A 126,072-nucleotide genomic window follows, 5' to 3' on the forward strand; every position below is an offset into this window, starting at 1 on the left:
ATAGCCATAACTAAGATTTCCTTCTTCTGAAGTTATATACCAAAGGGTTTCTAAAAAAACAAACAAACAAAAAAAAACAAACAAACAGAGTTTTAAACACCCCCCCCCTTTTGCCTAAAAACAAAACAAAACCTGACATCATAGGGTGATTTGTGAGGTGTGCCCAATAAAATTACAATGTGATAAGGTAAAACTTTAGGTCATAAGTGTTCCAGAAGAGGGTTAAACCACGATTTTTACTGTAAGTAGTTAAGACATGACTTCACTTTTTTTGGAGATTCCTAGGGAATTCGGGCTGCTGGCTTGGAATCACAAAGGTGACAAACCTTCCTCCGAAGACTTGAAGAAAGGAAAGTCTAAGTTGTTAGATGTTCCTTATCTTTTCTCATCTTACTTTCATCTTTTCTTCTGAAATTGTGTATGAATTTTCACTTCTGTGTGTCAGCCCTTCCCTTCCTGATAGTGCATCTCCTCCTCTTAGCTAGTCCACTGAACTCTCAGTTTTATTTGGCCACTGGAGATCATCTGTGGGGTTGCTTATGTTGCCTATTTTCTCATCTCCCTTTCAAGTAGTGAATATTTTAATTTTATAGGAATTTTACGTTTTTATCTTTTGGGGGTCAGAGATTACATAAACACATTGAAGACAATAAGAGGTTAAGGATGATGCCAGCTTCTCCAAGAGATTTATACTTACTGATCTTCCAATCTGTTCAGGAGGTAAGTCTTTTTACTCTCCCTTAGCTTGAGGTTGGAAACCTGTTCTCAGTTTGGAGGAGTAATAACCAACTTTCTGACTATCTTTATTCCTTGTGACACAAGGTCCCTCATCTTTTGGAATTTTATTATTATTATTATTTTAATTTTTATTTTTAATATTAATCACAGGTTATTTACTTTGTATCCCAGCCATAGCTCCCTCCCTCATTCCCTCCCAATCCCACCCTCCTTCCCTCATGTCCTTTCTGTCCCTCTCCAAGTCCACTGGTAGGGGAGGTCCTTCTCCCCTTCCATCTGACCTAGCTTATCCGGTATCTTCAGGAATGGCTGCAGTGTCCTCCTCTGTGGCCTAGCAAGGCAGTTCCTCCCACGGGGGGGTGGAGGGAAGTAAAGGAGCCAACCATTGAGTTCATCTTTTGTAAATTTTTAATCAAGCTTTCTCTCTCTTACTCCATAAGGTTGAAGGACGTTCCACGAGACTCCTCAGACTCTAAACTGGAGCTTCCTGTGTGAGTTCTTAAACAAAACTGTGCAAGAAGATTTGTGAGGCCACATGAGTAGCTGCTGCCAGTGCTTTCCATGACTCTCGGGGGTTGTGGGAACTCATGTTCTGAAAGCCTTTCTATTCTCTAATGTTCATAGACAATTTTAATGTTTTCTACTTTAAATCCTTTTCAGTTACTAATTTTAGCAATATAGTTCTAAAGTATTTGGTTCCTTATAGGCCAATTGGAAATCTCAAATAATTAACTCTCAAAATAGATATTTCTCTTTTTTCACAAGTTTATACACACACATATAGTATATATATATATATATATATATATATATATATATATATATATATAATCTTGAGTCAGAGTATCATGTAACCCAGACTGAGACTGGCCTCAAACTCACAATATAGCCAAGGATAACCTCTTACTTCTTATGAGCATGTACCAACACCCCTAGTTTCTGTAGTACTAGAGACAGAATCTAGCACCTCTTTCACAGGAGAGGAGCACTCTACAACTGAGCCATGTCCTCAGTCTCCAAAATATATGATTCATAGGTACATGATTTTACAACTACCCTCACATGATAGTAATTGATTCAATTTCTCACTTACATATACTATAAAATCCATCTAAAAGTTCTCAGAGGAATAATAAGTATTACATACAAAAATTAAAGCCAAGAGACTACAGAGCAATGAAAATCAGGAGATAATTGTTGTTCAAGAATATAGATTGGAAAACATATCTATGAGATTTATTTGTTGACAGATTCTGAGAAACTAGGTAAGGGGAAGAAGGAAGCATTCACAATGTCAGTGATGATGGTAGTTACTGAAATACTAATTATCGTACTATTTGTGCTGCAAATGTGCTGGCAGTGTGAAATGTATAATATAAATAAAACAGAAAGCCCATAATTAGACATGCAATCTATACAACTACAAGTTTCTTCAGTGGCGTAAGTCACTGACGAAATTAATTAAATAATTTAGCTAAGTCATAATTAATTAATTAGCTAATTCATTATCACTATGACTCTTTTCTCCATGACATTTCAAGAACAGGGTTCTCCCACTGTTAGATCTTGCCTGTACCTCCAAAGAGAACTGTTGATTAAACCATTACTGAAAGGTTGACAAGTACCACACCCTATGCTGTGAAAGGATGTCCTCCATAGAACACGGAAGTGCCAAATTTAGCACTGATAAGACAATATTGATGACATAAGTTTGCATAATGTTATAAACATTCGCATCTTCCCAAATAAAGAGTGATTTGTTTGAAGCTTTCCATTTTATTTTTTTTGTGTGTGCACTAATACACAATCCATTTGGAAGAGATGAAGAGAATCTATTTTCCAAATACAGGTCAGTCTTTAATAAACCATGAGTTTACAGGTATTCAAACTTCAAATAGGTATAAGTATTAGCTAAAAACTGAAAATAAGGGTGGGGTGACTCAGGGAAGAGAATAAGCAGAGCGGATGACGAAGGATTCACCTCAGATATGTATTACATGAGGGCTAAATCTTAACATGAAAATGCTATGGAGCACTCAAGAGATTTTCCAGCTCTAGCATCAAAGAGCATCCAAATTGCACTTCCATTTAGGAGATGAAATGGTTTTGTTTTTATCTCTGATGAAAAACCTGCAACCATCTTTGTAAGTGGACAATCCAAAGCAAATTGCTCTTCTATGGGATGTAATTATGCTTCCTTTGTTTTGTCTGCTTCCACTCTAGTAAAAATACTTCTAGGTAAAAATCAGACTTTCAAAATCTAAGAACTGAAGTGCTCAGCCATATCTCTTCGAGAATTCTTTATGGTGATTCTTATTCTATTAAGAAGGGAATTTGAAAGCCTTTGTTAATTTTTATGCTAATATGATTTCATCAGAAAAACTTTTTAGATTTACTTTCTAATTAATTTTAGATTTTCAGACTAAATATTTTAATATCAGTTTTTCTACAGCCAATAAAATAAACATCAGAAATATTGATAATTGGCATTTCTGCTTTTATAATTGAAGTAGATACACAGAATATATATATATATTCTGAATATGTATATATATAAATGTATATACATATTTTATTTATGTACCGACAAAGGTGTTTTCCTACTGATTCAAGTTTTAAATATGTTACAGTTTTAGCACAACGATGAGCTATCTAAATGCAAATTGATGGACAATGGTTTGAAGATGACCCCCAAATTTCATGTCTTCAAAACTTAGCCTCAAAATCATTTCACTAGCATTTGAAAGTGACTGTCTGGTAACTAGAGGACAGTATCCATAAGAGAATTAAAGGCTTTATTTAACATTCTGGGCAATACTGACCTGAGGTGAATAAAGCCAATGTAAAACTGCCATCATAACTTCAGGGGTTGGGAATTTAATATGCATTGCATATTAAACAGTAAACAATGTAACATATTATTTTATTTCCTACCCTAATTAAGTAAAAGTATGTTTTGTTTTTAGCAGTAGTTGGTGAATTTCTTATTACTGAAGGTATTCTATTTTGAGCTATTTTCTCCCTGCTAGCAACATGGATAAATCCTAATGCTGTATTTGTAGGTCTTGACTTTGCTTTTTACCAAGAGGAAAACAAATATTCTAATTACTCCCAAAATTTCTATTTCCGGAAATTTCAACAATATATCACCACGATTTTACCAATAATGTAATCATTAGAAATTAAAAGAAGAAACTGAATGTCTCTCTTAAATGCTCATGAAACCAGATGAAGTGGAAGCACAAATCTAAAACCTTTTGCTATTCTACCCCCTATTTAGATTTTAAACTAATGACAATCAAACTAATTAGAAATTAAAGTAATGGAAAAACAATATAATAGCAAGGATATTTTGGTTTGTTTATTTGTTTGTGTTTTTCATTTGTTTGTTTGTTTTTTGTTTTTGTTCCTGAATACCATCCACTCTAAGTCTCAGAGGACAATGGATATCATTTCCTTAGTCTCAGAAGACATTTATGAAGAAAGGTCAGAAAGAATGTAAGAGCCGTTATGTAAAATAAGGACAGTTAAAAGACATCTTCTGGGCACTACACTGCCCAAGCAATCATGACCTTTTAACAACTGTGGGTGACTATCCTGGGTTTGCACAAGAATGGACCTTTCTACACTCAAGCACGGATGGAAGAAGGCCCCATTTGGTATTACCTTTTACCACTGGACCGTTGAGTACTGAAATACTATGAGAAATGAGGTTGGAGGTCCTTGCCTTCAGTTGTGTACCCATTGGCAAACTAACAGTCTCCAACAGATAAATCCAAACCCACGGTCACACGGATTGTTCCAAATAAACTTAGTTGCTCACAAAACAGAGAGACAAGAAGATGGGAAAAGACTTGTAGAAAGAAGGTAGCGCTGATAGTGAGGGAGGGTGGGAGACAATCAGAGTGGAAAGTGATAGTAGACAAGGATTTACTGTGTGTATGTTTATGTGTTTACGTGTGTGAGTGTAAATGTCAGAGAAAAAAATATTATTTAAAAATTCCTTAAACAGTTAACTGAACTCATTTACCCCACAGACATCTATTGCCCACGCCAATTAACCTGACCCTGTATCAGATAAAGCAAATGAGAAAGGATCATTTTCCTGTGGACCTCTCTCTAGATTCAGGCATGGGAAATAATAAGTAAGCACATGCTACCGCTAAGCAATTATGCAACTGGGATAGGAGCTAAGCAGAAACAAGCCAAAAAAAAAAAAAAAAAGAAGAAAAAGCAAGAGAGGACAAAGGGTCTCCTTTATCTGATGAACTCAGATAAGAGGTTCAGGGTTACCTTCACTCAAACCAGTACTGTGCTTAGTCACCAGGAACTCACGACCAGTGTGGGCAAGCAGACCAGCAAGGCATGAGGTCAACTGAGGAAATATGGAATGTTTGCCAGGTTCTAATCTCTCAAGAATTCACTGCATAGGGGCAGGGAAAGTTTTGACTCTATTAAACACTCTCCCTAGACAATATCTTCAGTCCCCGCCCTGGTCCTCCTTAATTCAACTGCTCCTTCACTGTTTTGTCCTGTAAACTACTCTGCCTATAGCCATCAAAGCAGATTTAAATTTCTATATTGGACTGTATTTTTTTCATTGTTGAAAGATTCCAGGCTGCCTTCAAACTCATGATCCTTCTGCCTCTGCCTCTTTTCAACAAATTTTACTGGAATGTGCCACCACGAACAAAAAGACAAATATGATCAGTGTCTTGCTAAGTCATCATCAGAGAAGCTTCTTCCTGCAGTAGAAGGGAACAAATACAGACCCACAAACTGGTCAACATGTAGACAGGGAGTAACCTTAGAACACCCAGTTCTAACTGGGATAGCTCCACCAAACTTCTACCCCTCAGGGCTCAGGGAATTCTGCTCAGGCTTTCCAACTAACATACCAACTCACTGAAACTGAAGTATCATGCACAGGGTCTGCAAGGGTCGGGATTCCAGCACTGAAAGTGGGAAGTGGACACAAGCCCCCATCCCTAACCATAAAGGTACCTCTAACTGACAATTGCTCGCAAAGGAAAACTTAGCTTTTCCAATGGAATCTCACTGGGTGTATAAACAAACCATTCTCCAGGGCAGGCTTCATGCCCTGCAGCAGACAAGAAACTCAAAATGAATTCAATGCTATTTGGGGAGAAATTTATGTTTTCTCTCGTATTGCTTTGTCTGGCCTTTTGTTGTTGTTGCTGTTGTTTTTCCCTTGCATATGATGTTTTTCAATTTTCTGTATCTTTGTGTCTCTTCATGTGTATGTGTTTCTGTTTTTCTCTGTTTTGTTTTATAATTGTTTGTTGGATCTGGGAAGAGAAGATGAAGAAACGGTGTTCCAAATATATTGCATGGGGAAATCTATTTTTAATAAACAAAAATAAATAAAAATTTAAAAATTCAAACTGCATGAAACTGTTGAAACAAACAATTAGGTGAGAGGCTTTAAAGTTGATATGGCTATTTGTTTTTTTTTTATATCCTATCTAAAATGCACCCTAAGATTATAAACAGGCAGTATTCCTGCAATACATCATCCCTCCTACGCTCCAACCTTCTGATTACCCTCCCCAGGGTTTCCCACAAATAGGAAAAAGAAAATTAGCCCTTTGACTCCAAGTATTTATCTTATAGATATTAATTATCTTGTGTTTGTTTTGTTTGCATATATGTGTGTGTACTGTCTGTTTACCTGGTCTCTGCAGAGATCAGAAAAGGGAGTTGAATTCCCTGAGACTGAAATTGCAAATAGTTCTGTGCTACCATGTGCGTGCTGGACATCAAACCCAGGTCATCTGCAGGAACAAGTGTTCTTAGCTGCTCAGCCATCTCTCAAGCCTCTAGATTTCAAGTATTTTAAATTTTAATGACAAACTAGTACTCTGGTTGAGATAAATGTGTCCTATTAAAATCAATGGTTTCATTTTTTTCTGTAATATTAGAATGACACAGAAAATTATTCCAATAGGATTCAATATTTTTGTTGTTTAGATAAGTTATAACAAGGTGGAAATATTTAGCAAAGAAAAATTCTAGTTTTATGTTGGTACTTGATACTAGATTTTCCTTTAAAACTCTTCTAATGAACATCAAATCTTAGCTTTGACTTTGAGAAGTAAATTCATGCTCTCTAAGGCTTATACAAGCTGTTGTACTCACTTGGTTTTGTTCCATATTCCCTCCTTTTCCTTCTATAACAGTCTACCATTTTACTTTGGACAAAATCAATCTTGTTCTGTAACAGAGAGACAATCTATATACCTTGTATAAATAATTTATTGGGAAGCTAAGATTTGAGGTTAGCAAAAGACTTTGGAAACTTTTTCACACTAACATGATATACACTCAACATAAGGAAATAAAATTCTAGCAGAATAAGTTCACCTTCATCAGTTTCTGATAATACTAGGAATATCCAAGTTTCAATGTAAGGGGAAAAGGAGATAAACGTGATAGGAAAAAGGAGATCTTAGGTGAGCTAGTTTGGAGAGTCCTACTTTCTAAAGAGGAAACTCAAATTCTTAATTGTTTTTGATAAAGCTTTTATATTGAAATATTTTTACATTAATTTATTTTTTTTCTGTGTATGGTGGCAGAGGGAGGTGACATGTCTGTAGCAGTCAGAGAGAATACAACTTGCAGGAGTCAATTTTCTCCCCTTGCTAAACAGGGTTCCAGGGACAGAAGCCAGGATATCAGTCACAGAGTCAAGTCCATTTACCCACTGCCTGCTGAATCAGCCCAAAGTTGCATCTATTTTTTTTAATATGTTAAATTGAAATGGTTGCATGATGGGTCATGTTAAAAAAGGCCAATAGAAAGGAAGAAAAATAAAACCTTATAGAGTAAGGGTTACCTATGGGGTAGAGTCATGACTGAGAGCCAGGGGAATTCCTATGCAAAAACTTTGAGTCTAAGAGAATTTATGAAGTTTCTCTAATGCTTAGATGAGAAGATCCTAGAAAAATATTCACAGAGAAGTAAAAAAAAAAAATTATTGTCATAAGTAATAAAAAAGCATGCTACAACAGAAAAATGTCCCACAACTAGATTATTCATGACTCACCAGAATGGAACTTAATGTATCCAATCCATGAAGGACATGCAGGTGTGAGAAGACAATATGAATTCCATGATGAAGAGAGCATGTTCCAGGACTGGTCGGCCACCACAAGCACAGTATTGTTCAAGTCAAATAAAAACATCAGGATTTAGTAAAATGAAGAGTTTATTTCAAAGGATCATTGAAAACATATGGTAAGAAATGAGGATTATAGCAATACCGATAAGCCACATTTGGATAGGAAAAACATTAAGTCTGAAAGATCCATGATATGTGAATCCAACTTTTCAAATATTAATTGAGTATTCTACATAGGAAGTGGTCTGCAGGCAGATTTATTAATCTGAGGCTTAAAAAGAAATTTCAAAGTACAGATTAGTATTTGTTGACTTGTGGAAGTAATTGAAACTCTCAGTGAATGGAATACTAGGAGGAAGATGTGTCCAATCAGAAGAGGGTTATGGGAAAAGATGAAGTCCTGAGTGCTTGTGTACTGTTGACATGGGCACAGCCATATCAATGCCTCAGACCCATGGGAAAGGAGATGCCTTCCTTGGATGAGGCTAAGAGGAAGGGCAAAGTCTTTCTCTGGTCCAGATACAAATATTTAGGAATGATTGGCCAGAGTGTGCAAGAACAAGCAACCATGGCTCCTCCTAGATGACTGAAACTTGAGACTGTTCCCCTACAGAGACCTCCCACTGAGTTAAAACTCCTCCTTCTTGTCTCACACAAAATAAGCATGCTCAGCACACATAATTAACAGGATGCTCTTCTGGGGTTTTTAACAGGTGTCCTCCATCACAGCAAGCCCAGCCCGAGTAATCTAAGCTTTTCCATATGTGTGCCTGCCATTTCTTCAGGGTCTGTAGTTTTCTACATCATTCAAGTAATGCATTTATGTAGTTTGGATTGGTTGTTTAGTTGTTGCATGGAAATCTATGGATTTCACTTCTCTTATATTTTCCTGGAACTAACATTTGTTTCCCTGAAGAATTTTTTTCTTTTTTCTTTTTCTTTTTTTTTTAATTTTTATTAATTTCAGTTTATTCGCTTTGTATTTCCCTGTACCTCCCTCCTTCCTCCCCCCCCCCAATCCCACCCTCCCTCTCCCTCCCCCATCCCTCTCCCAGTCCACTGAAAAGGGAGGTCCTCTTCTCCTTCCCTCCGATCCTAGTCTATCAGTTCTCATCAGGAGTGGCTGCATTGTTTTCTTCTGTGGCCTGGTAAGGCTTCTCCTCCCTCAGGAGGGAGGTGATCAAAAAGGAGGCCAATCAGTTCATATCAGAGACAGAGACTATGGAGGCCACTTGGATACTGAACTGCCATAGGCTACCTCTGTGCAGGTGTTCCAGGCCATCTCCATGAGAGGCCCTTGGGTAGAGTATAAGTTTCAGAAAAGACCCCTGTGATTGGACTTTTAGGATCTGTTGCTGTGCTTGTGGAGCTCCTATCCTCTCCAGGTCTTACTATCTCCCACTTCTTTCATAAGATTCCCTGTACTCTGCCCAAAGTTTGGCTATGAGTCTCAACATCTGCCTCCATATCCTGCAGGGTAGAGTCTTTCAGAGGCCCTCTGTGGTAGGCTCCTGTCCTGTTCCCTGTTTTCTCCCTCCTCCAATGTCAGAGAGAAACTTAAAGCAATCCCACTGAAATCAGGGACAAGGCAAGGCTGGCCACTCCATATCTCTTCAATATAGTTCTGGAAATCCTTGCTAGAGCAATATGACAATTGAAGGAGATCAAGGAGATACAAATCAGAAAGGAAGAAGTCAAAGTATTTGCAGATGATATGATAGAATACATGAGCGACCCCAAAAATTCTACCAGGGAACCCCTACAGCTGATAAACACCTTCAGCAAAGTGGCTGGATACAAAATTAACTAAAAAAAAATCAGTAGCCCTCCTGTATACAAAAGACAAAAGGGCTGAGAAAGAAATTAGGGAAACAACACCCTTCACAATAGCCACAAAAGACATAAAGTACCTTGGTATAACTCTAACCAAACAAGACAAAGACTTGTATGAAAAAAATTTCCAGTGTCTGAAGAAAGAATTAGAAGATGTCAGAAGATGTCAGAAGATGGAAAGATCTCTCATGCTCATGGCTTGGCAGGATTAACATAGTAAAAATGGCCATCTTACCAAAAGCAATCTACAGATTCAATGCAATTCCCATCAAATTACCAACACAATTCTTTCAGACCTGGAAAGAAAAATTTTCAACTTCATATGGAATAACAAGAAACCCAGAAATGCTGAAACAATCCTCTACAATAAAATATCTTCTGGAGGTATCTCCATCCCTGATCTTAAGCTGTACTATAGAGCAACAGAAATAAAAACTGTATGGTACTGGTATAGAAACAGAATGGTGGATCAATGGAACTGAATAGAAGACCTAGAAATAAACGCATACACTTATGGACACCTGATTTTTGACAAAGAAGCCAAAACCATAGGATGGAAAAAAAGATAGCATCTTCAAAAAATGGTGCTGATCTAACTGGATGTCTACATGTAGGAAAATGCAAATAAATCCATACTTATCACCCTGCACAAAACTAAAGTCCAAGTGGATCAAAGACCTCAACATAAAGCTAGACACATTAAATTGGTTAGAAGAAAAAGTGGGTAAGAGCCTTGAACTCATTGGCACAGGAGACAACTTCCAGAATAGAACACCAACAGCACAGGCTCTGAGAGAAACAATCAATAAATGGGACCTCATGATACTGAAAAGCTTCTGTAAAGCAAAGGACACTGTCATCAAAACAAAATGACTACCTATAGATTGGGAAAGGATCTTCACCAACCCTATATCTGACAGAGGGTTAATATCCAGTATATATAAAGAAATTTTCAATAATTGCTTACCTAATACTTCATGTGTAAGGCAATATGAGTAATACCAGATTTCTATGCAATAACTAAACACATCCCAATTTTACTTCATTAAAAATAACAATAACACGCCATACTTTTGTGATGTTAAGGACAACTGTTTTATCATAGACCTGCTTAATGAAATGTGTATGGATAATTACTCATTAATATTTCCCCAAAGATTATTTGTTTTCCTTTTTTTAAAAAGAAAGAATAGATCAATAAATTTGTATTTTGCCCTTTACATTTCCTAATTCTTCCTAGGATACAGACTCAACACAGGAAAGTAACGGAGCTGTGATGAATCATGGAAAACCAAAGATATGTGCTACAGGTTACCAAATAGGTAGCCAAAAGAGTGATCTAAACTTGATCTGCCCCCTAAGATTTGGAAGGTTTGATTTCCTGCCTAAAAGATTACTGAAAAAAGCACCAATCGTCATTTGTTGCTTCCTAAATATAACTCTAAATACAATATAACAGTGTAAACAATCCACTGCCACGTTCTAACATGCCCATCCGGCCCCTGGTGAGTATACATGGCTCAGCTTCAGTTTAATATGACATCTTTGACATTTTCCTCATTATCTTCTTCCACTAAAGATTTTTAGAAAAATTTATTCTGTATTCCTATGTCTTTACACATGCTATTGCTTCACCTACATGATCCATACTCTCTCTTTAAGTTTCAGTTCAGAGGCTATTTTCTTCAAGATTCTTTCAAAAAATAATTTATTTATTTATTGTTTATTACAATTTATTCACTTTGTATCCCAGGTGTAGCCCCCTCCCTCATCCCCTCTGAATCCCACCTTCCCTTCCTCTTCTCCTCCTATGCCCTTCCTCTAGTCCATTGATACAGGAGATCCTCTTCCCATTCCATCTGACCCTAGCCTATCAGGTCTCATCAGGACTGGTTGCATTGTCTTCCCCTGTGGCCTGGTAAGGCAGCCAACCCCTCAGGAGCCACTGAGCTCATGTCAAAGACAGTCCTTGTTCCCATTACTAGGGAACCCACTTGGAAACTGAGCTGCCATGGGCTACATCTGAGCAGGTGTTCTAAGTTATCTCCATGAATGGTCCTTGGTCTCAGAAAAGACCCCTGAGCCCACATTTTTGCTTCTGTTGGTCTCTTTGTGGAGCTTCTGTCCCTTCCAGGTTTTTCTGTCTTCCCCTTCTTTCATAGGATTCCCTGAACTCTGCCCAAAGTTTGTCTATAAGTTTCAGCATCTGCTTCGATACCCTGCTGGGCTACAATGTGTGATTGGCTACCATGATAGGTTCAAATGAAGGTGGGCTTCTACCTTCAATATTCATCTCTCTCCCTTTCAATCTGTGCAGATGGATTCACGTGCCTCTTTAAAGAAATGATTTAATGGAGTTGATATTCTCTACACAAAATCCTTTCCATTTCTTCACTAAAGTTAACAGAGAAATACAATTCTTAAAACACATAGAAAAGGATAAAAAGAAGTGTTCATCTAGAAATTATCCATAAGTAAAGTTTAAGATATGCAAATATGGTAAATGTATTTAGTTTAAGTTAAAATTAGTGAATTTAAAGGTTTTATCTAATATATTAAAAATGGTTCCAATAAATATTTTGACTGATGAGCATATTATATATTATGATTTGGGGTATGGTTATACAGATGCATATAATTGTCAAAACTAATCAAAATGTACATTTAAAAATTTGGAGAATATATTGAGTATGAGTAATACCTCATTAAGGCTGATTTAAACGTAAAAAGCTATGACAGAATCTATTTTCAGTAGTATGAGATTAGCTATCTCAGAGAAACTTTTCCATTAGAAAAGTAGAGATGAATTAGGTACTCAAAATATATGACGTGGATTTGTCTTGAAGTCATGTGACAACCATAAAAATATAACAATTTCACTCATAAAAACAGGCAAAAAATGCGTATACTATTGGCATCTACTGGTAAAACCTTATCTCATTTACCAGAATAATCTGGGCATGGGCATATCAGAAATGGGATTACCAAGATAGCTAATTCAAAATGTCTATATGTTTACTAGGTTTCAGGAGATAGAGAGCTTTGGACTGTAAAAAACAACAAGAAAAAATAGAAATAACTTATTCAATAGGATACACATTGTTCATTTCTTTTATAAAACTACAGGATTTCTGACATGGATGCTTTCAGACATGCCTAATTATTTTAAAACATTTGAATCTATGGATTAACACTATTGAGCCATGGATTTTTCTCATCTTAATGTCCACTCACTTCATAAAATCAGCTTCATTTTCAGAATCTCTTTCTACAGTCTCAAAGTGGTCTCAGTGATTCAGATGGCTTTTTCAGAATGAGTAACCTTTGATCCTTATTCTTGGAGATGGCAGTCTGACCTGTGGAAAAATACAACTCAACCTGTGTTTAAAAGTTGGAGCCTTACTTTCTTTAGAAAATAGCAGATGAAGTTATTTGATGGCAGAAGGGAGATCAGTCAACCAAAGCTAAGAAGATATGTTATATTTGTCATCATGTCAAGTAATAATTAGAGTTGAACAAAACCCAACCCAAACTGAACCAAACCTAAATCTAAACCCAAAACAAAACAAAAACTCAATGGAATGAGCATCATTGAGGAGGTGAGAGAATTGCATTCCTGATAACCATTATACTGATAACTATTTATTATGCCCAGTAACTATTTTTCCAGGAGCTCAGAATTCCTCAGGTATGAATAATTATTCAGACTGAAGAAAACAGAGGGATATGCAGCAGAAAATGAGAAGAGTGAGCAGATTATTAAAATTCACATAATGAAAAAATCAGACTTGACAATTGCATGGTGATATATTAGAAAGAAGGAAGGAGAGTTACATCTTGAGGCCTCAGAGAGGGACAGAATGATCTCAGAGGGTATATTAGTGAGAATAAAACAAAACAGGACTGGGGATATAGCTCAATGGTAGAATGCTTGCCTCAGTGACAAGCCCCTTAGTTCAATGCCCAATACCAAACAGAAAGAAAAAGCTAGATGACTAGAAAACTGTGCTCAGAAAACATAATGATTGAGTTAAATGATGACATAAACTTTAATATTTTAATTTTTATAAATCAAGAAACATTAACTTGTTCTCCTTTAAATTTAATAGAAAATTCAAAATTCTTTAATGAATTTGAGAAAAAGCCAAAGTTGTCTTTGAATACGTACCTCCTTCCTCTTCCCTCTCTTGCAAATCACAAGCATTTGATATCTTTTATGTGCATGACATTCATAGAAAAATTAATATATTATTGTTCATATACATATTTGTTGTTCATACATATTATAAAACCTGACTTCACATGTTGTACTATTTGCATTAAGAATCTCATCTGATTCTTGTTGATGAATCTACCTGTTGTTTATTCCCTTAAGTAACTGGATAATTTCATCATAGGATTTGCTAGATGATTTTATTGCTGAATTTAGTCATTTCCTCACCAGAGAAAAAATGGTACATTTATGCATCAATGGTGCCTTTTTATATCAATCATGGTTGCTTCAGTTCAATAAACAAATGTTTGTATTGTAATCATGCGGATAAAATACATCTTGGCTTAAAATTATTGGAAAGGTTTGAAATAAAAAATTTCACTAGACTTTTCAGGAATGTCTCTCAAAAACAATAAAAAAAAATCAACTTGACCAAGTAAGGCATATACTGCACAGAAGTTAAAAACAAGATAAAAACAATGACACCTCTCTCTGCTTCCACCAAAAAGTAGTGCTGAACATGTAGGAAGCTGTTGGTGAATGGGTCCTGGGAGACTGCTGCTGTGGGAACCATTCAAACTGCATATTTCCAATAGTTTGCTCGAGAAATGAAAGGAGGGCTGGAGAGATGGTTCTAGATGAGTAGAGGACCAAGGTTCAATTCCCAGACCCTACATGGAAGCTCATAACTTCTGTTCCGGCTCTGCTTTCCCACCCTTCCTGGTGAGAGGCCCCTGACCCTGGTTGATGGAGACATCAGACAGCAGGTGAGTGCGCAAGAACAGACTCTCAGAGGAGGCTTTCATCGCCAGCTTTCCGGGTCACCAGTTTCCTAGTCATGTTCCTGCTAAGCCCTTTGGCCATTCAGATGTAACAAATGGACATGGCCCATGAGAAACTGAATAATTCATACCTCGTGTTTTCCTCTTCCTAGACAAGTGAAGAACTAGATGTACTGTTTCTGCCGTATTTGGTCATTTAATTGATTAAATGAGGTGTATCTAACTAGAAGAGGAGGACAGTGGCAATTTGCTTCATTCAGACTATCAACGACAAATGTGTGAGGACCAGTAAGATTGACATAAATATTAACAATCATTCATGTGCAATGCCTGGCTATGATCTCCAATAATGTTGACTAGACATTAGAGAACTGTGGTCACGATTTCTATCAGACTGAGATTTTTTTGAATGTTTGTTATCATGGATAAACAGGGATTTGTTTTTATTTTTTATTTATTTTTTGTCTCAGATTTTCCTATATCATTAAAATGATAGTGAGGTCTTTGCCCTCAGAGTGTAAAAATAGCCAATGTCTAAGTAGTATGAGAATGATGTAATTTCTGGTACTCTTGGCCAGCTAGATGGCATGTAGAGCCTGGGCAAGGTTCTGAAAAAGGGTCTGAATGCCTAAAACCCTGCCTATTTAAATTAAGGGTGATATCTGATTCCACAAGTAGGATATCCAGAAAAAGGGGGGTGGGGTGGAAAAAAGTGCTATCCCTAGCAATTCACTGGCAAAATGCTGCTTCATGTGCTCTTATCTGCCTTGCAGGAAGAAGACTAAGTTACAGAGAGAGAACTGATTCACTGGGGAACCCAACAATGACTCCATTGAGATGGGGGTTACAATTTCTTTACGCCTCTCTTGAACCAGCAGGAAAAGAAAGACGTTATTGTGTTGACTGATGCGATTGATACCAATGAAAATGCCAATAAACAATTAAAGGTTCTCGAGAGACTTACAGTTGAGAATAGCAGAGTCCTGAAGAACAAATACTCATGCCATAGTGAAGCACGGACATATTCAAAGAGGTTGTGGCCAAAGGGGCCTTCTAAAGAGAAGAAGGAGGAGGATTGCGTCAAATACTTTGAAACAGTAATCTTTGGGCACCCATCGTTCATAACAGTGGTGCCAGCAGTCTGAGGTTGAACTGAGAGTTGCAAAGCATGTTTTTGTCTAGTAATTTTTGTGTGAGGCTGTGCTAGCCTCTGTGCACACTGATCACCTTCACCATAGTTTCTCTCATATAGCCAGAACCTCCTGGGATTGGCTTCTTTCTGTACTTCAGAACTTATTTTGTTAGAGTTGAGACAAATGACTCAGTTTTGATTTCACTTACTTTCACATTAGCGACCAAGAGGGAATTAGTCCTCTCCACAATATAATTAAGGAGAAAGAAAAAAAAATATTTGTCTATAAAACAAGGGAATCCTTGGGGCATATATTACCAATATACACTAAAGATGATTAAGGTCAATTATGATGGAGAGTTAGGGCAAATTACAACAACTCAAAGCTCTTAAGATTGCTAATGGTCTAGCCTACTCTGGAGTGAAGATGTGGGTCACATGCCGACATAAAATGATACGACCAGCTGAGGTGCTTGCTTAAGGCAAAGGGAAGAAAGAATAGAAAGTGACAGAAGTATCAGAGGGTAATTATAAATATGAGTTGCAGCTGCAGATCAGTGACAGGCGTGTGGAATAAAAAATAAAAACAGCAATGTGGGCTATATTTTTCATGAATAATTTATTCTTTGTTACAAACATACTATTGTATGTGTCAAAAATAAATATCTTGGCTTGCTTTCTTCTCTTGCTTTTTTTTGTACTATGTGATGTACTGAAATTTATTGCAGTATTTGAAAATTAGTGGTTCTGTATTATATTATATGCACCCATAGATTTTTGCTATGGAGTATTCGAGTGTGTGTCTCCCAAAGAAACATGTGTTAAAGTCTTAGTCACTGATACACCATGATGTTCTAGCTTTCCACAAGCAGAACCATAAATTAAGGCATCTGAACTTTGAAACAAATGGACTCTGTCATCAATAACCATCACCAATCTAGGATTGGTTGGTCCTCCAGAGAAAGTCATCTGTGCATTCCCACCTCTATTTGGGATAGTTGTAGCACACGAGGGAGAATCATGACTGTATTATTTTCTTTATGGGAGGATTAAGCATGGGTTAAGGAGACATGCAAGGTGCCACGCAGGAGAACCCATGATTTTCTTCCATACTCTCAGTTCTTCATTTTGATCCAACAGAGTAGTTTCTACTGCACGTCAGTTCCGTTCCGTTCTCTAGACGCTACCAAGTGGGTATTCTACAACTATCCAGGATAGAGTCAGATCCCACAGGGTCATCTCACAATACTTCCCCTGTTTGCTCAGACGACCACTGCACAACCTCCTCCTTCAGACAATCAAAAACATTCGCCCAGCTCAACTTCAAATTGGAAAATTTCTTCCATGATTCTATTCTGTTAGAACGGCTCACAGAAGCAAGGAAAACAGCTTACTTATTACTAATTTTTATAACTTAAAAATAGCTTGGTGGAAGAAGCGAAAGGCCAATGTATGCTGGGAATTCTGATCATCAATGCCCCATCCAGGAGTCTCATACTCACTGGTCCTCTACATATTCATTAGATAAGAAAACCTTCCACAATATCATCCTTTTTGGAATTTTGTAAAGCTTCATTATAGCTGTCTGGTCAATTAAATCATTATGCACTGGAAATTAAGTGGCTCTCTGGGCACTCCCTTCACCCTCAGAGGTTGGAAGACATTGTTCAAAGTTCCTACCTTCTAATCTAATTGTTGGTTCCCCTGGCAACCATATTTTATACATGCAAAAATTATCTTATCAGCTCAATTGTGGTTAAAAGGATTTTTTATGTATGACAAAAGATCTTCCTTTCACCCCTACCACTCATTGCTTTCCTAGATGATTACAAACAATTTTAAAATTCTAGACAAAAATTCTGAAGACCAAATATATGTTTTTTTTTATTACAATATCATAGCTGTCAAGTTTACAAAGATAGGCTTTCGGATGGCTAATTATGTTCATCAGCTTGACTGGGTCACGAAGTGCCTAGCTATCTGGTCAAACATTAATCTAGGTACTACAGAGACTGTCTCTTGATGAACTTGACATTGAAATCGGTCACCTGAGTAAAGCAGACTAGCCTCCCAAATGTAGTTGACCTCACCCAAGCTGTTGAAGGTCCAAACAAAGCTACAGTCCACCATGGAAATGGGAAATCTTCCTGCCTGATTGTCCTTATGCTTGAACACTCGTGTTTTTGCTTAATTTTTTGCTTTGGAACCCTAACAGAAACAATTTCATAGTAGAGCTGGACAGCAGAACAGGATATTAACATTAATTTAAAATTTATTCAACATTATTATTCACCTGAGTGTTGGGAGGAGAAAAAGAGAGCTTTTGATGTGTAGGGGGAATACTCATGTTCCACAGCACACATACAGAGGTCAGACAACAGCTTTTTAAATTTACTTCTCTGTTTACACCTTTACCAGGTGAACTATCTCATTGTCCACTTATCATTCAATATTTTGAGTTTCTAGCTTGCCACTTTAAGATATTGTGATATGTGAACCTCTATAATCTTATGAGCCAACGTCTTTATAAAAAAATCTCTTTAGATAGATGATGGAGAGAGAACAGATGAGAGCTAGATAGATACATTCATAATACATTAATTCTATATCTTAAACCCTTAGTAATACATTAAGAAAATGTTAGGCCTTCCTTACTGGAAGATAAGAAGTGCAGGTATATCATTTTATATATTGAAAATCCTAAAGATTTATTTAACTATTAGAATGAATAACTGTGGTACTAAAGATTAGAAAACACACAAAAAATTCTAAAAGTCTTATTTATACACAATATCAGGGAAAAACTGGAAAATGAAATTATGAATGCAATTCCACTTTCATTAATGTCACATGAATAAAATCACTAAGAATAAGTTCAGTAAAAAGACAGAAAACATAATATGTTGCAAGACATCAAATGTTTTTAAAAGAAATTAAAGAAGAACTAAATAAATGGAATTATATTCTATGCTTGTGGAATGGAAACAGTATTAAGATGGCTTTTCCTCTCAAAGTTCAAAAGAGTCAAAGCCATCAACTTCAAAAGCTCACCGGTATTTGTTATCTGTAAGACATTGGCAAGTACTTCCTATTCAGAGGAATTCATTGGCATTCACGCCATAACATTCAAAGTCAGGGACCCTAAACACATGATATGCCTAAATGAAAACTGCCTTCTCTCTAAGGTGTTAGCTCAGTCTGGTATCAAGTCAAAGGTCCAAAGTCGAAAGTCTTGTCTGGCTCAGAGATGAGGGAGAATCAAGATCTGAGTCATTCTGAAATGAAGTCTTCTAAGTCTTACTGAGGGCTGAACCTGTGAAATCCAATGCCTCTGGGGCTTCTAAAACACAGAATATGACAGAACAGTGCAAGCATCGCCATTTCAAAATGAAGAAATAAGAAAGGAGAAAATTTTTCCACACAAGTGAACAGCAGGGCCAGCAGTATAAACCCCAAGGCTTGAGCAAGACCTATGGTGCTCCACCTATCACTCCCCTGGATCAGTGCTCAGCACAGTCTTTCTGTTGCAGCCACATCTACTTTTCTCTCAAGCCATAATCATAGGCCGTTTGGTTGGACTAATCTGAGGTCGTGAAGTTGGTCCTCTTTACAAGGCTGCACTGGGTATTGCCCTGCTGAGGGCTTATTGATTTTTTTGGTAGCCCAATACACAGGTGGTTCACTGCTTGGGTGTTATGGTTCTCTGAGGCATCCTTGGCAATATAGGTACAATAGCCATGCCCTACAGCTTACTTGGGTGCCAGCACAATGAATCTGCATCTATTCTGCTGGAGTTGTACTTAGGGTGAATACAAAGTGAGGCCCCAGAATGTGAAGCTGAACATCTGCACCAACATAGTAGTTGGGGTGACTACTCTTCCTTTGGAATAAGCCATTCCTCAAGATCTTAAATTCAAGAGTGAATGCAAAAGAAACCCTTCTCCCACAGTGGCCTTGGAAAGTCTTCTGGAAAGTCATGCCATTTGTACAGGACAGTGGATCTCGCCTTCTGTCTGGACAGTTCACTGATTTTTCCACTATCTTGATAAAAAGAAATTGACTCCCACTGAGGGGCCTGATCCATAAGAATATCTTCTAGATGCTGAGACTCATAGCCAAACTTTGGGCAGAGTGCAGGGAATCTTGTAAAAGAAGGGGGAGGTGAAAGACCTGGAGATGACAGGAGCTCCACGAGGAGAAAAACAAAACCAAAAAAAAATCTGGTCAGAGGGGTCTTCTCTGAGACTAATACTCCAAACAGGGACCATGCATGAAGATAACCTAGAACCCCTGCACAGATGTAACCCATGGCAGCTCAGTGTCCAAGAGGGCTCCCTAGTAATAGGAACAGGGGCTGTCTCTGACATGAACTCAGGGGCTGACTCTTTGATCACCTCCCCCTGAGAGGGGGAGCAGCCTTACCAGGCCACAGAGGAAGACAATGCAGCCAGTCCTGATGAGACCTGATAGGCTTGGGTCAGATGGAAGGGGAGGAGGACCTCAGCTATCAGTGTACTAGGAGAGGGGCATGGGAGGAGAAGAAGGAGGGAGAGTGGGATTGGGACAAGGAAGGGGGCTACAGCTGGGATACAAAATGAATAAATTGTAATTAATAAAAAATTAATTTAAAAAGGAATATCTTCTAATTTACCTACACCCCATAATTTTCTCTGGAAGTATTTTGTGGTTGTTTTTAGCTTGTTTTTTGTTTGTTTGTTTGTTTTTTAATAGAAAAGCTGAAATTTTCTTAAAATGTTGAGTTTTTTTTTTTTCTGGGTAATGACTGTTCTATGTCCTCTTCCTTCCCACAACCTAGGATAAATCTTAGAGCCCCTTCCACACGTTCCTTAGAAGTTACCCTCGCCAAACATTCAATTTCATTTCTCACAAAGTTCACAAAGCACCGGGATCAGAACATAATTCTTGCTACTTTATATTAGCCTTTCCTCTACTTTCCAATAACATTCTTTCATTTTTAGCTGAGACCCTGAGCCACGATGGTGTTTATTGTATGTACATTCCTCCTTTCCTGAACCCTCACAGCCCCATCACTTGTAACTGTTCATTTACAGCAATCATTTCCTTAATTTGAACTTCAGGCATTTTTCGGTGTCTGCCTCTTACCCAGTTTCTAAGCCATCTCACATTTTTATATATTTCTTATAACAGCAACCCTCCAAATGAGTAATAATTTTCAGGTTATTATAACAAAAATACATGGACTGTGTGGTTGATAAACAACAGAAATTTACTTTTCATAGTTCTAGAGTCCAAATTAAGGTATTGGCAGTATGAGTATCTAACCAAGGCCAACTTGTTAATTAATGAACATTCATTAGAGGGCTATTTTTCAGAAATACAAACAGGCATGTGTGTGTTTCTCTCTACAACATCAGAGTTTATTAAACAGCAATAAATTCACGAGCTGTATCTATTTTGTGTCTTTGACTAATCAATCACTTTTAATTTACTTGGTAAACATGACCATTGTCAGTCACAGGTTTTTTTAGTCTTCATTACTAACTGTTAGACTGCATGTTATCCTTCAGGAGATACATACTTGCATGCACACACACATATATGTGTTAAACAATGGCTGTGAAGGGCCTTAAACTGTTTCTGTGTTCCAAGAGGCTACATTAAGGCACAGAATGGATGTAAAGATATAGGGAGTTACCGGAGTTAAACCTTAAGAATATCATGCTGAATGACAGAAGCCCGTCATGCTGAATGACAAAAGACCACACATTACTTAACTACTTTTTGTGAAATGTACACTATGGGAAAATCTAGGGATTGAAAATTTAGACGAGTAGTTCTAAGGCCTAAGCTTGAGCGTTCAAGGGAATGATTGCTAATGTAGGCAGAGCCTTCCTTTGGGGGTAATGAATAATAAGTTTTACAAATTATTTGTTGATGGCTGCACAGCTGATTATGGCAAACCACTGACTTGAGCACTTTAAATAGGCAAATCATATGTTGTAGAAATGAAACTTCAATAAAGATATTTTTACAAGAAAAAGAAACTATCATTAGCTTCACATTTATGAAACTGTTTCTCTGTGTCCAGGAGCACCCTTCTTCAAGGCTCTCATCAGGATGTAAAGCAATACCTTTTTCATCAAAATGTTTCATACGAATAATTTTTGTTACATTTAAGTAAAGAAAATATCTCCAGGGGAAGTGCAGATATTTGACTCTGAACAAAGTTTCCACTACATTCTGACTAATATCCTTGTCCTTGCAAAGTCAATGCACTGAGACAAGGAGGTTAGAAAACAGCTAAAATTTGTTTTCAGTAAAAAAAAAAAAAAACAAACCTTTAGAAACAAAATTGACAGTACCAAGCTGTTACAAAATCAGTGCATTCACAGAACTGCTTGGGTAACATTCCTTGAACAATGATCAGCTGTGTCTAGAAGCCACCCTTACTCTGAGTTTTCCATGGTATTAAATAATACATATGCGTCCAATTCTGACTGGTGATCACCCCCAATCTCTGTATTTGATGGCAGGGTTAAGACAGAAGTAGGCTGTTTAGATCATGGAATTACAGATAGTCCGTGCTTGTTGAGATTTTCTATGTTAAAGAGGCTTAAGATCATGCTGGTTTACTATTTCACAGTGTTTTTATTTGTTGCAAAAAAAAAAAAAAAAGTGACAGAACATTTGCAATCTCAAGTTTACTATGATACTAAGGAAAACCTTTTGAAAACATGTATTTTGGTGAAAGCTGCATGGCTTGTGACTCTAAATGCAATTACAGGGCAAATGTAGCAGCCCGATACTATTACTTAAGTCAATAACGCTAGCAGTAAAAGCAATAAACCAATTAAGATGTAGATAGCTACTTAGTTCCTGTATATTAGTTGCTTTGATCCTCATAACCTTTGAAGTATCTATTATTAACTATCTTAACTTTGCTGATGAGAAAATTGAAGTTAATAACTTGAAACACATGCCTGAGTTCTCAAAGCCAGTAAGAAATTTCATGTAAAGAACTGTGTACTTTCAGATAATTGGGTAATAATCACCGCCTTGAGGTCATAGCCCCTGTATTAGCTTGTCTTTGCCTCATGTTAAGCACCTAGAATTAACTGCTTAAAGGTTACAACTGTCATTTGTGCTATTAAGAATATTTTTTGACTCAGTGCCTACTGAACACACAGTGAGATTGGACCTCCTGATTCTCTTTGTATTGAGTAGAGCCATGTGATCTGTACTGGCCAATGATTTGTGACCAAACCCAACACTAACATCAACAACAACAACAATTGTAATGATGATGGGTTGCTTCTGAGCCAGAAAGGATAGATGGCAAACAAAACACATGTTAGTGTGTTATGAGCGACACAGTGACAATGTCACTGTCACTTTTGTTTAGTCCATGAGCCATATGTTCCATGCATATGAAGTCAGGTCTACTTAAAGCATCCTTATGCATGGTACATGCTGTACATTCTTAGAACCCTGCAGAGGACAGGAACACTGCTCATTCACTAAGCCAGTCCATATTTTGTTCTTTGTAATGCCCAGGCTATGAAATGTTCAATGAGTTAATCTCTTGCATGTGAACCCATGACAGCTCCCTATGCCATAAAATGTGCTTCTTTGTCCGATGTAATGTTATATACAATGCTTTCATTGAGGGTGCCTAAGACGTTTTATGTATCCATCCATGGCAGTATCAATAACAAGGAAATCTCATTCATATCTGGAATGTGTGCATTTTAATGAAAATGAATCTCTATGCAATCCTTGAGGCAGAAGTCCACTGTAATCAGCCTGCTGCCAGATGCGCATACTGGCTTATGTCTCATATATCAAGCATGTTGCTACAAGGAAGGTGTCATTATTGGTCTGTGTTGTATGCACATTACCCATGTAGCAGTAGAATCAGGCAGATCAACACTGGTGAAAGAATGCCAATATTACTGACATGCACATGAGCTCTGCCTTGGGAGAGTTATCCCAGAGTACATAATTCTTTCTACCTTATCTGTGAGTCAGCTTTGCAACATGCACTACTCCTGTGGGATGTTTCACATGCCAAAACACCTTAGGTTGTGACCATTCTGAAAAGTCCATCTACATACTTCCTGTAGCTCTCTTCACTAGTACACCTTTCCATTCATTGTCAATCCGAAACCAATTATTTGCAACTACACATGGATTGATTTAGATTTATATTTCTAGGCCTTTCTCTCTCCGTGCACAGTAGATACCTACATATCAGACAGGTATAGCAGTTCTCAACCTTTAGGCAGGGACTCCTTTGGGAATTGAATAACCCTTTCACAGGGGTTGCCTAAGACCATCAGAAATACCAGATGTTTACAATGAATAACTATAGCAAAATTACAGTTATAAAGTAGGAACATAGATAGTTTATGTTTGGGGCCACCACAACATGAGGAACTGTATTAAGGGCTCCCAGGATTAAGAAGGTTGAGGTCCACTGTACTAGAATCTTTGCCACCTAGGAGGATTGGTCTTCATCACTGTCCTTAGGTTTACCCCTTAATGGAACTTCCATCCTTCTCTTTCCTATTTCAGTTGGTATCAACCTATTATGAAGAACAGCAATCATGCTAATCTTCCAGGAAATAAAGGGGCAAGACAGAGCCTGCACTATCATTACTGTACCATTACTCAAAGTTTTGGACCTTGCATTAGTAGCAAGTAAGAATTGCTCCATTATAGAATCCTCTGAGAATCCCTTTAAATGGGAAGCAGAGAAGTCATGAGTCAAATGGAGCAGATACGGAGCGAAGCACATAAAGGACAGCTGTCCAGAGGCTTCCCTCCTTTTCAGGGCTGGCAACTCTAGTACTAGGTACCTCTGGTAACTATGTCCTCCCTCACTTGTGTTTTTCATTAAGCTGGGACTGAGTATCAGAACAAAGGTGAGTTGGCTGTTGGATGGCGGAAGGTGTGAATTATAGTAGATTTTTCCTCTTTTCTCTTATTGTCTTTCCTTTTTCTTCCCCTTCATCTCTGATAACCAGGATCAACATGGGATTTCTGGGTTTAGAAAAATCCCTGCCTTGGAAAACTTCCTTATACCTAATGACTTGGGTCAAGCACTGGACTCCAAGAGACAGAACAGTAGGACCAGTTTCATTACAGTTGTAGGGATGATCTAAAAATAGAAAACAAACAAACAAACCCCCAAATCAACAAGCAACTCCCACAAGCAAACAAACAAACAAACAAAAACAAAACTAAAAAGCAAACTACTGGTGTCAGAGGCATCATGTCCAGAGCAACCTATGAAGGTGATTGGACTTCTCAAACCCAAGCAACAGTACCAAAAATAGTTGCACCAATGCACATGGTACAATTTAGGCTGTGATCTGAGCTGTGTATCTGCATTTGTTCTATTGATCTTCTGAGCCTGTTTTCTATGCTCTCTGAGTAATCCTGTGAGTCACAGTGTCATTAAGAGTTCAAAGTTCCCAAACTGGAAACCTCAGACTTCTCTCCATAGCTACAGTGAGATTAGAAGGGAAAACATAAATTGTTTTAATAACTTACATTCTTTGCAGAGCTCAGCAACAAGTCGTTTTGAATGAGTATGTTTGGCAACGCTAATATAGTACGTGGTTCTCAACCTAAAACTTGTCACTGTTTGTTGACTAAAGAATAAAAGACACATGTGAAACACGCAATCTACAGGATAAACCCAGAGGAGAAATTGGGGCCAGACTGTCATTTCACAAGCCTTACTGAAACCGATGGGACTATAGATAACTCCTGGAAGACAAGCAGAACGCAGTATTTTGGGGAAAGAAACCGTAAGGCAATGAAACCAATTTGTATTTTTAACTGGCCAGTTACCAGGCTGGACACTACATGGGTCATATCCTGAAGCAAACAGGAGGTTCTTGGATAGTTAAAAAGGGAATATATTGAGGAACTGTCTCATAATCAGAAGTGCAAATACTTAAATTGGAAAATCTTTTATCTGTGTTTCCCCTCCCATTTTTTTTTTTTCCAAACTGGGTCTCCCTGTGTTAATATCAGCTGGCCTCGAACTGGAAGGCCTCTTGCCTCAGCCTACTCTGTATTGAAAACCACAGGTATGCACCCCTGTACTTGACTCTTACACGAATCTTCCTTTACTTACAAATTTTAAACAGAAAAAAAAAAAAAAGATGAGGCTGAAAGGAATAAGTAATGAAATTTGAATCTAGTTCTAACATATATCAATTTGCATTCAATTTTCATTAATTTTGGATCTATAAAAAATAAGCAATGAGCAAACAACTAAATAGTTTCAACGTTGTACTGGCAGTAAGAAAAAAAAAAAAAAAAACATGCAAGATTGTTTCTTTTTCCGTGCAGTACCCAGGCCTGCTGGCAGTCCTTGGAGCTTGGAAACATTCTTGAGCATTAACTTCAGGAAGACTTCCAGGAGAAAGTTACATTAGAAAGTAGCTGAAAATAATTTTTCAGCCTCAGCTTCCTTGACTTGACAGTAAAACGACCACAAGTCCAATCACTGGGTCAAAAAAAAAAAAAAAAAAAAAAAAAAATCAATCGGAAACCAAGAAGTTCTGGTGTCTTTAATTTTTGCATTAGTCTCTGTAAAGATTGACTCCGGAGGGAAAAATAAAGTCACAACCCAGGAGAAAAGGCACATTTTGGTTCAGGAAACGAGGCTGGGTCAGCTGGTTGTGCATTTAGACCCTGCCACCTCACCCACAGACCTGGTGGCCCATAGCTGTGCCTGTGCCGGCGCAAGAACGCCACCTCCCGTCCTCAGGGTCTCCATTGCCCACCCTTGGCGAGGTTCCTAGAGTAGGGATCTCAAGCCTGGCAGCAGCGGAGCCAGGCTGGGGGTGGAATTTGCAGGCCCCGGGGCTCTCCCGCCCAGGCTCGGCGCCTTGCTCTCCTGCAGTTCCGCGTCTGCGCAGGGCCGAGGGGCAGGAGCTGGGCTGGCCAGGGAGGCGCGGGACGCCCTGGGAGCCAATGGGCGCGCGCGGGGGAGCGGGCTGGCAGCGGCGGCCGGCTGGGCGCGCACTGCCGGGATGGACGGCGAGCGCCTAGCGTCGGGCTCCTCGGAGCTGGCGGTCGGGGAGAGCCCGCGGGGCGGCGCCCCGATCCCGAGCGGCAGCGGTTCCTGCAGCCTGCTGCAGGCCGATGTGCTGGATCTGGACGAGGACGGGGACGACCTGGAGGTGTTCAGTAAGGTGAGGGCAGGGGACTGCTGTAGCCGTGGCCGTGGCGGGGGCTGCCAGTGCAGGGAAAGTTCCAGGGTGACTCAACTCCCAGACAGATCCCGAGCTGGGAACTGGGGACAGTGCACCCAGACCTAAGTAACCGCTCCCTCCTCGGCGGCACTTTGACCTTATCAGTAGCAGGGCCATGGTTTAGGGAGTCTGAAAAGTTCTGATTCTCTACCTACGCCCTTTTCATTTTTCCTTGCTTGACAGGGACATTCCTTACCGTGGGCGGGTGGCCTGAAGCTGCTCCTTCGCCTCAGGCTTCTTGACAATTCTGAAGTCTAGGAGAGCAATTGCTTTAGTGCAGGGAAGTGATTTGTGATTTACTGTTATGAGTGAATGGGAGAGTTGAGTCACATCCTATGGGAGTCTGGAAACCTGTGACCATCAGGTGTAGAAATCCTTTCAGCTGGAGAAAGCCCAGCCTCCACCAGAAGCGGAGTTAAGACTTTAAGTTGGGCAGTGAGTGACTCTGCTCCAACCCCCACCTGCAGTCTGCATAGTTCCTTCCCATTTGCCTTGGAAATCTAGCCTCAAAGGCACTCCCTAGTTCGTCTTAAAATTGGACAGAAATGGACTGATGGGCACTGACTTGGTGCCTAGGGCCTGAAACTTGCACTTTCTGGAAAGTTGGAAACAAAATAATACCTTTTGTGGCACAGTCCAGGGTCACAGAATTTTCTCAAAGGTGCAGATAATGGAAGCCCTGAGCTCAATGGCAAGACTGTATCAATAACTGAGGCCTCTGTACAAAAGTTAAATGTTACCTTGAGATGTTAAAACGACGCACCTACATACCACTGTCAAACAGAAGTTAGCAAGTAACCCACACACTTGGACTCCTGAGCTTAACTCACAAACTTCCATTGGGCATCTTTTAGACGTGGAATGGGGCACCCAGTTGCATCCTAAACAGACAGGTAGGCCGTGTATCACAGTTCTGTGTGCTTAGCTTTTCTACTTATTTAAATTACAAAACTGAATCGTTTCATGTTTAGTTTCAACACTAAAATTCAATATTTATTTATTTGTTTGTGTGTGTATATGTGCGTGCGTGTGCCTATGTGCACAGGTGGAGATCAGAGCATCACCTGCATTCTGCCCTCTTCTTCTACCATGTGGGTTCTAGGGGATTAAACCCAGATCATTAGACCCTGTAGCAATCACCTCTCTCCACTGAGCCATCCAGTGTCCCAATACTACGTTGTTTTTTGTTTTGTTTTGTTTTTTCTGTTCAGATCAGTGTGGGACTTCTAGAACTAAGGGTGGGCTGTTGAGATTGGAGGTTGCATATCGAAATCCTCTGCTATTGCTGTAACCCTCCAGATAGCCCCTTTTCCCTAGACCTGTCTCCATGGAGAATCCCTGTCTCAGTGAGGCCCTGAGATGGTTGAGATGGAAGAGCTGTTTGTTTCCTTGGGTCTATGGAATGTTGGGGATTTCTGGACTTACAGATATTCTAGGTGAGAAGGAAGTGACGGGTTGCAGCCGTAAGCCATTTGAATGAACAATCCTATGAAATGGTCTGAAGTAGTGTCAGAATAAGTGGACTCTCCCCAGAATTCCAGCCATTTGCTGAGGTATCCTTTTGAAGGTTATGCCTGGAAGCCATCCTCTCCTCATGTTGCTGTGCCAGTGGATTTGTATTCTTTTACAAAGATGGGTTTTCAGGCTTTGTACATTTCAGGCTTGTACACCTGCACCTGCCCTCCTTGCTGCTGCATATATCATGTGCTTGCTGCCTAGAGAGAGTTAAGAACTATGCCCTTAGAAGCTGAAATGTCAGGGTGTAGCACTGGTTAAAGTCTAGAGAGAATACCATTCTAGAAGAGCATTCATCTACTCAAGCTTATGCCAAGCAGTTAAAGCTTTCAACCATTAACCACAATTAGTCAAGCAAAATTAGGAAGGACTCCATTGGACCCATTCTTTCCCATATTCTTCTGCAGCCTGCCTCTCTCAGGAGTTCTACCACCATCCAGCCTAGTCCAGAATGGAGTCTGCTCAGTATCTAGGAAGCCAACTCTCACTGCCCCTTAGTACTTTAAAACTGATGACATTCACATTTATAGCCACTTTTTCTCCATGGACTGTTTGTGAGTGTATAACGGATATCCTTTCCAGAATCTACCACAAGAATAAGAACTTCAACTGACTGAAACATTTTTCTACCCAAAGATATCCCATACGCACAGCAAATACATAGTTTTCTATAAGATGCTCTATGCATTCTTAGGAAAAAACCTGCAATATCTGTTTCTTCTTCATAGTCTTGAAGTCAAGATGCCAAGATAAGACAAACACTAAGCTTTCACATACACCAGGAGGAATGGAAAGAAAAACTAGGCGGTGGTTCGAGTTTTCAAATATTCACTGAGGAAATGCAGCAGGTATTGACTTAAACGAATAACTAAAGGAGACAACTAATGACACAACTAATGACGTAACTAATGACATAGGCAAAAAAGTAAAAAGAAAAATATGCAAATGACTGAAAGCATGTGAAAATTGTCTTAGAACACGGCCACAATGAGATCAAAGAAAAATATTAACTAATTCCCTCCTCTTTTTTGCACACATAAATGAATGTTGTGTGTGTGTGTGTGTGTGTGTGTGTGTGTTACATGTACATTTGCAGTTGGAAACCCAAGGTTGACGTCAGGTGTCTTCCATGTTCACTCTTCAGCATGTATATTGAAGTAAGCTCACTCTGTGAGCCCAGAGATGGCATTTTAGCTCATCTGGATGGTCAGCTTGGTTCAGGGGAGTGCCTTTGTCTGTCTCCCATGTTGGAATTAATAGGTAGACCATAGCCAGCCCCACCCAGCCTTTTACTTTGGTTGTGGGGATCAAAACTGCATCACTTACATTGTGAAGCAAGTGCTTTACCTGCTGAGCTACAGTCAGATGCTCTGCTTGTCCGGGGAAAAAATTACCATCTTTTGAAAATAATATATACATATAAAACTGCCCTTATTTTTGTTATATGCCATCACCTCTACTTGTTTTTGAGGATTATACTTCCAAAAAGAATCAGTAAGTATGAGTTTAAAAAATAATAGACCAGAGCTGCAGAGATATCTCAGTGGTTAAGAGCACTTGGTGCTCCTACAGAGGACCCGAGGTCAGTTCCCAGCACCCATGTGGGGCAACTCAAAACCACCTGTAACTCCAGGGGATCCTGGCCTCCATGGCCACCTCCACATCCACACATGCACAGACACACGTATGTTCAGATGAATTAAAAGTAAAATAAGTCCATTAAAATGGACGATACAGAAGTTCTGAAAGATAAGGACCAGGAGTATTCCTAGTTCAATCTTTAGCAAAGTCACAGAATGGGTAATTTTGTGTTTTGTTTATAATCTTTGGCAAGAAAGAGCTGATCCATAGAAGCCAATATGTCTTGTATGAATATGGAAAATTTAAGATTTTGTTATACTTAAATAGAAATTTAGTAGCAGGCTTGTTTATTTTGGGAGGGTTTAAAAGAATACCACATTCTTATAGAAATTGTTATTTTTGAGAGATAATAGGTTATAATTATTGAGATAGTCAGGCTTTTCATTATTAATATGGAATACCTAATGGTCAGCTACTTTATGAATAAAAGATGCTTACTTATCACAGGTGATAGAGGCTCAGGGACATGATATGATTATCAGCTCAAGTGTGGAGAAGGCCTCTGTGAATGGTATCATATGGAAGAAGGATGGGGAAAAGGGAACTATCACATTTCCAAACAGGAACATTTTATATTAAAGACCATCTTGAATGAACCAAGTCCCATAAGCATTCCTTTAAGCCTAAGGCTCCCTCAGCAGATCCAGCCTTGTTTGGCTTTCCACCCCAGTGACCACACACTGACAAAAAGTTCCTAAGACATAAAGCCTGAAGACAAAACTAAGACCATATAAAAACCACAGAGTGACCAATGGGCATACTATACCAGCCAATGAGTATATCAAATATTCAAGTATTAGAAGACAGTTGAGATATATGTCTCTATCATCTATCTATCTATCTATCTATCTATCTATCTATCTATCTATCTATCTGTCTATCTTCTATATCTATATCTGGAAACCTGTACATTTCATGTTTTTTTTCCCAATCTCTATTTTGTGTTAGATGATCTATCAATCAATACCCAGGTGAGATATCAATGCAGGGATTATTTATAGAATTTATGGTCTGCATTAAGGAGCAAGCAAGGTCCAGTGAAGCATGGACAGTCTGATAGTAACAAAAAGCCATTAGCATTGCTCTGCTCTGCTCTTGAAGGCTGGAGCTGTGCAGAAAGGGCTGACTGTAACTGTACTTACCGATCAACACACCTCCAGCCAGCACAGTTGCAGTCATGTAGGGAGACAACATAGAGCATGTTTTCTGAGCTCCCTTTTACCTTCCTTTGATAGCATGTTATATTTCCTCCCAGGGAAGCTGCCAAGGTGATATTATCATACGGACACACCTTGTGGCCTACAGCACATAGACAGATGGAACCTGTGGTTGAAAATGAAGGATAACTTGGTTAGACTATACATAGTATCAAAAGGTAGAGCGTAGCTTCAAGTAAATATTACCCCTTTGTATCTCTCATTTCATGTGTTCATCTATGATGTGACCTACCAGCTTCGATTAAGCAAAGTGATCTATGTCTCTTTCCTGGAATCTCTGGATGTGACCACCTTGACTGATATGGCACAATGGAAATGGTGTTGCTCTGGTGAAAGGAGCCACCAGGTCCTCTTTGTTCAGCGGGGCACTGTCTGAAAATCTAACCATATACTTCCTTCAGATCTGGTATGCTCTCAGAAGCACAGCCAAAGACCTCCAACTTGTAAGATGGCCCTGGAATCTGTGTTGCTGCCCAGCCAGAGTCCAGGGGCCATGCAGCATCAAATGGCGAGGGAAATGTCTGTATAACTGATTGCAAAACCTGACATTCCTGTTGGCTTCAGGCATCAATTCCTATTTAAGGCCAGTGGAAAAGACTCAAGTCATCACTGAAATAGTAAAATATAGAATATATATATCCTATATTTTATATATAGAATGAGTTTGTTTCAGACATATTGGCTATTACGTACTTATTTTGAGGTACTGGATATTGAATTAAGGGTCCTATGCATGCAAGGCAAGTATTCTACCACTAAGCTATATTTGTAGTCCCGAACTGATACATTTTGGGATGGCTTGTTGCACGGCAGTAGCAAGTATAACAATTACCAAGTCTGTGTAATGTCCTCAACATTCCCATCTTGACAAGTTTTAATAGTGGTTTTGGGGGCAGGCTGTGACATTTAATTGGGCTGAGAATTAATGAGGAAGATTCTAGTAGTCATTATAAATGGAAATGCAACCAAGGAATAGTATTAGTGGTCAGGACCAGAGACAACCGCCATTGCCCGTATTTGAAATCCTAACTCCACTGATTAGAAAATTAGAAAGTTGTTTCTCTGGGGAAGGTCATTGAAGAGCTATGACTCAGATGAAGACAAACAGTAAATATGAGGATTAAATGAATGTCTCTGCCCCTTTTTCCCTAAGGCCTGCTTCTGTATTGTGGCTCAGAGAGATGAAAGTAGAGCAGAGGAGGTTGGGGGGAGGGAAGGAGTGGGAGAAGAGCAGGGGGAATAAATGACTATAGAACTCATCTAGAACTGTTTCCGCCCACTAGAAATGCCACTCTGTGCAATCACAGCTCTCTTATATGTGAAGTGCTCTTGTATATTATTTTCTAAGTGAAGGAAGAAAGGAGGGAAGGAAAAGTATGAAATCCCCACATTCTCTGTTTGAGTTAGCATGTGTGATCAGTTATAATATTAAAGGATGAAACTTTACACTTAAGTTAGACAAGAACTGTTTATAGGACTGTTTGATGAGGAAGCATTTCATACGGATTTTGGTACCTGGAAGATCAATACAATCAAATAGCACACTACTGCATCTAAACAAATGTCACTTTTTCAAGGTCATAAGGCATATTGAGTCTGCTATAACCTGAACTGTCTGTGTCTCCTCTGAGGTTGTTCCACCCTCCTGCTTTGACAGGGGTTTGAGGAAGAGTTGTTAGACTTGTGCCAGAAATGGCAAACAACAACCGTCTTGTCTCCAAATGAGGATGCCGTATCCATTCTCTGGGAAGCTGTATTAAGGGAGAGCCTGAGAAGCTGTTAAGGCTTAGCACCAGACTAATACTATCATCTTCTGTTGGCACTAGAGCTGAGAAAACTTACTACAGCATTGCTGTCCCCAAATTCTGCCCCTGCCCTCTGTACACCCTGAAGGAGAATAAGCAGTGATACTCACTAAGGTTGAGTTTTGGTGACCATGGCTGTGAAGAAAGTCTTCAGAAGGGGCAATGTACTTTAGCTCAGGAAATACTTAGGTTTGTTCTTCACTCTTTATGAAGACCTATCCTGGGCTGGGTGAGTTAAGTGTTTACAGTTGGAGGGTCATGAGCAGGCCTGAAGAGCCAAAAATCAGCAAAGTTGAGTTTAATTCAAGGTTGAGTCATTTTTAAGTGTTTCTTCCCAGGGGAGAGGCTTCCCCAGTGGAAGTGTTACAATTCTGCTTGAGCGGAGGGGAGGCAGGGCCAGAAACAGCTGAGAGCCAAGAAAAACCACAAAATCTCTCTCTCTCTCTCTCTCTCTCTCTCTCTCTCTCTCTCTCTCACACACACACACACACACACACACACACACACACACACACATACTCCCAGGAAGAATTATGTGGCCTGATTTGGGGCAAGGTCAGGGATTGGTGAGATTTTTTTTTTCTTGTGGCACATGGCCATTCTCCCTCTAGGAACATTAAGGAAGTCTGGGGGTTAGGGTGCTGAGGCCTGACCATTGGAGGTCCTCCAGGGCAGGAGTTGGCCCTTGAAACCCCTCAAGGGTAGGGCCTGGCCTTTGGAACTGCTCCTGGGCAGGCCCTGGCTGCTTACTCATGTAGTCTATGGGTGGAGCATGATAGCCTGAGTCTCCAGAGGCTGGGTTTTTTCTCTGCAGGAAAAGCTGGCCTCTCCTGATCCAGCTGGTGCAAATAGCCAGTTTAGTTTTCTTGTTGCAGTTTCCAAATTGACAGTGATTTTACAGGGCCAGTCTGAGTCCTGCCACTAAAAATGTTAGCACAAGCTGGGTGACTAATGGTCCCAGAGGAAAGCAGGGTGTGGCTGCTGAACTGTCCTTTTCCACCAGTAAGAGGAGGTGACAATAGATTATACTTAACATATTAAATTAACAGGAGGGGCATTGGAAAAAAATTGTAAGTTGCATGAGGTCCCATTTATTGATTGTTGATCTTAGAGCCCGTGTTGTTGGTGTTCTGTTCAGGAAGTTGTCTCCTGTGCTAATTAATTCAAGGCTCTTGCCCAGTTTTCTTCTAACAGGTTTAGTGTGTCTGGTTTTATGTTGAGGTCTTGGATCCACGTGGACTTTGGTTTTGTGTAGGGTGATAAATATGGGTCTATTTGCATTTTTCTACATGTAGACATCCAGTTAGACTAGCACCATTTGTTGAAGATACTATCTTTTTTTTCATTGTATGGTTTTGGCTTCTTTGTCAAAAATCAAGTAACCTCAGTTGTGGGGGTTTATTTCTGGGTTGTTTATTTGATTCCATTGATCAAAGGACACTGTCATCAGAACAAAAACAACAGCATACAGACTGGGAAAAGATCTTCACCAACCCTATATCTGAGAGAGAGCTAATGTCCAGAATATATAAAGAAGTCAGGAAGTTAAATAACAATGAATCAAGTAATCCAATTAAAAAATGGGGTACAGAGCTAAACAGATAATTCTCAATAGAGGAATATCGAATAGCAGAGAAACACTTAAAGAAATACCCAACATACTTTGTTGTCAGGGAAAGGCAAATCAAAACAACCCTGAGATTTCACCTTACACACATCAGAATGGTGAAGATCAAAAACTCAAGTGATAACACATTCTGGAGAGGATGTATAGAAAGGGGAACCCTCCTCCATTGCTGGGGGGAATATAAACTTATACAGCCACTTTGGAAATCAATCTGGCACTTTTTCAGAAAATTAGGAATAGTGCTACCTCAAGATCCAGCTATACCACTTCTAGGCATATATCCAAAATATGCTCAAGGACATTTGCTCAATCATGTTCATAGCAACTTTATTTGTAGTAGACAGATTCTGGAAACAACCCAGATGTCCCTCAATGGAGGAATGGATACAAAAATTGTGGTACATTTACACAATAGAATACTACTCAGCTATTAAAAACAAAGAAATCATGAAATTTGCAGGCAAATTGTGGGAACTAGAAAAGATCATCTTGAGTGAGATAACCCAAAAGCAGAAAGAAACATATGGCATATACTCATGTATAAGTGGATATTAGACATATAATATAGGATAAACATACTAAAATCTGTACATCCTAAAGAAACTAATCAAGAAGGAGGACTCTGGGTAAGATGCTCAAACCTCATTCAGAAAGGCAAAGGGGATAGACATCAGAAGAGGGAGAAAACAGGGAACAGGACAGGAGCCTACCACAAAGGGCCTCTGAAAGACTCTATGCACCAGGGTATGGAAGCAGATGCTAAGACTCACAGTCAATCTTTGGGCAGAGTGCAGGGAATCTTCTGAAAAAAGGGGGAGATGAAAGACCTAGAGGGGACAGGCGCTCCATAAGGAGAGCAACAGAACCAAAAAATTTGGGCCCAGGATCTTTTCTAAGACTGATAATCAAGGACCACAGATGTAGCCCATAGTAGCTCAGTCTCCAAGTAGGTTTTCTAGCAATGGGAACAGGGACTGTCTCTAACATGAACTCAGTGGCCAGGCTATTTGATCACCTCCCCCTGAGTGGGGAGCAGCCTTACCAGGCCACAGAGTAAGACAATGCAGTCAGTTCTAATGAGACCTGATAGGCTGTGTCAGAGGGAAGGGGAGGAGGTCCTCCCCTATCAGTGGACTTGGGGAGGGGCAGGGAGCAGATGAGGGAGGGGCTGTGGGATTAGGAGGGGATGAAGGAGGGGGCTACAGCTGGGATACAAAGTGAATAAATTGTAATAAAAATAAATAAAATGGAAAAAATCCTAAGTTGATGGATGTCTTGCCTATTCCTTCAACTTAATGCCCATGGTGAATAATATCCCTCTAATCACTAATTCTTAATATTTCTCTTTCCAATCCTGTTATTTAATATTGTTGTTGGTGGTGGTAGTGTTATTACTACTACTACTACTACTAATTATTATTGTTATTATTATTATTATTATTATTATTATTATTATTTAGTTTTTCAGGACTTGGTTTATCTGTGTAGCCTTTACTGTTCTGGACTCACTTAGTAGACCAGGCTCGCCTTGTACTCACATAAATCTGCCTGACTCTGGGCTGAGATTACAGGTTGTTATTAAATTTTTTTAATGGAGGAAAGATTTATTTTGGTTCACGGTTTAGGAGGGGATACAGTCCTTTTTGATAGGAAGACATAGTGGCAGGTTCATGAGGTGACTACTGTCATTGTATCTTCCATCATGAGGTGCAGGCCAAACTGTCCTGCTTTCCATTTAATTTTCTGTTTGTGTCATAGTTTCTTAGGAATCCAGGACAGAATACTCTGTCTTTATCTTGCATTTGTTCACCACTCACTCATCATATCTGCCCATATGTTAGAAATAGTGAGTTCTGTCTTTCCCTTCCCATTTTTCATGTATGTGTACATACGTGTGTGTGTGCGTGTGTCTGTCTGTGTGTGAGTGTGTGTGTGTGTGTGTGTGTGTGTGTGTGTGTGCGCGTAAGCAGCAGGTGTGTGTATTTGGAAGACCTATGTTGATGCTGGAAGTACCCTTTATTGTACTTCAATCTTATTCCTTGAGATAGGCTCTCTCAATCAAATGCAGAGCTCACCACTTTGGCTACCCTTACTAGCCAGTTTGCTTTGGGAATTTTTCATTTCTGTTGGGATTACAGTTGGGCTTCCCTGCCCATGCTGCGTTTGTCTGGGTTTTGAGCATTGGAACTCCAGTCCACTCACTTACTCCCTGAACCCTGTCCCAAGCCAGGCTTTAACTTCCCACCGTTAGAATGGGTGCTGCTTCGGGCTCTCATGCTCCACTCTGAGTAGTTATTTACAGGGTAACCTCTGAGAGTGACTGACAGAGCCTCTGGGTGTTTACTCCCCACACGTTGCCTCTCTTTCGAGTGTGCTCACACACTTGGATGGGGAGTAAGCTTTCTGGTCAAGGTTCTTGATAAGCAGGGACATGCATTAGCTTTGCTCTCTTCTCTGCTCCTTTTAACTCAGTGTCCTGAGAATCAATTGCACATCTTAGGAGCTGTTTAAAAATGCAACAACTTAGAAGCCATTCCAAAAAGGATGACTCAGTATATTCTGGAACAGGAATCTCTGATAGTGATCTACATCTGCTCCTTTGCCACTCTTGAGCTGACTGTATTTTTTTTTTTTTTTTTTTTTTTACTTTCTGTGCAATTTATTTCTGTGTAATTATTGTTGGGAGTAAGAAAGCAAAATTTTTCCTGCTACTTATGGTGCAGCTCAGAACTACTTCCTCTCAGAATTACTCTTCTTTCTATACATACAGTTAATTTCTTTCTCTTCTGTGCTCCCCGTGACATTGTTGGGAATTATCTAATACCAATAAATGCTGCCTCATAAACAGATAACTTTTCTTCTCTGTAAAACTTTTATTGTTCATCTGTTTCCAATAAGCTAAGGTCCTGGAAGGTAGGAGAGTAGGACAATTAGATATGGAATGTTTGGTATTTTTGTATTTGTTTGTATTAGCAAATGGTATGGACCTTGACATTTTTAGATTCATAGACTCAATTATGAACAATAATTTTCTAATGATTCCAGGAAAGTCAGTTTGCATTACATTGTTTTTCCAATCCCAATGCAAAACTAAGAAGGAAAACAAATTAGTCTTAATCAGTGGTGAGTGATGTTGTTTCCAGATGACAGAGCAGGGTTGAGCCTGGATCCTGGATAAAGTTGCCTCTTTGTGTTGTCCGAAAAGGGACAAATGCAAGGTGAGAAATGACAGTAAACTCATCAATTCTTGGAAAAGTAAGTCACTAGCACCTCACCCAGAGTGCTTGGTTATAAGGCTGAAAGATAAGTCTGGAAGGAAAGGAGTAACATGGTAAGAAGAGGGTGGTTTGTAGAGCAAATCTGAAGGTGGTGAATGATATTTGAAGGCAAAGCATGTGCAGAAAACAGCAGAGACCTTTCCAGCCATGGTTCTCAACCTTCCTAATGCTGCAACCTTTTAAAACAGTATCACAGGTTGTGGTAACCCACTACCCAGAAAATTGTTTTCATTACTACTTTATAACTGTAATTTTGCTAGTGTAATAGTAATGTAGTATAAATATCTGATGCAGGGTGGTCTTAGGTGACCACTGTGCAAAGGCCCTTTGACCTTAAAAGAGGCCAGGTACCATTGCTCTAACAAGGAAGGAGACAGCAGCTCCTTTAAGCAGATACAAATGTCTGTTTCTAGCTTTTCATTCTGGGGCAAAGTAGAAGATTGTTACAAATACTTTGGGAAGCTTTATCAACATTGTTTAGACCTTGGTGTCTAAAAAGAATATCTTATTTCCTGCAGTTTTATGTTTTTATCCTTGAGGGAAGGAGTAGTTTCCCCAGGCACATCTTTGAAGTGACAGCTTGTTTCAGTTTTCCAAGTAGCTACAATGTTTATGAGGACACTCAGATGCAGGAGTATTCAGAAACTACCGGCTCCAAGTGTTTATTTGTACTCTTGTCCTTTCTGAAGAAAATGCACAAATAATGTTACATATTGACATAATCTCTTGAGATGTATACCTTAAGGTTTCCCTGTAAGTTGGTGAAAAATTATGTCATGAAAATAAGTTGCCTGTTTTGAATAGAATATTTGATTAACACTGGTAGTGTTTGTATCAATCATGATGAACTTCACAGCATTGCCTGCAGTGCAGATAAAACGGGGAAATAAAACTATTAGCAGATACATAAAAATCACTAGAACACAGTAAGATCCAAATATTTAACAAGGACTATTTAAAATTAAGAAGAATATTTAGTCGATTTATAATTTTAAGTAATATTGTTATTATAACTGAGCGTGTGTGTGTGTGTGTGTGTGTGTGTGCGTGCATAGGTGCCCTTGGTGACAAGAAGAGAGGGCATCAGATCCTATGGAGATGGAGTTAGGGACTACTGTGCGGCATGAGATTCAGTGCTGTGAACCCATTTGAGGTACTCGGGTTGAGCAGTATGTGCTTTGAACTGCTGAGCCATGATTCTCGCTCCTTTATTTTTAAGCTTATTTTGAGTAGTGCTAATATATATGCTCTCTCTTTCCTCTTGTAGACCAACTTTATTGAGGTACGTTTCACAAACATTAAAATTCACCTATTGTTGTAAGGAGAATAACTTCAGAAGTCAGTTAACTGAGTGAGACACTGAATGTAAACCAGTCTCTGATAATAGCTATGATAATATCCAGCCAAATCCATCCAGTAATCTACTATCTTCTGTCTTCAGAGATTTACTTATTACGAGTAGAACCATAACTTGTGTGGAATTTTATCTGGCACATTTTGTTTTATTTTGCTTAAGCCAGGATTCTTTATATGTCTCAGGTTGGCCTCAGACTCTCAGTTCTTTTATGTCTACCTCCTGAATGCTGAGATTACAGGTTTTTGGTACAATGACCAATGTACTATAAAGTTTTTGCAGTGCATTTTTTGTTGTATTTCTAACCATAATTTGACATTTTTTTAATTTTAGTATCAACTTAAATTTCTGTCAGATTTTGCTTTGCTGAAGGCAAGTCTCATATAACCCAACCTGAACGTTGAATGTAGAATTCTTTTCCCTCTTTCTCTTCAGTGCTGGAATCATAAGGCTGGGCCATCATTCCTGGTCACATAGATGTTTTTATTGCTATGGTGTGAATGGTAGATATTTTTTTGTGTGTTTTAAGAAGGAAAACAGGGCTAGGTGCAGTGATGCAGACATGTAATCCCAGCACTTGGGGAGGCAGAGGAAGGCGAATTTCTGTGAGTTCCAGACCAGCCTTGTTTGCAAAGTGCATCCAAGACAGCCATAGCTATACCGAGAAACCCTGTCTCAAAAAGAAAGAAAGAAAGAAAGAAAGAAAGAAAGAAAGAAAGAAAGAAAGAAAGAAAGAAAGAAAGAAAGAGGAAAAAGAAAAAAGAAAGAAAAGAAAAAGCAATAAAAAGAAAAACATTATTTACAATGAAATATGAACAACATAAAATCTGTTTCAAATTAAAATGAAAATCTTACTATATGTGACCAAATGTGTCAGATTCTTGGCAGATGAGTCTTCAAAAGAAGAAAAAGAAAAAAAAGAAAGAAACAAAGAACCCTAATTGTTTTTCTTGTGCAAAGGCTGAAATAGTTGAATGTGTAAGTCTGTTTTAACTTCTTGAGCACACTGTCTTTTCAAAGGATGTGTACATCAATCTCAAGGTCTCAGTGGTTTGTTTACAATTAACATTTATTTCTTGCCTGTTACCCTGTCGGCTGGAACTGAGCTGTGAGTCACTGATAGGCTGAGTCTAAGCCACAAGCCCTCTCCATTTTGAGTCTGTGCTAAGGAAGTGGCTGATAACTGGAAGATGCTGTTCTTGTGTCAGAAGGAAAAGAACATGTACGCTGATGGAAATGGGCAATGGTTCTGGAATCTTCTGTTCAGACGCATCCTGCTTCCAAAGCAAATCTCTGTCAGACCTCTGGAATGCTTTTCCTTCAACAAAAGGCATTACCAATTCCCTGGCAATTAACAGGGGATATAGTCCTCACACAGGATGAATCCTGCTACCTCTGACTTTGGTCCTGAAGAAAAATTTTAGGCAATACAGTGGGTCCTTCTGAAGAAAGAAAACCAAATTTGTAATAAAGTGTTAAATATCTTTAAAGCAAAAATTCCTGTTAGTTTGTAATACATAATAGAAGTGCAATTGAGGTTAACTGTAGCTGCATTGGTTTTATGATAAACTGCTTCTAACTGGCTGAAAACGCCCATACGTAGTCCCAGTTAGACCATGCAGGAAACACAGATGCCCAGCAGGGTCCTGGTATGTGACTAGCACCACGCTGGTGGATTTCAAGGGCACCTTTCATTCTTTAATTCTTCCCTCACTTGCAAAGGCCTACAACACAAAGATGAGGATACATGGAGATCCCCACCTACCCACCCACCCACACAGATTAATCTGTTTGAATGCTTGGCACCTAAGGAATGACACTATTAGGAGAATGGCATTTTGTTGGAGTAGGTGTGGCCTTGTTGGAGGAAGTTTGTCACTGGCGGGGGCGGGTTGGAGGTCTATTCTGCTTAAGCTCTGTCCAGTGTGGAATTCCAGTCTCCTCCTGGCTGCCTTCAGATCAAGTTGTCGAACTCTAGGCTCTTCCACACCATGTCCACCTGCAGGCCGCCATTCTTCCTGCCATGACGATAATGGACTAAACCTCTGAAACTGTAAGGCAGCACTAATTAAATGTTTTCCTTTGTAAGAGTTATCTTGGCCATGGTATCTTTTCACAGCAATAAAACCCTGACTAAGACAATGAGAATACCTGAAAGTCTAACCCAGCACATTTTCAAATGTTTTGATGATTGTTCCTTCATCAAAACTCATTATCCATCCATCTCCTGTCTTTTTCCTTCAGAGTTTACCTCTTTTTGCCTTGGGCTTGTTGATCTTGTAATGTAACCCTTCACAGTGTCTCATTAGAGTGCCCCTCCCCGCTGCTTTCCCCCACCCATCACTTGTCCTGATGAGCCTTACAGCAACCTTCCTTCCCTCTCCTTCACCTCTTTCCCCAGCAAGGCTCAAGTTTTACTACTTTCTTCACTGAAACTTAATCGTTTGTTTTGTTGTGTTTATAGACCGGGTGTCAATTAGTAGTACCTTAAACTCCCATTTTATCTTTCTGCCTCAGCCTTTCAAGTGCTGGGAGTAAAGTTGCACGCAACCATATCTCCTTTGAACAAAATCAACAAAGACTATCGTTGCATCACAGGGTTAGGTTTTGGTTTTACTAGAGTTTATTTATTTACTGTTTATAAAGAAATGTATTACTTCCTTCCCAACCAGCTAATACACAAGCTCTATGACAGCAGACATGTTCCCCATCCTGGCCACTGATATTTCTTCAGCCCAGTGACCAGTGACAGACAAATGATGGGTACCCCTTAAACATTTGTTAAACAAAATAAAACCATGAGAGTGTTTTTTTGGGTGTGTGTGTGGCAATGATCATATGTTAGCTCTGTAAATTTTAGTATTCCAATACTAAAATCTGGATGGCAGTTAAATCACACTTACCTACATCGGTTTGTTGAGCAGATTAACTAAAATTTTGATCCCACTTAGGAGGCTCAGGGTTCGCTATTGTGCTTCGGGTGGGTGCTTTTTACTTTGTAATGAGATCTTCCAAGGATCATACAAGCATATTTTTATCTTTTTGGAGCTTATGTTTTTGGAGGTTTTGTTTTGTTTTGTTTTTGGTTGGTTGGTTTTTGGTTTTTTTAGTGTCCTGGACTTGATTTGCAGAGCAGGCTGGCTTCAAACTCACAGTGCTCCCTCTGTCTCTGCCTCCCTGAGTTCTGGGGTTAAAGGTATGCACCACCACGCCCAGCTTTTTATTTTTTAAGTAGATATTATGGTACTATATTGATAGTCTAGGTGGAGATATAAATGTGACTACTTAGTTCAGTGTGGGATATAAAAAAACTATCCTGTTGTCAGAGGAGGCTCTGTGATGATGCAATTTAGGATGTAGGGTTCTTTTCATTTGGAATAAGTAGAACATATATTTCTCAATTATTATTGACAAAGATATCAGCTATCTGTGAATGTTTCCTAAATGTTCTACCTTGTGCATGAATCCCTTTTTGTGGATATTGTTATATGAAGTATGTACCAGTTTATTTATAATTACTAAGAAATGAGAATATTCAATGTGTCTACTTTGTCTTTCTCTAGTATGTGTGTAAGTATATATTATGTCTTCCCAGAAATGATTTATAAATCAAATGATTTATGTGTGTTATCTACGCCCTTTCCCTGGAAACATCTACCAAGACCACATCTTTGTTTAGGAGACTGTTTTTAGCTTGTTATGTTATAAGAGCCATTTTACCCATGACTTAAGAGCACAGCCCACGGGCTGTGTTAGAAACAGTTCTGTCTATAAGCTCTAGCTGAGTGTGCAGCACAGTATGTCTGTAGGATCCATACTGCCAACCTCTTTAGAAGTTCTGATTAGAGTACTTTTCTTGGCTTACTCTGTTTCCAGTTAGTCATCGCTGAATCCACAATTGGAAAGTTGGCTGATGTCTCCTGTATGCATCCAATAACCCAGACTGGCTTTAAAAAGGCTGTTTCAGTAGGCCTGTTATCATGTGCAGACTTAGCATTCCTGGTGTAAATAGCTTTGAAACCGTAGAGCAGTATTTGTTACTGAGGCACACGTGTGGGTGCCAATCATTAAAAAAAAAAAAAAATCCTATTTTGTATTTGTGAATTCCATGAAAATACCACAAAGAAAGCTAGTAGATATTTTTTTCCTTAATCATGACTATATCTCTATCATACTTAAATGTACCATCTTTTTTAAGCTTTTAAGATGAGTTTTGTGCTGAGGATATAGCTCAGTGACTGAGAACTTGCAGAACATAAATAATGCTGTGAGTTCAATCTCATCATCACGAAAAGTAAAAAATAAATATGAATCTAATAGAATATTCCGTTGTATTTAAAATATAAACAGTTTACATATCATGTAGCTGTCTGTCCAGTACCTATAACATAAACAGGGATAGATGTGGCTGGAATTATTTTGTAATTAAAGTTTTGTCGGAGCACAGGTTCACGCATTCATTTGTACACTGTCTGCAGCCAATTTCCTATTAGAACGCCCAAGCTGAGATAACCTAAGAATCTCCAGGTATTTACTGTTTGGTTTATTATTGACAAAGATAATGCACACCGACCTTGTCCAACCCACATTGCATACATCACATTTATTATTTATTTAGTATCTTCTCCTCACTGCCCCTCCATGATTCAGGGTAAAATACGGATTTTTCTGAGAGTTTGCAACTGATAAATTGGAGGTCAGAGAAGCCAAGTAACTTGACCAAGTTTACAACTTTGGTCTAAACTTGAATTGAATTGAGGTGAGGCCTTCCCAAATTCATGGATTTTTTTCTTTTAATATACAATATCAGAATCCTTTCTGTGTTGCTATGATACCTGAGTTTGACCAATTTATGAAGAAAAAAATAGCATGGATTTGGAAGCTGGTATTTCAAGATGAGGAGGCCCCATTCAGGAAGGGCGTCTTGCTGCTTCAGTTTCTGAAGGGGACGGGAAACTGAGGAGGCATGAGACAGCAGAATACAGGAGGAGGCAAGGTGCTGAGTCCCTTCTGTCATGCTGCTCTCCAGGGAACTAATGTAAGCGCTGTGAGAACTACAGGAGTCTCCTGATAGAGCAATGTGCCGGCTGGTGAGATGGCTCAACTGATAAAAGACGTTGCTGTTGAAGTCTGATGATTGAGTTCCATCCCCAGCGCCCACAGTGGGCAGAGAGAACCACGCCCTAAGAGTCATTCCTTGCCCTCTACCCGTGGGCTGCAGTGTGGGGCCCCACCCCACAATAAGTACAACATTTTAAAAAGAGTAGGTGTGCTCGTGGCCTTTCTACTGTGTGATCCCAGGTTATAGATGACCTTTCTAAAAGACTGCAAATGAGAAATTAAACTTCTGAAAAGTCAGGATCTCTCTGGCTTTCAATATCATTGCACCGGTAATTAAATCTCCGCATGAGCTCTGGTAGAGACAAAGAATAGTGTAATTATATAGCATAGATTTTTTTTCCCTCCTGGAGGGAAAATTGTGTCAAGTAAAATTATGCAAGAAAATGTCTTTGTTCAGAATGTTACTGTAGTGCACAAAGCCCAAGGAGACTTCATTGTGTCCAAGGCAGCACTTTTAAGAAATTAAAAGATAAAAGAAACTGAGGAGTGGCTGATCGAATTGTGGTATATGCATACAAGGATGTATACACTACAGAGAAATGGAAATTATGTCAAACAAGATTAGAATGTTGTGTGCTCCGTTACAGAGTACGGCAGTGGTAGCATTTCCTCCAATCATGTCTTCAGCACTCTTCCTGGGCCTGTCTCATTTATTTTTATTATTATTATTATAAGCAGGCAGATTGGAAGGATTTGTAAATCAAAACACAGCTGGCAAGCCTAAATTTAGGTCTATCAAGATGAGTGTCCCTTTTTACAACAGCTTCTCAACCTCCCTCCACTTCACGTTGCTTTTTTATTTTTTTTTTTAATTTTTTTTTTTTTTAACCAGATGTCTCTTGGTGTTCTTGTTTCCTGTGCCTCAGCAATTTTATTCGCATGGCCTTTTCATGCCAGTATTCTGATTTATCACACTTCTCACACTGATTTCTCTACCCCCTCTACTTGTAAAAAAGAAAATTGTTGTCTGGGCACAGATGGCGGATGCGATTTAGCATTATCAGAGCGATTCATGTTCTATTCATGAGAGATCCCCAAGTAGCTTGTTAGTGGGGTATGTTAAGAAAGTCCACCTCTCGGAGAGGCCATGTCTCACCTTTGAATGTATTTCTTCTGGTGTTTATCTTCTGAACATTCAATTATTGACAAGCTCTCCTGGATCTTAAGTTTTCGACTGCGGATTTCATTTATTTCAGTTGCAGAGTTTGGGAAGCATGAGGGAGCCTGAGGCCTCTCCTGGGAATCATAACTGGATCTGGGTATTAGCCTACCAAAAAAAAAAAAAAAAAAAAGGAAACCAGTAGAGCAAGCAACTTCATGGTCTGTCTGCCTTCCACCCTTCCCTTCACCCTCAGGTGTTTACACCGTGCAAAGGTAAGAGTGGAAACACTGTGTTTAAGTTTGCTAGCGCTGCTGTAACAAATGATCAACAGACTGGGCATGCCAGCAACAAAAAAAATGGTGCATTCCCAAATCTGGAGACCAACACTTCAAGAGTAAGGCTTCTTTCTTGGGCTGTAAGTGAAGGATCTATCCCATGTTCCTCACCTGGGCTCATTCATAGCTTTTTTGTGTGTGTTTGATTCCTTTTTTTTTCCATCTATGTTTCCCCATTTTACAAAATACCTTTTACGTAAAACCAGTTATATATGATTAGCTGTCACTTTAATGAACTTCTTTTACTTTTAATGTTTTATTTTTATTATTTTAATTGTGTGTAGGGTGTTGTGGACATAGGGGGGTAGAGGGGGTGGTGGTGGCATGGTGATGGTGTGGGTTCCCATGGAAACCAGAGGTTTTGATTTCCACTGGAGCTAGAATTACAGGCAGTTGTGAGCTACCTAGTGTGGGTGCTGGTATCTAAACTCAAATCTGTAGGATCAGTGCAGGAGGTGTAGGCCAAATGAATGTATTTAAACAGGCCAATATAAACCCTGTCTCCTGTAGAGAGAGAGCCCAGTTGGTAAAGTGCAAAGATCTTAGTTTGATTCCCCCAATCCCATGTTTACGAAACAAACAAATGAAAAACAAAGCAACAACAACAATAACAACCAAATAAACAAAAATCTAGGCTTGGTTACATGCATAGAGCTAGGGAGCTTGAGACAGGTAGATACCCCAACAGCTCTAGAGGAAGTTACACCTCCTGTCCCTCCAACACATCTGTACACATCTGAACCCCATATAAGTGCATCCACACATACCTGAGGATGCATGAACACATAGAGACATGCAAAGGCCCTCTCATCAAGTGATGTCACATTCAAAGGTACTAGGTGTCAGGTCTTCAAAATAAGAGTTTGGAGAATTTGGGGGTTGGCAGGCATGATTGATGAACTGATAACAGAAACTGTTATTGAACCAAGAGTAACAACAAGCAAACCTGCATTTAATTTGTACATAATTTGGCCATTCTTACACATTTATTTCAGAAACTGTTCCAATGCTTTCTCTCACAGTGGACTGTCACTTTGAAATAAAAATAAAACACAAGGAATCTTGCAGCGTATTTGGCTTTCTTTTTTTATTATATATTCAGATCTTAGTTTTCTTGGTGTTGTATATGTGTTTTCATTGAATTGGCAGTGGAAAGGATATTAAATATAATTCAAGTAGAGATTTGTCATAGAGATCATTTCCCTTCTGCTGTCGTGTCTAGGGAGAAAAATAAAAAATATATTTTCCCAATGCTTAAAAGACTGTAAGATAATATATATGTTTCTAAATTGAGAGAGAAGAAAAGGAGAGGGAAGGGGAAAGAGATGGTGGGGGTGAATTCTTTATTAGAGAAGATCGTATGTTAAGGATATATTTCCCAAACCCACCAACCACAAAAGGTTAAATGCTAGCTGCTTCTGTGTATCTTTAAACACTTATTTCCCTCAGTTATACATGCCAGGTTATACATGTACACGTTTCAAGTAATGTCAGCATATTTTCTTTTCTATGGGGGAGAAACTTACCTAAAATACGTTGGATAGTGGTTTTATTGAGGCTTTAAGAATGTTTTTTGAGGGACTCATAGTAATTGAAATCCTTCTACGGAAATCATCCATGTTGCTAACTGTTCAGCCTGTAATTTTCTTCCTCTGCTGGATATGCAAGCATATTTTTATGACACCACCCTGCATGCATCAGTATTGTGAGCCCTCAGAAGCCAGCCCAGATCCTTCCCACTCTACAAAAGGCTGCACTTTCAGCAGAGAAAATAGAACACAAAATTACTTAGTAGGTAAAAGAAGTGGGCTGTGGTGAGCAGAGTGGGTGGGCACAAAGAAAGCTGGAGCGTCGGGGTTACATGCAGCAGGAGGGACACTTGGAGGACATTTGCCTGCCAAATTAAAACTTGTCCGTGGAGAAAAACACTCTTTATGTGGGACGGTGTTTTAAAGGGGTTTTGGTACATACCGGTGGAATGTTTATTTGGAAGCTCTAAATTCTGTTAATGGCTTCTTAGGGTTGTATTACATAGCATCCCATATGTTATTTTAGACCATTATCTTTTTTTTTGTTGCAGTACTTTAAAATTTCCTACTTCCCCATGTCACCTTGATGAGCTGAAAAAAAAAATATAAAATAACAAAATGTTTAATTCAAAGCCTCCTGCTACATGGTCCTAGACAACCCTCTTAACATCACGGCTTTTGCTGCTTCTGAACATCAGCATATACAACATTGACTCTAGCAACTTTAATATAATTTTCTTATTATAAAACCAAATGCACTGATTTTAGAATATTTTGAAAACATAAAAGAAAATCACATAAAAATAAACTGAGAAGAACATCTTTGTTAGGAAAGAACAAATGTAACAGACCCATTTCACCCCTAACCCACCAGCCACAAAGGTTAGGTGAATCTTGGTTAACTGGGACAACATGACGTGTGCCAACATCTGAAACACCTTGTGTTAGCTTTTTTTCCTTTTTTCTCTGTGGCTGCTAGGTTCATTCCCTATCCCTTTCTTTTTCTCCTTGCTTTCTTCCGTTCTTCTTTTCTTGATCAGGCATATAGTAAACACTGGAATCTAGCTGGGCACAGGTCTTATGAACTTTTTTTGGTGTGTATGACATTGGGTGTAGAGATGGCTCAGTGTTATGAGTGCTTAGTCCTCTTACAGAGGACTCAAGTCACTCATCCCAACACCCTCATTGCGTGGTACACAACCACCTGCCACTACAGCTCTGGGCAGATCTGACATCTTCTAAAGGCTTCTACAGCCCCCTGCATTCACATGTACACACACACACACACACACACACACACACACACACACACAAACACAACATATCATTATATGAGACATATCTATCTCATTCAACTTTTGTTTCAGGGAATTTCTTGTTTCTGCATTTTTTGTGTATCTGATTAACCTAATTAACCATGGAATTAGCCCTTTACTGTTTCATTCAAAACAGGCCTGGCAGGTTTGGCATGTGCTGACAGGTTTGGTGCCTTGGGAGAGCTACTCTGCTTCCATGATGGAGTTTATTTCATTATATTATTTTTGTTGTTGTTGTGGTCACATGTAGAAAGCAGAAGAATGTGGAAAGTGCTTAGTTAGTCCCTGTGAACCGGACTCACTATTGGCTTGCCAAATCTATTTTTTAAGACTTTTTTTTTTTCTTCTTCTTCTTCTTCTTCTTCTTCTTCTTCTTCTTCTTCTTCTTCTTCTTCTTCTTCTTTTTTCTTTTTAATTAATTACAGTTTCTTCACTTTGTATCCCATCTGTAGCTCCCTCCCTCCTCCCCTCCCAAGTTCACCCTCCCCTCTCTCCATCCTGCCCATACCTCTCCCCTAATCCACTCATAGAGGAGGTCTTCCTCCCCTTCCTTCTGATCCCAGTCTATCAGGTCTCATCAGGAATAGCTGCATTGTCTTCCTCTGTGGCCTGGTAAGGCTGCTGTCCCCTGAGGGGAAGAGCAGGCCAATCAGTTCATGTCAGAGACAGTCCTTGTTCCCATTACTATGGAACCCACTTGGACACAGAACTGCCATGAGCTACATGATACTGAGACCTATAGCCAAACTTTAGGCAGAATGCAAGGAATCTTATGAAAGAAGGGTAAGATAGTAAGACCTGGAAAGGACAGGAGCTCCACAAGGAGAGCAACAGAACCAAAACATCTGGGCTCAGGGGTCTTTTCTGAGACTGATATTCCAAACAAGGACCATTCATGGAGATAACCTAAAACCTCTGCACAGATGAAGACTTTACCTTCTTAACTCACTCCTGTCCCATAATATTATTGCATTAAGGAGCAAGTTTCAGCTTTATTTTAGAGATGATGCAAACGTTTTAAGCAAGGGAGTCCAAGAAAATTTATGACTCTTCCTTCATCATTTTTAAGGTAGAATTTTTGAGCAAACATGGATTGAAAATAAAAGTTTAATATCCATATAAAATAATTACCAAACATATCAAACTATGAGTCTAGAAGTACTTTTCGATTTTGCCATTTTTTATCACATCTTTGAAATTGAAGAGCTATTATTTCTTTTGTAGTCAGTTTGTATGAGTATGTGTGTTGTATGTATCTGTTTCTGTGAACATGTCTGTGCGAATGAGTGTGCATCTTGTGTGTGTGTGTGTGTGTGAGTGTGTGCTTACACATGGTGGTCAGAGGTCAGTACTGGGTGTATTCCTTGATAGGTCTCCAGGAAAACCCCTCTGTCTGCCTCACTGGTGGAAAGATTACAGATGTGGACCACCACACCTGGTTTTTATGTGGGTCCTGGGAATCTGAATTCAGCTCCTCATGCTGTGCCATTTCTTGACTGAGCCATGTTCCCAATATCTGATGTTAACTTTGTAAGTGCTTTGTTCCTTAGGATGCCTCACTTATGGACATGAATTCCTTCAGCCCTATGATGCCAACATCTCCTTTGTCGATGATAAACCAAATCAAGTTTGAAGATGGACCAGATGTAAAGGATCTCTTCATTACCGTTGACGCACCGGAGAGCCATGTCACTACAATTGAAACTTTCATCACATACAGGATCTTAACCAAGGTAACTGCTGAGTGGGTATTCTCTTGAATGTCACTGTGCTCTCTGAGCTTCTGGAAATGCCTCTCAGCCATATAGTCCAGTGTTGCAGAATGATGTGCATTGACTTTTCATTAAAGCCATTTTGAGTGAGAGGTTTCATCTTACACACCCTTTACTTGATTCCTATGAATTTGATATTTGAATTGACATTGTTAAGTGGCCTTTTTTAGTTGGACTGTTAAGAAGAAGAAGATTTAGGTTTTTATCCTAAAGATGATACCTAGCCTGGTTGGTGGGGCATGCTTGGAATCCCAGTACTTGGGCAAAGCTTTTGGTTGAGGCCACCCTGGCAATGCCAAGGGTTCAAGGATAGCCTGGGCTTCATGAGATGCTTTCTCAAAAGCATCAAATGAGTAAATAAATAGAGTAATGCCTTTGGAAAGGAGTAGTCCTGGTTTCCTAACACAGAGAGCAAATCACTAAAAGCAGGACATGTAACATTTTATATTGATAATTTTTCTGAGGATTACAAAGTGCAATACTGTTTGTTTCTCTGCCACTCGTGCCTTGCATGTGGAATGTGTGTTCAACAGTGTGCAAGAGAAATTGATTCGAAAACTAAGTGTGTCATCTTTTGCACAAAGAAAGTGAGTATCAGACAAAACACTAAACATATATAGCGTGTTTCATTAAGTTCTTTTCTTTAGAATAATTTATAATACTTCTTTGCAAGTTAAATATCTTCTTTAGGAAGGCTCACCCATCACCACTGTGCTTCCCAAGTGTTGAAGAACATCTCTTTTAGCTGAGAGGATTTTCAACCATGCTTCTATAATCTCATTTTTTAGCACAGTCTCCACACTATGGACCATTGTGATTCCTGAATGTGTATAGATCGAATCAATGTACTTGGCCTCTCATTTTTCTCCATCACCAAGTACAACCTCCCAGAGCCATATCACATGAGCTCAGCCCAGGTCCAGATCTGCACAGTAGACTCTTCCCTTCAATCCCAGCCCCTGCTCTGCTGTTAGAGCTGCTTCTATGCTGTGAATATTTACAGGTGTCTTTTGGTCTCATGAATTTGAATATGCTTTTTCATCTGTCTCATGTCTCCATCTCCTTAGACGGAAAGAGTACTACTTTTTTTTTTTTCAGAGTACAAGATATCAGCTGCCTAAGAAGGCTTCTCTAGCTGCTCAGTACCTTCTAGCTTTCTTGTTGTTTTAAAGGAACCCTTAAGGAATGTTAAGTATCAAGTTGATACAGAAAAGAAACTAAAAAATGTATCCTCAGTCCTTCTAAAGCCTCATAGTTCTTAGAGCTAAAACCCCAATATTTCATAGATATTAGTTAGTTCTGTAATTGAGTCTAGTGTTGCTTTGAGAATCGACTTAGGTGAAGTAATCAGTGTAAAATATTTAGCTATGTGCACCAAGTGGTCAGGAAGCTATTAGTAAGTACAAAAGTGCATGGGGATTTGTATTTATTTCCAGGGAGTCTGAGCTTTTTAACGAAAGTTGTTTTGTTTTAACAAGGTATTCATTTTAATTTTTATGTGCATTGGTGTTTTGTCTGTCTGTATGACTGTGGCAGGGTGTTGTACCCTGGAGTTACAAGCAATTGTTAGCTGCCGTGTAGGTGCTAAGAACTGAATCCAGGTCCTTTGGAAGAGCAGTCAGTGTTCTTAAGGGCGGAGCCATTTCCCTGCCCCTCGAGAAAGGTTTTAGTAATCCCATATACAATCCTCAGGGTCTACCTGATTGATAATTCAATTATTTTGTTAAATGAGCGAGTAAGGTCTTTGTGTTTTTGTGGTATCGAGAGGGGCTTCAATAAGACAGCATGGAGCTGAGTAGAGATTTCTTGCTGTGTATTGGGCATTTTAATCAAGCTCTTTTGATTGGATTCTTAATTTGTAAATGAGATCACAGCACTAACTTCGAAGACTTTTGTAGAAACCTGAATAGATTAATACAGGAATACTGCTCAGAGCAGACCCAAGGCCCTTTGTGTGGCGTCCCAGGATCTGTGGAACAGTTGTTTTCCCCTCATTTGCATTTCTCACATATACCCTTTTGAAACATCCTGGAGATCGGATTCTGTTCACTCACATACAATGAATTCTTCAATATTTATATCATATTTTAGTTTACTTCATTTAAATGAAGTCAGAGTTTCAAGAGGGTGTGGGTGGGATTATGTGTGCCCACATGTGCACACATGTGGCTGTTAGAGACCAGCTTGGTGTAGTTGGTCCTTTGCTTCTTCTGTGTGATTCCCTGGCATGTGAATTCAGCTTGTCTGGCTTGGTTGGCGGTGCCTTTACCTACGGAGCCATCTTACTGTTTTCCTAAACCATGTTTAAATGGACCTCTTTTATGGTAAATGTAACAATGACATTAGGGTGTATGATCCGGATGGCCTCAAAGGGGAGTACTTTGAGTGAACGAAGTTCTAACTGTTGTTCACATTTATTAATAACAATGACATTGGAATGTACAAACCAGCTGACATCCGTGGTGACTACAATGAGAGGGCAATGCTTTAAGCACTTTCTATCTAACTGAAAACAGTTCAGAAATTTAGATATTATTACTTGCCCTTATTTTCTTCCGTTATAAACCAAAACTCAAGAACTTTGCAAGTTGTACAGTATAGTAAGTGGCAAAGCTAGATTTAAGCATAAACTGTTTACTTTTATACTTTTTCCCATTGTATTTTTACCTGTGTTATGAATATAGCAAGTTGTCTTTCACATTATTATAAACTAAGTAGTCTTTTCTACTTTCTGCTCCTTTTATCCTAGAATAAAGACTACACATATATATATGTGTATGTGAATATACATTATATATATATAAGTAAATATATAAACACCTACTAGATGTACATTGTATTGTCAAAGTTATTTCCTTGTCATTTGCTTATATCATTCATGCAGTAGTTTCCTGTTTAATTTTTTTGAATGTTAGTGTCACTAAGAGTACTTATCTTATGTGTTAAGAATCTATCTCTGATCAGGCCACATTCCATAGGCAGAAATTTCTGCTTTCAAATTTTAGATGTTGATGGAGGTACAATGATGTTAATTGATGGAGGACTTGAAGTCTTCTGAAGGAGGACACCAAGTTGATACAAACTCTGGACATGTCTGGGTGGCTTTTCTGAGAAAACTTTCTTGGATTTTAGACAGTCTCTAGCCCATGCTGGCCTTGACATCACTTGATGGCTAGAATGACCTGAATTTAAGACCCACCAACTCCTGGGTGCTGAGATTACATGTGTGCCCCAGCTGACCTGGTCCATGCAGGGCTGAGTATCATATGTCAAGCAAGCTAGGCCAGCTCTTTACAAACTGAAGTACATCCCCAGCTCAGGTTTCAGTTTTATAATATTGAGATTCATGCATTCTAATGTCTATAAGCGTTCACAGATGTAATCACCTGCACATACTGGTAGCCTCCAGCTTAGGATCACTTACGAATTCTCCAACTATGTAGAGTGAGCACTGGACTTTCATGTTCAAAGTGTCTGTCTCATGGAAAAAAAGGACTTTTATCATTGAGACTGACACTTTGAGGTGTTGGCTCATATGAAGTGCTTTGTCCTTTGAACAAGTAGAGATTACTTTCCCTTGGGGCTTATGGAAATAAATCGAAGAGAGTCATCTGTGATCTTTTGTCCTACATTATCATCATGAAGACAAACATACAAATATTTGTATAGTGTGTATATCACTGATATATATGCAGGATGATGTGCAGGCAGTGGTTGATGTCCTTCACTGATGAATTGACTTAGGATTCATTCATCTCAACACAGTTTTTAAAAATCTTCTGAGCTTCCTGTTTATCCTGGACCAAAGGTCAGTGTTCATTGAACAAATGCATTTGGGGTATGTTCCATATGCACCTGTTGGTGCTCAGTGTCAAGTTCCCAAGCTCTGTGGTCACAGATGAAAAGTTAACGACCATCTGTAATAACACTCCCACGGAAACTCGCATGCTGGCCAGGAGCATTCTAGATACTCGAAGCACACTCTGTATGTAGAACGCATGTTATTTCTGTTTGGAGATCTGTCATCAAACCTGGTTATCCCTATAGCCTGGAAATTTCTGTTTGTCTATGGATAACCAAATAGGACCCCTGTAGGTAAGATGGTGGGTTCTGAAGTCTACTGTAAGGAAATTAGTGGTTATCTAAACTCAAATGACTGTAGCTGTTTTCATTTTCATATTCCATTCAGGAGGAGAAGAAGGTCCTGGAGTAGAAAGAAATAGAATGTTCTGCAGAGCCTTGAACTCATTTTCTATTTTCTTCAGTTATTGTTATATGCTATAAAATTCCCTTCAGCCAGTGACTGAATGACAAGGACAGAATTGACTGGATTCGTTGATATGGTTTGGCATCTTCAAGCCAGAACTTTTAACAGATTGTTTTGTATTTACTAAAGAGTCGGAAGTGGTTGAGAACATCTACAGTTGATCTCCTCAGCCATTGCTTGGATGCATTTATTGTTATTAATACTCACCCAAGTTTATTGTTGTGGATGTTGTTGATGAGCTTGTTTGTAGTGTCTGGTGCTCAGCTGGCTAGAGAGTGACTGATTCACTCTCTGAGTACATACATGCAAGCATGATGAGTATACATGCATGCATCCAGTTATCAGTCGCCATGTGTATATTGTTAAATGTATTCTTACTGGATGTAGATTTTCTGTTCTTACTGTTTCTATGTCATGTATCATTTTTGCAAAGGAATTACATGTTTGAAGTATTTTATGAACATATAGATTTTTAGGCTGCTGCATCTGATATATCCCCACATTTTCCAACTACAAAGAAAACATTTACTAAGTTATATTGCATATGATATTATAAATATTGATTTTTAAGGACCATTTAGTTTCATGAGCTTATTAACAATTTTTAATCAATTAAAAATGGCACCCTATGACTTAAACTACTTAATTTTAAAGTTTGAATTGGATAGATGCTACTTTTATTTTCATCTGAGATTTAGGCAGTAGTTGTGAGGTTGGTATTGAACTCATGTCACTGGTAGATTTTTTGTTTACTGGGAAGAGAGAAGTTAATGTATTTGTTAAAATTTTAGGAATTTAAGCATGGGGCTGAAAATAAAACTCCTTGAGAAATTTCAGAAAATTTTATCTTTTCACATTGACTATCCATTAATTATATTCTTTTGGAAAAAGTGGCAAAAATCACTCTGAAAAAAAAATGTTAGAATTTTTACATACCAACAGTAAATTTTAGTGAAAGCAGTTCATTTGAACAAATTCCAAGAAAACAGTCTTCTCAGTTATATTTAGGTTATTTTCCAGATTTTAAAAATAGAACTTTCCTCAAATTCTGAATTCTAATCATGTCAAGAAAAGAATAACGTTTGAAGCCTACATTCAGAGCACACGCTCTCCGCGAGAAAGCCACGCCAGAGCGACAGTACTTAAAAGCCCGTGGGAGCCAGATGGCTGTTGGAAGACAGATTTTTCAGTTTGGACTTCAAACTTAAGCGTGGTGTTTGCTTTCTTTCTGGAAAAACCGGAAAGTTCGCTTAATTTCATCTGCTTCATGAATAGATGACTGAAAAAAAAATATACATAAGGCTGACAAACACTGAATAATTAGGATTCAAGTTTTCTTAGAGACTTACTTTTTTTTCGTAATATCTAAAATAGAATTAAGCAAATGTCTTCTGTCTTATACTGTACGGCCTGTTTTTCTTTCTTTCTTTTTTTTTTTTTTTCATGCTTCTCTCAGACATCTCGTGGGGAATTTGATTCCAGTGAATTTGAAGTCAGGCGTCGTTATCAAGATTTCCTGTGGTTGAAGGGCAAACTGGAGGACGCGCACCCCACTCTCATTATCCCGGCAAGTTTATAAGCATTTGTTGGCATTGTTTGTAAGGTAGCCACTGCGTTTTCCTGAGTATTTTTAGAATGTCTATAACAAAATACCAAACATGATACCTTCAAACCCACGAAAGTTTATCTTAGGAACATTTACTTTCAAACATTTTAATTTCACAATAGTTTTGCGTTTTTACTATTGTAATATGTAATGATGCTTTATTTTTCCATACAATTTTTTTAAAGGGGTAGCACAGGTGTGCTGTAATTCAAGTGGAGATCTCAAAACTACTCGTGGGAGGGGGGAGTCTCCTTCCTCCAAGTGCATTCCCAGAGACTGAGCTCAGGCCTTCCCCTGATCAGCAAGAGGACTTCCTTGCTGAGCCATATTCCCAGCCTATACAGTGTATTGTTTTTTAAAAAAATAACTTACATCTATAATGAATGATGAGGTGTTCAACTGATCTTCAGAATTCTTTGCAGCCCTGTGCGTGACGTGTTATATGCGCAAGGGTTTCTTTTCTCTTCTCTTAATTGTTATTTCTGTGTGTGTGAGCACCCACATGTATGGAGGTCAGAGGTCAGCTTGCAGAAGTCATGTCTCTCCTTCCGCCCTGGAGATCCTGGGGGTCAAACTCAGGTTGTCAGACTTGCCAGCATGTGCCTTTATGTGCCGGACCTTCTCATTGGCCGACAGAGATATTTTTTTTTAATATGTATTTTATTTTCTTCTTAAATTGGCACAGAGAGCAACATGGCTCCTATGAGCACTTGCACAGGGCTTAGCTTTGGCTGTTTCCCACCACTCCATCCCCCAGCTAGTCCATTGTCAGGTACTTATGCTCTCGGATCATTGCTGTCTTTGGTTTTGGTATCAGCCATTGCCGGAGAAGTTTATCGTGAAAGGGATGGTGGAGCGTTTTAACGATGACTTCATTGAGACCCGCAGGAAGGCACTACATAAGTTCCTGAACAGGATCGCTGATCATCCAACCTTAACATTTAACGAAGATTTCAAGGTTTTCCTCACTGCACAAGCCTCGGTAAGTGGTTCTAGTTTACAGTCACAAGACTCTTTAGTATTGTATGCGTAGCAGGCTGTATGTTGCCTCTTTCTCACCTGTACAAATTAGGCATGATGTCCTCTATGTGTTTCAGTGACTAGAAAACATTTCAGGTAAAACCCTGGTACCAAATGAACATGTTAACAGGATGGAAATCTGTTGTGTTCCTCAGATACCTGTATTCCTATTACCTTTAACTTTTCTTCAGTCACAGGGTACTCTTTGCATATGAAAGCAACATTGGACATGCATGAGTACATCCTTCTCTCTGTGTGTATATGTGTATAGTATGCATGTATGTGTGTGCGTGTATGGGTATGTGTTTGTGTGTATATATTTGTGGTGTGTGTGTGTGTGTGTATGTGTGTATGTGCGATTCTTGTGTGGGTACATACACATATGTGCCTCCAGCACACATCTGGAGGCAAGAAGACAACCTTAGATGTTAGTCTTCTCAAGGTTGGACTATCCACGTTCTTTGCCATTATGTATCGCTGGCTAGCTGGCCCTCAAGCTGCTGGGCATTCTCCTGTCTCTGTCTTTTACCTCACAATAGGATACTGTGATTAGACACATGCTCCTCTGCACCTGGCTTTATATGGATTATGGGGATTCCAACTCAAGTCATCGTGATCACACAGAAAGTGCCTTACCCACCAAACCATCTCCCGAGCTCCTGGGTATATTATTGACATTATTTTTAGTATTAATGGGAGTCATGATTTTTTGAAGGATGAAAGTCATTATTAAGTTGTTGAACAGATAGATAATTGAGTGAATAAATGAGTAGATGGATGCCGAGGTAAATGTAGTCCCCTTACTTTTCCTTCCGTTATTTGTGGTGGAGATATTTTAAAATCTTATTTCTTAATGTAGAAAATCTGTATATATTATCTTCTTTTTTTTATGAAACAATAACTTTGTAAGAGGCAGGGGTTCAGAAGCAAGTATAAACCAAAGACCAATTTTATATCTCTGAAATCTTTTGCCAGACTGGTAGAAGACAGACTGAAGAGGGGTTTCTGTCATTCTGGACTCAGAGTCTCGTATCTGGGAATCCTTTGTAGCTTATGTGAAATGAGCTGTGACATGATGCTAACACAGCGGTTCTCAACCTGTGGGTCATGGCACTCTTGAGGGGGAGGGGTTAATGACCCTTTCACTGGGGTCTTACATCAGATATCCCGTACATCAGATGTTTACATTATGATTTATAATGGTTGCAAAATTACAGGTATAAAGTAGCAAGGAAAATAATTTTATATAGCTGGGGTAACCACCACATGAGGAACTGTATTAAAGGGCTGCAGCATTATGACTACAGAATCACTGCTCTGGAAACACAGAAGATCTCACTAACATTCCCCAGAGTATAGTGTATGCAGAGCACCCAGAAAATGTTAAATTAGAAGCCGCAGCAACAGCTTGGCATCTACAGACTTTATTGCCAATGATAATCTATAACGCCTAGGCTGTTTCCCTCATGGATGGGCGGATTGTTTGGTCAGTGATGGTACCTGTTACTCTTTGATCACAAATGTGTTTTCACAAGACTTTGGGGAAGAAAAGTGGGTAGGAAGACAGACAGCGTCTTATTCCATATTTGGATAAAGGATATATTGCTTCTAAATCTACAAATCAGAACAACTTTTTGTTTACAGAATATATATATTATATATACCTTATATATATATTATATATAAAACACATATATAGAACACACACACACATATATATATATATAATGTGTTCTATATATATGTGTGTGTGTATATATATATATATATATATATACACTCCAACTTTTATCCCAAACATATGCGTGTCTCAACACATGCTGCATCCCTCCTCAGAATCTCATGGGCTCTGTTGTATTGTTTGGTTAACCACAAGGGATGATTTTTCATGGCTATATATCCTTGTAGAGTATGACCTCTTTTTTTTTTTTTTTTTTTTTTTGCCCGTCTATAGCTGACTCTCCCATGTGAACTCTGCAATAACCACGTCTTATTAAACAGCTTCCTCTGCAGACAGCCAGTTAGTGGAGGTGGTGCTCCAGTTTACCCACTCCAGTTGGTGGAAGAGCTGAGGTCAGGGAGCATCAGCCTGTGAACTAAAATGAGAACTTGAAGGAAGCAGAGTGTGTCTAGTGTAGCCATGGACCCTCTGAAACAGACTGCTGTGATCCGACCCACGCCCCCCTGTGGCTTAATTTCCCATAGGCCTTGAACAAGTTACTCGCCTTACCTGTGCTCCTACTTTACTTTGTAAAATGGGGAAAACTGTAGAACGTGTCACTGGTTTATTGTCACTTGTGGGTGTATGACCACACACGTAGTTACTGGAACGCATCAAGCGCTCAGTAAATCCCACCTGTTATACATGAAGAACTAATTAAGGTTTCCACTCTTTTCAGCAGTAATGTAGGCCCTACGAAATCTTCTCTGGATCATTTTCATATGGAATATCAGCTCTAAAATGTAGTTTGGGGTCTGGAGAGATGACTCAGTGGTTAAGAGCACTTTAAATTCTTGCAGATAACTTGAGTTCAGTTCATAATTATCTCTATCCTCAGTTTTGGGGGAATATAACACCCTCTTTTGTCCTCTGAGGACATTTCCTCCGCATACATACACGCAGGCAAATATACAAACATGCACATAAAATATAAGTAGACCTAAAAAAGATTGCTTATCACATTTTCTTAATCACTGACCCTATTTTTTTTTCCTAAGGATTTATGCTCTGAGAAAAGACTGTCCACATGTTTTACATGAGTGGTTTGAAATGGACTATTTCCCAGTAGAATGGGGGTAGGAGGATGAGAGCATGTCTGATTGCATGTGGGTTGATGCCCCAGGTCCCGCCTCTGAGAAAAAGGTATCGGACGGGTCTGATGCTCTTTGGGTGGATGACACCTAAATGAACATCTGTACAAAGTCCCAATTTATTTCTAATATCAGAGATCAGACCTCTACTCTTGCCTGATGCGTCTAAAACAAAAAGGGGGAACTGTAGAGAGCTGCAGAATGCTATGCCTTAAAGATGGAGCTGGTTTCTGCCTTCCACCTTCCCGATGGTGAGTGCTCTCTGTCACGAACAACTCCACATTTGGCTAAGGCCGAGGATCTGGCTTGCTTCCATGTATGTGGACCTATCTGCATTGCCCCCGTGGCACGCCTGGGTTGGCTACCCAGAGGCTATTTAAGCTGTGGGCTGGCTTTCCCCGGGGTCCGAGGATTGTTCAATGTTCCTGAATAAACTGCATTGAAAAAAAAAAAAAAAAAAAGGAAATTCAGAAACTTCAAACGTGAATGCTTTAAAAGCTAGCCAATGGAGCGTGTTGTTCTGACTGTCTTCCTCTTGTCTGCAGCTTGAAATTATGCTGGTTGACTTACCGCAGTCATTTCACTTTCTGTTTCTAGGAATTGTCTTCCTATAAGAAGCAAGGACCCGGCTTGCTGAGCAGGATGGGGCAGACCGTCAGGGCGGTAGCATCTTCCATGAGGGGAGTGAAGAACCGGCCAGAGGAGTTCACGGAAATGAATAACTTCATTGAAACCTTTAGCCAGAAAATCAACCTAATAGACAAAATATCTCAGAGAATCTACAAGGAAGAAAGGGGTAGGTGAGGTCATTAAAGACTGATCATGCAGATGCTCAGCCTCTTTCGAATATTCACTTTGGCTGCAGTGCTGTGCTGTGGTGACACTGCTAGGGTTTTCCTTATAAATAACGGCTCATGCCTGGCTATCATTTGAAACATTTTTAGGAACCGGGAGTTCTCTCCATCTTTACCATGCTTGACACACTCTCAGATATGAGGACTTGAGTTTGATTTCCAGCACCCATATCAAAACCTGGGTATGGTGGCGTGTGCATGGAATCAATGCAGGCAGCTCTCCGGGGTTCATTGTCCACAAGTCTGAATCAGTGAGCCTAAGGTCACACTGAGGGACCGTCCTCATCAAACAGCCCCTGAGGAACACCACCCAAGGTTGCCTTCTGAGCCTCCCCCACACCCACACACTAATGAATGAACACTTGCTCACACAAACATGAATATGCACCTGCACACAGACACACCCTGCACACACACACACACACACACATACACACACACATTTCCTTAGAGATGAGTTCTTAGGTAGTCATGGCCAGTCCCCATTTGGTATGGTGCTCTTGCTGTTCTAGTTTCCATATGTAGACCAGGACATGATGTTAATGCCAGCTCCAATTTTGGGTTTCGTTCTATGAAGTTGATATCAAATATTCAGCATGGACCATGTCTCAAAAATCAAAGAATGGCATTTCAGGAATTGCATTTTTTTGTATTAGTGTCTTGTACAGGTAAGAGAACAGTGGGATGGCTCCTTCCATGTATGTCATAAAGTTTTAAATATTAGAAAAATGGAGGTCTTTCCTATTACCAGCTTTTAAAAAACAATGCTGCTCTTTAGTCATTAATGATTATACTGCAATTGCTTAATGATTTTATTTTCTGATTTTAAACTAATAAAGGGACGATGAATCAGCAAACATGTTTTCTAATATATGTTGGTACTGGAGATGAGGAGCCACTTGCAAAAGAAGTCACTGTACTGACTCCTTATTTGTTAATTTCTCCATCATTAGCCTGTGAGGTACTTTAAGACAGTCAGAGGGAAATTTTATTTCTAGTCTATACTATGTAATTAGCAGCCACGAGGAGAAAGGAGACACTTCTTCGAGGTGTCCTCTGCCCTCCGCAGGCACCCTGTGGCCCATGGGCTACACCTTCCCCCAAATAAATACATGAATGAATTTAAAGGGGGAAAAGAAAAAAACAGAGAATGGAGGTAAGAGATGGTTCAGTGGTTAAAGCGCTTGCTGTGGAAGCATGGTAAACTGAGTCTGAGTCTCCAGCAATCATGTGATTCTGGCCACAAAGGCTTTTATAACTCCCCATCTGAGGAGCAGGGACAGGTGGAGCCCAGACGCTCACTGGCCAGTCAGCCTTCCAAGAAATACTGGGGAGCCCATTTCAGATCCTGTCTGAAAATAACTGGTGAAAAGCCATAGAAGAAGGCACCAAACATGAACCACTAGCCTCCATGTGTAGACATATGGATGAGCAACTCATATACGTTCATACATACCTAAACATACGGAGGATTGATCATAAGAAATAATTGAAATATAAAACAGAATTATTTACTTTCCTGAAAGTACAGGAAAGTAATGTCTGTACTTTTATTTTTCTAAATGTAAGAAATTGTTTTCCTAATTGTACAGTCTTCGCTTCATAGCATCTGAATGCGATTTAATCACTGGGTTTGCTCCACTTTGCATTTTGTCATTTTCTTTCTTTCTCTTTTTCTCTTCCCTTTTCCCTTTGTCTTTTGTGTTTCTTACCCTTTTTCTCTCTTTGCATGAGATCTCAATATGTACTCGGCTATGCTAGGACATTAGTTATGCACCACTGTGTGTGGCTTACCATGTTCCCTATCCCCAAGAAGCTAATTAGTTTAACTAGTTTCCATGATTCCAGCTCCGTGAGGCATGTTTGAGATGAACAGTTAGGCTGGGCAGCTAGCTGAAGCATGCTGTGCAAACTGCTGACCTGTAAGAGCCACAAAGATGTCCGTAAGCTTTGAGTCTACAGGCAAGGAGACTGTTGAATGGACTTCACTCCTTGTGAACAAAGCTTGATTCTGACAGACTTGCTAAATTTGAGCTCTTGTTTCCAGAGTGTACGCTTTTGGCCCAGACTTGGAGACTTTCCATTATTTAAGAGCAAGAGGATATAGGAGAAATTGGGGTAGGGAAAAAAAAGGATCAAACTCTACTGCATGAAAAAAAGAAGAAAAATGTGAAGCCTCCTTAAGAGAATTGGAGACAGGATTTCACTCAAAATAATGGAGATTCCCTTAGGAGTTTTGGAATCTGACCTGTACAGGGTATTCATTCAAATCCACATCAGGAAACATTTGAGGGCAATGACTGGCAGTCTGTCTTTTGATGCTTTTCATTCTGCACGTTCTTTTATGCTTGGTTTCCTTTTCTTTATCTGTTCCCCAGTTTATTCTGCAGAATTCTGTTTCCCACATGCTGTGTTGTTTCTCTGTGCTATGGAGTAAAGAAGAAGTTATGGCTGTGCCTGCCCTGGACCTCCGCATACATTACTAGCTGAATTCCAGGGAAAGTCACTAAATGTTGGTGTAGGTGTGGGGGGAATGCTGGGCGGTTTAAAGAAGACTCTGTAGTAAAAAACAGTTAGCTGCCTAACAGGAACCATGAATATACAAACGTATTGAGAACAGAACTGATGAAATGTTTGGTTTCTGTTTTAGTGTCCTCATTCTTTTACAGAGATGAGTTTAGACTCAGAAAAGTGAAAGAGTTGGATTAAAACTTTTATCCTCATAAGATAATCTACATCTTGATCATAAAGAGAAATGTTCCAGTAATAGCTTTGAGTGGCAGAATAGATTTCAGCGAATTACACTGTGTAGAAAGAAGGTTAAATGCAGGGAATATTGTTGTGTATACGGTGATTTCTTGAAAATAAAGGAAGAAAGCCTACAGTTTTGCTCAAGTTAGTGGGTAGTAATTACTGTTCAAGAGTTAATATAGTTAAAAGACTTTTTTTTTTTAGAATCTTGGCTCTGATACACTTAGATAAAATATCTACATATAATTATATGAAAGGTGGAAGCTTTTTTATTGTTTATTATTATTAGTTACATTTTATTAACTCTGTATCCCAGCTGTATCCCGCTCCCTTATTCCTTCCCAATCCCACCCTCCCTCCCTCAGCTTCTCCCTGCCCCTTTCCAAGTCCACGGATCGGGAAGGACCTCCTCCCCATTCATCCAATCCTGTTTTATCAGGTATCTTCAAGACTGGCTGCAAAGTCCTCCTCTGTGGCCTAGCAGGACTGCTCCTCCCTTGGGGGATGGGGAGGTCAAAAAGCCTGCCATTGAGTTCCTGTCAGAGATAGTCCCTGTTCCCCTTACTATGGGAAACCAATTGGTTATTGAGCTACCATGAGCTTCGTCCGAGCAAGGGTTCTAGGTCATATCCATACATGGTCCTTTGTTGGATAAACAGCTTCAGAAAAAAACCCTGTGCCCAGATATATTTGGTCCTTGGAGGGCTCCTATCCTTTCCACATCATACTAACTCCCCTTCTGCTAAAGATTTGGTTGAGTATCTGCTTTGAAACACTGCTAGGTAGAGTCTTTCAGATGCCTTCTGCGGTAGACTCCTGTCATACGTTCAATGCACATCTCATTTATCTTTCTAAGTGAGGATTGATCATCTTTAACTAGCTCTGATGGTTGTATGTTTTTTCAAGCAAGGATAGTGAAAAAGACATCTCATTTTGTTTATACTTAGCAGCACTTCAGAAACAGTCTTGTATACTCTAGAATGGTGGCTAGTTAATGATGGATAATATAATATAATTATATATATATATATATATATATAGGCATTTGTTTATATCCAAATGTAAGAACTGTAGAGAATGAGACAATGCCCTTGCATACTATATAAGAATTTTTCAACCTGGAGAGTTAGCTTAATAGTTAAGAGTGCTTACTGCTATATCACAGAATGTGGGCTCCCAACACCCTGAAAATCTAGCTCCAGGGGTCCCAGCACCCTTTTCTGCTCTCTGTGGTCACCTGAACACAAGTGGCATATACTCACACAACCAACCAAATGAACACAAATAGAGATAAATCTTTAAAAAAAATGTAAATTGACCAAGACATTTTTTTTCAGACTATTTTGATGAAATGAAAGAATACGGCCCTATTCATCTTCTGTGGTCAGCATCAGAGGAAGAGTTCGTTGACATGCTGAAAGGCATCGCCGGCTGCATTGACCAGTGCTGCAAAGCCACTGAGAAGCGGATGTCTGGCCTGTCAGAGGCCTTGCTGCCTGTTGTCCATGAATATGTGCTTTATAGTGAGATGTTAATGGTATGACCCTCTAAGACTCACTGTTATTCCCTATTTGATTCTGTCTTTGGGTTTCCACCACTCTTTCCTGTCCTTGTTGGGTGTTTTACTTGTATGTGCCCAAAAGATATCTGTTCACTGTATCCACGAACCAGTGGCTGGGAGAACACATAGACCAAGACTGTAGGAACACCAACAATTTATAGGATTGTCATTAATCCAAAGAATCCTTAATCAAGATTTACGGAAGGACCAGTCTTCTAACATTTAAATTTCTTACTTTAAAACATAATTTTTGTCTATGCTTTATAGACTCATTGCCTTAAGAGTTACTTTCTTGTATCATTTATGATTTGAAAATATATTTCATATGTATTATGTATATATTATGTAGAAAGTGATTGAGTAAGGTCTTTATATTGCTGTGCCTTCAGGCTGCTTCTGAAATCTTCCACGTTAAAGTGTTCTTTTATACCGTGTGTAAAATATAAAGTGGAAAAACGATAAAGTAAAAGAACAAAATGGCTTTTTTTCTTTATTTATGCATTTTACATTCTTCTTTACCAGTTCAACTTAACACTTCCTGATTCTTGCGTTTGGTAACGCTGTTTGCAGTGCCAGTGTTTTTTTTTGTTTGTTTGTTTGTTTGTTTTTTTGTTTTTTGTTTTGTTGTTGTTGTTTTCTGTTTTGTGTTTGTTTGTTTGTTTTGTTTTTTGTTTTCTGTCATGTGCTGCCCTGTGTTCTCAGTATGTTGTACAGTAAAGCAGGCTACTTCTGGCATTAGATTTAGATTAGTTTTAGGGGGAGGGCGGAGGATAAAAGGTGGGGGAATAAAAGTGAATATTCCAACTTAGCCCCTTCTGTTTAGAATCGGAGCCATCATGACTGATTTCTGATATCATATACCCTTGGTTTCCTAGAATGTTTTTTGTTTTTGGTTTTGTTTTGTTTTGTTTTTTTAACATGAGGTATTTCTCTTTTTTCCCAGGTTTAGGCTTTATTTGAGAGAATCATTAGATTGTGTGTGAACTTTTTAAACTTTTGATTTACCTGGATTCTAGGAAGTCTTCCATAAACAAGTACTCCCTATTACCAGAGACTCCATGCTTCATGGCAGGGGAGTCTTCTTTATCCCTATCTGTTGCCTCTGCCACATCTCTTGGTTTTCTCTCATTAGTCATCTCTCCTTTTGATTTTCCAGGGAAATCTGGCTTGTTTATCTTCTTCCATCAACTAGGTAGTATTTATCCCTATGTTAAGCCAAGCTAGGCATCATGGGAGCAAAATCATATGTAATTAAAGTTATGAGAAATAAAATAGCCACTAGAATGATTTGTTACGTAGCTCCTCAGTGGACTGAATTCTTATAGCAATATATTCAGTAGTTTTATATTACATTTTTGCTTCTCTTTTATATTGAGATCGTTTCATCTGAGCTAAATGAAGAATAGTGATACTTTGATAAAATAATGACTAAAATTGTCTAATTTTTACCAGATATCTTATAAAATATAATTTCTATTCAAAATATATTTGTAAATGTGATGCACAGCACAGAATCAGATCTTAAGTATATGGGATTTAAATATAATATGAATCATTTAAATATCGTATGAATTGATTACAGCAAAGAAAATGTCTTAACATGAAAATTAAATGATATAAAGGAATTTGTGACACAGTTGAATTTTCTATTGTTTTATCTGATGTTAGGGAAAATATTAATCTCTTTTTGAATAATGTTGTACTTATACAGTTTACCCTAGTTATGCAAAATTGGTTTCATATGGCATCTTCATACACGTATATATTTTCATCGTATTTGCACCCTCATTGCCCTTTCTTGTCGCCTTTGTACTACAGATAATACTTTTTCTTCCCAACTTCCACTTTCATGCCTTGTTTGTTGATGAACTGATCGATTATTGATTTGACTCCCTTGATTTCATTGGGTTGCTTACAAGAGCAATAGGTGTGCTTATAGGAACATGAGTGACTTATCCACGGTCCCACCACTGAAGAAACTGTCTCTCCCTCCCCTAGCAACTATTAAGAGCCTACAGATCTTCACAGACACATGGGACCTTGCAGGACCCTTTAGTCTACCTGGTCTCAACTACCTATAAATTACCAGAGAGGGGAAATTCTGCTAGGAGAGAAACTTGACTCGATAATCTCTGACACATTTTTAACCCACTGCCGCGGAGTTCTCACTGAAATGCTTCAGAGCCTGGTTTTTTGACTTCCAAGCACCTTGAGTCTCCATGCTTCCTTCTGAAAAACTTCTCTTCATGTGCTGCTCCTTTTCTGTCAATGGTTGACTTGTTTCTGAACCCGGAGTCAGTTTTGATACTCCCTTACTTAACATTGCTAAACCCAATGAAAAATGACTGTAGGGGGCAAGTACTCATGCCTATGATGTTCAGTCTAAATCTCGCGAGAAAACTGAAAGCAATGTGAAAGACATGGAAAATGTAGTAAAGGTGTAGACGGGGTCTACATTTCCATTGATTCCCAAGGGCGTTCTATGTTTGAAAACATTTAAACATGAAGGTATAATTATTCCAGAAGACAAGATCGGGCTATCAGTGCACCAAAGGAGCCATGATTTCTCATCAGACCTTGGCTAATGGATGAATATTTATACATTTTGAGCACAGTGAAATTCTTAAGATGCGAATTTATGTCCTAGTACCCTGATTTTGTGCTTTAATTGCTGGTTTGATTAACTGTCCCTTTTGGGTCAAAGGAGATACTCTACTGATTACAGACATTTCCAGGTTAGTGACTCAGGTGACCTCTCCGGTGCAGCAGCGGATGATGGAACATATGTTTCTGTTGCTCTCATTGACCCTTTGTTGCTTATTTGTTCTGTTCTCTGCCCTCTTCGAAGACTTTGCCATCAAATATTAAGCATGTATGTAATGCTTAAACTGATAAAATGTGCATTGAGAAACCTAATAAAACATTTATAAAAATAATTTAAATACTTGATTTCAGTTGATGTTTTAAAAATTAAAGCAATCTACCCTATGAAAATATATTCCCAAATGGCTGATTACATCAGAAATATATTCCTGAAGATTGTATTCTAAAATGAAATATAAGTAGTTGTTATGGCAAAGATTGTGAGAGCAAACTCCAACTTGATTTATCCTTTTTTGTTTTGAAATGAAGGGTGTCATGAAGAGAAGAGATCAAATACAAACAGAACTGGATTCAAAAGTTGAAGCTTTGACCTACAAAAAGGCTGATGTTGATCTGGTATGTTTTTAAATTTGTTAATAGAATATTCAGAAGTCACTGTCTAAAATTGTCAACATAGAGCTCATTTCTCAATATTCAGCAAATAATACTCAAAGTTCTTCTAAAAAACTCTAACATATTATTCTTTAAGTCTTCAAGCTTAGTAGTCATGTTTTTCTGTCTTTGTAACTTCCATTGACTTGATCTGTAAGGAAATAGAAATCTGATGTTTTGTTTTGTTTTGTTTTTGATTGCTTTGTTTTGTTTTGCTTTAAAATAATACACACACTATGTTGGAAATGGGTATAAAAGCACTTAACATCTTTTTAAGTCAGTACTCAGAGAAAATATTCATAGTTTGCAAGGGTCTTGACAAATATACTCCTTTTAAAGGGTTAAGTCCTTCCTTAAAAATATGGGAGATTTCAGTTATGAAAACAGTTTTTTTAATGAATTCATAGATTTCACCATTATGGGGAAACATTAATTCTCAGCTTTGATCAATGATTTTTCTATACCACCACCCAATTATATATATATATATATATATATATATATATAATATATATATATATATATATAGCTGGAGTACTCCAAAGTAATTGCATTTCTGACATTACATTGTAGAGTTCACAACATTTTAGTGCTTTTATTTTGTTGCCCTTGCATATTTCAGCACAGTATTCCCAGAGTAGAATTACTCTTTGTGCTTTCACACTTGAGGAAGGCATGGAGGGGAGAGTTTGTGTCAGTCTAGTGGCTGCTGAAACACAGTGGGGCTGGAGGGGATGCTGCTGACTGTTGTGACCCACCCTGCTTCAAAGTGAAGACAAAGAAGAACTGACTCATGCACATTAATTTTACATTGGATGCTCTTTGAAGAATACTTTCTTACTTTAAACACATACGCAGACTGTCATGGAATAGGTATTGAGTACACTTGATCAAGATGGTGGCAAGGGAATCCTGGACGCCCCCTGTGAAACTGTAGTATTGTAGCCTCCTGAGCTTGACCTCGTAGTGGTTTTTGATTCCTTCTTGCATTAATCACTTTACAACATGACATTTTATTTCCTGTTTCCTTCAAAATCTCCTATATCCCCCCCAACTCCCAGACCTGTTTGGCCTCCTCTCCAAATCTCCCTGTCCATAATCTAATCACCTAAAGGGTAGGAATTGCTGCTTAGTCCACTGAGTATTTGCAGCCTGCACTGTGTGGACTATGCTAGTCACTCAATAGATTTTTTTGAGAATTTTTAATTAAATTTTATATTAGTTTATGATTTATTTTACATCCCAAGGGTGCCCTCTCCCTCCTCTCCTTCCAATTCCCCCCAACACATACTTCTCATTCTTCTACCTTTCCCCTCAGAAAATTGGGATTTCCCCTCCACATACCCCAGCACATCAAGTCACATCAAGACTGAACATAATTTCAACCCCTGAGACCAGGAAAAGCAACCCTGCCAGGGGAAAGTGATCCAAAAGCAGACAATAGAGTCCATGTTAGAAACAGCCCACTTCCACTTGCCAGGCACCCCATATGAAGACGAAGCTACCCATCCACTACATATGTGCAAGGGTCCTAGGTCTAGATAATGCATGATCCTTAGTTGATATCTCAGTCTATGAAGGCTCTCATGTGACCAGGTTAGTTGTCTCTGTTGGTCTTCTTGTGAGGTTCTTGCCCCCTCCAGGTCCTTCTATCTTTCTCCCGACACTCCTGCAGGACCCCCAGAGTTCTGACCCCAGGCTTGGCTGCATGTCCCTGCATCTGTCTCAATCTGCTGTTGGCTAGAGCCTCCCAGAGGACAGTCAAGTTAGGCTTCTGTCTGCAAGCATGGCAGAGTATCATTATTAGTGTCAGGGAATGGCTTTCTACCGTGGAGGGCGTCTCAGATTGGGCCAGTTATTGGTTGGACATTCCCTCTATCATTGCTTCCTCATTATCCCTGCACTTCTTGTAGGCAGGGTAATTTTTGGTTCACAGGTTTTGTTAGTGGGTTGTTGATTCCCTCCTTCTACTAGTCCTACCTCTCTAGGAGGTGGTCACTTCAGTCTTAGTCCCCCCTCCCCTTTTCTCCCTCTCCCCCTTTCCCCTTCTCCCCTTAAGATTCTCAGCTAGAATCACACCCATATCCTCTCAGGAGCCTACCCTGTAGCAGGCCTCCAGCTCAGTAGATATTTAATGGAAGAATAAAAATCACGATGACTGCTCTGATCCAGGAGAACTTGCTAAAGGCTAAAATTTAGTTTTGTGAAAAACACTGACACTTCATAAAAATTTGGGAACCTTACTCATGTGTCTTTCTTTTTTCATTTATTTTTTAAGAAGGTTACATATTTTTCTCATTTATTTATTTTATTCACTTTACATCCTTGTAGCCTCTTCCCTCCTCCCCTCCCAGTCTCACCTACTTTCCCTCCCCCTCCCCTTTTCCCACCCACCCCAGCTCATCAAGTTGCACCAGAAATGTCCTCAATCCCTGTGGCTTGTCAAGGCAGTTCCTCCAGGTGAAAGCCATCTAAAAGCTGGCAAGTGAATTTGATGCAGTCCCCTCTTCCCTTACTAAGTACTCACTTGAAGCCTAAGCTGCCCATCTGCTACATCTTTGTAGGGGACCTAGGTCCAGTTCACACATGGTCCTTGGTTGATGCTTCAGTCTCAGCAAGCCCCTCTTGGCCTTGATTATTTGGCTCCGTTGTTTTTCTTGTGGAGCTCCTGTCACTTCTGGTTCCCTTTCTCTTTCATCCCTTCATTCCACAATACCTCCTATGCATCACCCAATGTTTGGCTGTGAGTCTCTACATCTGTTTTGAGGTGCTGCTGGGTAAAGCCCTTCAGAGGAAGACTCTGACAGGCTCCTGTCTGAAAGCTTATCTATGAGGCTCAGACCCAAAGAAGATAAGTAATAAGGAAGACCCAAGTGAAGATGCATAAAGTCTCTCAGAAGGGAATAGAATAGACAGAGGTAATGGCTGAAGAGAGGGAACAAAGTAGGAGAGGGGGTCACAGAGAGTTAAGAGGGTGGAGAACAGCTCTGAGAAGAGCAAGGGGAAAAGGACAGAAGACCTGTAGAGAAAAGAGAAACTGAGGGTGGAAACGTGTCTGACAAGATGGCGATCTAAGTCAGGGTAGGCTCCTGTGTATGAGGGGGACTCAAGCAGAGACTCCTAGGAGCAGATGCCATACAGACTGAAGAGGACGTCTGCTAACTAGACTAGTCTTCTAGTAAAGGGCAGGGAGCACCAACCACCCACAAAACTTCAACCCCAAAATTTGCCCTACCTATGAGATGTTCAGGGATAAAGATGGAGCAGGTAGAGCAGAGATTGAGGGAATGTCCAGCTGATGCCTGGCCCAACCTAAGAAGACACATCCTATCAGAGAGTGCCAGTCCTTGATACCATGTTTCCTAATTCTATGTAAGTTTTCAAGCTGAAATTCTATATTATAGAAAATTCTGTAATTTTAGATAATAGAAACTATGACATTCTATTACAGAAGATAATTCTGTGTCATTTTCCAAACTGAAATTCTGTTGTCTGAGTGGAATGTGAATGGGGAGTAGTGGGCCGTGGTGGACAGAGCTGGAGAAAAGAATCCATAAAGGAGGATAATGGGAAATGTACATTTAGGAGCTTAGTGATCTAAGGAAGAGTCATATTTTTTTGTTTATATAACAAGGAAGATAAAAGAGAGAATTAGTCATTTTTATACAGGCTTATATGTGTTGTTTTCTTTAGAGTCTACTAGGAAGAATAAAGAGTTGACACATGTACAGAAACTTTAATTAAATCACTTAAACACTAGAATTTATTTTCTATTTTAAAAATTATTTTAACAATCTTTAAAAGTAGTGGTTAGATGAAATTTTCTGCTGGAGTAAATACTAGACTTTGAAATTTCCAGAAAGCAGCGACATGCTTTACAATGGCACCATTTGTTCAGAATAGCCCTCCTTCCTATATTATATTTTTATTTTTTTAATTTAAAGTTACTTTCTTTCTTTTTTTTTCTTTCTTTATTTCTGTGCATGTATATGTTTTTGTGCACATATGTGTGTATATGTGTGTTTTCTGTTTGATGCCATTGTATTTAATATTCCCATCATTTTTATAAAACTAGGAAAATTTTAAAATTTGATTATTCCATTATATCATGTAACATTTGAAATGAAGATTTGAAGCAGTCATATTTGACAGAAACATTGCAAGGTTTTTTAATATATTTATAATATATATTCATGACAGGCTTTAAAGTTTTATTTTTTATTTTATTGCTTATCAAAACAGATCTGCCTTGTGATTCACAAAGATTAGTTTAAGAATTTGTAAAACCCTCCATATATGTTTTCAAATAATGTGTATATGAGTCCTTTCTCTCATCACATAGATATGCCCATCACAGTCATGTGTTTTATACAAACGAAAATCCCTATGTACTATGATGCATTATCAGTGACCTTCCAGAATCACCCACAAATGAGTCTTCCATGACTGGTCACTGAACAACCAAAAAGATGTTGCTTGGAAATATGCAGGATGGGTGTCACCATGGAAACCTGCCCTTGTGAGGTCCTTCTAAGGAGCAGGCCTTTGCAGTCACCATGGAGACCCTGGCAGAGAACTGAATATAGCAATCTGCCTGGTTGTTTACCATGGCAACTGAGACAGGGCTACTTTGGAGACAGCCTTGGGGCCATTCCTATGGAGACCTCCTGAGGCTGCCTTTGGATGCTTTATCAAACGCACATCGGGGTGGGATGTGATGTGCAAAGCCAATAAGCAACAATAAGTAACTTCTAATGATAAACTTGGTGAAATGAAGCTGCTACCAGTTATTCAAAACTTAGGAATATAATAATGACTGCATAGAAAGATACCCACAGAGTAACACTGCAGAGGTCATGCTAAATGCACAAGGTGACCTTCAAGTAAGTTGAGTGGTCGGTAATAGCAAGCTCCAGTCTTTATTTTTTACGTTACTTGTAGCTGTATATGGCGACTAACTAATAACGGCTCTAAGGCCACCTTTACTCATCACACAGATATTTCCACCACAGGTATATGTTTTTATATAATCTAAAATTGTGTTTGAGAGTGAATTCTTGCAATTACCTCTTGGCTAATTGAGGCTTCTTTTTAGAGGTTGTGATCCATAGTTCTTATCTCTAAGCAGCAAACGAATGATTTCAAAATGACCTCTGCTTCCTAAAGGCAGAAAACTCATTTAAAAATCAGGTTAGCTGTTTACCGGAAGTTTTGCTATCTATGCTTTGCAATGATGGGCTTACATACAAATCCTAGCTCAGCTACTTATTAACTATGACATAAGACAAATTTTCTAACTTTGTAAGTCTCTCTTTACATTATGTGTATTAGAAATTGTTAGCACCTTTGTAATTTGCTTGTTTAAACAGTGAATGATAAGATCCTAGTAAATTACTTACTTTATAGCACATTCTGCAGTAGTTATTAGCTACTCTGTGAAGAAGAAATACTTGTGTTAGGCCCCGCATAATGACAAACACTTTGTTCATTGACATGTAGGGAGAATACTTTATGCAAAATTGATATTATTAAAATGGTTTAAGTTCACAAAGCATGACAAATTGGGAAGTTAAATGGATGTGTAGTCACGGCTCCAGGGAGCTATGGGAAAGCAGCTCACAGGAGTACAGAGGTCAGGGAGCCTTCCTCCTTAGATACAGGAATGAAACTCCATATTTTGGGCCTTGTAAATCCAGTGAAATCTTGAACTGATCTGTCTTGATGGGCTGCAGGGAAGTGTTAACTGGAGAGAGAGGTAGATGGAGAACAGATTCATTGTTACCTTTTCCATTTCTAGCTCATGAGAGGCAAATAATGGTTACCAACACAGAAATAAAAAAGTAGAGAAGAAACTTAGAAATGTGCCACTTTAAACCACAATAAGGTGACATGTTGGGAAGAGATATTCAACAAAATTTTGAATTAATGCTCTAGATTACCTACTGGGAAAGTATGTGTTCCAGGCAGGAGAGGAACAAGAAGGAAGATCAAGAAGACAGGTCCTTATGAATCTTACATGTTGCAGGGTAGGGAAATAAAAATATACCCAACATAAAGACTCACTTGAAATTATTATTCTTGGTGATCTGAAGAAGTAGAGTTAGTCATATTTGGAGTATCTTGGGGTAGAAAGAGGTCTTTGTTAATTCAAGGGTTGTACACAGTGAAATTAGAAAAGCCAAAAAGGATTCTGCAGTTTGGGGGCTGAGTAAATAGGAGAATAGAGTTAATATTAGTTAGGAAGGGGAAGGCTCTGAGAAGAGGGAATTTAGCAGGGAGTATGAAGAAAACAGATTTGGACATATAAAATTGTAGTGTCTATCAAGCATCAAAGAGAATAGCTTTAGTAGTGAATTATTCAAACCAACAGAGGCTCCACGGAGGGCTGCAGCTAGATATCACATATAAAATTATTAGCAGGTGGATGACAGTCAGTGTCATGGGATCAGCTGAGGTCATTAAGGGAAGATAAAACAGCAAAGAAAGAAATTCTGACCTTGGCTTTGACATATTCCAAAGCGATCAGTAACAATGGGAAAAATTGAAGAACGAATAGCTCTTGAGAAGTTTATACAGCTTGACTTCTGGTAGGTAATTCAATGGATGAATGAAATAAATAAATCTGATTAGGACCATTGAACATATTCACCAGTTTTCCATTTTTTTTTTTTGAGACATTCAAACAATTGAATGGGATAGAGAATAATTTGTGTGGATATAGGCAGAATATTCTGTGATGCTCTGCCCTGTGTTATGTGCTCCAGTAAAGAAGGCCTTTACGGAAATAGAGACTTCGCACTGAAGATGGAAGAATGAGAGGGTAAGACAACTGATATTCCGAGGAGAAACGAGGCTGTGTGGGAGCTAGTGTACTTTGCAGTTTGGTTAAGTTTTCAGTCAGAGCTTCTGTGTGAAAATGCTTATTCACTTCCCCACCTAACTGTAAAATAAATAAAGTTCATCTGTGGTGCTAAATACGGCTGCATATCCTTTTTATTTTTATTTTTATTTTGGAATGAATGATTTATAGTTTTCCACTCCATGCAGCATTCGGATATAAATGAATATGAATACATCTGACATTTAGCAATATGTGCATAGACTGAAATTTGGATCTAGATATAATGCCATAGCTATTTAGCACTATATTTATGTGAGCAAAAAAATACATTTTCATAAGATCATTATAATATGAATTTGCATATAGCCGTTTTCAGTAGCTCCAAGCAGATACCAAATTAATTCAGGCTGGTACTTGCTCTGTATGACTTGCTATTTTTGAAACAATGTTTTACTTTCATCCTCAAATGGTGGTTATTAATTTCCAAATGTTCTTAGTGGTGTGCTAAATCTGCACAGAGGAAGATTGCCTTCTCTGATTCTAGGAAGCCAAAGGGATAAGAATATTTATCTAGTAAGCTGTTACTATGACAGGAGCGAGGCAAGCAGCACCTTCTTGGATATTTGCTGCTCACCTCTCTTTCCTGATTATTTACTTAATTTTTTCCTATATGCCTTATTTCTACATATTATGTGCATTATGTGCAGACACATTTCTCTCTGTCTTTGTGTGTGTAGTATGCTTGCATGTTTCCTTGTGTGTAGGTACATGCATGTGCATGTGTGTGTGTTTGTGTGTGTGTGTGTGTGTGTGTGTGTGTAGGCAGGAGTTTAATGATGGTTATCTTCATTGATTGCTCCTTACCTTATGTATTAAGGTAGGGTCTCTTCCTGAACCTAGAACTTGCCAGTCAGTCTAGCCAGCTTGCTTTGGAGATCACCTATCTCTGTCTCCCTAGGGCTGATATTATAGGTAGGCTGCCACCCCATTCCAGCTCCCAGCATTCACGTGGTTGGTTGGATTTGAACTTTGGTCCTCACACATAGGGGACAAATACTTTATACACTGAGCCATACCAATAGCCTGATTTCCTTTCTTTTTGTCTCTTCTCATATTGGTCTGTGTCTTGAAAGACCCACAGGCAATATGTATATACACTAACATAATCACAAAGCATGTGGGTGTCCCCTGGAAAAGAAGGAGAGTTTCTCTTTATATTTAATTTATCAGTTTATCCTAAATGACATCCCACAAACATTTTTTCATGATTTGGTGTCAGTATTATAAAAATACTTTATAATCAATCACAGAGTAAGGATATGGCTTCCAGAATTGACTTGTCCCAGCTACTATAATTCCCTGAAAAAGCAGTCTCTTCGGAAAGTAATAAGAGAATAGTATGAATTGTGGATCAAAATAAAAATTACTAAGAACACCTTCTTCCCTACGAATAGGTTAGCAGCACCTTGCATTCACATATGCATAGCTGAGTGGGAAGGTGGGATGGGTGAGAGACTGGTGCAGTAACAAGGAAGTCCTCTTCAGCTTTCTTCCTGAATGTTCCGGGGGATGCCATTAATTCTTTTCCCTTTCAGTGTTTTTTTTTTTTTTTTGCTAGACTGCCATTGTCAGATATTCATTGGCTTGATTAAATTATATCACACACAAACACACGTATGTATGTATGTATGTTTGGCCTACTTACAGAAACTCATAAAAGACAGTTTTAGAGAAAACACCAATGAATATTTGATGAAAGAGTGAAAATTTTCCACAAGCAGGAGGCTGTTAGACCTGGAATTGCTGCATGGATGTTTTCTTCTTAGTCATTTGTTTCTGGACCTCTAGCATTTCTAATACAGCAGTGCCTGCAAAGAGTTTTAAGATAAGGTATTAATTTCAGTCCCAGGATTGCCTGTGCTGGTTGAGAAGGCAGAGTTTCCTGGCGAAGGTCTTGGACTGAGTTTTTAGTGTAGGGAAAGTTTCTTACACTCTGTTGTATTTTCCTCAGCTATGAGAGATGCAAAGGAGGGGTACCTTCCCAGAGAGCTTTTAAGCCGGCCTACTAAACCCCTTTGCTAGCACTGAGCCAAAGTTGGCTTGCGAATTTTAAAACATATAAGAAGTACTCTCTTTGGAGTGTACATTGTGCCTTTTCAGTCTTCTATATCAAAAAGTGGAAGCTGCAGGTTTGCTGGTTAGAACTTCATATTGTCCATAAAAAGAGAAGTAGAGGAAGAGGTTTGAGGGTTATCTCTTGGCAAGAGCCAATTTCTTAACATCTATATCTATGTATCTATATATGTGTACGTATAGATATGTATGGAGGGAGGCAGAATTCAGAGTACTAAACTGTATCGCCTCACTTCCTGGCTCTGTGGCCAGTGGAATGGTACTCTAATGACTATTTTAGTGCATCTGGATGCATGCGCACTATTTAAAAGTTGTGTTTGGGGAGTGTGGCAGCTATTTTAGCTAAGCCACACTTGGTTCTGTGTTATCAGTGTACAATGAAGGCCATTTGAAGGTGTGCCATGATTCTACTTCAGCATAGCCTTGGCAGCGCTGAGTGCTTCCTCATTTTCCTCCCTGAGGTTGCATGAGAAAGCTTCCATTTCCTCTTGGCAGCAGCGGTCAAGCTCTGTGTCTAATGAGGAGTGTCTTCAGTTTTCTCACATCTTGACCTGGACACCTGATCCTGTCTCTCTTCTCGGCCCACTTGTTATGCTCGCTGCCAGAGTGCCCATCAGTCTGTTCTCATCTGCCACTGTCGGGCACATGTCCCCTTTGTAGATGAGGTGGTCACACAGCTGGCTTTATCTTGTCTTACATCCATGCCTAATTTCTTTTGCACTATTGACCGTTTGAAAAGGACTTTTATTCATGTATTTGTGGATAGGTGTTTGCAGAGGCCAGAAAAGAACTTTAGATCCCTTGGGGCTGGAGTTACACATGGTTACGAGCCTCCTCGTGTGGGTACTGGGAACTGAACTAGGGACCCCTGTAAGAGCAGTACATGATCGTAACAACTAAGCCATCCCTCCAGCTCTTGTACTTTTGTCTTTCTCCACTTACTGTTTTTTAACCATTAAGATATAACTTGGGGAATCATGATAAATCCAACATGGAGCATGTGAGAAGCCAACTACGTAAATCATCTGCAAGACCAGCTGCTTTTATACAGGGTACTCATGACCAAGTGTTCATTTCTTGAGTTACTTCTTTCTGAATGAACAGACATCAGCATGACCTCTGCAAATACGAACTTAAGCGCTGAATGCCTCCTGTCACTTTGACCCAGACAACTCATCAGCAGATACTTGAGAGGGAAGGAAAAACAAAGTACTTTTAAGATGTTGCCAATGAATTATGTGTGGAAGTAATTATGTTTATTACTCTGAGGGAAGTACCCGGTAGTGTTGACAATGGCCTCTATGTGTTTGTGATGGGAGTCCGCAGGCGGGGGGGGGGGGGGGGAAGGCCAGCACATTCTGGAGGTCTTTGTTACAGCTCATTTTCCAAGGGACAATCTTAAGTTCTGCCTCTCTCCAGAATCCTTTCCTTTCCCGTCTTCACCGCAACAGGAAAACTAACAGATGGATAAGTAAAAAGAGTAGTTTAAAATTCTAGGCCTTTTTCTTGTATTTAAAATACCCTTCTATGTCTGGGATTTGGATTTGTGGTTTTCTTTGTGGGGTCCTCCTGCCATGAGTATAATAGATTAAACAGCTGTCCTATGCAGACACTCAACAGAGATTTTTTTTTTTAATTTAAACATTTTGTTAATAAAAAATGTGCCCTGAAGGTCTGTCTTACATATCTCTTTCACTTCCAGTTCTGCTTGGACACTCAATAAATATTTGATTATGCTTAGAGCAATAGCAGGGAGCCAGAAGCCTACAGAGAGCTTTGATTCACTCACCCTTAACTTGTAACCTTAATTAGACATTAGCCATTCTTTATCTGTGAACACCCAGAAATTATGCTTTCTTTAAAAATGCTTATTTCTGAAGAATTAATTTTTAAATCTAGAACTTTGGGCATTAAAAATTTGCTAAGTTACAGTACAAATGTATGAGAAATTTGATAGTATATAATAATATCCTAAAAACACATCTTTTGAAGTATGAACAACTTTCTTATTCATGAGTATTGAAAACAATTAAAAATAAAGCCAAGTTGGTCATGTTATTATATACCTGTAGACTTAGTACTGGTGAGGCTGGGACAGGAAACACATATGTTCAAGGTCAAACTGGGTTTCATGTGGTGAGATCTTATCTCAAAGGAAGAAAAAATTACTAATGGCTTTTGTTTGTTTCCTTGCATAGTTATCTTCATAGAAAGTGCATTTTGATATATTGTGAATTCGTAGGCTTTGGGTAGTAAGACTTTGTCTCTACCGAATCTTTTGTCATCTGGAATAGCAACTCAGGAGAAATCTGTGAACACATCACCATTCAAGTTTTAAAACACATAGTAGAGGGCTAAAAAGATTGTTCAGTTCTTAAGAGCTCTGTTCCTATGGCAGAGTGTCCTGGTTCAGTTCCCAGCACTCACTTGACATCTCACAACTATCTGTAGCCCCAGTTCTAAGCAGTCTGAAATTTTCTTCTGGCACTTTTGAGAACCAGATATTCATGTTGTATATATATGTAGCCTTAGCCCAATACACATACAATAAAAATAAAATAGGTTTTTATAAGAGAATACAGAATATGTTCTAGGCCCCAAACTGGTAATTTCCTTCTGTGACTATGCTCAATAATTTTTGGTTGCATATTGTATGCCAAGCACTGTGTTAATCTTTTGATTCCATCATCTAGTAGATAAATCCTATGAAGTAGATAGTAGCTATATCAGCACATGCCCATTAAGAATTATTCTCGTTTTTAAAGTTACGTGTGTATGAGAGTTTCCATGTGTGGCTCTGTATGCATGAATGTAGGTCTCCTTAGAGACCAGAAGAGGCAGCTGGACCGCTGGAATGGGAGTTACAGGTGGTTTTGACCTTCCTGAACAGTTGGCAAACCAAACTCTAGTCCTCTTCGTGAGTAGAAAGTGCAATTCACTGCTGGTCCATCTTTCAAGCCTCGGATCACATTTTTTTTTTTAATATATGAGAAAACTGAGGTCTAGAATGTCTCAATAGATGTAACTACGTATACATATCTTTAAAAATACATAGGGTACATCAATAGTTATTAGTTCTTTTAATGTCCAGGCATTAGGTGGAATATAATACACAGGAAACAAATAAGATTGATTCCATAGAGATGGAACTCTAAGGAACTTATAATCTACCAGAAAAGGCTTGAAAACAAGTAGAACAAGATAATAAATGACTGTGGTAATTTTAGATAGATATTTGTGCTTTGAAGAAAATAAAGCAAGGTGGTGTAATAAGGAACTGTATTTGTAGTCATAAGAAAAGGGTGTCTGTTTCTGGATAGGCAACTCTAAGAGGAAATAAGTAATGGTAGGAGACATTTGCTTCAAAATCAGGAGCATAGCATTCAATAATAATAATTTTTAAAAAGGACCCATGACCCTCAGAAGGGACAAGGCTCAACAGGTTTCAGGAGCTTGGCTAAAGCATTTGAAGCTAGAGGATAAGACAGGACTGGTGGCTGTGGCAAGAAGAAGAGAGGAAGTAGTATCTTCTGCAGGCCTCGGAGTTTGCTCTGGATCCAATGGATAACCTCTGCATCGTGTTACAACAGGAAGTTACAGGCCTTCATTTAAATTTTGTATCTCAAAGTGACAAACTTTCCAACATTCCTACCACAACTCTGATGTTTCCCCCTGAGCCGTTGAAGAGTAAATTGCAAACCTTGCAGTGTAGACCCTTAACTATCCTCTAGTTTCCCTCTCCCAGATCCATTCTCTGTTCATTTCCTCTTCAACAAAAGGGAAGGCCTCCACAAGACAACAGCCAAACAGGGCAAAACAAGAAACAATAAGATAAGGCGAAAGCCTTCCTATGGAGGCTGAACAAGGCAACCCCAATAGGAAAGCTTTGCCTTCTTTATGCCATATGTCTTAGAGACCATATCAGCTGGCCTTTTATAACTACATGAGAGTTTATTGTGAGAATTAGCAGAATTTATTTGCCCTTACCCTTACTGCTGAATGTTTGTTGTTTCTCATCTTGTAAACAATGCTTCCGTGAAGAACCTTTTGTTTACACTTTCTGTGAGCGTACCAGTAATCCTGTAAGATAAACCCCTGGATGTAATGTGAAATCTTGGACAAGTTTGCTAACTTCTTGGCTTCCTAGTTTGTGGACTAGAGATAACAGTAGTACTCCATTGGGCCAACTGCATTAATTCGTGCTTGATAAGGACTAGCACAATGGATTTATCTGTTATTAACAATCAGTTATTCTCCAAAGAAGAGCTATTTATCATTAAAATCCAACAAATGTCTGTACCATCTACACCAAGCCTTATCAGTGGGACCAAACTGTAGATATGGTACTATCTGAAAAGAAAAAAAAATATCCTGACTAGATTATGCATTTCCTTTATGAAGAATGCATTATCGCTTTCATGTATAAGGTTATTTTTCTGTTTTGATTCTGGATTTTGCTCATTAGATACTGCCCTAGTTTCATAACCTGTTACTATGATAATAGAAAATCTGAGAAAAGAAACTTAAGGTGAAGCAATTTCATTTTAGTTCACAACTTTTTAAGTTATGGCCCATCATAGCTCAGAGGCCAAAAAGGTAGGAAGGTGAAAAACCAAACATACCCACAGTTAAGAAGAGAAAGAATAAATGCATCCATGGGCACATCCACCTCGCTGTGCTTATACAGTCCAGGATTCAAAGCTGGGGAATGGTTCCTCCCACAAGCAGTCTTGTGGAGTGAGTGGGCCTTAAGTCAAATCAGATATTGATTGGTTACTCATACACGCATTATGCCACTATTGCTCTAGCATATTTTGCAGGCGGGACACTGTTATAGCTCCCAGTGTTTGTTGTTCTGTTGGTGTTTATGATTTCTCCTTTGGTAGTATGCAGAGTGCCTTCTTGTTCAACATGCTAGCATGTAAGGGTGAAGGCTCTATGTAGGCACCAGCTTGACTTTGTGCTCACTGAGGTGTGTAGGTGTTGTCTTCAGCAATGGGGCTTTGCTTTCGGTTTACAGGGAGCAACTTCTAGTCTTGGCAACAGCTAGCTATTTGGGGTTTTTCACAGGACTCCTTTGGACAACAAATTAATTAGATGTAACCCGTTCTCAGTATTGGAAGTTTCATCTGATAACAAGAGATCACCTGTCCGTATGTATATGCATATGTCACAAAGTGTCTACTGTGAGTCGCCTCCATACTACCACTCAAATTGCCCTTTATTTTCGCTCACCCCATATTCCCCCATTCCCTTTTTTCTCTGCCTCTCCACTTACATAAGGGACACACACACAGATGATTCTCTCTAGGAAAGGGTCATAGAATAGATAGTTATAATGGATGAGGTGTGGAACTTTTATTCTAGATCCTAGGAGATCTTCTCATGCCCCCCGAGTCCCATACTCTACACCTAACCTCTGTGGTTCCGTGGATTGTAGCTTGGTTTCATTGACTTAAGGACTAATATCTACACATTAAAAAATATGTATCATATTTGTTTTTCTGTGTCTGGGTTGCCTCACTCAGGATGATTTTCCTTTTTCTAGCACCATCCATTTACCAGCAAATTTTACGATTTAAATCCTTTTAATGTTTGATAACTATTCCATTAGGTAGTTTACCATATTTTCTGAATCCTTTCTTCTGTTGAGGATTGTACAGTTTGTTCCATTTTCTGGCTATTATGAATAGAGCAGGAATGAACACGGTTGAGCAGCTGCTTCTGTGGTTGGAGGCAGGGTCCTCGGGACATGAGCCTGAGGAGATCTCTAGGTAGCTTGATTCCCATCTCTCTGAGCCACTGCCACACTGATTTCCATAATTAATGTTGCTTCTTATGGTTGAATAATTTGAGCTACTCAGAATTACTTTTGGCTAAAATCAGTAGGTTTTGATTGAAATCTCTGTCTTCGTATCTGGTTGTCCCACAATTCTTCTGGAAATCACCTATATCTTTTTTTTAGAGAACCATCCAGATTTTCCAAAGCAGTTCATGGCCTAATAATATTTTCCCTAGTGAATTGTGATGCTTCCTATGAAATATATCTGAGTTTTGCTTTGTAGTCAACTCTTTTGCATGTGTTTGTATGTGTGTGTGTTTGTGTTTCAACTTCAGATTTCATTTCTCAGAAGCCATCCACCTAGATTATTTGAGAGGCTCTCTCACCCCACCCCCCCGCATTTCCATGACTTGTCCCAGTATCTATTAACTCAGTGATGGAATCACAGAAGTGAACCTGGCTTTTTACATGTCAAGCAAACACTTTCCCGACCGAACCATTTCCTTGGCTCTCTATTTTATATGTGACTTCTTTAAGAACTCGATCTCTGGGATACTGCTCCCATGGCAAACAGCAAGGTGATTGTTTCTGCAAATGGCCTCATAATTCAAGACTTTGAATATGGACTACTATATGGACCTGAAAATGTCTTTACTAGAGTTTGATGCAGACTGGTATCTCTTTCAAAATGGTATTCCGCATACAGAATGAGGCGACTGAGATACCCACTAATATCAGAGGCTTTTTAGGAAGCCAGTTAAAAACAGTACTCTTTAAGGATGCTTTTGGGAGGGAATCCCTTCTTACAGACCTGAAAGCTGTTGAATATGAGTGCTCATGACCCTCTAGAGCTGTAATTTCAAATATGGCCTAAAATAAGCAGAAATTATTTACATAAAATTTGAATAAATTTAAATTAAAGACAAATCTCAAATTCCTCACATTCACTAGCTACATTTCCAGTGTTTTATGTAGCTACTGCCATGACACTGGTTAGTTCAGAGCAGAACATTGCTGTCTGCAGAGTGACCTATGGAGTAGTTCTGTTCTAGAGTGAGCTATAATTTTAACAATTGTTTTTAATCAATTAGGAGAAGTAATATCTCATGGAACTTTAGTTCTGACAGTGATTCAAATAGAGGTGATGGATGTCTAAAGAAACATCAAGGGAATTTACTTAAAGTATAATAAATGTAATACCATGGCAAAAATAACATAGTAATCATCATATATATGAATATATACATATATATACATATATCACATATATATGATGATTACCATATTTTGTTATAAACATATATATATACTGCTACGTTGGTTTTCCATCACTATGACAAAATACCTAAGATAATTAATGGATAAGGAAGAAGGGTTTATTTGGGAGGTCACCGTTTTAGATCTTTAATTCAGAGTTCAGTAGGTCTCATTGTTTTATTTTAGGGCCCCTGTTGAGTCATTACGTCATGGCAGTAACATGTGGGATGGCATTGCTCACCTCAGGTGGCATGGAAGGAGAACATGGATGAGATGGGCATCCTACAGTTCTTTTTTGGGTCCATCTCCCATGACATAATATCTCCTATTAGATTCCATGTGCTCCTAGAGATTCTACTGATTTTCTGTAGTGGGGACCAAGCATTCAGCGGTGCGGATCTTTGGGAAACACATCCAGGCTTGTCAATGCACTCTACCGCCTAAATGCCTTTCCCCACGCCATCCAGCAAATGATGTCTCTAATCATGTATTCAGTCTCTCACAAACAGTGAATTTAACAGGACTAACAGTTCTGATTAAACCAAATGGAAATGGCCATTCCTCCGTGCAGCACTGTTAGCTGTCCTGTGCAAAGGTCAGCCACCCCATCAGAGGCACCCCCTCAGCCACCCCATCAGAGGCACCCCATCAGCCACCCCATCAGAGGCACCCCTTCAGCCACCCCATCAGTTTTCTATATGGGCTGCCGGAAGCCTTAGAAAGAAAGGAGCGCTTTCCATCCCTGTTCATGTTTGCTCTGTTTGCCTGATAAAAGGATTCAAGGGGATCTCGTCATTTCCTAGAATGGTGCGATTTAGGTAATTGGTTTTCTGTGCCTACAGTGTACTGAGAAGCAGTAATTACTATTTGAAGGACGCTAATGCTGTTGGCGGTGCTGGCTTCAACAGTGATTCATCAACAGCATTTGTGGGTGTTCCCAGACTCAAGTTGTCATTTGTAGAGAATCCATTGTGTACTACTGAGCATGTTACATTTGGATAATAAATTTTTCAGTGGATTTCAAGGAGAGAGAGGTTTCCACTTCTTGAGAAAAGTGTGAATTATGAAGTGTGTTAAGAAAGGTACTACTTAGCAATCACGTGTGTGCCTGAGCAGCATTGTATAATCAAGCATTTAATTTCTCCAGACACATCTTACCTCTCTTGTGGATCAGAAAATAATACAATTTTATTGTTAAGAGCTCTCTTCGCTCTCCCCTGCAATTTAATTAGTGCTTGTTAAGGAGAGGTAGCTGTCAGATTAGAATTTAATTTTTGAGTTTTCTATTGTCTTGTGATAGAGTGGCAATCTAAATCTTTTTATTTAGGTATGTTATTTTCAAGAACTTTTCCAAAAGATAATTTCCTCAGCTTGTCTTACTGTGAAGAGAAAGTTTAACATCTGAATACATTGGGTGGCTGTGCTTTTCTTTCTCCATAAAAGGAAATAGTAGAGAAGTAATTTAAAAAGAAAAACAGATATTTTGAGTAAGAATAATAATTCTCAAATCATATTATTTTACTTAAAAATTTGGGTGATATGTACTCTTATGGATAGGGTCATTCACATTTTAAGATTTTATGGTAATTTTAGGTATTAAAAACATCCTTAGAGAAATAAGAGGAAAACAAGTCAAGTATTTCACTTTTTTTTTTTTTTTTTTACGATTTTTCTCCATTCAATCTATAGAGTCCTTAAATTCTCATATAATGAAAGGGAGATGGTACAGATAAATATGCATCAGACCTGTGCGCTGAGCATGGAGAAAATGGAGACAATCTGAGGCAAGGTTGTTCTCTCCCCAACGGATGACAAATTGTTTCATTATGAGGTTTTTGTGTCATTCTTGTCCATGTATTGTAAGACTGTCACAGGCATGGTGAATGAAGCTGGATTCTTTTCCTCGAATTTTTTCCCCCAAACTACAAATAAGTTCATTTTTATTTACCAATTTCTACTGTAATTCCCTTAGTGTAGTGTGTTTTTTGTTGTTGTTTGTTTTTGTTTTTGTTTTTTTAATTTGGGAACTGTCCCTCTTTTCATCTGAGTTTCTGTTATTTAATTCCTGCGATGCAAATTAGGGTAATTGGGTTTGGCTGTGGGAGGGTGCTAACCATCTGACTGTTCTTGGTTAGTTTGATTGGCTGTGCTCATTCATGTCATTTCTGTGCTCAGCATTCCAGTGGAATGAAGCATTGTTTTCTTCAATGGTGTTATTAGGAGTAATTCCTGAACCAGGCTCATACCATGGAAAGTCCCTGATAAACAACTTGTTCCCCTTTGGGTTTTTTTTTTTTTTTTTCAAACATGCCTTCTACATTAAAGAAATAAACAGTGAACAAAATAGGAAATACAATATAAAAACTGTTAGCACCATTTTGAATACAAAGCTATTTTGAAAAAGATCACGTGAGGACTGCATTAAGCTGAATTAAAGAACTGCTAAGATTAAAATTTGAGTAATTGATTCCATTCTTTATTTATGTCTCCTTTTCTATCTTTCAATATTGTTTAAATTTGCTTTTTCTAAGAAATTTGTTTTACATCTTTCATCAACTGAACTTTTATTACTTTATATTTCTGTAATTACCATAAATTTTTACTTTAAAACGTTGCATTCTCTAGCATTAGTTTGGTAAAAAGTAAACACATGTGACACAGTTTTGCTCATTTATCTTTACTCAACTCTCTTCTAAATGCTTTTAAATTTTAGCAGTTGGCTGACTGATTTTTCTGTGTGGAGACTCCTATCTCTGATGCTTATCAGTTATTATCTGTAATTTATTCAATAATGATACTTTTAATTTACTTTTTCATTTGTTACTGGGCTGGCAAAAGAAAGCTTTCTTTTTGCCATTTTCTGTTATTGGAAACACAAAATACCTCTGTTGTTCCTGATTCTAAAGTAAATGTTTTCAAGCTTTTTTTTTCATTCACAATAATATTATTTTGCCTTCGTTACTTTCCTGTCCATGTGCTAGGACACTATGACCAAAGAAACTTATAAAAGAAAGAGTTTATTTGGCGGTGATGGCTTCAGAGGGTGAGTCCCTGTCTGCCATGGTTGAGAGCCTGGTAGCAAGCAGACAGACCTGGCATTGGAGCAGTAGCTGGGAACTCATATCTCGAGAAAACAACTACCTGGGGTGGAGGTGGGGGAATGGGATGGGGCTCCTTGGAATGGTACCAGTCTTGGAAACCTGTAAGTCCACCAACACTTCCATCAAAGAGACCAAATCTCTTTCATTCTTCCCAAGCAGTTTTTCCAACTAGGACCAGGTTTTTAAATATATGAGCATATTGAGGCCATTCTCATTAAAAAAAAAAAAGTACTACAGATTTTTCCTCTATAGCAAATATATATATTTTTTCTGAGATTGTAATGTAATTACATCATTTCCTTCTTCCCTTTCCTTCCTCCAAACATTCTCATATACTGTTCCTAGCTCCCTTTCAGATTCATGACCTCTTTTTTCATCAGTAGTTGTTACATACCTTTATGCATATTTACAGATGTCTCTGTGTGTATCGCATATTCCTAAGTATAACCTGCTCAGTCTGCATAATGTTACTTGTATGTATGTTTTCAGGGCTGACCATTTGATACTGGATAACCAGAAGACTATCTCTCCCATCCTAAGCACTCCTTAGTTACCTGCAGTTCTTTTCGTAGAGTTAAAGCCTCATGGGCCTTCCTTCCCCACCCATGTTGGCATGTCTCTAAGACAGTGATGGGATGAGGATAAGGTATGTTTACTTTTAGTATTGGATATTATAGTATCAGGAATCTGTGATTAAAGGATTAAAGGTTTAATAGTCAGCAACAGTTGCACTCTGAGAAACAAATAGAATTTCTCCTACATTATTTATCATCATCATCATCATCATCATTACTTTAGCAGCAATAGATGACAAGTATTGGAAAAAGCTGTCACAGTCTCTCTCTCTTTCTCTCTGTCTGTGTGTGTGCATATGTGCTTGAACATGCTACCGTACAAGTGTCTGCATGTGAGTTCCGAGGACGACTCGAGGAATTAGGTTCTCTCCTCCTACCGTGTGGTTCATGAGGATTTAGCTGAGGTCATTAGGCTTGGCAGCAAGTACTTCCCTAAGGAGCCATCTCGATGCCCTGTCTGAACATAGTTATTTAACGCGTATTTGACAGGAGACAGTTGGCAATCATGGCATTTAATTCCTCTAGAATAATCGTGCTGAGATATATGGAGTATTAAGTTTATAGCTCAACAAACACATTTCTCCTGACACATACTTTAATGTTGTATGTGGTTCAAAGTTTTTTAATTTGATTTAATTTTATTTTATTTTATTTTATCAAAAGTTTAATTTCTGTCATGTAAAGTATTTGGAATGCATCCCCCAGTAAACCTCACACATACTGCCATTGAAGGCAAGCTCAAGCTTACCGTTTGAAAAGTTCTCTGGCTTCATTCATCTGTTCCTGTACTTCTGTATATATTAGAATGTGTACAAATGTGTACATATATGCAGGCCTATGTGCCTGGATGCAGAGACCAGAAGACAACTTAGGGTGTCCTGCCCTATTACTCTCTGAAGGGTTTCTCTTTGAACTTGGAGCTAGGCTGTTAGGCAGCAAGCCTCAGCGTTCTTTAGTGTCTTTAGTTCTTTAGTGACATGTGCTTGCTGGCCACTCCTGGCTTTTTCTGTGAGCGCTCGGATCTCAAATCCAGCGCTACCGCTTTCGCTGCAGGCAAGTGCTTCGATCCGTGGTTCCATCTCTCCAGCCCTAAGAACTCCACTTGATAAGTTTCCCACGAGTGTCTCCACGTAATCCAAGAAGTCCGCAAAAGAAACTGACTAAAACAAGAAGGCAGTTTGAAGCTTTTGTCTTGCTTTCCGAGTTACACATTGGACATCTGCAGGTCCAAGTAAAGAGTGGTTCAGACAAAAACAGCCTCTGCGACAGCCTCCTGATTTCAGTACCCAGAGGCTGGGTTTTCATAGTCACATTAACGTGTCTCTAACACTAACATGCGTTAAACTCCAACACCCAGGCATGTTGCTAGCACATTCCATAAGATCCTGTGGAACAGAAGCTACTTTCTCATTCTATAGATACTGGATTAGGAAATTTACTCTGTGGACTTCTTAGGCAGGACTGGACTCTCGGAACCTCAGAGCCCCATGCTCTAAATCATTGATCACCATTTAATTATGGAATTTTAAATTTTAGACAAGACAGGGCAGGATAAAGCAAAGCCAGCTTGCTCATATGCTAAGCAAGTGAGCGAGGTGAGCTGTCATTTCTTCAGCGCGAAGCAGACAGTCGTAGCCCCAAGCACACCTCTTCAGGGGGTAGAGAGGTTTTCAAGAAGTCAGGTACTTCATCCTCCCAGCACACAGGCACTTTTCTCCCTCAGCTCTGGGAGAAGTCTGAGTATGAAGAAGCATTTTGGAATGGTGAGGTCATCCCATCTGAGTCTGATTACCTTTGATTGCTTACTTCTGTTTTCATATATCTGAGTTTCATCACATGGCAGTTTTGAGCCATAATGAATATCTATTGTTAACAAAGGTATATTGTGGATATTCAGTCCCTCCTAGAAAGACAACTCCCAGTGATAAAGACTTTTTTTTTTTTGCTTTTTTTTTTGCATTTTTTCTTGATCCTTTGATGTGGGTAGACCTATGCCTAGGTCACAGTAGGCACTTTAAAATAAAGATCTGCTCCTGCAAGAGGTCAATCCTCTGATTGAACACCATCAAGCTTCCTTTTAGTTGAGCATTAATTCCTTTATGTACAACTAAGGCATGAGCTACATTGGCTAAATGATTATTCAGGATCTGAGCAGTCTGCCCAGTATGACTCATGGCTAATGCCCTGGTGGTAGCTCCAACAGCAGTCAATGAGATGGTAGTAACAATGGTGGCTGTAGTTCCAAGATCCCTTTTCTGTCTGAAGAAAGTCATAGCGTGAGGGGCATCAATGGGCATAGGCACCCAGTGAGGCATGCGAGTAACCAGGGCATACCTAACTTTACTAGCATTGGGGTTTAAAAAAAAGCGAGTATCATTACCACAATTACTTGGCTCTATCTGGCTAATAATGAATAAAAATGGGGGATATAGACAAACAGGTGTGGGCTTATAGGAAATATTATGAGAAGCCTTAACCCCTCGTTGGAGCATCCTGCGTCAGTTCTAGAACTAGCAGTGGTGGTGTCCAAGGTCTGAGTAGGTTCAGGAGACCATTGCCCCCAGGGGCGAGACGTGCTCCATGCCAATTGACTAACTCCATGTTTTCCTCCAATTTTGAAAGTCATTTAAGGTTCTTAAATTATTTTTTTCCCTTTTTTTCTTAAATTTTTCATCAATTACACTTTATTCATTCTGCATCCCCCTATAAGCCCCTCCCTCCTCCCATCCCAATCCCACCCTCCCTCCTCCCTCTGCTTGCATGCCACTCCCCAAGTCCACTAAAGGTTCTCCTCTCCTTTCTGATCTTAGTCTGTCAGTTCACATCAAAAGTGGCTGTATTGTCCTCTACTGTGGCCTGGTAAGGCTGCACCCCCCCCCCCAGAGGGAGGTGATCAAAGAGCAGGCCAATCAGATTATGTCAGAGGCAGTCCCTCTTCACATTACTATGTAACCCAATTGGACTCTGAACTGCCATACCTTGTGGCAAATCGCTCAACCTGGCTGTCAATGAAAGTATGCTGGACTTTGTGTCACTAGCATACAACATGAGAATTTTTCCTGCACTGCAAATCTGTCTAAACAATTGTCGAGCTATATTTTAGGTAATTGGACTGGAGAATTCGATACTACGATGGAGCAGCTGAGAGTGGCCATTGTCACAGTAAATTCTACCGGAGTGGACGCAGGACTAGCCACAGGATTATCAACATGGATTGCTGCAGCCATGAATCATCTGAAGGAATGGGCGGGCATGGGAGTGTTAGCAGGCCTTCTGGTGTTGGTCTCCTTGGTTTGCCTGTGGTATATATGCAAGATTAGAGTCTCACAACAGTGTGATGCAGCCATGATCATTCAGGCCTTTACAGCCATTGAAGCAAGACATTCTCCCCAAGCATGGTTGGATACCATAAAAAGCTAAAATGATACGCTCAGGATGCGAGGCTAAGCACTGCACTCAGGGTCAGCCGCTTTGGACCCAGAGAAGAGCATGTCTGATTGCATGCGGGTTGATGCCCCAGGTCCCGCCTCTGAGAAAAAGGTATCGGACGGGTCCGATGCTCTTTGGGTGGATGACACCTAAATGAACATCTGTACAAAGTCCCAATTTATTTCTAATATCAGAGATCAGACCTCTACTCTTGCCTGATGCGTCTAAAACAAAAAGGGGGAACTGTAGAGAGCTGCGGAATGCTATGCCTTAAAGATGGAGCTGGTTTCCGCCTTCCACCTTCCCGATGGTGAGTGCTCTCTGTCAGGAACAACTCCACATTTGGCTAAGGCCGAGGATCTGGCTTGCTTCCATGTATGTGGACCTATCTGCATTGCCCCCGTGGCATGCCTGGGTTGGCTACCCAGAGGCTATTTAAGCTGTGGGCTGGCTTTCCCCGGGGTCCGAGGATTGTTCAATGTTCCTGAATAAACTGCATTGAAAAAAAAAAAAAAACAAAAAACAAAAAAAAAAACAAAAACAAAAAAAAAAAAATAAAGATCTGTTAAGCAATGAACATTTTATACTAAAATCGCTTTTTTTTTAATTTTTGATTTATTTATTTGTATTTTTTTTCAGATTGTATACTGTACTATATAATTTTGAGTATCATGTAAAACAATAATATTTTTACAAAGCAGTGAACATAGCTTTTCAGGATGTTATAATATCTAAATTAGTATGCCCTGTGTACAGATAACTGAGTACCTAAACAAACAGTTCTTTTTTTTTTTTTTTCAATGCAGTTTATTCAGGAACATTGAACAATCCTCGGACCCCGGGGAAAGCCAGCCCACAGCTTAAATAGCCTCTGGGTAGCCAACCCAGGCGTGCCACGGGGGCAATGCAGATAGGTCCACATACATGGAAGCAAGCCAGATCCTCGGCCTTAGCCAAATGTGGAGTTGTTCCTGACAGAGAGCACTCACCATCGGGAAGGTGGAAGGCGGAAACCAGCTCCATCTTTAAGGCATAGCATTCCGCAGCTCTCTACAGTTCCCCCTTTTTGTTTTAGACGCATCAGGCAAGAGTAGAGGTCTGATCTCTGATATTAGAAATAAATTGGGACTTTGTACAGATGTTCATTTAGGTGTCATCCACCCAAAGAGCATCGGACTCGTCCGATACCTTTTTCTCAGAGGCGGGACCTGGGGCATCAACCCGCATGCAATCAGACATGCTCTTCTCTGGGTCCAAAGCGGCTGACCCTGAGTGCAGTGCTTAGCCTCGCATCCTGAGCGTATCATTTTAGCTTTTTATGGTATCCAACCATGCTTGGGGAGAATGTCCTGCTTCAATGGCTGTAAAGGCCTGAATGATCATGGCTGCATCACACTGTTGTGAGATTCTAATCTTGCATATATACCACAGGCAAACCAAGGAGACCAACACCAGAAGGCCTGCTAACACTCCCATGCCCGCCCATTCCTTCAGATGATTCATGGCTGCAGCAATCCATGTTGATAATCCTGTGGCTAGTCCTGTGTCCACTCTGGTAGAATTTACTGTGACAATGGCCACTCTCAGCTGCTCCATCGTAGTATCAAATTCTCCAGTCCAATTACCTAAAATATAGCTCGACAATTGTTTAGACAGATTTGCAGCACAGGAAAAATACTCATGTTGTATGCTAGTGACACAAAGTCCAGCATACTTTCATTGACAGCCAGGTTGAGCGATTTGCCATAGGGTATCAATTTGCTCCTGCAAGAGGTCAATCCTCTGATTGAACACCATCAAGCTTCCTTTTAGTTGAGCATTAATTCCTTTATGTACAACTAAGGCATGAGCTACATTGGCTAAATGATTATTCAGGGTCTGAGCAGTCTGCCCAGTATGACTCATGGCTAATGCCCTGGTGGTAGCTCCAACAGCCGTCAATGAGATGGTAGTAACAATGGTGGCTGTAGTTCTAAGATCCCTTTTCTGTCTGAAGAGAGTCATAGCGTGAAGGGCATCAATGGGCACAGGCACCCAGTGAGGCATGCGAGTAACCAGGGCATACCTAAATTTACTAGCATTCCAGCATTGGGCAAAAAAGCAAGTATCATTACCACAATTACTTGGCTCTATCTGGCTAATAATGAATACAAATGGGGGATATAGACAAACAGGTGTGGGCTTATAGGAAATATTATGAGAAGCCTTAACCCCCTCGTTGGAACATCCTGCGTCAGTTCTAGAACTAGCAGTGGTGGTGTCCGAGGTCTGAGTAGGTTCAGGAGACCATTGCTCCCAGGGGCGAGACATGCTCCATGCCAATTGACTAACTCCATGTTTTCCTCCAATTTTGAAAGTCATTTAAGGTTCTTAAATTATTTTTTCCCTTTTTTCTTAAATTTTTCATCAATTACACTTTATTCATTCTGCATCCCCCCATAAGCCCCTCCCTCCTCTCCTCCCAATCCCACCCTCCCTCCTCCCTCTGCTTGCATGCCACTCCCCAAGTCCACTAATAGGGGAGGTTCTCCTCTCCTTTCTGATTTTAGTCTGTCAGTTCACATCAAAAGTGGCTGTATTGTTCTCTACTGTGGCCTGGTAAGGCTGCTCCCCCCCCAGAGGGAGGTGATCAAAGAGCAGGCCAATCAGATTATGTCAGAGGCAGTCCCTCTTCACATTACTATGTAACCCAATTGGACTCTGCTTTTTATTTCTTGTTTTTGAACAAAGCAAAATCTGCATTTTAGTTGCAAACAGATTATAAAGGAGCATGGATAGAAGATCTATATCTGTTAGTTGTTCTTATATGGGTATATGTTTTGTAAATATTTTTTTAAAGAAGGATAAACATACTAAAATCTGTACACCTAAGGAAGCTAATCAGGAAGGAAGACTCTGGCTGAAATGCTCAATCCCCATTCTGAAAGGCAAAGAGGATGGACACTGGAGGAGGGAGAAAACAGGGAACAGGACAGGAGCCTACCACAGAGGGCCTCTGAAAGGCTCTACCCTGCAGGGTATCAGAGCAGATGTTGAGACTCATAGCCAAACTTTGGGCAGAGTACAGGGAATCTTATGAAAGAAGTGGGGGATAGTAAGACCTAGAGAGGACAGGAGATCCACAAGGAGAGATCCTAAAAGTCTGGGCACAGGGGTCTTTTCTGTAACTGACACTCTAGCCAAGGACCACTCATGGAGATGGCCTGGAACCCCTGCACAAAGGTAGCCTATGGCAGTTCAGAATCCAAGTGGCCTCCATAGTAATGGGGACAGGGACTGTCTCTCACATGAATTGATTGGCCTGCTCTTTGATCACCTCCCCCTGAGGGGGGAGCAGCCTTGTCAGGCCACAGAAGAAGACAATGCAGCCACTCCTGATGAGACCTGATAGACTAGGATCAGAGGGAAGGGGAGGAGGACCTCCCTTTTCAGTGGACTGGGAGAGGGACAGGGGTAGGGAACAGAGAGGGTGGGATTGGGAGGGGAGGAGGGAGGGAGGTACAGGGGAGATACAAAGTGAATAAACTGTAATTAATAAAAAATATAAAATGCTAAAAAAAAAGTAAGAGTCTCTGACATGAATTTTGTTGCCTGTCCATTGATCACTTCTCTCTGGTAGGATGACCTAGCCAGACCACAGAGGAAGAGGATCCAGGTAGTCCTGATGGGACCTCATAATCTAGGGTCAGAAAGTAAGGAAGGAGGACCTCCCATATCAGTGGACTAGGGAAGATGGAGGGTGGGAGAGGGAGAGAGAGAGATGGTGGGACCAGGAAGAGATGAGGGAGGGGGCTACAACTGGGATACAAAGTGAATAAATTATAAATAATAATAATAATAATAATAATAATAATAATAATAATAATAAAAAGAAATAAAATTGAAACCCACCAAAATATAAAATTAAAAAATTAACAGAAAATTGAAGTTTATAAAAGCCATTAGTGAAAACTATTCAAATTCAGTAGAGTTTTCAGTTAGTTTTACTTCAAGTTGGGGTTTTGTGTTTAAGGAAAAAAGGTTTCTGTGTGCTTACAAGGCTTGGGAAGCAGAGTGCTGCAAGCATTAGTAACTGTTGAAACAATCTGATGGGCTACAGTTGTGGTAATGCTCCCAGGAGGCCATGCCAAGGGAGGCTGGCATTGTGTTTCAGTAAACACGACTGATGTGCTTGGATTCATCCACTTTGTTTCCTCCACTGTCCCGTATGATACACAAACCTTACACCTAGACGAGAAGGAGACAACACTGTACTGGGGCCTGTGGCCCAGTTCTTCCTTAGTCATTTTACTCATAGAGGAATTTCTCCCGACAGTCTTAGGCTGATTCAAAGAAAGAAACAGTAATGGCCAATTCGACAAGGTAATGAAGGAACTTTTCAGCTTCGCCTGGGGCTCCCCAAAATGATGAGATAGAACACAAATCTCAAGCATGTTTTATTTTTCTTATGATAGCCTTCTCCTACATCATTAATAAATACCTAAATTTAGTCAGTAAATATACCCTTAATTTGTAATAGCTTGATGAATGTGGTTGACTTATCTTGATGTCTTTTCCCCCTGTTGTTTCATTTAACTTTTCCTCTGTTTCTTTGTCCATTCTTGGGCATCAGTAAATTTTAGTTTTGCTTTGTATGAATAATAATTGTCAGAAAATATGTTCCATACTTCTTTAGGTTTTATCATGTTCTTTTGTCCAAAAAAAAGAAAGTTTGTTTTTTTTTTATGAAAAATGCAGTTTAATCCCAGCTTATTACCCTGGTACAAAGAGCTCCAAAATGTAAAAATCATATTTTAATATTATGTCTTATGTGCCTCAAGAAACTTTGTGGTTATCGTATTATTTGTATTTCCTACAGCATCTTCCATATGCCCCGATCATACTGTAAAGTATTTATTCACTTAGTGAGTGGAAATGATTATACTTTTTTAGTATATGCTTTGCTTTTTTAAAAATTTTCTTTTTGTGCATGGATATTTTTTTCTGAATGTATGCCTATGTACCACATCTGTTTCTGGAGTCCCCAGTCATCAGAAGAGAGTCTGGGACCCCTGGCACTGGACTTATGGAAGGTTGTGAGTTGCCATATAGGTGCCAGGAAAGAAACTGATATCCTTTGGAAGAGCAGACAGTCCTCTCCACTGAGCCACCTCTTCAAACATCTATATGCTTCTCTTAAGTTGACTAGATGAGCTGATTCTGAATTATGTAATGCCTCTCTCCCACTTTTTTTGGAGTTCTGCTCTATTTTTGCATGAGATTGGTTACCACTTTTTTAACTCACAGAAGCCTTGAACTCACTATATAATCCAGGGAAGCTTGAAGCTTTTTTCAGTCCTCCTGAATTAGTTTCCTAGGTGCTTGTAATAAAAGGGCACAGTGATACCTATGAACAAGACTACTCATGTGAACAAAGAAAATGTTTGTTGGCCAAGGAAACTGCCAGACTTCCTCAGAGAATAGAGGCCAGCAGCTAGTGGGGAAAGCCTTGCCAGTTTTACTGGGAAGCTGATGTGGGAGGTAAGGAGAGGGCAGAACAGCCTGAGAGTTAATATGAGGACTTTTGATCTGTTATGGGCTGTTTGGGTTAATCAGGAACTAGATATCCTTGCCTGAGGTAGTTGACACTGTGGGCAGAGGAGGTAAGTAGTGGCTTTCCTGGCAAACAGAAACCCCCCTCATGAGATTCATAAGAAATGCTGGGTTTAGTTTTCTGTCTCCCCAATAACAGTGTTTCTGTTTATCTATCAAAGTACTGTCTGTGTTTGGTCTAAGCCACAATTTTAAGAAGCTGTCAGAAGCACTGACATTTGGGAGAGGGCTCCTTTAGACTACCATGGTGGGCTTCTTTATGAGCTTTGAATAGATAAAAATTAAAGTTACTATTCCATCACATTTCCTATAACCTAGCCACCATGCACAGATAGTTTCTAAAATTTGTTTATCTTTTTCAAATTGGCTCTTATAACAGCATTCGGGAGTGAAAATATCAAGTGGAAAACCTTGTGTGCTGGCCAGCATTCTTCCAGATGCTATCCAGAGTCTATCTAGAGTCATGCGGCCTTTTTAATCTGGGACTCTGGTGAGACAGAACATGTCCTGGTGAGGGGAGGTTTGCTCATCCTATGTCAATGGGGAAAGAAGAGGAGGAAAAGTGGGCTCAGAGGTCCCAATATCTGCTTCAGGGTGTGTCTCCACTGACTTCACTTCTCATTAGCCCCTACTCCAGGCTTCTGGCACCCCCTAGTACCACAAGGATAGATAGAAGCCTTACCTCATGGGTCTTTGGGGAATGGCTCAGATCCAAATGATAGCTTTTCTGTGAAAGAAGCGTATCTCTTCAGAGTGAAGCTGTGCATTTGCCACTCTGCCATGAAAAGCCCCTTTTCTGGGTGGTCCCCATGTAGTTTTCCTCCCTTTTCTTTAACTCTGTTATTTTACCACTTAAATATTTTCTCTACTTAGGTATAATCAAGATGGCAGAACCTATCACGAGTTTAACAAAACTACCAAAATTAGTACCCAGAGAAACCCTGAGGTTTCTTATGTTGAGTTCTCTTGCCTTCCCCACATTGACATTTAACACCCTCTTATAAATGACTGGATTTATGAGACACTGTGACTCCCGGTCAAGAAGAGCAGTGTGGGAGAATGGCTGCGTTACTACTGGTGCCTCGCCTTGTTTATTACCCCATCCCCCCTGCTCTTCTATTTCACACTAAGCAATTTGAACACTTCACCTGGTGCCCATATCTAGACTTTCCTGCTTCTGCCTTCCAGCTTGCAATCTCCACTTTCCCCTGCTATCACAAGGATCTGTTTGTTAAGCTCTTTCAGGGACTCTTCCGTGACAATCCAAACATCCCCAGGAATCTTCTTTAACACTTCGAAGCCACCCACTTGCCCCTCCACCATTCTCCTACTCCTATTCTACATCCCAGCAATAAAGAGCCACCCACAGGTCTTCTGAAACTCTAGAGTAAGCATGCTTCTGTGAACCTGTGCTTACCATTCACGCCATGTGAAATATCCTTCATATTTTCTGAGACCAGTTTTTGTATTTCTCTCATCATCAGGAGTTCATAAGGACTACTGCTTCTTCTATTCATCTTTTAGTACCTAATGTAGACTAGATGGGCGCTGAGGGCATAGCACAGGGTGAGGGAGTGAGCAGGTGAGTGAATGAGGGCAAAAGCCTTGTTCTTTGGCTTGATAATTTTCTGAGTTCCTATTTCCAATCCTGTTTCCCTGTCTTCTCTCCACCCTCCTTCCTCTTTCAGCCACCCCTGTCTCATCTACTGAAAACACAGCTGTGACTGTTCTGAACGAAGCCTTCGGTGTTTACATCTGCTGAGTCAATATAACACACAGTCATTCCTACCTTTCAGTCTTCAGTCTACTTTTCTCATGGCGTTTCTTACCTTCCTCCGTGTCCACTCCAGATTCTGCCATCATCTCTCTTTTCTTTGTCTCACTGAAACATAATGTCTGGGTTCACACTGGGCCCCCACCTAGGTGAATAAATGCTCAAAATAGTACCTGCCCTTCAACCAGAATTAATCTCCTTTCCAGCATCCTCAAATTCATTTGAAAACTTCACTTCATGAGAGCTGTGGTATGTTCTTCCTATCCCTCTTAGCTTTTGACTTTTGCCTTATTCACATATCTGTATCTTCATATATGATCTTTTTGAGAGTGAGGGCTGAGTCAGCTCACCTTTGAAAGTCACAGGCAAGGTAGGCCAGTGCCTGCTCAAATTCTGTTGGCATAGAGAACACATACATGTCAATTTTGATTTGAAACCCTGTTGTGTCACACATCACCGTAATCTTTTTTTAGTCTTTTCTCCCTGGCTTCCAGCTCTAATAGAAAGATAAGAAAACCTAAATGATAGCATGTTTCAATAGATTAAGTGTGATAACACATGCAAGGCATAGAACTTAAAACAATACCCAATGGCAGAAATGCATTATGTCCGTTATTGCTATTGTTATAGTTGCTACCCGTATGTACTATTAGAAAGTCTTGTTTTCTCTCCTAGTATTAAAGAGCTTCATTTAACTCTATGGCTAATTTCTAGCTAAATAAAACTGAAGCTAGAAGTTACCCATTACCTGTCTTATTAAATATAAACCTTTTCTCATTACCTTCCAATACTCTGTTAGCACTCTTCTTTGGTCTTAGGACAATTTGCTGGCAATTGCTTGCTTTTCAGTTTTCACCTGACAGAGGGCCAATTGCTGCAGGTGTTTGTGGAAAGAACAATTAGGAAAAGTTCAGTCCTCTCCACCCCCCAGCTTTCCTGCACTATTTTGCAATGGAGAACATGAACTGAGTTCCACATGGCTGCACCTAGCAGAGCCTGCCTTTTGTCAATGCAGTGTACACTGGGCACTTGGCTTCACAGCTTTCTAACACTTCCCGTTTTCTCGAATTCACTAACTTTCATTGATACCTCCATGTTCTGTCAGAATCCAGAAAGATGGCAGACTCGGAGTACCTGCTCTTTGTAATAAAGCAAGTAATAAGGGTCAGGGACTGTAGCTCAGCTTGTGGAGTGCTTGCCTAGAAAGCACAAAGCCCTGGGTTAGATCCTCAAAACTATACATACAGGGTGTGAGAATACAGAAAGGAGGTGAGCAGCAGGAGGATGAAGAGTTCAAGGTCTGTGCTTTGTATTGAGTTTGAGGACAGCGTGGACTACATGAAGACCCAGTCTCAAAAGAGAAGTGAGAAAATCGAGGTCCACCGAGCATCATAGGGGAATAACATCCAATTATGTTACGCTCACATGGAGCATTAGTGTGATATAGTGCAGAACATTCTTTGAATTGGGTGTCTTGTGTTTCTTACTAAGCAGCATTTCTTTGAATTAAAATCATGGGAAGATGATTCACTGTACATAAATATCCTCCTTTTTCTTCTTCCAACTGAAATAATGAACTCATCAAGAACATCAACAAGAAACAAAATGCAGCAAGGAAAACATCAAGAATTGATCATAGTTATTTAAATCATATGTGTCATCCTCTACACTGGTAAAGACAAAGTTAGGAACAGCACTATGGACTGAAGTAAAGCCCATATATTGGCAGTAGAATGACACATTGCCAGAGACCAAAGTACCAGAAAAGGAAAGGATGCCTGTGTCCATTGTAATAGCATTGCTGATGGTGGGATATTCTTGGTAGTGATTATCAAGGACAAACATAAACTAGGCAAATTACCAGACACTATGTAACGCAGTGCTTTGCATTTCAGGTACCTAAAAAAAATGTTTCTATGAAATAAGTGCTATAGTTTTTATGTTTGTCTTATCTATGGAGGAGCTAAGACTTCATCACATAGCCTACCAGTATCACATAGCTTCTAAAAGACAGTAGCAGGACTCAACCTGTAGTTAAACCCTCTCTTGACCCCTGTAATTTGGATGTTCCTGACTTTGTCCCTAAGATCATAAGAGAGTTCATCTCTAAAACTCCAGCAGTCCTTAGTCAGCTGGACTATCATCAAACTGACTCTTTTTGAAGGGCTTTAATGCAGCGGCATACAGGGTGACAGAAGACAATTTCACTGTAAATTGCTTACAACAGTGGTAATATTTTATCCTTCACCAGAAAGGGAGAAATATAAAAGTGAAATACTAGGTTTCCTGGAGCCCGTTTCTGGAGAGCCTCCACACCAGCCATTCTATGCAAGTGTATAGCATTGAATACACCATAAAGCTAAGCTGAAGAGAGTGTGGTCACAGTTGGTGGGTGGAACTCTGGCCCCTAAATATGTTTAATATTTATATGGCTCTGCAGCTAGGAAGCCTCTAGCCGGAAACTCAAAGAAGTAAAGCCCCAAAGCCCCTATTCACAGGTATGGATCCTGCTTGAATTCGGTCTTTTAAGGACTTTACTTCAGGCTTAGCTGTTAGCAGCCGTTGCCTATCATTATTAGCCATTCAGTTAACACTCTTTGAGACATTGCCCACAGACTTAACTAAATAACTACCTAAAAAAATACAGAGAACCATCCAGTGATTAGTGACATCATTGAGATCATTCTACCTAACAGAGCAAACAAGAAAACAACACACTGTGAAAACCAGTAAAGTAAATCTCCCTTTGGTAATATAGGATTATACATGTGCACAGACAGATGAGTGGTGTGTGTGTGTGTGTGTGTGTGTGTGTGTGTGTGTGTATGTAAAATCTTAGGAAAATAAAGTGTAAAGTTACAAACACAGAAATAATTTTTAATATGAAATAAAAAAGATAATTCAAGCATAGTAAAAATATGTTTTATTGACTTTAAGATGTTTTCGCATTGTAATTTTTTTGAAATAAGAAATGCTACTTAAGCGATGTCTCTTCATAAATTCATCTGACTATAAATGATGCTACAGTAATCAGCAATTAAAAATCGAGAAAATCATGAAATTTATAGACAAATGGTGGTAACTAGAAAAGATCATCCTGAGTGAGGTATCCCAGAAACAGAAAAACACACACAGTATATACTCATTTATAAGTGGATATTAGACATATAATATAGGATAAACATACCAAAAGCTGTACACCTAAAGAATCTAAGCAAGAAGGAGGACCCTAAGTAAGATAATCAATCCTCACTCAGAAAGGCAGATGAGACGGATATTAGACAAAGGAGAAAACAGGGAACAGGACAGGAGCCTACCACAAACTCTACCCAGCAGGGTATCAAAGCAGATCCTGAGACTCATAGCCAAACTTTGGTCAGAGTGTAGGGAATCTTATGAAAGAATGGGGATATAAAAAGACCTGAAGGGGACAGGAGTTCCACAAGGAGAGAAACAGAACAAAAAAATCTGGGCTCAGGGGTCTTTTCTGAGACTGATACTCCAACCAAGGACCATGCACAGATGTAGCCCATGGCAGCTCAATATCCAAGTGGGTTTTCTAGTAATGGGAACAGGGGCTGTCTCTGACATGAACTCAGTGGATGGCTCTTTGATCCACTCCCTGAGTGGGGAGTGTAGCTGTACCAAGTCACAGAACAAGACAATGAAGCCAGCCCTGATGTGACTTGATAAGCTAGGGTCAGATGGAAGAGGAGGAGTATCTCCCCTAACAGTGGACTTGGGGAGGGGCATGGGAGGAGATGAGGGAGAGAGGGTAGGATTAGGAGGGGATGGGGGAGAGAGCTACAGCTGGGATACAAAGTGAATAAACTGGAATTTATTAAAAAATGAATAAATTTTTAAAAATTATATTTAAAAAACATGAAAATTGTGGTGTCATTAACAAGAGAGTGATGCAATTTTTGCTCATATCTCTTGCCTTTGCTCTGGTTCAACAAACGCGTGAACCTTTCTATGAAATGTGAAGATATGGGATCTTCTTTCTGCTGCTTCTCTTACCTTCTCTCGAGGCTGTTCTGCTTTTTTCACTCCAGGCGCTTGTGTGAGCGCTGCCAGCCATGTGTCCTCCTTCAGTTAAATGTCTTACCTGTGCTCTCTGCTAAGACAGCTCTAACCGAGAGGACTCCATGTGTCACGCTCAAACATCAGATCTCAGATCTAATGCTATATTCTTACTTAGGTTTTCTTTGGCAGCTGTGTCTAAAATTTCAGTAGTCTATCATTTTATTTCTAGAATTGGGCTTTATTTTTCACATTAGCTTTTATTACTCTTTGATAGTTCATATTTTTATTTATTTTGTTTGTAGTTTGTCTCTCCCCTGGAGAGCGTAAGCTCTAGGACAAGCAGCAGTTTTTGTCTGATATCTTCACTGCTAAATCTTTCAGTCCTGAAGGCATGTCTGGTACAGATGAGACACTTAATAAATTATTCTGCATATATTAACAAGCACATATACATGTGAAATATGTCTCAGTGTGCTAAACCTAAAGACTAAAACAATGGACAGCATGCTCCGAGTTTGGTAGGGATGAGGAAGAAAAGCATAAATATTGTACTAAACCTGTCTAATGGAGGATGGACTAGGGGTCAGACATCTTGAGATTGTGAACTTGTCCAGTGTGCTGGACACTTTTATGTCAACTTGACCCAAGAGTGGCTCAATTGAGAAAATGCCTCCATAAGAGCTGGCTGAAGGGCATTTCCTTAATTGATGATTGCTGTGTGAGGGCCCCACTCATTGTGGAAAATGCCATCCCTGAGCCAGTGACTCTGCGTAAGAAGGCAGGCTGAGCAAGCTTGAGGATAAAGCCAGTGAACAGCATGCCTCCATGGCCTCTGCATTAGCTTCTGCCTCCAGATTTCTGCCCTGTTAGAGTTACTCTCCTGATGTCCTTCAGTGCTGAAGTACAGTGTGGAAGTGCCAGATAAACCCTTTCTTCCCAACCATGGTGTTTCAGCACAGAAACAGTAACCCCCAACTAAAACATTCAGTAATCTAAGTAAAACTATGTAAGTTAATCCCCTAGGTCTGCATATTTGAAAACATAATCTCCGTGGCAATGTATATAGTTAGGTTAAATTATTTTTTATTATTAAAAAAAATAATTAGAATTGGGAGCTAAAGTGAAGGAAGAGTCCTATCTTTTAACATAAATATAAATATTATCACCATTAATGATAGTGATCGTGACAATATTAGTATAATTCCTTTCCAGATGTGTGCTATTCAGTTTCCTTTGTTTTGTAAATTGTGACGTTGAAGCACAGAGGTTGAGATCCTATCCAAACTAAAGTGCTCAAGAACTGTTCAGCAGGATCTACTGAATGCAGCGTACTTTCTACGTTTAACTACTATGCATGGTCTATGCTGATGACCTCCACACCCAACACAGGAGCCATTCTTAACCTGAGTATAATGGCCATTCTACATGGACTCAATGAATTCTCCAAATGGCCATCTACTTACCTTTTTTCTGTGGTGTCTTCAGCTTACCGAAGAAATCGGAAACCTTGAAGATAAAGTGGAATGTGCCAATAATGCCCTGAAGGCAGATTGGGAAAGGTGGAAACAGAACATGCAGAACGATCTCAAGTCCGCGTTTACCGACATGGCAGAGGAGAACATCCGCTACTATGAGCAGGTAAGCCAAGCGGTGGTTCTGACAGCACTTCCTGCTGAAATGGCATGCTCCTCGCTGTCCCAGGACCCCGTGTCTCTGCTATTGCACAGCTGCCGATCTGTATGTCTGTCCACAAAGGTAACAAGTATGTGGGGGAATACAGGTCATGCTCAGTTATCATTTTTCTTTTTGAATGATGATTTTCAATAGTGCAACTAACTGTTCCTCAAAAAAAAAATTACTTTCTCAAATGAGTTTTATAATGTTATTGCTTTTCCACCAAAAATGATCTAAACATACTTTCCTGGAAAATAAATATTTAAAATACACATCCCTAACATTCCTCTCACAAAAATAACAAATACATGAAATTGGTAGATTAAGAAATTTATCCTATACATCTACAGTAGTTATCATTTTATAAGTAGCTTAAATTCAGTGGTTGTTTGCTTTGAAAGATGAGCTGAGGTGGACATTTTCCTAAAATAAGAACTAAATAGGCATTTACTATTAACCAAGCATTTTGCAGCAACGTTGGAGAAAGAGCACAGCATGTACGACAGTCCTTCGCTCACAGAGTTATACTCGGTATAGGAAACACTTAAAACAAGGGATCTTAAAAACCGATGGTATAGAAAGACATTGGAAGGGGATCTAGCCTAATATAAAAGAGATGCTGTGATCCTCAGCAAACAGGTTGAACTGAAAACTGAGTGTTGAAAAGTACTTCTCCACGTGAATATAGGAGAAATAGAAATACACATACCAAAACCCATGGGCAAAGACATAGAATTGAGGGACACGCTCAAGTCATTTAGCTGTGTTGGAGGAAGAAGTAGAGGTAGTGCTGAGTTCAAGATTAGGCTGCAGGGACGTTATCAGTTTAACCCCATCATTCCTTCTAAGGCGGCCAATGAGCTTTTTCTGTGATGATGCATACTCTCTCCCGTATCCTTCATCCTGCGTTCTATACCACTTAAGAAATCCTAATCGCTGGCCATGTCTTTAAACTGCCGGTTTGAATGATCTAAAACATTTCTCCTTAATAAAGTCCTCTTATCCATACAAGGTGTTAGTATCACAACCGTTTAAACCTGTAGTGGCCATAACTTCTCCTCTGTAGCCCAACCTGGGCATATTTACATTAGGGAACCTCAGTGGCAATAAGCTGAGATAATGTACAGGAGTGTGCCTTGTGGAGTTGGACAGGAATGCAGCAGTTAAGGGCATGCTGCTGTTTTCTTGCACAGAGCCTGATTTTGGCCCCCAGCAGCTATGTCAGGCCATGCACAGCTGCCTGACAGAGCTGCATCCCCAGAACATCCAAAGCCCTCTTCTGGCTGCATGAGCATGCACGCTTACACACACACACACACACACACAATTACGAATAGTAGAGGTAAATCTTTTCTTTTTCTTTTTTTTTTTTAAAGAGAACACCTTGAAAATGAGAATATGTAATTGTAGGCTAAGATTTTCCGAAAACCTACTTTACTTAGGATTCTTAAACGCTTCCAACCAAAAATAGGGAGGAAGAAGGTTATTAGGAAAAGGGTTGTGGACTTTTTTAGATGTAGTTCCTTGAAGTGATTCCACTCGTCATTGTCCGGATGCCAGCGGTGCCAGTGGTACAGTCAAATGACAAATACCAAACAACAAAACGAATCAACAGCAGTGGCAAGATTCAACAGAAACACCAAGACTCCACAGAATCGGAACAAGTCAGTGAAAGAGACAAGACTCCGCTGAAGTGCCATAAGTTCTCTGAGCATTTCTCTCTGAGAAGTAGAAAATACAAAGTAAATAAACTGTAATTAACATAAAAATAAAAATTTAATTAAAAAAAAAGAAAAACAAAGTCAAGCGAGTCAAAGTGAACCTTACAAAAGCCTTGTCTCATTGTCTGTGGGCTTCTATTTACCCCTTCTCAGAGTTCACACAAGGCTGTTTTCCAGGTGACAAAAACCACACCCCTTGCACAAGGCAGCTTCCAGGAAAACATCATGCACCCTCTGCCATGAATGCTTTCAGCTGACCAAGTTCATGTGATCTGTCAGGAATTTGTTTCCAACTGAGGAGGAACCACATCCCACATTTCTGAAACCAAAACTTTCACTATATAGAATATACATGATTATTATTGTGAAGTATAAATGCATTAAGATATTATATGATAAATACATTAAAAAGTATAAATACATTAAAATTATATGATAAATACAAGTGATTTTTTTTTCAGGTACATTCTGCTGATTTTTCTAAGTTTGGCCTTTTTTTGTTTGGTTGGGTTTTGTTTTCTGTATTTGCTTCTATTACGAGACAGGCTCTCACCATGTAGCCCTGAAGCAGGCTGGTGGTGAACTCATAGACATCTGTCTGCCTCTGTCTCCAGAGGCCTGGGGTTTGAGGTATGTGCCACTACACTGGACCTGACATTGAACTTCTAGAAAGTTTTGGTGAAAATGTTCTTATTAATTCAGTTGAACCTGACTAAAATGTTTGGGTTTGGGCCCCACGTCTTAGCTAAATGTTTATGCATGTCCTTTTCATGCTGGAACTTGGTGTAGACACATGAATTGCTTCGACAAGAACAGTTAAGTTAGCATCACAATGCCTTGTTGCAGGAGTTACCCAAGCAGTTCCTCTCACTGTGTTCTGTTCCTAACTCTTTGTCCCAAAGGGAACTGTATTTCTGTTACTGAAGGTACATTACCTACACTGCATCTTTGATGGGGTACTTGGAAGAATAACTGATCTTTGTTATTGAAACTTAAAAAGACCCTGCTCCAGATATTAACTGTTGTTTCCTCAGTGATAAATTTTAACACATCAGGCACATCAGTCCACCAAAGCAAGATAAAGAAGTTGGCACCTTTAAGCAATCAGAAGTCTCAGTAGAAAAGCTGTGAGGGCCTACGGATCAGCAGTGTGTTGTCATCTGTTAACTTCAGACTATCTCAGTTATACGGGGAAAAAAAAATGAAATGTTTCATGATCTCCTCTGTCCCCTGTTTAATTTAATCACATTCTCCCAGAAATACTTCCTTTTTCTTTGGTATTCACATAGATAAATCCCCAAAGGGTCTATTCCTATTGCAAAAGATAAAACAGAGTTCACACATCTGCCTTTGGATTTACTTGTATGAAGGAAAATTATCACAGCTTGTATAACTTCAAATTTAAATATCGAAATGACAGAGGGAAATGAGATTATACATACGCGCGGAGTGGGTCCGGGTCAGACTGTAACGACTGTCATTCTGAAGTGTCGTAGTGGGGAACATTTGACACTGGTTAAAGGGTGAATACGTAAACGTCACTTTATTATTTTCTATATAAAAACCCACACCCAGCTGAAATAGCACAGGCAGGCGTCGGTTTTTGTCACGTGACTGTTCTGCACAATCATCTGCAGGCGATCCCAAGTATCGGAGAACATTGCGGAGTGTGCTTACACGCACACAGGGACATCACTAGGAGATGGAATATTAATGGAATGCCATCATGTGGGTGTTCTGTCCTTTACTGAAATGATACGAAACAGGACATGATTGCACAGCAACATCCAAAAGAAATCTAGCTAATGTGTCAATGTGACAGAGATGCTGAAGTACTGCAGTGTGGCAGGTGGAATCAAGGGAGTGGATGGTTTTTACTGTTCCCCTATACGTAAAAAAGGAACTCACTTTTGGTTACTATCAATGCTTATTGTAGTGGAAGTGAAAGCCTGAGAGGTCATTGGTCCTTGAGAGAAACAGTGGATTACAAGAGTACATTCTTGTGAAAACTTTATTTTAGTATCATTGAATCTACTTAGCTATCCTGCCCCTCTTACTCATGAGCTTTGCGTAATTCCTACCTCCTTAGTTTCAAGGTAGCTTTAGAATGGCTGTGGGTTTGGCCAAAACTGTAAAAGAGAACAGTGACCTTTTTAGTGGGGGGAAACTAGTTAAGTGGCATCACTGTTGTTGTTAGGGAGATGACAAGCAACCCTAATTTCCTCTAGAGTTCTGTCCCGAAGGACCTTTGATCATCGTAACGACTTTGCTTTCTTTGTCTCTTAATACATCAAAGCAATCTAGCAGGAACAAAAGAATATTACCATAGGTACCTGGTAATTGTTGTGAGGGGTGGAGTCAGTGAAGGGAACTGAATTCCAAAATATCTGTAGCTCACAGAACTGCTAATATCTATTCAGGTTTCTCACAGCTGAGGATTGCTATGGTCGCCCCTGTTCTAAATGTCCAATGAAGCATCTCCTTTGGAATTGGCTTCAACCCATTCTCTACACCATCCCTCCCAAGCTTCCAGCAATGGAAAATTTTAAACTTTGATTTTTGTCAAATTAAACAGGTAATACTTAAGTGATAATGAACAGATACACTTTATTCCTTTGCAAATTTTTTAGTAGTACTAGTAAATATACAAAAAAAATCATTATTTTATAGCCTGGTGTTTTAGTTAAAAGAAAACTAATACATACATAGTGAAAACAACCACATGGAAATTAAGTAGTTATAAAATTAGGGGCTTTCTATGCCCATGATACCTCCCAAATAATGACCCAAAGACCTATTATATTTATTATTAAGCTTCAAGATATATATGGGAAGCTTCTCAGCTATTCTAACATGGGCATATTTCCCAGCCACATGGTCCTTCACCATCACAGTCTTGCCGTGGCTGCTCCTGCTCCATCCGTGTTCTCATGGCAACCTTCTCCTCTCTCTCTGCTCTCCTCTTGGGAACCCCCTTCACTGGGATCATAAGTCCTGCCGTAACTCTCCTTCCCACCTATAGGCTATTCAGCTCTTTATTAACTATCAGAGGTGATGAAGAACAATTTTTGCACAACATTGAGACAGGAGATGCTTTAATAATGACAATGACAATGTCTGGACTGCAACCAGAATTCTGGGTACAGAAATTAGCGTTTCATTGCACAGGATATAAAACATCCTCCAACATCCCTCATTTTAGTCCAATAAAGGGATGTTTATCATACATTAATAAACTATATATGGTGTGAACACTCATTAAAACTATCAGGTAAGAATTATACTCACAATGTCTAGTTCATTTGTATTTGGCAAGAATGCAAGAGAAAGTACTCTTATTATTTATTTATCCTATCTTGGAGAGTTCAAAGTTCTCTACTTAAATCATTTTCTATCAAAACTTGCATTTATAAACCTAAAATACCTTTTTTAGACCTTAAAACATTTTTTAAAATACTAAACAACTTATACCTAACTGTGAGATTATAACTGTCCAGTCTTCACCCTCATCAGAGACTTGACAAGGATCAATATTACCTGAGTAAGAAAGGAAGTGTAGAGCAAGCAGCTTCCAAAACTATAGAAATGACAGAGACTTAAAGTTATCTAGAAAGTCATCCAAGATTTCTCTGTGTCATTGGAGCATCCATCTTTCACCTCTGGCTTAGTATATGACAGACATTTTGTGTAGCAGAAATTATGAAGGGCTGCCTACCTTATCTTGGAAAAGTTTGGTAGTCAACTCCCTTTTGTTTCACTTGTCCAGTTTGGACAGCATGCTGTCTGCAGTTGAATAAAGTGGCTAGCTTTACCACATTTGAAGCAAATTCCATATGGATGTTCTTCGATGCCCATCATCTTCTTTGAAGTAGAATGGGGGTAATGCTCGGAGCTGACATGTCTCACCATCAAAAACATGCCTTCTATTAATAAAACATCTCTAAATGGCTTGTTTTTTAGATTTCTAAGGTTCTTGAAGACCATCTGTCTATAGTATATCTGCATAGGTAAATGTTGCTTGTTTCTAGCTATTTATTATCTATTTAACTTTGAAAACATTTACAAGAGGTTAAATAAATCTTTTTCTGTGATTAACTAAATTAGTTCCTAACAAGTGCACAAGTTTCAATGACTAGCAACTTACATTTCTTTATTATTCTAAACAGCTTGTAGTAGTAGCTTTCAAAAGGACTAAAACTTCACATTGCATTTTAAATGAATTACATTGGGACAATTCCTTACACAAGATATATATATATATATATATATATATATATGTATCACAAAAACATTTCTCAAGAAAAATTATAGAAAAGTTAGTTAAAAAGTCTGTGACTTTGAAAGTTTATATATATATATATATATATATATATATATATACACACACACACAGTATGTTTTAACAAAGCAGAATAATCCCCAAGACTGGAAAGATATGACAATAGCAATATTAGAACCTGGTCCTTAGTTACAGTGATGATCATGGCAGAGAGAAGAGCATAAGGAGATAGAACGGAGAAATAGGGCCAGAGGTATCAATATTTGCCAAGATAAGTTGCTAGGTGAAGGTCCATATTCTGAGGCACAGATGCAAGTTGTATATGATGAGCCAACCTTGGCGTTATGTTGCATGGCAGCTTTAAGTGTTCAGGACAAGGAAAAAATAAACTTTAATTATTTACTCTGATTATGCAAGGTCTAAAAGAAACATTCACTGACTGTTTACAAAGATTGACTTCAGCTCTAAATAGAAGGGTATTAGATTTACAAGCTAGGAGAGCCCATGTTTTTAGTTCAATATTTGGCACCCCATGGTGGGTGCCAAATGTAAAATTAAGGGCTTTCTACATTCATGTTAGCTCCCAAATAATGACAGAAAGAGCTATTGTATTTATTAAGAAACTTCAAGAACTGCAGCTGGGCAGATTCTCAGCTATTCTAACACTGGCCTACTTCCCAGCCACGTGGTCTGTTACCTACTATCTTAGTCTTGTCCAAGCTGTTCCTCTTTAATCCATATCCTCTTGATGACCCCTCATGACAACCTTCTCTTTTCTCTGCTCTCCACTTCGGACACCCTACTGGGATCTTAAGTCCCTCCTTAACTCTCCTGTCCATCTGTAGGCTGTTCAGATCTTTACTAACCAATCAGAAGTGATGGAGAACAATGTTTACACAACACTGAGACAGATGTTTCAGTGATAGTGACAATGCCAAAGTCAACTGCAAACAGATCTCTGGGTACAGAAATGAGCATTGAGTGCACAGTGCACAAAACATCCTCCAACAAATTATCCAACAAGTAAAAAGAAAATAAAAATTCATAACCTCTTCTACAGAGAAGTAGATTCAAGTATTATTATGGAAAAAATTTTTGCTAACATAAGATTGTCATTGAAAAATGTTTGCATGGTTCTTTTTGAAAGTGCCCACATGAAATACATCACTTATCAATTTGGGATCATGATGATCAAAATGAATGTATTTGGGTTTTTTCTTATGTTTTCCATAGTTTTTCACGTAGTCACAATTTTCATATAACATGTCATGTTTATAAACCATCATGGGATTAGATCATTGCTAATACTTAAAATTTGTATATTGTTCTATCATAAATAATACTATAAAGCCAAGTATACTGTCAAATGTATAAGAGAGGCACAGTAAAGGAACAGGTGCTTCAGAATAGGGACTGAGGGAACCTGGATGCCAGCATGGACTTTGATGATACCTGACACAGATATATATCAATGGAGAGCCATATGTCCATTTGACTGGGGTAAGGAAACTGACTCATTTTCTCAGACAGGAATCTGTTTCATAATTTTCTAAGGAATAAAAGCTTTTATTTAACAGTCAGAAGTCCTTCTGTAGTCCATGTTGAATTGAGCCCCCAATCAGTTTTATGCCAAGTCAATGGACCTCCCCTTTTGTGGAGAAATGGTGTACCATTTGGACCTGACACTGTGCACCAGCAATCCAAACTATTTGCAAGGCTGAGACAGAAATACTTAAGCACTTGTCGAAATATTTTTGTAATGTCTTAAGAGAACTATGAGTATTAGGTTTAAATTTCGGTAATATGAATTTTAAATAACCAGAGTGCTGGCTACTGCCCTGCAAATGTAGGCAGTAGAAATGAAGGGGGGGCAGTAGGGAATGTGAACAAATTAAAAGTAAGTACGATAGAAATGAAAATGTACAAAGAAAATGTCATAGGGAACCCCATTACTGTACATGCTAACTTTAAAATAAATAAAAAAGAAACAAGTCTAGCATCATCAATTATATGTAATCCACATATAATTCACTATATTATTATATCTTATTTTAGAATGCCTTTTTTTCCTCGTATAAAAAGATTCGTTTACGATTCCATTATTTCCCAGTATGGTGGCAAACACCTTTACTCTCAGAACATGTCACATTAAGTCGGAAGTAGGGGATTATCTGAGTGAAGAAAGGGAACCAGCCGGAGCAGGGCAGGCAACATATGGCTAGCAGCTGTGGAGAGGGACAGGATAGAACAAAGTGCAATGACATGTGTGTACAAAAATGCCATAATGAGACCCAGTATGTTGTATACTGACTTTAAAATTACTGACAACAACAACAACAAAAGATTCTATTATGAAAGCCATGTGTTAGGCACTGTGGTAGATCCAATTTTAAGCTTAAATCTTGCTCATAGAATTACAGTTTATTATGGAAGGATAATATACGTATTCACTTGATGGATTCAGCTTTACAGTTGGCTTTTTTAAGACAGTGTCTTGCTATGTTGCCCAGGATGGCTTAGCATTAGCTCTGTAGCCCAAGCTGGCTTCAGAATTGCGACAATCCCCTTGTCTCAACCCTCGGAGTGATAGCATCAGGAAGGCATCACTGCAGTTTGTGCTGATATTTCTCATGGGCAATGGTTTAAATTTGTTTTATTTAGCTAATTGTAATGGGCACACCTAAAGAACGATTCTGGTCATAGGGAGCACCGCAACTGTTTTGGTTCTTACAAACATCTAAGAAGTAGGAAAGCATTTATGGCAAAATGCATTTTCTGGGAGGTAAATGAAAATAGAAGAAAATCTACTGACAAGGGCAAATCTCTATGCAAATGAACGCTACTGAAGATTTTCTAAAACCCAAATGTAGTTATTTGTGAGTGATTTAAAAATCACAGAAACAAAAAATTAAATTAGGTTTTACGGCAAGCTCTCTCACATTAAGTTATGGACAGATGGACTCCAAGGCTCTGGAATGTTCTTCAAATGTGGTTTTCTTTATCCTGGAACGTGTTCCTTGTGATGTGTGGAAAGTGGGAATCACCAAAGGGCTGCTTTAACATGAGGATAGCTCCCAAGAATTCTGATTATAAGAGGTAAACATATGTTGATTATAATTATAAAATTGCTTCCATGTATGTGGACCTATCTGCATTGCCCACGTGGCACGCTGGGGTTGGCTACCCAGAGGCTATTTAAGCTGTGGGCTGGCTTTCCCCAGGGTCCAATGATTGTTCAAGGTTACTGAATAAACTGCATTGAAAAAAAAAATTGCTACCTATGAAAGATTCTGATCTAGATTTCTGTCAAAAACATCATTCATTTGAAAGCTGAAAAACAACAACAACAACAACAAAATACTTCAGTGAAAGGAACAAAAGAACACCCTCCCCAAATTTAATTCTAACTGGGGAAGGAGGACTGTTATCTTCCTCTGTCATCAGCCTAAGGATAAAGTGCTTTTTAAATCCAGAAGGAAAGAGCAAAAGAAGGAAGCTCTAGCCATTCTCATATTCCATAGAATTTAGTAAAGTGGATTGAAAAATTATAGAAAAGTTAGTTAAAATGTCTGTGACTTTGAAAGATATTGTACTTTAGAGGAGGGAGCAGTTCTGAAAAGTGAAGCATGAATCATGTAAAGAATCAAATGTGATTACACTTTGGACTGTGGACCATGAAAGGGAAAATGAAAGCAGAATACCTGTAAGGATGAGTCCAAAAAGGATAGGAAGTACCAGGGGTCACATTTCAGAGTGAGGTTTGAGGAGGGGGGAGTTAAGAAACTCCCAAAAAGTACCAGAGTGAAATATGTGGAGCCTCTTCGAACTAAAGAAAATGAAGATGTAACATGCTAATAAAAGTATTGCAGTGAATTTTGGATAAAGACAGTCACAGAAAGAGAAAATGCCTGCTTTTTTTCTTTCTAGGTGTTATAAAAACCCTTTGCCACCTGGAAAGCAAGAGTTACAGCCTCAAGTGAAGGCCTTAATTCAGAACTGACTCTTAGTGGGAAGATTGTCTGGTCTTCTATCCACCCCTTGTTTCCTTTCTAGATGACTAGAAAGTTAACTCCAGAAACTTAGAACATTGACACCAGTTTCTAATTAATGTCTTCTTAATTTGAATGAGTGTCATACACAGCCACCCAGCACTGTTCGCTTCTCTGTATGAATCACCTTGGAAAGAGCAGGGTAGACATCCAGGGAACTACTCACACAAGGGTTTTCTTTTCTGCGATTTTGAGCCTAGAGAATGCAGGCAGAGTTTGAATTTTCTTTTAAAATCTTGGGACAGAGATTTAATACATGGTCTATATTGACTCATTTCGTCTCTTTGCAAACTAGCTCTCTCTCAGGCTGAATCTGAGTTAAGAGGCACATTCTTTTTTTTTTGACCTCCCTGTTATTACTGGAAAAGCAAAGCCGAACTGTACGGATTGGAGAAAGCCATGGGTGAGTGAAGTCCTTAGTGAATGTGTATTGCTGACAAGGGCATGTTCCTGTCAAGGCCTGCGGAGCCCCAGCCCTGTGGGAGAGATCTATAGGGGGTGACAAAGTCGGGTGTTGATTTCAAGCAAGTGACCAGTTTGTACAAAGCCTAGCAACGGCAGCTTCCCAGCCTCCTCCATGTTTCCAGCCTGAGTCTGCTACCTGCAGAGACCTCCCCCTAAGACTAGTTATCCCCACTGCCGTACATAATAAACATGCAAAGGTTCCAGGTTGCTATGGTAGCAGATGCCACTCCATCAACGTGAGCACACACCACCCGATGCCAGATTTTCTATGTGTGCATCTGTGCGTCTGTCCTTTCCTCCTTTCCTCGCTGCCTCTAGTCAGGTTGTAACATAGCTGAGCTAGAAGATCCTAGAATGGTCTAGAACAGTCTAGAACTGTGAATTTGGAAGTATAACTCCTAACAGTTACATCTGGCATACACCCTTGCCCCCAGGAAGACAAGTCTTTTAATGGTATCACAAAAACGTTTCTCAAGGAAACAGCCCTCATTATCTTGGTCACTATGGGAAGACTGTTCCAGAACTCCATTATGCACCGTGGGTTTGAAAAGTTCCCTGGTGTGTGTGTGTGTGTGTGGCAGGGCAGGGGCGTGGGGGGGGGAGGAGAAGATGGGCTACAAACATGGGAAATGCTTGAAAATAAGGTACCAAAGTAACATAGTTGTGCCTTTGATCAATTGTGTAATAAGAGAAAGAAATGTTTTCATTGTAATTGTATGTAAGTTCAACATATTATTAAACAAAACAAAACAATAAAAAGCCTGAAAAAGGAAGATTGGAAATGCCACTTTTAAGCTGACGAGCCTCAGGTGATTGACAACAATGGAGTGTGGAGAACACATGAGTTGGAAAGAATATGAGTGTGAATGCAGGTCCTTGGATCAGTTTCTCACAGAAATATTCTTAACAGTCTAGCTCTCTTACCACCCCAAATAACTCATGCACAGAAGTGAGAGGCATGCAATAAAACGAGGTACCTTCTGTCTTTATCAGACTTTGACTTAAGCATCCAGACTCTTATGGAATAATAAATAAGTGGGCCACAAGATGGCGTCTGTAGCTAATGAGTCTTTTTTACTTTAACCCTTGCAGTTATAAAGCTGCACATTACATTACAGCTTACATTATAATCATAGAAACGTAGGGTATATGTTCTGTTATTTTAAAGTTACAGATATTTCTAAAATTTAAAATTAGAAGATGATTCTTAAAATACAGATTTTAGACTTTTGCAGAAGTGAAATTTCTTTTCCTCTTTTGTATTTTTTTTTCAAGACTGGAGACTGAATAATTTAGGCCTTTCATATGCCAGGCAAGTGTTCTGCCACTGAGCAACATATGCAGAATATTTATATATTTCTATTTTGAAACAGAGACTCAATGGCTTACCCAGCCCAGCCTTGAACCCACTGTGTAATCCATACTTGCTTTGAAGTTGCAATTCTCCTCCCTCAGATTCCCAAGCAGCTGATATTATAGTCTTACACTACCAAGTCTGACTAGTATACCTCCTAAACTACTAATTTTACTAGAGCCTGGATCTGTAATATAGAAAACAGGGTTCGAAACTGTTAAATGAATGAATGAAAAGCGCCAGATTCAGTGCCCACCAGGTAAGGAGCAGCAGTGCCCGTAAGCTAACAGCACAAGCTGCGGTGATGATTGAAAAGATTTCTCGTGTGCCTCTGGGTCCTACTTTTGGAAACCGTACGATGGTAACGAGTTTGCAAGTACCAAATACTTAGGGGAATGTTTAAAATTTTATGGTCAGTATATTTCATAATGGCTCTAGGTAAGCAAAGCTAGAAAAAATTACAAATCATATGTAATTCCGCTTGCCACCTTCTCGTCAGCCACAGTCAGCCTCTGAAGCCTTCCATTTCAGTGTAAGCCCATTTATTCTGCACGTGGATGAATAAGCATGTGGGTGAATAAGCCAAACAAAGCAGAAAGTCACAGTGTGGTATAGACCTCCTCACATCCCACAGAGTGACTCAGTCTCAATACCAGCTCCTAGATGTGGGAAGCTAATGTGACTATGGGAACATTACTGTCACCATGGACCCTTTAGAAACTTGATCACGTCTGTTTGTGGGATTACTGTGCACTTGGGGACTAAGGAGGCATTTACCTGTTCTGGTGACAAAATGTTATCAGCACCTCTGCTGAAGCAGCAGGAGATTTAAAGCTTGGTTTTCCTAGCATCTCCACAGCTCATCCTCAAGTGTTTGGCTCCTTTTCCCAGCTACTGTCTCTCAGAGTACCCTGCTCCCACAGAGCTTCTGTGTTTGCCCTTTGGCCATAGACCAGAGTCCCCTGGGGAGAACACTTGCTGGATTTTCACTTACACCGGATTTGTGGTGAACCTCAATTTCAGTTGTGCCCCCATCCTGGCTAACACACATCCATCACTTTACTTAGCCTTCTATCAGGTGGATTATCCGCTGTGTATCCTTGTGGGAAGAAAAAGTACAATATTCTGTGAATCAGTTCTGTTTGCTTTTGTTTTTAATATTTATTGTTTTGTGTGTGCACACATGTGTGTGCATCATGTATATCTGGGGAGGTCAAAGGACAGCTCTGTAGAGCTGGTTCTTTCCTTCTACCTTTGGCTCTGGAGATCCAACTCAGGTCACCGGCTTGCATGGCAAGTGCCTTCCCCCTTTGAATGACGTAGCCCCAAATCCATTCTCTTAACTAAAATGGAATCATCTGATTCCATCCTAAGACAGTTACATAAGATAAAATGTGGGAAATGGTGACATATTATTCAGAGAAGGTAGAACCCAGTGGTTGGAGTCTCACAATTGTAAAAGTAACTAAACTTGATTAAGCTAGTTGATACGACGAAGGCTAGATAGGATGCCTGTAAGTAATACCATCTTATAAATTTTTTTCTCTCATCCTGGTTTATACAAATACTAACTTGCTTGACTGATAATAGTGATTTAAAAATAAGAAAAAATAAATAAATGCTCAATTTCAATTCAAAGCCAAAAATGCTCACTTAAAGAGCAAGTACCACTAGGTTTTGAGATATTGGTGACTTTATTCTTAATGTTTTTCAACTATCAACTGGTGAGCACGGGAGCTGTTATTTGTACTAAGCTGTTTGACCATGTCCTGTGAACTGGCCACTGCTTGAAGTTTTAATTAAGTTCTCCATTTCAAATCAAAGTGAGAAAGAATCAGATGAAATGAGGAATTTTAGACAAAAGCTTTTTAAATTTTTTTTACTATGTTTGTTTAGTGTTTAAGTGTGTGCATGTGGAGGTCAGTGGACAACTTGTGGAATTTGTTATCTCCTTCTATTATGTGGATGTAAGACGGCAGTTCTCAACTTGGGGGTCGGGATCCCATTGGCAAACCTCTGTCTCCAAAAATATTTACATTACAGTCCATGACAGTAGCAAAATTACAGTTATGAAGTAGATAGATTCCATTTACTAAAACCGAATCAAGATGGGGTAAATAAATAGACCTATATCCCTAAGGAAATAGATGCTGTCATCAAAAGTCTCCCATCCAAAAAGACCCCAGGGTCAGATGGTTTCAGCGCAGAATTCTACCAGCCCTTCAAAGAAGAGCTAACACCAATGCTCTTTAAACTATTCCACAAAATAGAAACAGAAAGAACATTACCAAACTCATTCTATGATGCCATAGTCACCTGGATACCTAAACTGCACAAAGACCCAACAAAGAAAGAGAATTTCAGGCCGATCTTCCTTATGAACATTGATGCAAAAATACTCAATAAAATACTTGCAAACTAAATCCAAGAACACATTAAAGATATCATCCACCATGACCAAGTAGGCTTCATCCCAGGCATGCAGGGGTAGTTCAATATACAAAATCTGTCATTGTTTTTTGATCACATGTTAAACATAAGAGGATCTGAAAACCAATCATAAAAATGTTTACACTCTCTTTATATTGCTCTGTTTTTGTTTAAAGTATCTTAAACTTCCAGCCTTTACTCCTATAAAAGACAATCTTTATTTGATAAGGATCTTTGTTCTGAAGTCTTTAATACTAAGAAATTTAAACAACCTACAAGTGGGTCTTAGTTTTCTGTTCAGTAGACAACTTATTTATTTTATTGAAATGTGTACTCTGTAGACATTTAAATAGACTATTGATAGGATTAAGTTTGAATGTGTTATCTTGTTATTTTTCATTAATCTCATTATTTTCATTTTATTTCTGGCTTTGGGTGTTTAATAGACATTTCTGTATGATTTCTTTTTCCACCTGTTGTTGGTGTACTATGTGTGTTTCTTTATGCTCTCTTTTTAATGATGTTTTATCCATTCGATATTTAGAATCAATACTCAGTCTCAGCAAGGAGCAAAATAACTGAGAGCATTCTCAGAACTCTTGTGCTGGGCACTGTGCGTGACTGCTTATGTCAAGTTGCAAACGTACATACCTCACACCTAATGTAATAAGATCCCAAGGTCCTAAGACTGTTTGTGTCATCACCAGGCCTAGATGCCATTGTGTTTCTTTTCAGGTCCAGATGAGTAACTCTGAGCTCTCTTTTGTCTCCTGTCAATGGAGGAACAATGGGCTGTTTTAGCAAACTCCTCTTTCAGCCTTCATGTCTCCTTCTTGCTGGTTCATGGTGTGTCTCGTTAAGAATTAGAATATCAGGCTAGGAAGATGGTTTGTCTAGTAAAGTCTCCCTGCACAAGCTTGCTTACCTATGAGAACCCAGGTAAAAAGCCTGGTGTAGGGGCACAAATCTGTCATCCCAGTGCTGGGCAGGTGGAGACAGAAGAACCCCTGATGCTTGCTGGCCAGACAGTCAAGCTGAGTCAGTGAAGTCCATGTCCAATGAGACATCCTGTCTCAAAAACAATATAGAGAGCAATTAAGGAAGACAGCCAGTGGTCTCTGTGGACACACAGTGAAAATACCTACATCCCTGCAATACACACACACACACATACACACACACACACATACACACACTGGGGGGGGGATATTAAAATAACTTAGAAATGACAGATAATCTCAAGCTGATGGGAGAGAAAGGGCAGACGGCTATAGGAGTGTGTGAATGGGTTACATTATTAATTATGTTAACACTGACCATGAGCTCCAGCTGATTTCTCTCATGGTGTTTCTATTACGCAGTGCCTTGCTACATGGGAATCATTCCTCACCTCACAGACTGACCACTCCTTGGAAGAAGACTCTGAAGAAAAACTTTAATTCTATGGAAGACTCCTGTTTGATCTTTGAGAGGTAGCACCTATCGACCAAAGTTATTTTTTCTGGATTGGCTGTGCCCTTTAAAAAGAGGATGACAAATGAGTTTGCACTGTCTGGAAAACCAACAGCTTTAAAAACTCAGGTATTCCAGGTCATCAGTATGAATTTGTGATATAAATGTATCTATCTAGATATATAGGTCTATTATATGATATATATTCTATAGATCTATAGATCTGTTATATGGATAGATATTTGCCAATGTCTATGTGGATAGAAGGAGATTTAGTGTTATTTTATGTTTTTATTTTATGTTTTTAAATTTATGCACAATTAATTACATATAGAGGTTTTTTTCTTACGTATTTGACTGTGGAACATTACATTTTTGAATATGTTGCAAAGACTTGGTTTTAATAAAATCTTTATTAAGAAATGAGTGTCTATGATGTGTTTTTTTCTATCAGAGGTCAAACTTCCGAAGCAGTTTTAATGTTAATTCATTATGTTATCAAGGATATTACGCGTGTACTTTAATGTTATCATAATTTACTTTGATATTAAGATTTGGAAGAAAATGTACGAATTATTAAACAACAGTAACAATCATTTAAAATTCTGTAAATATTCAGCAGTTGTTTCCAACAATGTAATTTTTTTTCCAAGTAGGTTTAAGCTATCATTTGTCTTATTATTTAGAAATCCTCACACATCCTATTCACACTAATAAATAGATTCTCTTTTGGGGTAAGGTTTTGCCTATCTTTACAACTTACAGCCAGCTTTTATTTTTCAAGGCACATAGCAGCTCATGTCTACCTACCAGCGAGCAGTGCTGTGAATGCTTGTGGGCCACAGTGATGGAAAGTGTTTATGTGTACTTTGCAGTTAGCAAATGCCCTTTTTCAGAAACAACTTGCCAAAGGACATTTTCCGCCCTTTCCTAAAAGCTTTACAAAAAAGCAAACCACAGTTTGAGTGGAACATCCCTATAGCTGTTGCATGGAATCAATGAAAATCATAATATATTTTAAAAACACTTGTTATTATAAAACACCTCTAACTTTTATAATTATGTGGAGCCAGGAAGTCCCGTTTTTCTAAGGAGTTCACTCCCTTCTTTCATGTGACTTCCCTAGGTGAAAACTAAAAACATTCGACCTTAACTGACTAAGCAATCAAAACAGAAGGTTTGAGACAGGGTCTCATTACGTCATCCTGGCTGGCCTGGAACTTGCTTTGTAGTTTGGTTGTCTGCACCCAGAGAGATCTACCTGCCTCTGCCTCCCAAGTACTGGGTCGCTCAGTGGGCAAAATGCTCATCTTCTGTTCACGGAGATGATTCAAACACTAGCACCACAAAGACTGGTGAGGTGGCATGAGCCTGTCATCCTAGTACTTTGGATAGAAACAGGAAAATTAGACTTTCTTTAAGGATAACCATTGACTACGTAGGAAGCTTGATTCTGTGACTACATGAAATACATATACATATGTGAAATATATATATATACACATACACACACACACACACACACACACACACACATGCCCCCTTACTTATCTGTGGGAACTAAGTCGTTTGGGGAGGCTGGGAATGGGGCATAATAGAAAAACAAGAGCAAGGGAGATACCTGGGAGGTTCAACTTCTCTGTCTGTTTTGTTCACAGCTGCAGAATCCCATGCTCATGACTTATACTTCTGCTTCTCCTTTCTAGTTATTTACCTTGATTCTTCAGACAAGATCTCATTGTGTAGCCCAGAATGATCTGAGACTCAGAGCTGATCGAGTTTGGTATATTTCTCTAAAACCAGACAAATACAAAGAGTAATAGCTCACTGCTCACTGGTCCCCACAGAGAAGAAAAGAGATTGCCCCGGTTTCAAGTCAGGTAAACACCTCCAGGGACCAACTGGCTTGGAGGAAATAGCCCTGGCCTTTGTCACTTCCACCATCCTTGCCTATGGCAGATCCTTCCTGGTGGGTGGGAACCAAGGTCACTTCATCCTTCTAACCAATACAGCAGATAAAGGACAAATAAAATAATGTAGACGTTTCAATCCAAGTAAATGACAATGACCATCGTACAAAAGGAAGGATGCCTTTATCCACAAGAAAGAACAGTCTTGGGCTTGGAGCAGTGGCTCAGCACTTGGGAACACTTGCTGCTCTTGCTGAACTCCAGCTTTTGGTTCCCAGCACAATAACCCATGACTCCAGTTCCAGGGTACCCGGCACCCACTCCTTGCAACTGAGGGTGCTGGAAACACACCTGATGCACTTGCATAGACTCAGGCAAACTCTCCTACACGTACAGTAAAAATTAAAATTAAAAGGTAAAGAAATCATATCACATGTCCATAATACAGTTTGAAATAAACATGATCAATGTAGAATTATATTACGCCTACTCAATTAACACTGCTCTTGTACCTTCATTAAGTTCTTCTGCAAGCAGGGACTGATGTCAAATTGGCTCTTCAGAGCACATGGATGAGACATTATTATTATTCTTATTACTGTTGTTATTTATAATTTATTCACTTTGTATCCTGGCTGTAGCCCACTTCCTCATTTCCTCCTGGTCCCATCTTCCCTCCCTCTTCTTCCCCTATGCCCCTCCCCCAGTCCACTGATAGGAGGACTACTACTGCTACTGACCCTAGCCAATCAGGTCTCATCATGACTGTCGGGATCCTCTTTCTTTGTGGCCTAGAAAGACCACCCTGTCAGGGTGAGGTGATCAAAGAGCAGGAAACTGAAGTTAATTGCAGAGATTGCCCTGCTCCCCTTACTAGGAGACCTCCATGGAGACTGAGATGTCCATGGGCTACATCTGAGATAGTTCAAGTATAAATAAGACATTAGTGCAGTTGCTATAATTACATAGAAATTCAGTCATAATTTTGTTGGCTAAGAAATAGCACAGTGTGAAATTAGAGCTATTAGTATGCTCATCTATATTAAGAATAACCTTTACATTAAATTTGATTGAACATGAGCTTAGCATCCAAAATGTACTCCCATACTAACTACTGAACTGAGATTTCATTGAGACATCCCTGTGGAGAAGATAATGAATGACAGACTGTGGTGTTCTTTTTAAGAAATAGGTTGAGCTGTTATTACGTTGCCATGAAAGGAATAAAGAGGCATGGCTACACCCACTATTCCCTAAAGATTATATTCAAGCCAGTATTTACAGAAGGTTCAAGATCATGAAGTTTTCTGTTTAGAGATCTCATTTTCTGGCTGTCTTAAGCCACTTTAGTACCTAGCAATTTAATGGCTTTTGAATACCTTCAGATAAGTGTCTACACAACTGTAACATGAATCCTGAAACAAATCAAACTATTGCTGAACCCTACGGTCATGTGATGTTTTGACCTCCTTTACAGTACACCTCTTCATTCGCATGATATGAGACAGAGATGGTTCTCTGTTTTTTCAAAATCTCTGGATTTTGGAAGTTAGTTTAAATATATCTCAAATGAAACCTTCACAAATACATTATTACTCTTATATGTATGGTTGTTAGCCTAGCCTTTAAAGGCTGAGCCATTGTGACAACACTGCTGGAAAGAATATGGTGAAAAGAGAACCCTTCTCCATTGCTGGTGGGAGTTCAAACTTATACAACCAATTTGGAAATCAATTTGGCACTTCCTCAGAAAATTGGGAATAGCACTACCTCCAGATCCAGCTATACCACTACTGGACATTTACCCAAAAGATGCCCCACCATTCAATAAGGACATTTGCTCAACTATGTTTATGGCAGCTTTATTTATAATAGCTAGAATCTGGAAGAAAAAAAAAACCTTGATGCCCCTCAATGGAAGAATAGACACAGAAATTGTGACACAGTTACACAATAGAATACTAGTCAACTATTAAAAACAATGAAATCGTGAAATTTTCAGGCAAATGAGTGGAACTAGAAAAGATCATCCTGAGTGAGGTAACCCAGAACCAGAAAGACAAGCATGGTATATAATCACTTATAAGCAGACATCAGCCATACAATATAGGAAAACCATAATAAAATCTACAGACATAAAGAAATTAAAGAACAAGGAGGACCCTAGGGAAGATGCTTAAATCTCATTCAGAAGGAAAAACAGGATAGACACCAGAAGTGGTAGAAGAGAGGTAACAGGATCAGAGCCTACCATAGAGGTCCTCTGAAAGGCTCCAGTGAGCAGGGGATTGAAGCAGATGATGAAACTCACAGCCAAACTTTGAGTCTTATGGAAGAAAGGAGGGGGAAAATAGAAGGGCCTGAAGGTGATAGAAACTCCACAAGGAGATCAACACAACTAAAAATCTGAACCCTGCAGACCCTGCAGAAACTGATGCACCAACCAAGGACCATGTATGAAGATGACGTAGACCAACTGCTCAGATGTAGGCTACAGGCCCCTCAGTCTCCATGTGGATTCCCCAGTAAGGGGAGGAGGGGCTGCCTCTGTCATGACCTCAGTTGCCTGCTCTTTGACCACTTCCCCTTGCTGATGCAGCCTTTCCAGGCCACAGAGGAAGAGGATCCAGGCAGTCCTGATGAGACTTGATAAGCAAGGGTCAGATGGCAGGGGAGGAGAACTCCCCCTTTCATTGGACTAGGGGAAGGGGATAGGGGAAAAGAGGGAGGGAGAGTGGGACCAGGAGGAAATTAGGGAAGGGGCTACAATAAGAACATAAAATAGATTACAAGATAGATAGACAGACAGACAGACAGACAGATAGATAGATAGATAGATAGATAGATAGATAGATAGATAGATACATCCTTTAAAAATTACATTACACTAAAAACACTCAGGGCTAAAGTAGTAGCAATGTGCCATTTTTTCTCTTTCTATGTGACTATTTGCAGAGAATTTGATGTAGCATTTTATTTTAATCTATTTTAAGTAACATTTATTTTATTTATATGTATTCTGAGGACAAAGAGGACAAACAAGGGTTTCTGACAATTATACATACAGTCACAAGAGACATACTTTTATGACCTTCAAAATATCTGTCCACAGTGCTATCCCTCAGCTGGACCTGAGGGTTGAACACAAGAAGATCTACTTGAGTTTTGTCTCTCCCTGGTCTGCTCAGTCAGATCACCCTAGGGTCATGGTGTTTAAGAGCCAGGAGCTTGCATTGTTTCTATCAATTTTCAAAACATGAGAATAACTCCAAGGGTGAGTGGCCCCTGCCAGTTGTCTTCCTTATCTCACTCCCTGTACATCCTCCAGCATTACCAGCTCAGAGACCTTTCGTCACATTCCCTCCAAGGCTTTCTGACATTTAGCCTAGACTCATTT

At 39.3% G+C, this 126,072-nt stretch overlaps 1 protein-coding gene across 3 annotated transcripts; it reads left to right on the forward strand.

Moving 5' to 3' along the window:
* The first annotated feature begins 26,823 nt into the window (after positions 1-26,823).
* Positions 26,824-121,188, forward strand: Snx7 (sorting nexin 7). Of its 3 annotated transcripts, none has more exons than XM_060392823.1 (9): positions 26,824-27,034; positions 50,485-50,667; positions 56,430-56,540; positions 57,397-57,561; positions 61,008-61,206; positions 65,353-65,552; positions 68,709-68,795; positions 104,827-104,979; positions 106,914-107,037. In XM_060392823.1, exons 1-9 carry the CDS (start codon positions 26,873-26,875, stop codon positions 106,977-106,979), a joined length of 1,326 nt encoding a protein of 441 aa, XP_060248806.1. In that variant the 5' UTR covers positions 26,824-26,872; the 3' UTR covers positions 106,980-107,037. The 3 variants fall into 3 exon arrangements, with proteins under 3 accessions (XP_060248806.1, XP_060248807.1, XP_060248805.1); XM_060392822.1 differs by lacking the exon at positions 106,914-107,037 and adding an exon at positions 120,675-121,188 and having other exon boundaries at positions 26,827-27,034; XM_060392824.1 differs by lacking the exons at positions 104,827-104,979; positions 106,914-107,037 and adding an exon at positions 75,596-75,754.
* Positions 121,189-126,072: the final 4,884 nt, after the last annotated feature.

This window comes from Meriones unguiculatus, chromosome 10, assembly GCF_030254825.1.
Source record: "Meriones unguiculatus strain TT.TT164.6M chromosome 10, Bangor_MerUng_6.1, whole genome shotgun sequence".
NCBI lineage: Eukaryota > Metazoa > Chordata > Mammalia > Rodentia > Muridae > Meriones > Meriones unguiculatus.

What these genes read in the sequence shown, in the direction of transcription:
- Snx7 (XM_060392822.1), top strand. Translation starts at nt 26,873, where the DNA reads ATGGACGGCGAGCGCCTAGCGTCGGGCTCCTCGGAGCTGGCGGTCGGG. An exon ending in CATACAGGATCTTAACCAAG is followed by an intron (nt 50,668 to 56,429) that starts GTAACTGCTGAG and finishes TGCTTCTCTCAG; the next exon opens with ACATCTCGTGGGGAATTTGA. An exon ending in ACCCCACTCTCATTATCCCG is followed by an intron (nt 56,541 to 57,396) that starts GCAAGTTTATAA and finishes TTTTGGTATCAG; the next exon opens with CCATTGCCGGAGAAGTTTAT.